We start from the raw sequence: 115137 nt of genomic DNA, 5'->3' as shown, positions 1-115137 counted from the left end.
TCGTTAAAAAGTTAGTTCATGAAACATGTATGTTTCAGCATTTAGGGAAAACCACTTGCTTCTGTGCTGAGAGTTAGATGAGAAGCTTGATACCGCTCGTATATCGTTAGCTTATCGTTAGCTCATCTTAGCTAAAGACTGGAAGCAGGGGGAGCTAACTTACCGCTGTACAAAGGTAGAAACATCCTCTAAAACCTCAAAATGAACACATTGCACCACATATTTTGTATGAATTCAACAAAGGACGTATTACATGTTTGCTTGTGAGCTTCACAGGTGCTGGTAGGCGCCGTTAGACGGAGCCAGGCTAGCTGTTTCCCCGCTGCTTCCTGTCTAGCTAAGCTAACTCCTAGTTACAGCTTCGTATTTCATGTACAGATGTGAGAGCGGTATCAATTTTTCTCATCTAACGAATAAGCTTTCCCGAAAATGTCAACCTTAAACCGTTTTAGTGAATATTGTGTTGTTACTTTAGTTTTTCCAAAAAGCGACAACCTCACAAGACTAAACATCAGATGAGACGACTTGTACACCGAGATGCTCGCACTTTAGACTGACCCACATCATTAACCAAGCAGCCATTACATGTGAAATGATGAAGGGGGAAAATATTCCCTGCAGCAGGGAGGATTTAATTAAATTCATAATTGTTAAAAAAAAAAAAAAACTATCACGAAATACAATCAAAGTCAATCTGAACAAAAGTTTGACGGAGAAAGAAACTGAAACTTTTCATTGTCTTTAACATGTTTTGCATGTTTCATGCGCTTTACATGCTCGACACACAGCCCGTCTGTCTTCCGAGGGACAGGTTTGGCAGTGACAGTGTATTGAGTTTGGATGTTGTGATTTTGTCAGTGCATGCAGTGACATGTTAGGCCTGGGAATACGAGCGACGGTGCAATGGTTTACACTGCTGTTTGTTTTTATATGGACTGAATTTGTATTTCTGTAATGTATCAAAGTGATGATGTCATTTGTTTGTAGACGTGCATAGACCATGCTTATGATTCTGAGCTTGTTCCTTAAGAGTTATTAGCATCCCAGACATTTAGCATAAGAGCTAAGGGTATGATTCGTATTGAGAGACGGGAATGAAATTAAACAAACATGGTAATTGCCAGACACAGAACTTCATTTTTTCCTTTTTGCACTTTTTTAATCACGTTGGCTGGACTTAAAAAGCGACCATGAACAGTTCCGCTTGTCTGAAAAAAGGGTCTTAACCTCAGACACATATGTGTCTTTTTTTCCTTCCCTACATTATTCTGCGTTTATACCGGCTACACTGCTCAGCCAGCCACACTGGGCTGAGACGCAGTGCAGGAAGTCTGGTGTGGAAGGAGAAACTGTACACTTCAGATCAATAAATACAAGTCATCATTTTTGAAAAGTTTGATTCCAGTCTGAGAAAAAAATACCAGAATGTCGCACTTTTGTTTTACGTCACATGATATGTGCCATTGTGTAGCATGGGCTATTTATCACCTTGGCTTTGGCTTTTTTGCTGTTGACAATTACTGACATCCCCCCCAGCAGTCATTTACATTTGTCTGAAATTCATATGGTGCATTTGTCCTCCTGTACATTCCATGAAAGAAATATTTCATTTCAAAATTCTGTATTGTAATATGTCATTATTTGCTGTTGTGTCGCAAGCTATTTGACAGATACCAAGTTTTTTAAACTTGGTATCTGTATTTAATGTATTGAATGTCTTTTTGTTGTAATGGGGCATCAGAATATGTGTTGAATGTTCATCCTCATACCAGTCATTCAGCCTTGTGCTTTTAGATGAATGTCAAAGAATGAATATATGATTTTATTTGTTCATCCCACTGTGCCATCCAACTGCTGCACATCAACTCAGGATCAATTATCATGAGTGGGTAAAGTGGACAAGCTGTTAAGAGTGATTTTCTAAAAGGCGGGGAGTCCTCCAGGGCAGTTTATTGGTTCCACTACATTTGTAAGTACGTGAGAGGAAGTTCTTGAAAGTTGACTTTGTCCCTTCAGCTCGATTGTAGTTTCCCTTTTTGAAGTCACTGTATTGTGAAAGTAGTCACTGCTGTTGTGGGTTTTTTTCTACCTTTTAGACGATAGTTTGTAATGGGGGGAAAAGGAGAAAAGCATGGAAGGGTTTTTTTCTGGAGCAAAGAGGAAGTTTGAAGCCCATGGGGAAACATTAAGTGACCATTGTGCTCGCCTCAACCTCCCCATATGTGAATGTGAAATGTACATTTTGTAAAACAAGAAGTTAACTTATGAAGTCAAAAAGAAATATTTTTAATGTTTCCTTGTGCAAAAAAAAGAGAAATGTTTACCTTCAGTGTTTCTTTTCCAGAAATGAAAAAAAAGAAAATAAATGTTACAGATAAATGTAAAAAAAAAACAAATGTAGTTTTTGCATCATTAAAAAAAAAGGAAGAATTTAATGTAAAATACACTCAAGATGCAAGCACTCCTCTCCGCTTGCAGTCCAAATCAGTTCATCAGACTGAATCAATCTGAAGGAGCAAGAAACTAAAGAGACGATGTGCAGAAGAGCTAATCACAGAAACTCAAAACGTTTTACAGCACAGAACCGGGTTGATTCATACAGGCTCATGTGGACTCACTGAATGAGCACAATAATACAGACACAACTCTTACTGATGATGAGGTTAACCCGGGTAAAAGCCTCGATTCTATATTGTGTTTGCATCTTCATTCATCACCGAAGACATGCAAAGATAAACAGATGAATGTCGTCATTATTTGGGTGGTATTAGTACAACTGAAATGATTAGGTTTATTTACTTAAGGCCACTTAAAGGTTGATAACATTTGCCTTTATCCAAAACCATGGGCCTCCTAAGGGACCTTACAAAGGAGATTGGTGAGGAAACGGCCGATTTATGTTTTAACTTTAAAAATAAAATGTCATTTTTTTTGTTTGTTTTCTTTTGAAAAAGTGCTACACCTTCCCCACATTATAGAATAGTAATAAAACACCATTGATGGGCTTAATTCAGTTTGCCATTAATAACAAAGTGCACAGATAATATAAGATGGTATACATTACATGCCAAAACCCTTGGACCCCCCCCCCCCCACTAAAATACCGATGAATACACACTCCTCCAACCTAACTTTTGTACAATCCCTAAACTTAACCGAAGTTCCACCGATTATGTTTTACAGGCCAGAAGGTGAATTACAGTCTATTGAAGTTAAGTATCTAAATTCCAAAAGACAAGATGAAAACAAATTTCAGTTCCTGTTGACTCGTTCTGACTTTCGTTGGGTAATAAAGTAACAAAGATACAGAGATAAGAAACACAAACGCAGGTGATACCATTAAAATCACTTTATTCCATGTATTATATAAAACCACAGATATTTGAGCCTTGCTAACACATTTATCCTGATTATTTACGCAAAACAGTTTCACAGGAGACGTGATTATTTTAAAGGTGCATTCTTCACCGTTCACTTTATTCTTTTTACAGCACAGTGAGCTCGGAGTGAGATCGGCCATTCGCGTTGATCTGGTTTTGACTCCTACGTCGCAAGTCACCAGCGCCGGCAAGGCAGTAGATTGCGCAGTCATCTCCACATGGGGTAATATGACTACCCGACCAACAGCACAAACTACTACCTCAACCAGCGCGTGGCCCCCGGTGCTCTCAGCGTCTTTCTTCCTTTTGTCCTCTTCGCTCCATTTTCAATCGGAATCCCCGGTCAGTCCGTGTCGCTGTGCGTAAAAGCGCACAGGGGAAAATGGCGTGCGCGCAAAAAACGTGGCCGCAATAAAGCGAGACAAAAAACCGCACCCAAAGAAATAATGGGGGAAAAAAACGCACCTCTTGTACCGTTCACATATTTCCTGCACCCGCTGCTCTCCTCGGATGACCTCGGTGAAAACGACATATGGCAGGTAAGGGCGGCGGGGCACTCCGTGGATTTCCTGAGCGGCACAGGCGACACGCATCGCGTTGTCACATTACAAAAAAAAAAAAATGGTTATTGTGGTATTAATGTTGCTTTTACACAATGGCATTAAAAAGTACAAATCTAGCAGAACATGAATGAGCTGAGCAAAGAAAACTATTTGCGATCGGCACAGTTCGGCTACGCAACAATGCTGCAGTCATCAAAGCAATAAATCACGCGTGCAAAGATCACCATAAACATATAACAAGGTCTAGCAATTTTAACTAACACCACAATAAATGTCATTTAGTATTGAAAGGAAATTAATGTATTGAAGTATTTTGTTTGCGCTTGAGATAGACTACCAAAAAGTCACAATAAACGAATATCGTTGTATAAATATTACCAGGATTTTGTCGGATGTGAGAAACTGCACAAAAAAAAAAAAAAACTCCACATCGTCTCCCGGGCTTCACCTTGCAGCTTGAACCGCAGCAGACTGTTTTATAATCTATTGTTGTCTGTTTCTGCCTCTGCGTCGCGAGGAAAAGTTGTCCCGCAATCAAACCCGCTCGGTTCAAAACAGGAACGCGTGTTCAAATCCACGACGGGGCGACACGCGATTTTCTTTTGCCTTTTTTCTCCCCGAATATGCCGCATGTCAGGTAGGTGTGGAAAAATGAGTAGATTTGGTCGGAGCGGCGTGGATAAAATTCGCGGGGAACGTCAGGACGGGTGGAGGCACGAGCGGAGATCTGAGAAAACGCAGAGGTCTCACTCTGACGGGTTTTTCTCCAAAACTCCCAAACTGAGAAGAGGAAAACGCAGTCAGTGCGCCATCAGCTGGTTGAGCTTATCTTTCCCCAACCAACAGTGTCTGCTAAATTATATCAATACAAATCATATTGTAACATCAGTCATATGTGAACTGACTAAAATATATACTCTAATTAGAAATACACATTTATTTGCTCTGCTCCACATCAGCATTTCGGTTTAGGATACAACGACCTCTTTGAACCCAGTAGGTTGGTTTCAGTTTTCGCCTCGCGAGTGATCCACTGTCCTGCATACAGCACTTCTCCTCCTCCTCCTCATTGGTCAGGAGGATGAGCCGCTGCTCCGGGGAACCTCCCAGCTGTGAGCGGGCAGAGATCCCGTAATAACCCGGAGAGAACACCGTGTTCCTCCTCCACAGATCAGCCTGCAGCTACTACACACACACACACTGGAGCAGAGAGCGCTAAATCAAATGGAAGGCTTTGTTTTAATTCATTCTCAACGAGAACTCAGTGATTCAGAGGGCTGAAAGAATTAAATGATCATAAAAAGTATCTTTTTGGTATTTCCCTTGAACTTTGCTTCTGATTATGTGAGAACTAACATGTGTACTTTTAAATTATTCATGAAGAATACACAGCCAAACACTCCAGAGACAGAGTCCAGCTATTGAACGAGGCACATGCAGTGCAACAGAGAGCCAGAGACAGAGGGACGCTTTACACAACTTTATTGAAGACTGTGTATGAATACACATGCACATTTCAAATGTAAACCCACGTGAACTCAAGTGCAGCCAAACCTGGAACCCCTTCGTTATGTCATCATGCAACAATGTCTGGATTATTTTTTACAAAAAAAAGTCCCAAAACAACAGAACCATCCTTTTTTTTATTTTAATATTCCCTCCCTGACAAGAGCACAGGTGAGACCTCGCAAACTAGTGTACGCGTGGACTCGAGCCACATCCCAACCCCCCCTGACATTTCAGGTCTTGCCAAGGTTTTAAATATATTGTCTGTTAATTATTAAATGCTGACATATAAATAAACTTTATCAAATGTGCACTCACAGAGTGAACTCTTATGTACAGTATTGTATAAGCCTACAGCAGCAATCGCATCTCACTCAGTCAGGATGAGGGAGGGGGGGTGAGTCGCCCAAAAGGCAAGGCAGCGCTGAAGCGCAGCAGACGATGCTCATAAAGGCATGGTACACGTCCACTATTCGGACGCAACAGGTACGCTGATGCGGTTTACAATGGAAGAACAGGTAGAAAAAAGAACAGTCTACCATGGAGAACAGCTTCATCACATCCTGCATTTTCACCGTATCATGATCCAAGCAGTTGATGGGGCCTTTTGGGTGGACTCACCCCACTTTTCAGTCTTGTCCCCCACCCTCCCTAAACACTCAGGACCACAAAGAAGCATGTCTTCCCCCCCCCCCTTCGAAAAGGGACGCATTCAGCAGTACCCATGGATTCATACAGCTAACACCAAAGGCGATAACATCCCTTTACCATCACATTCAACCAAACCAAGAAAGGGAACCATGGAAAAAAATGCAGAAAAAAACCCCCCCTGGCCCTATAAAGAACAGAAAATAAAAGGCATCAACCACATACATCTGGTCAGTGTTCATACCATTCAGCATACATTCTGGCCCTCTTGTGGGGAGAGGACGTGGCTGCGATGGACCGAGCGGACAAACGAGACGGACATTCGTGTGTGTGTGTGTGTGTGTGGGGGGCATAGAAGAGGGTGTGAGGTGTGATTGGTAATGTGCAAAGAAAAGGCGACCGGTCTGAGATTAAGAGTTAAGGCCGAGGTGATCCGAAACAAGAGATGATTCATCTGATGTCAGCGAAATCACTGATGTTCCTAATCTCACAGTGCCTCGAAGATGAAGAGCAGAGAGAGGGAGAGGGGGAGAGAGAGAGAGGGGGGGGGGGGGAAGCAGAGGTAAAGCCTTAAACACAACCTATGAATAACTGAAAGATGAGATTTGGGGCGTAGGACTTAAGAGTCGGCCGGCTAACTTTGAAACAGATATTTGTTACAATCCCTGCAAATGATGTTGAGTTTATTAAGACACAGTGAAACATGTTTTTACTCATTTGATTTTTGCAGATAAAATGTTTGTTTTTTTTGCAAAATTAGCTGGATGACTTCTCAATACTGCTTCATTTTAGGTTTCAAGAAATAGAAATGATCAACAGAGGAGACCAGAGAGCGAGAGACGGCAAAAGCAGGGCCATAAATCACTAAAATTCATGCCAATACACTAATAATCCATCTAAAAACTGCAAGATCACAGCAGCAGCAGCAGCAGCATCACAAAGCTAAGACGTTTTGGCTGTTCGACACTTTATAAAAACCAGCGATGAGCGGACCGTCTCTACGTGAGGCTCACTGCTGGCTCACTAAAAGCAGCTTCCTACGCTACGTGAGAAAACCCTCTGAGAGACAACGTTATGGTACAGTATGGCAATAATACATAAAAAGAAGTTGGATGGTTGGTGATTGTGCAAGTTCAAAATGTTTCAGCACATCATGAAAACCCGATATGATTCAGTGTTTAAAATATTTACAAAAAAAAACAAGAAAGGAAAACAAAAAGCAGGGGGGGGGGGATTAGCCTCTAAATCCGTCCCCAATGTCGTTCAGTGACTCTTTTCAGAGAGCAGGTGAGCAGATCCTAAACGAATGGACGTGGCAACACACACACACACACACAAACACGCGCGCACACACACAGTGTTCCAACCACAGAGGAGGGCCCTGAGTCGCGTACCGCGGCAGCTCCCTGACCTAACAGCCGACACCCCCGCAGTGGCTCAGCCTGTCGAGCGGCCGAGACCGAGGCCGCTGGGCGGGACCGGCGGCGCCCGCTGCCATGATGTGTGTCCATATGGCTTTGGATGGAAAGATCCTTGTCTCTCTTTCTCTCCATGTGTTTGCGTCCTCGTTTGCCTCAGTTGGTTTTCATCGTGACATCTGGATTGGGCGCCTGCTCCTCCTCTTCTTCTTCTTCCTCCTCCTCCTCCTCCTCCTCCTCATTTCCCTGCTCGTTGTCGTTCTTCCTGCGCCGGTTCTCGTTCACGTCCTCCTCGTCACTCTGAGTGGCGGCACCGGCGGAGGCGGCACTGGCGGACACGGCACTGGCGGAGGAAGAGGCCCCTTGAGTGGACGAGGGGCCGTTTCTCTCCTGCCTCTCCTCCGCTTCGTTCTCATCTTCTCCTTCCTCCTCTTCTTCTTCTTCATCGCGGTCGAGAGCGAAGTACCCGGTGCCTTTCATAGTGTCCTGGCGCTGGTAGAACAGCACGTATCCGGCTTTGGACTGAGAGAAAGACAACGACGAACAACATTAGCTCGCTACACAAAAAAAACTCACTGCTGTGACTTTGTTTTTATGTAGAATTCCCTTTTTAACTTAGGTCAACACTTCTACGTTATACTTCCAATGACATGACATGAATTTTTTTAATCCTTTGATAATGAGTCAACAGGATGCTCCATTAATTACAGCCATGACAAAATCCGTCCGTTGAGGACTAGAGACAAAACATGAGACTAATAGAGTCGGCTTTGGTCTGTTCATTGGTTTTTACATTGAACCTCAAGCAGTATATAGTACGATATATATTTACCAAGATCAGCCGATAGCAAGTCATGTTTATTTATTTTACAATGACTTCAGTTAAACACAATTCAACAATTACATGAATGTGAGCATCTGTTAAACATGCCCACGCATATATTTCTTACTCTCTTCCTCCTTGACTGTATGGACTCTTAACACATTTCCTAGATAGCAGGCGGTGGTTGTTGTTACCTCCAAGTCATTAAAAAGCATCAGCTGTGATTGTGCTGTGAACCTGACAAACTAATTAACTTAGAAGTTGTGTGTCTCGTGGATTCGTCAGTGGGTAGCGAGGTGGAAAAGCCTTTACGAACTCTCTACAGCAGCGCTGCTGCCGGTGACGACACTCACCACGATTTGGTCGTCGTTGGCGGGAGACGCGCTGCTGTCATCAAAGTTGTACCACTTCCCGTCGTCTTTGTTCTTGGCATACGCCGTGTCTGAGCAGCACGGGATCAAAAGACAAGGATACAGTATTACACAGCGTTTACGCTTACCGTGCCGTGCTCATACCATTTGTATTCTCAAACACTTTGGCGATGCAAAGTCGACAGAATTTAAGTCCAAGCAGCCTTCAAAGCAGACTTGTAGTGAGCTCCAACACTAGTTTATGACTCGTTTCAGGCATGTGTTGAATAATATATTTGCACAGTGTTTTCCTCGATAATGCTGCGAAGTGTCGGGGTGCATAAAGGAGCACGTGGTGTGGTGCATCTTACAGTGGCCTCCACCCATCCCGCCATAGTGGTTGGACACCGCAATGAGGTCGTAGCGACAGGGCCCGGCGTTGGGGTTGATCAGGAACTCGGACATGTCCAGGTCTCTGCAGGAAACACATCACATGGTGTACTAGAAGTGGTCATGTGCCATGAATGCATAAGTGAAGATAATGTCTTGGATACACAGTATACTTGAGGTTTCGTACCACAACACTATAAAGGGTCTGTGTTTCTATACAGGTGTTCGGAGGTACTAACACGCAACTGGAACCCTTTATAGTTTGAACTTATGGGAAGACATTGCAGTGCATTACAAATCATGTATGCATTATGTATTACAAATCCAAATAATGACAATTTGAAAACATGAAATTCATTTAGGTCTTGTAAAATGTGCCAAGTGTACAATTTATTATTAATTTACTTCCATCGTTATTTTATTGTGACTTATTTCATATTTATATTTCAAAAACAACATCATCTTAAACGGCTCTTTTGCTTGTACATGTCTGTGTGTATTACTGTTTCCCAAAATCAAATAGCCTTCACGGATCAATAAAGTTGTATTAAATAGCAGACATGATAGAGGTGTGTGTGTGTGTGTGTGTGTGTGTGTGTGTGTGTGTGTGTGTGTGTGTGTGTGTGTGTGTGAGAGAGAGAGAGAGAGAGAGAGAGAGAGTACCTGAGTGGAAAATCAACCAGGGAGTCCAGTTTATCCCTCATGTACCGACTGTAGGAGAAGCGCTTCAGATGGACCACCAGCACCGGCGGCAGAGACCACAGGTCCAGCTTCTTCGTGGCCTGTTGGTGCTGCTTACAGCTTGGACAGTACCTACGAGACAGGACGCACACAACGCAGTTGAGCTAACGCGTCGCAGCACTCGGCCGACAGCGTGCGTCACACCTCCTGTTCTCACCATGGGTCCTCTGCTCCCAGTTTTTCCTTGGTGGTAAAAAGCTCAATGCAGTCGTTCAGCTTGAAGAAAGCCTTCTTCTGAGGCTTGTAGTCCATGCTCTCATGCTTGTCAAAGTCCTGCTCCCGGTCACACACACAAACAGATAACGCTGTAAGACAACTCGGCTCATAGTCCTCTTGTGCTCCAGTCTTTTCTGTGCAGACATAATGCTTTTACACAAGTTTAAAACATGGACTAATACGGTGTCTTAAGTTTAGAAGAAACTAGTTTGGTGCAAAAGAAAAAGAAACCACTGTAGTTCATGTTATTAAAATATAAGAGGCACATTTTCATTTGAGCCACAAACGGCTCATCTTGTAATGAGCAAAGTGGGTTTTTTAAGCGTCTTTGCAGGATGCAGTGTCTGCAGCAGGCGTTAGATCTGTGACTTCTTCATTACCAAACAGCTGTTGCCCGTAACCGAGACTTCCTGCTGCTCCCGTCTGAGTCACATTGCCATATTTTGTAACAGGGTAGCACACTGCACGGTGCGCATGCTAAAACAAAGTGCACCAGCTGAAAGCTGTATTAATGCTGTAAAGTTGGCTTTACCTCGACAGCGGTCTCGTCAAAGTACTTCTTCTTCATCTCCGGCTCCCAGTCCAAGGAGAGATACGAGCGGTCTGTCAAAACACAGAATCAGATGTTTTAGTTTTACTATCGTCATCAACCAGTCTGTTGTTTCCTCTGTGCATCGACAGGCTCCTTTATCTTGCTGCTTACAAAATTATGAAATGACTTATCTGTGCCGCAAAATTAGATATCCACCATTTGAAAATGCGAATACCTACTTCCAACGACACGATAAATAACTTCTGTAATGATTGGAGTTTTGAATTTGAGCATAGTATGTGAGGATTTATTTGTGCCCCCCCAGTCCCTACCACTGAGTCGGAGGTGTGCCTCGTCAAAGCGGATCTGCCTGGTGTCCTCCTTGATGAGGGAGAAGTCCGTCTTCCCCATGTTATTGAACTGGAATGTAAAAAGTCTCCTCCGGCTGTGCCCTGCCGTCTGCTGGCCCTTGGTGGAGTTCTGTGGGCCGACCACGCCGTTCTCCAGTTCGTTGTCCACCGAGTCCTCCGACTGGCTGTTGTCGTTCTCGGAGGGCAGCTCCTGATCCTGACTGGACTCGTCGTCCTGATCGTCGGTCTCCATCTCGCCTGAGGGAGGGACACAGAAGACTTTAAAAGCACCTCGGCTGCTTCTAAAGAGCAATGACTTTAAATAGCAAGTGATATGTGACACAAAAGTAAGACATTTGGAAAGGTCAAAACTGTTACGGGTAAAGTATCTGACCAGAACGCGTCTGAGTGTGGGTTGTGCACTCACTCGGCGACCCCTCCTCCAGCAGTCCATTAGTGGCGTTACCGTTGACGGCGTGTTGTTTGGATGGCTGCGTCTCTTCACACTCCTCTTCGTCCTCCTCTACCGAAGATCGCACAAACCGGCTGCAGACACAAAACCATTTCTATTTACAGCAATTGTTTTGATTGCCTGCCAAAAGCGGCTCGTAGACAAGCCGCCATCAAAGTTGAGAAGCACTAAGCTGGCGTCAACTCTTCAACAATGACCGTGGGATCAAACACGGAGACGAATGAACGCACCAGAGGCGCAGCAGCAGCATGTTGTAGAGTTTGTCCTCACTGAGGGTTCTGGGGACGGCGAGCAGGAAGGGCTGTCCGAACAGCGGCGTGCTGGTGTGGTTGTAGCCCGACTGTTTGTACTTCTCCCTCAGGTGCACCGGGATCACCACATGGTCCGTGTCCTCCACCTTGTTCACCGCCAACTCGAACCTGCACGGGACCAAGCGTGGTCAGTTTGGAAGTCGGTGGATTTGCTACGCGTTTAGTGGCAAGATGTGAAATCCTAACGCCTGCATATGTATGCGCTTGGCAAAAGAAGCGATTTAAACGATTCCACGCTTTAAATCTCTGAAGTCGCAAAACCTTCAGTAATAAAGTCAAAACAGTCAATCGATTTGTATTAGGAAGTCAAATCTTGTACGAATGAATGATGCTGTTTGATGAGAACAGACTAAACGCTGAATCTGTCAAATTACACTCTGAATTAATCTAAAATAATCTGTTATTAATGTGGTAAACACGGGCCGGAAACTTGGAATTTTAGATGATGGAGTCTGCCACGTTAGACACTCACACATAGATATCATCTCTCTCCATGATGCTGCTGAGGTTCTCGTTGGTGGCGAAGATCCGATGGAAACGGTGGTTGTAGATGTCAGTTACAATCATCTGGGGAATCAGAGAAAAGCAGTCAGAAGACTCTTTGGAACGTAGGCAGAATGAACCAATTCCTCATGATATTTAGTACGCTGGTATATAGACAGGCGAAATATTTTGGACACATCTAAAAAGGAAACTTTGAAGAGGGACAGTTGAAAATGGAATGCACTGTTTTGGTTTGTGCTGTTTGAAGAGATGTCGGCATCATTACTGCCCCAGAGAAGAGCCGACTGTGATGTTTGTACCTTCTCAGCAGGCACCTCTGACATGTTGCAGAGGGAGGTACACAGGTCAGAGATGTAGCCCACCTTCGGCACGGTCAGCTTGTACTGAAGCGGAAACGCACACAATCAGAATGTCAGGGTACAACACTCAGGGTGCCATGTTCAGGTGCTTTCCCAGCCGGGCAATGCGTGTTTACCTGCGTGGGTTTGGCCAGAGGATCCAGTCTGACCAGGTAGACCTCCAGCGTCCGCTCCTTCCTCATGGGCAGCGGCAGGGTCAAGTAGCAGAACGGATCAAATGTCACAGAGACCTTGGAGCACACGGGACACACCAGGGTGGACTTGAAAAGGCCGTGGAAGATGTCCACGATGATGGAGTCGTTTCTCTTGACGTGGTTCTCCCACGCCTCCTCCGCCACCACCTGAGATAAACAGCAACACATGAACGAGCGATATAAAAGTCTGTAAAATATAAAACAACAACATTTTGACCAACAGGACCGTGTTTATTCAGAAGGGCGTTCTCCAGCTAAATATACTTGAAGATGTGATGTCACCTTGTCAGGCCTGCCGTTGGCGTCCTTCAGCTGGATGTAGGGCTTCTTCCTGATGCGGTTCAAGTCTTCGTGAAGGCCGTCCAGGAGAAAGGCCAGCAGCTCATGAGAGTCCTGCTGTTGGTAACCCGAAAACTGTGGGGCAAAGCGGCCCACCTGGGTCTGGAGGACGGAAGACGCATGAAAGACAATAACAAAAAGGCACAGAAACAAAAAGACAAACTAGGATACTTTCTGCCCGATATTAGACAGAGATCAAATTAAATTAGTCTATTCTCACAAAAACATACTTTGGTGCTTTCTTGGCCATCGGTTTTAGTTTAAAACTTCATCGATTTAGCCCTCACATTTCTATGAAAGCCTTCTTAATTGTTTTTAAATCTCCTTTTGCCTTATGTTTTGAATGGTTTTATGTGAAGCACTTTCAATTGCCTTGTTGTTGAAATGTGCTATACAAATAAACCTGCTTTGCCTGCACTCACCAGGCCTTTACACTGGTGCGTTAGGCCAGTCGCTCATTTCCTACTTTATACCTTTGACTTTTGCTTCATGCCCAACTGCCTTACTGTGGGTGACACAATCATTTTGACAGACTTTCCTTTTCCAAAATGTATAAACAGTGGACTGCTTAGGTAGTGACCCCAATATACAAAACCGCTCAGAGAATTTGACAATCTTTCCTCCCAGGTAGTCACCTTGAAAGGCCTTGGGGTGACGTAGCTGAATTTTCCCGACCACAGCTGCTTGATCATCTCCGAGTAGGCTCTGGCGATCTCCCCCTTCATGCCCAGCGGGTTGTCCTCGTTCAGCTCCTCTGTGAACTTGTCTTTGAGGAAGTACTCCGTCAGAGGAGGGATATTGCTTAAACACTGAGGGCGCGCAGAAGCAGGAGAGGACAATAATCAGCGGAGGATTCAGCCTCTTCGCAAGATCTGCATTTCTGAACTATCATGCGGTCACTTTTCTTTTATCTACAGAATGGTGAAGACAACACAATGCATGTGTTACAGTATGGTGCTGAGCCACCACAAGCCTTCAGATTACTGTATAAAAACATCCAATTCTTTTAGACTTTATGAACAAACTTTTGAAGAACTAGAATAACTTCCCATACTTCTGAAGGCATGCGGTTACCTGCACAGCAGAGTTCATGAAGCAGGTGTTGCCCAGGTTGGAGAGTCCACAGAGGCCCGAGCGCTCACTCTGCCTGCTCTGGTCCGAGTAGTCATAGCTGTTGCTGTAAGGGTGGTAGGACGGTAGACTATAGCTTGAATTCTTCACACTGTGCAATAAACATACAAAAGCACAAACAGGCGCGTTATATCGGGTTGAATGGGGTTTGTTAGACTGCTAATGCTACATCTATGTTAAGCTAAATAAGATAAAGCTGTTAATACACTCAGTAGGCAAATTCCTCTTCGATGAAAGACCAAACTACAAGCTAGACCTATGACCCCGCCCCCAAAAAAACCACTCTCTCAGGCTTCCTAGACAATCCGAGTGTTAAAGCTCGGCCTCCCTAACTGCAGCAATCAGCAGACCTCTGGGAGGGCAGCAGGGCAGTGTTGGTAGTTTCTGGCTCCCACTGGTCAAGGGAAACAGCTGTGATGGCGGTGGAGGCGCTGGCCTCGCAGTTGAGCACACGGTGGTCCACCCTCCTGCTGTCCAGCTCCGCCGCCTCTGGCCTCAGGCACCACCAGCAACAGAGGAGCATGACATCTTAGCCCCGCCCCGGCCCATGCCGGCCCGCATGTCCGCACGAAACTGAACGACCAGCAGCCCGGATTAGGGTTCCGATAGGGTTCGGGTTCAGGTCCGGCGCATGCAAAGCCTGGTATTTAGAGGCCCGCGTAGGAAAGTCCAGCTCCAGTCTCCAGTCTTGGATCCTAATGTTAACTCAGCTCAACCCAGTGCAGCTCCAGTAGCTGTTAGAATACAGTCCGAACCAAGTTTAGGCCTAAAATTGACTTCCAAGTCCGGCCAAGCCAACAATCAAACCACAGGAAGCATTAACGAACAAAAACACGCACTCTTCCTCTTTCTTAGAGCTAACTAAGCAGCTCCTCTCCTCTCTTCTCCCCCCTTCTTCTTTTTCGAGCTTGACCGCTTGTCATCTCGTTATCCTCTCTGCCTCAGATCCTTTCCCCCTGTCCTGTCCTCTGCTCCTCCCTCTGGCCTGCCTGCTGCTCTCTGCCACTCTATTGCTACCAGCAGATATTTATAGCAGCATCAGCGAGGATGCTCAAGACTACTGCTACCGAAGCTAGAGGTGCACAGAGAGAGAGAGAGAGAGAGAGAGAGAGAGAGAGAGAGAGAATAGGGGAGGGGCGGACAGCACGGGATGGGGGGGGTATAGATAGATGGGATGGAGGGAGCAGCTGATCCACTGCATCCAGCTGAGGCTGCAGTATTCACAGGTCTGACTCCTAGTATCTCTCGCCATCGCACATGAACGTATTCACACATGCCGACACACCACCATTCTCTCATCTGAGAGAATGTCACTGAAGGTCACTTAGACTGCAGAACGTGTGCATCGCAATGAGCTCAGGGGGAGAGGAGAGGTAAAGAGACAGAGCGACAGACTGAGGGTGGGAGGGAGAGAGAGAGAGAGCGAGAGAGAGAGAGCGAGAGCGAGAGAGCGAGAAACTGCCTGCCAGAGTAAGACGGTGAAACATACTGCTGTTACACAGCATCGCTACTGAGGCTAAACCGACCAGGCCAAAACCGCAAACTCAAAAAGACAAGTGTTACGTATTGCGGGAACACTACATATGAGAGAGAGAGAGAAAAAAGAGGCCCCATGCATAATTCAGAGGAAACGACAGCTCTGCCACTACAGTGAATCAGGGACAGGAGGGCTGCTGGGAGTGAAGATCCAATTTCCCCAAGTCACCCACTCTGTGCAGGGAAAGATGCCGCTGCTATCAAACAACAAAGCAGAGCTGTGAAATGATAATGTGTAAATGGAAGTACAAGGCAGTGGTATTGTTTCTTTTCAGCTGGTGAGTGTAGCTCACCCTGCTTCCTTTTATCAATATTGATACGTTTCAGGGTGGCGGTTGGCTTTCCGACAGGATCATAAAACGCAGAGTGTTAATCTAAAACGCACAGACAAACTCCGGCATGCAGTAAATGACACACAGAAGGTGGAGGGAGTGGACAGGAACGTCTGCGAGACGGCACAGGCAAAAGCTTCACCCACAGCCAAGCAGTGCTCTCTAGCAGAGGGCAGACAGAGCCTCTGGATCCCAGTGCTTTAGCAACAAACCCTAACCGAGGCTACAGGAAGCAAGGAGACATTTCCAGGAAACAGATACTGAAAGTTGAAAAGAAAGCAAGAGATGTGGACTGACTGATTGATATGCCATTTGACCACATACTTGCTTCCCCTCCGCCTCTTGGTTTAAGACTGTTAAGAAATGTAGACGTGCACTTGAGCTGCATGATTTAGCTCACACTGGGATTTTCTTTTTGAATGATTAACAAAAGCACGCTCCATGCGGTCTCCTAATGTGGTGCATCAGCTTCCAAACCAAGAACAAGAGTAAAAATGAGGATGTGGGCAGTAAAATCTTACGGAGGCCTACTTTGGAAATGGTCGAAAAAGAATCGAAAGCATCACTTTTGGTTAAAGATATTTTAAAGATAACCAACAGTTGCAAAAAACCAGGAGAACACGGAACAGAATTTTAAGACTCTGTAAAGCTACCATGGCAACAATATGAAATCAATTTAGCTCATTAAAAGGAGATCGTGTTATCTGGATATGTCTCGGTGTTGAGTCAGATAAAACACGTGCAAATGGTCTGTACCAAGCGTGTCTCAGGCTCGTCTTTGAGCCCCAAATACATTGCGAATATTGTATCGTTTGAATAATATTTTTGATCGAGTGGTGTACAAGACGGTAAAGGTGAAATCCAGACCTTGTGACACACATTAATGGGAAAAAATAATCGCCGCGTTAACCATAATCATGCAGCCCTAGTCAGAGCCATCCACCAGTCAGGACAGCAAATCAGATGTGAACGATCAACGAGCAAGATTAAATGCTGAGTAAGGCACCCAGAGACACCGGAGGGCCATATATAGAGAGCACTGCTGTCGCTGGAGAAAATAGATCAATCCCTCGTAAGCCCCCCCCCCCCCCCCCCAACGTCAGCTTTTACAGCTGAATCATCACAAGATGGCTTTAAGACCCAAACCACAGGCAGAGATGGAACAAACGTCATAGTGTTTAGTATGACTGAGCTGGGGCAAAACGGAGAAAAAAGTCCAAATAGATCAATCTAAAGTAACTTCATTTCTGGTAAGGAATTTCTGCGGGAAGCCAAATTCAATCAGAGATTCCTGGGCGAAGGGTTAACGTGAAGGTTTGTGCTGAGCAACACTCCAGACTCCATCTCTGTCTGTTGGCATCCGAAACCCGGATGAAGATAACCCACCCCCGAGCTACTCAACCCACTGCTAGGCCTTACTTCCTGCTGTTGAAGCTGCTGTTATGATTGTTTGTGAGGGATGAAGGCGAGATCTTTGGCAAAGCAGAGAGATTGGAAGCACCAGATGACCTTCAAAAAGATAAAAGAATAGATCATGAGTTAGAGAAAATAGGGCGCTGTTCCAGAAAGGTGTGCAGAGCGTCAATAAAATAAAACAGAGATGATTTAGGGTCAGAAGAGGTCGTAGACAGGAAAGTTTCGAAGATGATAAGGTGCTGTGGTGACATAGCAGGGAAATAAAAGAAAAAGGGGGGGAGGGGGGTGCAACAATAAAATGTAAAAGCAGCAATTGAAAGGTGCTTCAGACCGCTTCCAAGACAACAAATTCTGACGCTGTGTTACGTCATATTATTTCCCCTTCAAACTGACTAAATCTCTAGCAACTCAACAATACACCACCTGTGTGTGATCTACCGGTGAATCGACAGTGTTTGAATACAGCGGGATCATTGCATTCTGTGGTTACATTTTCCTTCAGTGCGGTTCACTCACTTGGGTGCCGTGGAGCCCCGGGGCCATGAGCCGTCCTCGCTCTTCTGCTCTATTACGAGAACCTGTGGGAGACGGCAGAGGGAAAGCAGGGCTCCATCTGCTCAGTTTAAAAGACACCAAACGTTCACGTACATGCATCCTACACTGTGGAATACAAGATGGCGCTTAAGAGGCTTATAAAGAGAGGGCGAGTGCCTGACATGGCAGCCAGACGAACAGATGTTGTGGGTTTTGAAGTTGTAACCAACTCATTACAGGACAGTCCCGCCACATTGTGTTAACGTAACCTCCTGAGTCTTTGAAAGACTTTCATGGAGAATCTGAAGAGAATTGAGCACTGAAGTTATTTAACAACTTGAGATTAGTTTGACTGCCCTCTGCAGGTAGTGGCCACCTGTTGGATACAGATTCTAAAGCTTCACTCTGCTGAGGCCTAAAAGGGCCGACTGGCAGAAAGCACAAATGAGGATAAGCGACCTGAAAAAGGGGCGATTTAAACTAGAGCATATTTCACTGAGCTCAGGAATAATAACAGTCTACATAGCAAGCCGTATTCGGACAGCTCTGTGTTGATTTTGGAAATACGATCTATTTTCTTTTTTGCTGATTCCTGAAAATGAACCCTCCAGAGCCATTCCCATTATTAAAATTAGAAATGGTCCCTACCTGTCCTTGGTAGAGGCCGGCGTCTTGGATGGTGCTGTCTGGTTTGTTGAGGGGCTCGAAGGTGTTGCTCATGTACCTGTTCCACAGCCTGGTCTCCTTCTCATCAGGGATGGTGAACAGCTTCCTCATCTCCTTCTCTATCATGTCTGCAGCAAAGTGCGAGTATTAATTACAAAAAATGTAAGCGGTGCGAGTAAACTTTGACCTCCTTGGCGGTGGAAATCGACAGTTCCTCCAGAGTGACTCGGGCCTACCTATTGTGTCGGCTTTACTGAAGCGTCTGGTGATCACGTTGTCCATGTTGCTGTCTTCACAGAGCTTCAGCTCCGTCAGGTACACCTCAACCTTGCAGTGCTTCACAAACATACCCTGTTCTACCACCTGGGGGGACAAAAAGATGAATGATTAACTGTCCACATCATCTGAATGAAACCATGATGAGTCAAATACACCATTTATATATACATATACATACATATATGTGTGTATATGAAGTATTTGCAGAAATTCTAAAAACACATGATGTTCTTACTACACAAAAGTGGTTCTAATGAGAAAGATGCTCCTCCTGCTAACCATGAAACAGAAATGGACTCTTTAACAGCTGCCAACATGGAACAATAGCCATGAGCTGGTTATTCTTTGAATAGGAATTAGTACGTTTGCTATTTGTTATTTCCATGTATGTCCAAGGTACACTTCTTACATGACCTCCCTATAATTATTTATTGGCGAGCTCAAACAATGAAAGGTGTTGGGTAAATCTGGGGTTGCACTAGCTTCTGTTTCTCATGGTTAACAAAGTACAGCCTGCTGGCTTGCTTGCCGCTCATCTGATAGGAGCGGTGTCGGAGTGCCTAAATTAGCAGCACCTCGTGTAAACAGCTGAGGGGTCCCAGCCTATTTATTTCACTGCTGAGTCCCCTCCAACACACACACACACACACGCACACACACACACACACACAGTACCAACTTCACAAATGTCCCTGAGAACTGCAATAGTCATGCACACTCATTCGGCTCAGATTCTCCCCCCCCCCCCATTCCTCCCCTATCCATACCCCGAAACCCCCGGTAGGCCCATCCTACCCCTCAGCACAACACCCGTGTGTTTGTAAACTCAGGGCAAAAGCCCAACTCATCGCCAAACTCCGGCAGAATTTGTCAAATCAGAGCCGGGCCCAAAACCATTTACCCCACCCACCCCCTTCCTCCTCCTCCTCCTCCTCCCATACTGCGTATGCCTCTCGTACTCCTCTCAGAAGCGCTCACGCTGCCTCGCTGAGTGTGACCTCAGCCGGCATTCCTCCACTTCAAAAAACAAGGACACGCAGGAACACTCCGCCGGCTGTGGGCATATCACACCGGCGGAGGACGACGGAAGGAAACGTAGCGCCAAACCTGTGACTACAAGCCTCCTAAATCCTTTTTGACGCTTGCGTTCCCTCCGCACCACAAGATGGCAACCCCGAAAAAAAGGAACAAGGACTTCAAAAGAAGAGGAAAACGAATAATGAACCTGTTTCATGTTGTGTCTCGCAGATCGCTCCATGTAGCTTTTCAGTCATCCAGAACATTGCCTGAAAATAGAAACCCCGCAGCCACCCGATACGTCCCACGACATACATGGCTAAATGGGAGGGTCAATGGAAGGGGGGGGGGGGGGAGAAAGGCCGAGAGAGAGAATGACAGAGATGAAGGGGGGGGACAGGAACCTCTTCTAGCAGCCATGATGCCATGACTTGTGAGATTTGAAGCGGGGATTTGATACCGTAAGTCCTGTTAAGCTGTAGGCGCCACCGTGAAGTATTCCTCTGACTGATCGACTGTAACCACACATACAGCCATGTAGTAGTTTGTTCCACTCTACCGTGGCTGTGAAAGTAGTTGTTAAACCTAAAATAAATCATCGCAGCTCATGACCGAAACGAATGAAAAGATGAAGGAAAAACACCATAATCGTTGCTTCCTTTTCATGCAAGGTAAATATCCAGTATCCTCTTTATGCGTTACCAGCTCCTGTGCAGTGTATCTCTGCACATCTGGCCAAGCATGTGACCCAATAGATACATACTACAACATTTCTTATGGCCACACAAGCCTGAAGTATTTCATTCCTTCCTTTTGTGCTTGACTGTCTTTTGCAATTAATTTAGTTAAAGATCTATAATGAGCAGTTTGCCAGTATTAGTTGGCTGTCTTTTATTATTCTATGTTGAGTAACGATTTTAAAGACCTCAAGTTGCTTTAAACATTATGCCGCACTCCCGATATCCCGATCTCAAACGGCCATAATCGCACATGTTTCTCCGTTTCACCCAGACACAAGCTCAACACCAAAGCAATAACTAACCACAACCATCGAACTGGACCACAGAAAACCACGAGCGGAACATCCTCCAACCATGAAGTCTATTGGTAGCCTTACGCGAATGACTGAGCCCTTACCTTCCGTGCGATTGGCTCCTGATCCTCTGTCAACCCATACCAGCTGACAAGCTTATTCCAACCCTCTGTGGGGACCAGGATGTAGTCGAGCTCATCGATGAGGTGCTCCTTGATGGCCAGCACATCCCCATCTAGAGGAGAGGACGGGATAAGAGCAAGGTTGAGAAACAAGCAAGCAGATACACTGTGGAGCAGCAGTTACAACAGTGAGCCAGCACTGACTGTCTCAAACAGCACAAGGAAAAAAAAGGTATGCTGGAGAGCTTTCTATAAACCCCCTCAAAAGGCTGCTCTATGGAAGTCTGTCAACAATGTTGTTTTTGTTCCCTTTGCCTCTGAACTCTTTGTTACTACTTCCAGAATAATAAAGCTGTACTGACAGGCAGTCCGTGGTGTGCCACACAGTATATACAATACATTCCACATTGTGAATTAATGCCGAAGGAGGCGAAGCGTCATCCGTCTTACCTCTGAGAAGACCAGAGTTATCAACCGGTCCTGGGTAGACGTTCTGGTCCCCCATCTGGTATTTGTCCCAACTGTCAAATCCCACATATTTCTTCCACTGTTTGAACCAGTGACTGTCCACCAGGTACCTACAGAGAGAGCAAGCAGTATTGTGATTTCAGCTCTGATGAGACACTTATAATCAATCTAGATTGTCCAAGGGTCATGCAACAAGCTTTGAGGTGTAAACCATCGGTTTTGGAGGTTAAATGGTGATAATAGAAATACTTCAGCAGGTGAAGGATGGCTTTCTGTCAGTGCTCTCAACAAATCTGAGTTCACGAGGTTAAGACAACACAGATTGATAGCTGTAACAGCCGACTTGAGTTCAGGTTTCTGCATGCCTGGCCAGCTGTTTTTGTGATTTTTGACAGGTGCTTCTTTTCCGACTCCGCCCTGCCGAAGTCGCGCCGGATGAACCCTCTGGCTGGCACACACCACTTTAGTGCTCCGGTATGCTAGCCAATTAGCGCTGCTAACCAGATTAGATCAAACTAAATGCAGCCTCATTGAGATTATGTCATTAGACGAACAGCGACATGACCATATGGAAGTAGCGAATATAACCACCACAATACGACATTTAACGTTGAAAGATATGTGGGGGACTATCGCTGTTCATTGACAGTCTAGCGTTAGCTCAAGCACCGCTAGCATGCCAGGCTGACACACATGAAGCTGACAGGCTCCCGTTAGCTAAACCGAAGCTAACTGTCAACACGGCCCGCCACCTCAGCTTTCGTAACCCTTCATGACGTTGACAGCCTCGGCGGAGCCAGCCGACGGCCACGCGGTATCTTTGAAAAGGTTTCAGCTCAAGTCTTACCAAGTGTCTCCCTTTCTTAGCTGTGTTTTCAACAGCGCCGCGACCTCTCCTTTCTGGGTATCCAGATCTGCCGCTCCTCCTTCCGCCATCTTTCCTCAGACATCACCCGCTGCATGGTGGGAAAGTGCGGGGCGTCACCGGGGCGCGTAGAGAACGACGCCGCTGTTTCAGCCAATCAGCAGCTCACCCGACAGTACAGCAGAAGCATGACACCCAGCGGTGAAATTATTCGAGAAAATGCTCTAAAACTGCTCCATCATTGTGGCTTCTTGACATCTAAGAAACTGTCTTCATCAACGACACACCTCTTTGTCCAGCCAGGGGTATTATATAATTTGATAATTTTACGATATCATTATTTTACCCATACTGTGTGAGTTCAATGGGGTAAAATACTTTGAAGCAGTCTCATTTCATTAAGATCCTGACTAGAAATTAGGTTGTACGTTTTTTCCTTTTCCAAACAGTAAAATGCATAGTTTCTGCATTTTCCTGAGAACAGTCTGGAAGTCGTATAAGTTGATGCCTGGTCCCCAGTATGGGAAACACAGCACTAGCATGTTGGCACCTTATGCAAACTACGCTTTTGCAAGGTCAACACCTGCTGTGCGCCATCACAATCCATAATGAATGTGTTAAGCAAACACAATTATGAGCATACAGTGTCATGCTCAGTCAGTCAGGCACTCCGGCAATTTAGTATTGTACTTTCATAAAGTTGGGGGACTCGGAGAGAGTTTTTTTATCAGTCTTTAATACAGCACTGCATAGCAATTATTCAAGAAAACATAAAATGTTGCATGTTTATTTAAAAACATACTTACAAGATTCACATTTGTACAGTCATATTCTGTTACAGTACAAAATATGAACCTACGTTGTATATGTCATGTTAGTCCTACAGCTACAGCAGTGCTACAGTATTATACGTTTTACTGACATATCCTTTCATTACACAGCCCATTCATGTGAAACGCAACATTTCATTTTAATTCTTGTAAATACAAAAGGGAAACTATGCCCCAATCATTTATGATAATAAAAATATATGATACAAATATGGCTAAGTAGCCACAAAGCAATGTCAGATATACAAGGACACATATCTTACATGTAGCGGGAACAAATGGTGACCCTGTTCCATCACTGGTTTTCTTCGTGTTACATTGACACAAACTTTATCCTTATTATAAACTTTTGGGGGAACCTGTGTGTCTGTCTCTACAATTGCCACCTTTGATTGAGACGAAAACGTCATCATCAACCTCCATTCTAAAATTGTAACACTTTAACAAGGCCGTACATTTCAGCTGACTTTGAATCAGTTGATTTAAATCATCCGTGAAATGCAGAGTTGAATATATGCCAATGTATTCATAGACTTCAGTTTGAGTAGAGTTAAGAACTTTTGTCCCTGGAAAAAAAAGTGCCTTTGTCCTTTTAAAACTCAAATAAATTACTTTTTAATTTATTTATCTTTATCCTTTTTTCTCTACATTACTGCCATCCCTGAAATGTACAGGCACTGCCAAACCCCACACACTGTATGCCTGTTATCTCCTGAGGCCTCCATATCTGTTATCATTTAAAATCGCTGATGTGACACTTCATGGTGATCTTTCCCTGCAGTGATCTTTGGAATGGAGGTGAGGGTGCAGCAAGTCAAGGATGGAACCAAAAACCCACATGTCTTTCCCATACACATCACCATGGGGCCTCATAAGTTGGAGTCTGTCTCTGAGACTGGATAGTAGCCATTTCTAACCATGGCAGCGTCTCCCTCCGGAGCAAAGATGGCCAGTAAGTTCTCCTGCTCCATCTTGGTTTTGGGTAAGGAGTCCGATGGTGTGATGAGCAGCTGGATGCGCTGTAGAAAGGTAAAACCAGTGTGAAGGAGCTCGAGTCTTTTTTGGAAAAAATTCCGAAATGGGATAGGTTCAAGTCAAGTCAAAGTTCAGACGGGGTTAGGGACAAGTTCACAGGCCGTCTGATTTAAGACCAAGACCAAAACTGGCACACAAATCGTTTCATAATTTAAACACATCATCCATGGTTAGCAGGGATGCGATAACATGTATCTGATAACAGCCCCCAGCTAACTGAACAACTTGAAACAGGATCAAATGTTACCTCTCTGAATGTCCCTTGGGTGGTGCTGATCTTGTACACCATCCAAAGTGGAATGCAGACCACGGAGGCGAGAGCGAGCAGCCAGCCAATGACATAACCCCACCAAGGGTACACATACTCGTTGTTGTACTTTAGAGGGGTGTATTTGATGAGAGAGAAGGCAAAAGTACCCTGGAGAGACAATTAGACATGCATGACTATTGACGAAGAAGGAAGAACTGATTTGTTTTCATGTCTAGAAGGGGAGAGCAGAGGAGAGGAGAGGAGAGGACAGGAGAGGAGAGGAGAGGAGATGAGAGGAGAGGAGAGGAGAGGAGAGGAGAGGAGAGGAGAGCAGAGGACAGGAGAGGACAGGAGAGGAGAGGAGAGGAGAGGAGAGCAGAGGAGAGGAGAGGAGAGGAGGGTAGATCAGAGGAGAGGAGAGGAGAGGAGAGGAGAGGAGAGGAGAGGAGAGGAGAGGAGAGGAGAGGAGAGGAGAGGAGAGGAGAGCAGAGGACAGGAGAGGAGAGGAGAGGAGAGGAGAGGAGAGGAGAGGAGAGGAGAGAGCAGAGCAGAGGAGAGGAGAGGAGAGGAGAGGAGAGGAGAGGAGAGGAGAGGAGAGGAGGCCTCAGTTGCTGTCCGCCTTTGTCATTTTTGGAAAGCCTTGATACTACTTAATTAGTTTGTTGATACTCACAATGCACGTGGCCGGGGTGAGGAACAACCAACAGTACTTGAAGTAACATCCTGGACGGTAGCCAATCATGTCCTCAATGTTATCGTAAAAGCGGTCTGCACCTGGAAAAACACAGTAAAGATATTTCTATCGATGTTGACAGTAATCAGGACAATTTATTCCACAGCATGTACACCGGAAAACACTCATGAGACACGTTTTTCCATTTTCACCAGTAAAAGACAGCCGTTTATGTTTTGAGGACAGCTTACCATAGACCCATGCAATGCAGACGGTTTCAAAGATGGACATGAAGAGAAGACACATGCCACTGGCTGCATAGTAATCAAAGAGCTGGAAAACATACATGCCGCCCTACAAAGATAGAGATATGAAGCACTGAGTCAAAGTTATATCTGGAAAACGTCCATGCTACAAATTCATTTAAATTCAAGACACAATGGAAATGACTTAAACACCAGAATAAAAGTTGAATTAATGCTATTCATATGAACACATCTACCTTAAGCCAGAAATATAAACAGGAAATAAACTGAAATCAGATGAAATTGCTTGTGTGACCATTCTGGAAAGATCTTGGACTCATTATTTCCAGCAATATTTTTATATTTTTTTGTTGACTTGCAGGTGTTTTTTTTCTTGGAATGTCTGTGTTGTCTTAATTGTTGCGCATTGTCAGTACAGACGTACTGGACACACTTGGTGAGACAACGCGACATGATGGTGTCAGGGAATCAATCAAAGCACTGAGCAATACATTTTGTTTCTGTACAAAAATGCATATCAGCCTCCAGACAAATCTACTCTCCTGCTGTTGATATTGAAAGATCGACACGTTTGCGATTTGAAACACCGAAGCCCAAAAACTGGAGACTTCTGACATGCTTGAGACTTACCTGAGACTCGTTGCACCAAACCTGTGACTTGCTTGTACTTACAAAATGATGACCTGTGTCATCAGGTGTCTGCAGAGGTGTATTTTTGAATATCAATGGTTATTTGTAGAAAGTGTAATTTAATGTATAGGTGGTTACACCTCTGCAGAACATTCATGTTTCCAGCTGTGCAGCGGTGAAACCATGTCAACTAGGTTGAGACTATGTAAGAGCGGTTTTCAGCAGAACAAGGCACCCTGTGCTGGTTTACCCCTAAACAACCATCAGGTGATATGATGAGGGAAAACACCTTAAGCATTGCATTGTTACATTTAAAAGAATATTGTTAACTTTACTGAATAATTAGGACTTAAACATGTCAGTAAAAAAGCATCTTGATGCCTGCAGATGTTTGCCCGTGTGCATGGATGTCTGTGTGTGACCCCCCTACCTCCATCAGCATGATGAGGCCCATGAAGAAGGAGACGAAGACCACAGCTAACAGGAAGAGCTCCCTGCGGTTTTTACGTCTGAACACGGCGGGGTACATGTCGACTATCGCCGTCACGAGACTCTCGACACACACAAACTGATGGGAAGGAGGGGGGGGGAGAGGTGTGAGGGGACGAGGGGGAGAGAGGTGTGAGCACTGATCAATAAATGAAACCTTTTTTTGTTTGTCAGCTATGATGAAGGGAAGACTTACTTCCTGGCTCAGTTAACAGCACGTGACATTTAAATCTCCGAGCAAACAGTGGTGGAGGAAGTATTTAGATCCTTTACTGAAGTAAAACTACTAATACGACACTGAAAATACGATACAAGTACTGCATTGTTATTTAAGTAAAAGTATATCAGTACAATCAGGACCATGTACTCATTAAAAGTCAAAGTACCACATTCAGAAAAATGTTATCATAAATACTTTATTGATCCCCAGTGGGAAATTGGTATGTTACAGTTGCTCTTATATATAAGCTCAAGGAAATGTAAAATATAGAAAGACATTGAAATGTTATTATGTATTATACACAGTGTAAATAGTGAATACAAATGCTGAGAGGTGGGATCTATTAAGTGTGTTAAATATAAATGCAAGAACAGTATAAATAGGAAAAAGAATATTTCTTAAAATGTAAAAATCGATTGAATCAAATTTAATCCAAATAATTAAAATAATTAAAAAGAAATGCCGCACTCTAAAATATGTGTTGTTTCTCAAGACAAAGTAAATTCACACCGTATTTCCTCAATAATCAGTGTCATTGTAAAAAGCAAGAAGTGTTAATTAACTTGGAGGTACGTACCTGACTGTCAAGCCCCAGAAAGACGATCATGATGAAGAAGAGGGCGGCCCACAGGGAAGAGAAAGGCATCATGCTCACAGCGCGGGGGTAAGCTATGAAGGCCAGGCCAGGACCTACAGGAGGATTCATGAACAGATTATTTTCCTACTCTATTGCTATTCCTTTTTTTTTTCTTCCTCGGAGCGTTTTTGAACGCAACGGGAGGAAAAGCCTCACCAGATTCTGCCACTTCTGAGATGTGAACATTCTGATCATAGGACATGAAACCCAGGATGGAGAAGATCGCAAAGCCCGCCACAAAGCTGGTGGCGCTGTTCAGAACGCACAACGCAATGCAATCCCTGCAACAGACAGCACATGTTCCAGGAGATTCATTTCAGCATCGTGAAGCTTCAGATCAACACAGCTGATCACATAAATCACACCTGATGATGATTTTTTGGTTCAAAATGAGAAATGAGGAAGGAATTCCTGTTCATTTGAGCGTGTATGCGTATACATTATATTTACCTACCTGTAGCAGTTATTGTTGTATTTGTTGTAGCTTCCCAGAGCAGTCAGCGACCCTAAGCAGATGGCGTAGGAGAAGAAGATCTGGGTGCCAGCATCCATCCACACCTTACACAAGAGGCAAAATACATTACATTACTTAGGTCGACGTACAAACACGTGCGTTCCACGTGTGGTTAGATAATCCAGAGGAATTCACGTGCTGGCGTGTTGCCGTTCATAATCATTGACTCATGTAGTTGCACAAATGTCACACGTCTGGTATTGGTCTGGTTTGTCTCGACATTGATTCAGGACCCAAGCTTCCACAAATACAGAGAGTGCACGATCTGTAACAAATAGACAAGTAAAGACTCGTCCCTCATCAGGAACAAAAAAAACGACTGTAAAATAGCAAAGGGAATGAAGAACCACAAACCGTCAGGAGATCGAGAGAGAGGGAAATGGCAGGTTGAATTATTAGTTTTGTGTGTTTACTCGACTTTGTTTGGTTCAGTTTTGTGGCAAACTAGCGTGCGACTAAACAGGAATAAGACGACACAATACAAGCAGAATGAAAAGAGACACGCAAATTATTTTGGGGACTCTGCAAAAATCTTCCGATTGCCGTCGAGCACAGAGCCAGTTTAAGCCTGGTTCGCTGACTGGGCCTCAGTCCTGGTAGAGCTGGTGTTTACACTCCTAGTGGTGTCCTGACCCTGCATTCAAGCCCTGCCGTGCCTGCCTCTTTCATGGAGAGCAGATGGACCCAGCAGAAACTAGGCTCCCTAGCAGAGAACCATGGGATACCTGCACGTGGTGCGCCCCTCGCCCACAGGGATCACCACGTCTTCTGAAGGCCCTCTTCGGGAATTAGTAGTTTGTTGTAATGGTGGTGAATGTGGATCTGCATTTCGGCTTTTGTTTGTAAGCTGTCTGTGTGGCATCGTTGGTACCTGTGGGTCTGCCAGGCGTCCCAGGTCTGGATAAAGGTAGAACTGGATGCCGATCGCAGCACCAGGCAGGGTGAGGCCTCTGATCAACAGCACGATCAGCATCATATAGGGGAAGGTTGCGGTGAAGTAGACCACCTATACAGACACACACATACGACGTTGATAAGTATGCGAACAAATAAAGAAACATCCATCCATCCGGGGTGGCGGGACGGGGGGGCTGGAAACGCTAAATAGAAGAATAAATACCAGATGTCATCCTTAAAGTGTCCCGAGAGCCGTCTCTGGCCAAATCAATAAATCGATAAAAAGGGTCACCAGGTCACCCACCTTTCCTGTGGATTTCACCCCCTTCCAGATACAGAAGTAGCACATGACCCAGGCGATGAACAGACACAGGGCCAGGTCCCAGTTCATTGCGCCCATGTGGTCGATGCCCGGGGAAATCCTCAGCACTCTTTTCCTGCAGAGACAAGGAAAGAAGCGCTGAGTCGACGCATCGCTGTCGCTTTCACAACAGTGCGGTATCAACCAAGAGGAGGCGAGGCGCTCTGAAAAAACTCACTCCCAGAACTCGATGACGGGAGAGGTGGCATTTGGGTTGGTTGTTTGTTCGATTGAGGTGTTTCTCCTATGTAACCCCACACAGTTTTCTTGCGGGGGGGGGAAGAGCAAAATGTCATTCTTAAACGTATCAAAAACATTGGTGGAGCTCCTCGTGTATTTTAAAGTGCTCTTTGTTACCTGTGTTCCAGGTGTTGTTGCAGTGCGACCAGGCCAGGTCCCAGGAGAAGGAGTAGGACAGGTAGAAAATGCCCCAGGCAAGAACAACGATGTAGTAGAAGTTCAACAGAGTCACGATCACCTGGGTGCCATAGCCAAGACCTGCAGAATAATCAATACAAATATTCAGTAACATGTATTCTAACATACATTTTAAATATCAGAATGATTCCATTTTTTCCAGGTTTTAGCATCATGGCTTCATAACATTTGCTAAAGTGTGTGTATGCTTTGCCAGGATCCCTGTGTGTCCAACCTACCTTCAAACAACGGACTGATTTTCCTCCAGCAGGTAATGCCTCCCTCGCTGGTGTACTGGCCCAGGGCCACCTCCAAGAAGAAGACGGGGACGCCGCAGGTGAACAGGAAGATCAAGTAGGGGATGAAGAACGCACCTGAGTGCAGAAAAAGAGCAAAGGATTCAGGGTTAACGTAAACCCAGGGCCTTCTTGTACTGCAACAAAATGTGGACCCAAATCCAGACTGCAGCTCCAAAAGTCAGTTTGCTCGAATCAGGACAAATGGTCCAAAAAGCCCATGTTGAGTCCCGAGTGTCCTGCAGAAAAATGCTAATCTTAAGGAAACTGTACAAGATACAAGATTACATCATGATGACCCCTCTCTTTCATTCTTGGATTTGCTATTACTCATTACATATTACCTACATGATTGGTTTTCCTGTACCTGATGAACAGATCACCGGATTAACCTGGTTTGAACGGACCGAAAGTACAAAATTAAACCGTGTAACCTTTAAGAACCGCACAAGCTCAAGCCTAGATGATATAGTATTTCATGTCCAAGAGTTAATGATGTTCCCAACTATATGAAAGAATACATGCCTGAACAAACTGAAGCTGTATTATGACTCTTAATAAGACCAAGCATTAAAAAAAAGGCACGGAGCACAGCAAGAGGACATGGAGAAACGTTCTTTAATTGGCATTTTGTGGCGACGTCCTGTCGGGCCGCCGAGGATGTTTGGCGTGCTCAGATTTCCGCCTCTCTGCGGGGACAGCTGCTGCGAGCACGGAGCAACAACAGCTGCCCGACCCCGCTCGGGCCCTGAACCCTGACCCTGTCGCCCCATGGAGGGATGAAGAGGGGCGTCGCATTAAGCACCTACACAAGCATGGCCGATGGGGTCTGAGGTGGTTCAGTGTGAGACCTTGAATATATATGTTTTTACGTCTTTCACCTGAGCTCGAGTGAGTCGAAGGTTCGATTTTGATTGACAGATTCTGAAAAGGGTCCTCGGGTGTTTTGCATACTCTCAATTTCACGTCAGCTATCTTGAATCGTCCACAAATTTAGTGCATGTAAAAAAAATAACTGCATGGTTGACAGTAAAAGTGCACTGAAGCAAGATTATTATTTCAGCATGAGCCTGAGATAAAGTATGTAAGCTCCATTTGCACACCTCCTTCCTCCGTCCACTCACCTCCTCCATTCTTGTAGCAGAGGTACGGGAAGCGCCACACGTTGCCCAGGCCGATGATGGAGCCGGCGACGGACAAAATAAACTCCATCTTGTTGGCCCACTGGCCCCGCTCCTCCATCTTCTCCTCCGAGGGGGGCGTCTGGTCCTTGGCTTGGCTGGCGCCATTTGGGGCGCACGCTTTGGCAGCGTCACCTACAGAACAGACGAGAGAGGAAGAAGAGGATTGCAGCAGGTTGTAGAGCCCGGTCGGTGTCGATTGGTTTCCCTCTACTCAGTAACGCTCGAGATGTCCCAAAGCAAGGCACCAAAGACACCAAACAGCTCCAGATGCAGTGGAATAGTGTACTTTTACGATATATAAGATCTGTATGTGCAATTGGATAGATGTGAAGCATGTCATTGAAGAAAAGGAGCAGGCATGCTCTGCTTTTTAGCTCAAGAGATTTATAGCAATGCAATTCTTCCATAACTGAACGAACAAAATAATTTACCAATCTCAATTGAGCTGAAAATCTCCAGATAGTCAATTTGTAAAATGCATTGACAGCTTACCCTTCATTGCAGTGTCACTTGATCTCCTGTGTGTGGCTCTAGTCTCAGGGCTGAAGCGGTCTCTGGAGGTTTATCAGTCAATGCTCAGGTTTTAGGAATTTAACCGCACTGGAGTGAGGGGCGGGGGGTTGTAATGCTAAACTGAGGCCAGCCCTCTTTCTTTCTTCCCTCCTTTGCCCTGGTCTGCCCCTTACAGAGCAAAGTACATCACCTGTCGTGACTCCATGCTTAAAATAAGGTGCACCACAGGATGACACCGGAGCAGGCTGTACAGTGTCGATGTCCGCTGCAGTGGACCACTTTCTGCTGCAGAAGCTGTATTATTTAACAACAACAAAAATGAATCATTCATTTAAATAATCATTCCATACATTTCCTGTCTGCAACACAGTTCATCCCAATTTCATGTGCGAGGTTAAGGTGCTCCCAGTTGAATTAGAAATCAATTAATTATAAATTAAAGTATTTTAAGAAAAGGAGCTCATGTTTGAGTCTGGCAAAAATGTATATCTGTATGCCGTACAGTATTGCTCCCTGGCTGATGGATGAAGGGAGGAGGGAAGCCATGAACGGGGGGAAAGAAACAAATCACAGAAACTAGAATACGATATCACGTGACGATTGCAAAAAGGCTTTTGTGACCGTTGAGAAACCACAGTCTCAAGTCTGACATTCCACTCACAGGCAGAGTGAAAACAACAAACAGCGGGCGATGGGGATGTGGTGGCACCAGATGACAGAGCAGACGTTATGCAATCAATTATGTACCATTACCGGTCGTGTCGTTGATGCCTCGCAGCGCCAACTCTCCCAGTCAGCACGGTGGCAGAGGTGAGCGAAGCAGCTTCGGGTCAGTTCGCACCGGATTTGACTCGGCTGAGTTAGAAGTGACAGCAAATTGTTGCTTCCCCCCCCACACACACCTAGAAAATCAGGGTACCATTGTGAAAAACTGAGGATTGCAAAATGAAAAATCTGAAAATAAATAGACCCCAAAATACCCCCCCCCCCTTCCCAAAACAAAACCCCCCAAAAAGATGAATTTGTTTTGCACAAAATGCACATTTGACACTGCTTATAACTGAGGGGACAAAGAACTGCAACACGAAAGAAAAGCACATTCTTTCAGGAAATCGTTACGCCAGAGCTCAACACACGTCTCCTCTAATTGAGCCTAACGAGTAACACAGGAAATGTGAAGATGAACTTACAACTTGAAACCAACCTCTCAATGGCACGGCCATAAATCACCGTGGAGCCCTCAGAATTTGACCCAGCAATCGTCCTGACACTTCAGCCAGAGACACGAGAGCTCGACTTCTTGCTCGTCTTAAATCTTGACCGATACGTCCGGAACATTGTACGTTTGATTTGTTTTCACGATGTGTTGTCCTGCCCTCTCTCCCTTTCTTTTCCAAGACTAAAATAAGAATACATATGACATTCGACAATATGTTCAGAAAGAAGAAAAACAACACACTGATCACAAACCATAAATTAACACAAAGAAAAAAAACATCACAATCATCAATCATTTGACTAGGAATAGTTTATTAAAGGTGAGAAAACAAAACAAAAAAAGCCACAATCCATTTGCTTAATTGCTTAAAAGTATGTACATTATAAATAATTCCACTACATTACAACCATTTGTGTTTTTCCTAGTCTGGAGTCCTACATATTGAGATGTTACTGACTGAAGGGCCACACAGAGGGGGGAGCGGTTCAGGGCGTCCAGTAAAACACGACCGGGGACACATTTAGTTTATTTGCCCGTTTGCACTGAATACAACAGCTGGAGTAAGTGGGTGTTTGACTGGAATTAAGTGCACCAATGGCGCGTTATTGTTCAGGGGAAGACCAGGAAGTAGCTGGTGGACGCTTCTAGACTTCAAACTGTCGTGGGAGGACTAAGTCTTGCGTGTGTGCCAACAACCTTTTCAACAGATCTCGGTGCTTGGAGAGAGAGAACATTTGCTGAAGCCACACGGTGACTGCAGGACTCTCCTCTTTGAGTTCCAGATGCAAGTTCTCTTCTTTCTTGTGCTCTATAATCAAGGTGGTCGCAGAAACACCTCGGTTTTGTCCCTCCTCCGTTCAGATTCATTCACAAAGGGCAATTGTTTTACGGGTTGAGAGGCTGAAACACTAGCACTAGGTCTTGTGTTATGCTCATTGTGTGAGGTACAGTTTTGAAACTCAGTCCTAGGCTGTTTTTGTTTTTTTTGTAAGTGCTAACTGCCCTGCTGAGTCTCTTGCTGCTGATGTGAGGCTGCTGGGTTTAGATGAGAGGCGGCGGCGACGTGAGACCACGTCGCCACGACGGACGGCGACGGCAGACTCTGCACGCTGCACATGGACGTGGACAGCACCACGACGCTCTCCTCCTCCTCTTCCTCCTCCTCCTCCGCCGCCACCTCCTCCACGGTCATCCCTCCGCCTGCGCCGGTGGCCTTCCCGGAGCAGTCCACGCAGATGTAGTCCTCGTTCTCGGCCATTTCGCACGACACGCCCACGCACACCTGGTGGAACCACTTGTCGCAGCCGCCGTCGCACTGCACCCAGTCCACCTGGGGAACGCACGGGCAGACACGTGAGGGACACGTGAGGGAAACATACCAACAAAAAGAAAACACGTGGCTGTGGACAGCCACGTGTTTTCAATGTTTTCAATGTAATGTTTAACAGCATGTGTTAAAGATACAAGTCAGTCAGTGTTTGTATTTGATCTAATGTACTGAAAAACAGAGCTGAAACATAACTGGCAAAACACCGATGATCTGTAAATGGTCTTGTGTTTTACACACCACTAAGGCCCGTCAGCCAATTTAAACACATTGGGCCTCTTGTGCACAATCCATATATATATATATATATATATATATATATATATATATATATATATATATATATATATATATATATATATACACATACATACATATATTATCCTTTTTCATCTCCTCCTCTGACTGGTATCGATTTAATAAAGCCACTACTAAATAAGTGGACCTCATTTAAATAAAAGAGTCACATACTTTTTGATTGCGAGATGGAAACGGATGAGGAAATACTCAATCTCCATCTCGACACACAAACGTTAATCATCCCACCTTCGGATGTAGTCGACCGAGTTAAGAGCGGTGCCATCCTAATTTCATCTCCCAAACTCCACCCACTGAGCTGCGAGCCCCCTGGTTCCTCGGCTCCTGATTGGCTGCCCTGTCGGACACACCAGGGTTGGCGACTGGCCACTGGTTAACCCGGCGGACAGTCTCGGTCGGTCGAGGCCGTCTCCGAAAAGAGGACCACGTCAGTGTGTCCTGTTAATACGTTATGTGTAACTATTTTAAGATGTTCCAGTGCTGTTATCAGCTGTTGATATTCAATAAAGTTCCATGATGCTCATTTTTGTGAAGCGTTTGTTATTAACTCAGCAAACAAACGGGTCGCCAACTTCCTGCGGTGAAAGTGTCGAACCAGAATTTACCGCCTCGTTACTGCGGAGGGTCAAGAATGGTCTCACTGACGAGGCGAACATCACGGTCCTCCAACAGCGTCGCAGAGTTGGAGGCGAGCTACATGTTAACACGGCTTCAAGTCCTAATTTCATTCATTCAGTCAGTCTGCTTTTGACGGGAGAAGTTTGTACGAAATCTGAAGAAATTCTGTCAAGCCGGTTCTGAGACGTCGCGTTGACGAGAATGGCACAGACTGAGGGACAACCCGAAAACGTAACACTGCGGAGGCATAAAAAAATAAGATATTCACAGCTTTCAATCACAGCAGAAGGGAGTACCAAAAAATATTGGACCTGTGAAAATAGAGCAAACTTGTGAAGAAAAAACTAACTACAAAATAGGACGTTTGGAGACATCACCGTGCGCTTTGGAAAACTGTGATCGGCTTTTCTCCTTTCTGACCTTTTTAAAAGAAGATAATTGGGAGGATTCCACAACCATTGATAGAATACTTAGTTACAGCAGTTCTGGACTCAACAGGACCTCGCTGAGTAGACCATTTTACATTGTGACAGTTATCACCCAGATTTAGTCCGTATTAGTAAATACATAGATTTCGATGAATACTCAAAAACAAAAAATTGAAACATTGAGAACTTTGAGTTTTAAAACGGCGCGCAGTCACATGGTGCCCTTTGACCTCTGTTAATTGCTAAACTGTAGCTATCACTCATCTACGATTGTGCCTCTTTCACTGCAACGTGTTGTCAACACAATCTCAAGTACTGACACTCAGACTTATATTTGTGGGGAAGAAGACATTTCTATGTCAAATCCCCAACGTTTTAGTCGGAGTATTTCTCAAAAGCAGTGAAAAACGCTCACCTTGTCTTTGCAGGGTCGCTGGCAGTTCTTGGCTGCGCACACGGCGTTCTCGTCGTTGGAGTCCTCGGCCCCGGACCAGTCATACTTGGAGGGAATGTCGAGAATCTTCTTCTCCTTCCTCTTCTCCACCCCTTCCCTGACGGACTCTGCCTTGGCCGCAGCCTTCTCCTTTCTCTTCCTCTCCTTCTCCTCCTTGACTAACCGTTTGGCCAGCTGCTTCATCTCCCGGTTCTTGTCGAGGTTGAGCTTCAGTTTCTTCTTCTTGGGTTTGCCCCCGAGGCCCAGTTCCAGACCGACCCTTTTCAGCTCTTTGGACTTGGCTGGTCTTATCTCGCCCATCGCTGAAACTCCACCGGCGGCGGCGGCGGCAGCCATCAGCATGTGGTGGTGCTCGGCTCTTTCCAGCTTCCGTTTCCTCTTCTTCTCCGAATCTTTAAGCTTGAGCTTCAGAGGCTTCTCCATCAGAGAGTCGTCAGGCTGCAGGAAAGGAAGGAAAGACGAAATGAGACAGCCATTTCTAATTCTGTACTTTTTTAGACCTAAATCGACCTGCATCCAATCTCAAAACTCCTCATCACAACCAACCAGAGCTATTGATCCAAACCCAAACCCGATGTTTAGTCGCTACGCAGCATTCGCCGTGGGGCCCAGGTGTGCCACCAGGTTGCATACAGTAATGGGTGACCTCCCTACCTCCATGACTTGCAGGAACCTCTCCTCGGAGGGGGGATGCGTGGCCTGCAGGATCCTCCAGATGTGCTGGGTCTCATCCAGGGACACCTCCAGCAGATCTCCCAGCATCATCAGCTCCTCCAGCTGGGCCTTAGCCTGCGGGGACAGCTCCAGCACCGGCGGCTCCAGGCTGCGAGGTACCAGAGGGGTCTTCCTGGGCTGCTTTCTGGGCGTGCCCATGTCTGAAATGTAAAATATTGTGAGTGTGACATGATGAAGGCCGGCATTTGCTACTAAATCAGAGACACAAACAAAACTGGAGTCTCTGAGAGGAGAGTAATTAGATGTGTATTACAAAAGCTGAATTGTTTGTGCAAGAACAGGGGATCATGGGTAGACAGACTTAAAGCAACACAGGTGATCCTAGTCAGTGGCCTCACTTTGCACACAGGACTTGGAGGCTGAGGAGTAGGCGTGTTCGGCGCAGAAGGAAGGCGTGATGACCGGCCACATGTGACTGACCACCTCCTCGGACTTAACAGGAATCTCCTCGTCGCAGAACAGGTAGGGCTTCACCTCGCCTGGGTCCTGCAACAAAACAGACAGCAACAGTCTAAAAGAAATCCTGCTCGCTTACAGGCGGCTTGGACAACATCACTTGCCTCACATACCTTCATGTCGTAGCCGTAAGTCTCCCGTATGTCCTCGTCCGAGTCGGTCTCCTCGTCGTCGTAGTCCACGGACTGGCGGGGTGATGCGGCTCTGCTGAAACCTGACTGCTGGAAGGTCTGGATGTGGCCCTGAGGAAGAACAGAAACGTACACACACACACACACACACACACACACACACACACACACACACACACACACACACACACACACACACACACACACACACACACACACACACACACACACACACACACACACACAATCAATGTCTCTTCTGTTTTGTTTTATTTGATGACGTACTTAGCCACAAATGTGGACCACCTGTCGTCTGTAACTCCCTGCATTTATTCACATTTGAGAGCCGGTCTTGTGGTCGACTTCATGTTTACACATTAGTGCCCTCTTCTGGTGCATTCTAGTTTTACATACAAAGCCCCAGTGGAAACCACAAGAATTACAGTCCACACTTCAAAACAACATTCCTAGAGTCTCACTGATGCGCTGGTTTAGAACAGAAATGAGAACAATGTCAAAGCATTTAAGATGGAAAAGAAAAGTACCTGCAAGTCCGGGTTGGCGGCAGCCTTCTGCAGCTCTGCATTGATGATCTTCTCAGTTTTCTCCCTCGCCGCCTGCTCCACCATGCGCTGACTCAGCACAGACAGCTTTGCCAGGGCCGAGGACAGCTCCTCCGTGGCCAGAGATTGACGCGCTCGGTCCTGGAGGGACAGTAAGACCGGTGTGAGGATGGCCATTTAGTATCAAAAGTAAACCCCGGAAATTCAGTGATCGACACAGAGCAGTACTAATCAGTAATTCCATACCTGCCAGCTCATTGCCCTCTCTGTCAAACACTGCAGGGCTTCTCCTTCCGGAAGACGCAACGGCAGTTTCTGCAGCGAAACCAGCAGCGACAGGATGGTCTCTAACCTCGGCCTCCGAGACCGCTGACACAGCGGACACAGGAATTTGGAGTCTTTGCTGTTGCTCTGCCAACCCACGCCCGCCTTCTTCTGGGTTCCCGTCTTAGGCAGGGGCACGCACGCTCCGTGGAACCAGTCCTTGCAAAGCTCGCACTGCAACATGAAGCCGCTCGCCGTCTTTCGACACAGGCAGAACTTGACCTCCTCGATGCGGTCGGCCATGGCCATCTTGGCCAAATTGGAAGCGCGGAGAGAGTGGATGGCCTCCACTTCTTTCTGCTCTTTGCCCTTGAAGGCTGCCACGACGGTGGAAGGTGCCCGCACCTCTTCGAGGCTCTCGTCCAGGTCGCTCAGGGCGTCGGGGTCAAAGCCTCCCCTCTCCTTCTCCATGAGCTCCTTGACGCGTTTCCTCTTGCTCTTGCTGTTGCCGTAGACGCCGATGTCCACGCGAGGGCTGAGGACCTAAAAGACGAGGCGCACAGGACAGCAACAAAAATATGAATACGTTTTTATTCCGCCCACAGTAGATAAGGCACACTTGTTTCCCCCTGGTGGCCCACCTGGAGCAGTGTGTACGTGGAGTTCTTCTTGAGGAAGGTGCGACCGGTCCTCTCCCTCCAGGCTCGTGCTGCGGCCACCTGAGACTCCACCTGGACCAGCGGATCGAGCCGGACGGGGATGGAGCGACCCCTGGCCAGCAGGCTCTCCAGCTGCTCCAGGTAAGCGTAGCTGCTGCCACTCTGTGTGAGGTGGAAACATGGCAGGAGAGAGGTTAGAGACATTTCAGCTGACGCCCGTATTCAGAGCAGCGAGACACACGTTGAGTCTCAATCAAAGATCCTAAAAAGGGGACACACGGCTTTAGATATGGATTAGAAAGGCTCCTAAATGACGTAGCGTACACATAGACGGTACCTGAATGGCTTCCACCTTAGATGTCCACTCCTTGGCCTTCAGCAGGGCTTCTCTGAGGGCCAAGATATTGGGCAGGTATGCTGGAATGTTCCTAGCTTCCAGCACAATGCTCTCCAAAGTCACCATGCTGTGTCGAGGCCTGGGGTTATCGGAGGACAGATCAGTTAGGCAAGTGCAAACACCGTGTCCGTGTGCATTTGCATGTGTGAAACCTTACCTGGCCTGCAGGCAGGCGCGGGCCTTGTCCTCCCATCTCTCGGAGACAGTGAGGATCTCCTGCAGCTCGGCCATGGCCTTCTCTACGGCGTGGTGGGGAGCCAGGCCCACCCCAGAGTCTATCAACCTCTTCATCAGCTCCAGGGTGACGCGGTGAGGCTCGGCCAGGGTGACGCGGACCTATGAAGTGAAGAGGACAGCGGCGTGTTTACACGAGGCCACAGATTACAACAACTAGGTCAAACCGCACAAGATCCGAAGGGGGTCGCGATAGCCCACCTCGTCAAGCCAGCGGGCCTGCTGGAGCTCCTGTTTCAGTCGGGGCAGCTCTGGCAGCTCTACATCCAGGCCACTGCCCAGGTCCAACAGCGCCTGCAGCTTGGAGGAATCGGGCATCTCGTCTGACAGTGCCACCTGGGCTCGCTCGTGGAAGTCCTCCACATTCTCCAGTAACTCCTGGAGACACGAGAGGTGACAGACACATTGTGACGAAAGGAAAAGAAGGTCGTTTTAGCAGTTAATCAACAGTATTGATGGTGAAATAAGGGCATTCATAGGAGTTAGGAGGGAAAAGAGGGAATAAGGAAGCCGGCACATAGGTATTGAGGGGACTCGCCTTGACTTGTCTGGCCTGGCTGATGATGCAGGGCAGCCTGTAGAGCTGATCCACAAAGGCCTTGAGCTCATCCACTGTCAGTTTGGTACGGTTACGACTGCTCTCGGACCGTAGACGGGTGCTGCAGACGTACATGGAAAAACATTGACGGTTTAGTTCACCTTTGAACCTGAGCAGATACGGTATAGATTTGCAAATGGGTAAAAAAAACAAAAATGTCCGTTCATGCTGGGTTATCAGTAAATTGCCTTTCTGTTGGATGACATGAAGGCCCCTGTGTATCCATGTCCACTGACCTGTGCCGTTGTTTGCGGCTGAGCAGCAGCTGAGCTACAGAGGAGCATGTCTCCGCCTCTTTGACCATCTCCCTCAGGCGTCGGAACAAAGCTTTCTCAGGATACTTCCTGTCCTCCGCGTCCTCCAGCAAAACCTTGAGCTCAATAAGATCTATGAGACACACGGGAAGAAGAAAAATAAATCACACAGTGGCACAAAGAGATGTGCAACATGTGCATATCTTGTGGCGGTATTTAAGTTTGAAACCTTTCTTGTTTTTCTGGTCGGCAGCCAAGGCCTCCGTGACCCTCTTTGCCCAGGTGTCATAAGACTGAGCCCGTGTCTTGACCCCGTACAGCATGGACGGAAACTCCTCCAGATCGTAGCGATACCTGAAATATATCATGCACACATGTACTTGGGAACGTGGTGTATGTTCGAGGCCAAAACAAATTGGACTCCTCGACAGTGTGCTGCTCGTGTACATGTCGTTGGAAATCGTTTGTACCGTACCAAAACCCAAAAGATCTCTTACCGAAGACACTTGTTGCCGAGGGGGCAGTCACAGAGATCTGCTGCATGGTTGAGGCAGACCAGTCGGTCGGGGCTGCAGGAGCAGGTCAGTGCAGACAGGAAACAGGTCGTCTTGCACTTGTGACACTGGCGCTCATCGTCGGGTAAAAGCTCAAAGACCTCCTGCTCCGACGACAGTACCCCCTGTAGATGAGGAGAGCGCGGATGAAGCCAACTCTAAACATAATGTGACGATACAAAACTTGCCGTTTTAAGGGGACGTAGAAAAGGCGCTAGTCCAGGCTATTAACAGCTATATTACAGGTCAGGCACAGGTTCAAAGCCAGATAACTGCCAATCACCCAGAACGTCTACAGGCTTAAATTGAGCAACAAAAAAAACAAACAGACGAAGACATTTACCTTTTCTTGGACAGCCTGTCTGAGTTTTGTCTCCTCTTCCATCATTTCTCCCATTTCCTTGAAGACGGCCGCAGCCAGCTCCACGTCAAGACTCTCTGGATCAGCGGCCATCTTGCACAGCAGCTCCTCGTGGGAGAAGACACAGTAGCGGCGGAGGCGGCGGTAATGGGCCACACTCTGACGACCCATCGGTAACTAAGGAAGGGAATGTGTGAAAGATGAATATGCACATTCAACATAAAAATCGCTTCAATGCATCTATTTTTTTAAATAAAAATGGAAGAAGTATTTGCTGTTCCCTCACCCAGTCAGCGGTGCAGAAGTTCACGGCCTCGGCGAAGTTGTAGCCCTGGTTGAAGCCGCTGTGATAGGCCCTGGGGAAGGTCACCACAAACTCCCCCGCGCACTGATTGGTCCTGTACACCTGAGGGAGGACAGATGCACATATGTGTCACTAACAACCAACATGAACCCCAACGACCAACATCTAAACCAGATCCAACCCCACAAAACATCACGGCTCAGACTACATACTGGGACACCGTGCTCCATGAGGACATTGGGATTCATGATGGTGACCAGCTGATGGAGGAGGTCAGGCTGGGAGTCAAACAGCTCTGGAGCCAACTTCTTCATCACGGCCTCCAGCTTCTCTGCTGCCGAGGCCGGCACTCCGTACCAAGTCTTCGGCTCACCCCTGGAGAACAGAGGAAATGCATTAACATTAAAGATATTTCTCTAATGCTCTTTTCCAAAGAGACACACAAGTGGAGCAGAATAAGGTTAGCGGTCAGAATTGTCTCACCAGTGCAGGAAGTTGATGGAGTAACTCCAGTGGTCCTCGATGTGCCAGCAGAATGAGGAGAAACACATGCCCACATAGAGCCAGGGCACCTTCATACCCGAGATGTCCACATTGATGTGGGTGAGCACCGACTGCTCCAGCACTGGCATGTTATTCAGGTTCCAGCCTGAGTTGGCATACTCCTAACAGGAGAAGAAACAAAGTGCTTTCTTTCACTTCAGGGCAGATGTCATGGTTTCACTTAATGTAACATGAAGTAAAAAAAAAAAGAGAAAAAAGCTTTAAGGGGATCTGTGAGATGGAAGTCTGATGAATAAATGACCCAGGCAATGCCTTTAGGACCCTGGGGAATCCCCATCAAAAAAGTACTTTGCTGGTTATTAACCTCTGATAGAAAGTTTAAGAACACTTGGACGAGTTTATGGAAATATAAAGTAACGATCTTCTCACCTCCTCATCTCCCAGGAGCCTTCTTTTACCGTCCCTGACAGGAAAGCCGCTGCCCACTTCCTTGGAGCTGATGTCAGCGCCGTACTCCACGATGACATCCTCCTCGATGCTGCTGACCAGGCGCCAGAACTCCTTCTCCACCAACTCCGTGGGGACCATCTGGAGGAACAAGGGCGGAAATAATGAAAACCCCTGCTGTGAGCAATAACATTCAACCTCTAATTATTAACGCAGAACATGTGACAGCCAGGCGACAGAAGGACAGCGACGTAACGGCACACATACTCTGAGCTCGCCGAGTGGATTTTACATACGTGAACGGGCATGTTGAAGTAGTCAGACTTGAAGTGGTCGGCCATTTCTCCGAAGCTCTGCAGACTGTACTCCCTCACTGCCTGCTCGAAGCCAAATGCCTCCCTGGGTTTACTGCACTCCTGTGAGGGAAGATTCATTATAATAGAAATTAACATCGTGTGCGTTATGCATATACGAGGGTTGAATGTGTAATTCATTTTTGATTGGCCAGACAGCTCTCACGCCTCACCTCAGCAACACACTTAGGGCAGCGCCAGTCCCCCTTGGGAACGTCCTGTAGCGGCGGGATGAGGCAGAAGGTGTGGTAGCTGTCGTCACAGCCATCGCACAGCAGGAGCCGGTCCTCCTCATCGCCCCGGCCGCACACCAGGCAAAGGTAGAGGTCGATCTGGGGGGGGGGGGGGAAATCGCCACAGAACGTACAGGGGTAGTCACGCCCAGAAGTTCCTCACAGATATAATAAACATCAACCACCAGGAAATGAACTGCCACTCACAAAGTTGACCTCCAGGGTCTCCTTGCGTGGTCTCATTTTAATGGCAAAGGCCTGGGCTTTGAGGTGACGCTGCTTCTTGTTGAATCCGTCATCTAAAAAGGGGGAAAGCGGCGGCGTGACGATAGAAACACTCGGCGTCAGCCGTGTGTAAAAACACAAGTCAACCAAAAATGATACTTACCAGCTGATACAATCTCCAAGCCAACCATCTTGGGATTTGTGCCGAAGATCTTTAGGCCTTTTGGCTCCTTGTTTTCCCTCTGGAGAAACACAACAGCAGACGGTGAAACAAAGTGATCGTGCTAAAAGACCAAATGTTAAGATGGCCTCTGGGGAGCAAGCCTGCACAGCTGAGAAAGTTCAACGGACTGAATGTTAAACGAATAAATAACACTCTATGTAAATGATATCTAACCAAGAATGTTATTACAAATAACTAACAGCGTATTACACTTTTGAGATCAGTTTGGCAAAACGTTTATGTGGTGTGTGTGTATATATATATATATCCCCGTTTACCTCAGACTTAAGGCGCCTGGAGCGTCTCTCAGGCAGAAGCCGCTCTTTAGTCTGCATCCCATCGCCCTCGCCATCTTTTTCCTCCTCCTCATCTAGTTCATCTTCCTCCTCTGCGTCCTCACCGACTCCCTCATCCACCTCTTCTTCATCGTCTCCTTCCTCGTATAGCCGCTGGATGCCCTGGTTGGAGAAAGGAGCGGAGTGAAAACAAGTTGGGTTTTCGAAAGCATTTTTTTTTAAATCGGTCCTTGGAAGGTTTTAGTATGACTGTGACATTACGTGTGTGATTTGGTTTGGCGGGTTTGGTTAATATGCCAAAGTATAAAACAATTCTAGACTGAATATTCAGAGGGACACTGAGCCCAAAAAAAAAGTGCTCAATAAAAATAAAACGACGGAATATAATCCCCCACAAAGTCTGTGTTAGCTTCTGTTAAATGAGCAGCACTCACAGTCAGCGTGGCCCCAGACTGGAAGAGTTCATATGGGTAGAGGATCCTCTCATAGTGGGAGCGCAGCAGTGAGCCGGTGCCTTTCCCCGCTGGGAAGCCCATCCTGCTGGCCACCTTGGACCACCTCTTCTCCTTACACGCAGTCTCAAAACCGCCCTCTGAGGACACGATCTGAAAACACACAGGTGTCCAGGTGAGCATTTTTACTGACGTTAAGGACAAAAGCAACACTTAGATTGACAGCAAAGTGCAAAACCAAAAGTTAAAAGACACAGGAAATGGGCTAAAAAAAGAAGAAAAGGAAAAGAAATTGATCTAATTTTACCTTGCTGAGCTGATAGAGGTCCAGCACTTTTCTCTCCACATGAGGAAATCGGGTCTTGGATCCCTGCAGCTCCCAGAACTTTGCAATTTGATCCAGAAAGTTGAGCTTAACCCGAGTGAGGGCCTGGACAGACAGGAGAGAGAGAGCACAGAGGACTCTAAATGCAGCCCAATGTTCTGCTCTCACGAACACTGAACACCTCGGGCACAATGACATTTGAATGGCTGCACACGGATACACGACCATACCGTGAAAACCTGTCCTGCTGCTCTTGCACTACACTCTTCATATGTTAAATAACATAAAAAAGGAATACAAGGCTTGAAAAAAACTCACACATCTCAACAGGTGCAAGACAGAAGACACTGTAGGTGGAGTCTGCGTAGTTCTTTCCAAGGTGTACGTAGCATGTGTTCAAATAATACCAAACACATGTCGTTCTGAATGTTATTCATGAAGCAGGCTGGGCGACATTCCTTCACTCAAGTATTATTGTGATGCAACTTCTGAGCAAACTCACCTCAAGCTCATTCAGTCTTTGTACTCGAGGAGTGAAGTGGAAGTTGCGTACATCACAGGCAAAGGGAGGCTGCCAGTCCTGACAGACAAGAAAATCAGAGAACTCATCCTCAATCAATGAGGAAACGATGCAACAACACTGCAACTTGGAACAAAGTGTTTTTTAAAGAAAGTTAACATGAGCAGAGCCTAATACGTTCTAACTATTCATTACACAGTCATCACAGTCAAAGTGCAGTTTTCAGCCTGTTTTTACAGGAACACATCTGCATAAATAATGACCACTTAAAGCTATTATTTTCTATGTGTAATTACGTCTGTCCTGAAAGAGTATCGGTGCTTTGCTGGCCACATAAGACACACCGTAAGATTTAAAAAAGGTCCTAAAAAATGTAAATGCATCGAATGATTGCTAGTGATTAGATATAACTACAGTATAAATGTTGGTTTACATTGTGAAAGGAGCCACGGGCCCGCATGTAGCCCAATGTCGCATCTTCGCAGCGAACGATAACAATCACTGTGCTGTAACTTAAGCTAGCGATGAAGAAAACAACAACAAAGGAATTGTGACCGAAAACTGTTTAATCTATTTCGCCTGTACACAACTTTTCTGGATAATACAGAAAACAACAAAGTTTACCGAAGTACCAAATGTGTGCTGTTGAGTGCAAAATAAATTAATCCGTATTTGACCTCTAATGGGAACTATTAACGTCGTTGCCTATCGCACAATCCACGCAGGCCCTGGTGAACCAGCTCTATCTACGCAGGAGCACTACAGGCAAACCATCGAAGACTTTGGTTCCATGTTTGTTTCAAAAATAAGATGAGACTTTACCTCGGGGGGTCGGATCTTGCAGATGCCCGTTTTCTCCGCAATGGGTCGGATCTTGTTGATGTATCCTAAAGGATCCGAGAAATCCTCCCAACTCGGCTCAAAAACCGGGCATTCTGGAGGGGGGACGAACTCAGCAAATGCCGACATGTTGGTGTGGTGCCAGTGAAACACACTTTTTTAAAAAAATTGTTTTTGATAAAAATGCACCGAGTTGAGCTCAACAGTCCATGATTATTTCCAATAATTTTCGTCTTGGGGAACTTCCTCCGTGTCCATCATGATCCTTCAAATATCTCGAATAACTATTCACTTCAATGACATGGCATCCCAGTCGCGAGTCAAAATCTGGTTCGAAGGTGATTGCACAAATACAACAGGGCTGCAAATGATCAATGTCTTGCCATCATCCGTAAACAGCGGGCCGGGGACAAGCCAGGCCAGGGTTGTCTTCACCACCACTCCCCTACCTGTGACGGAGGGCAGGGTTAGTCAGAAACGCCATCGTTCCGCAAACGACAACTCTACAAAATCAGGACTTGGGCCAGGTGCGATCACAGGATTCTCAAATAAGCATTGGAAACAAAAACACCCCGGCTCTGTCGTTAGAATGCTGGCTACGATATTACGTTACGCAAACTAGCATTGCTACGTCTGTGTACCTGTGTAATACATGGTTTCTTCGTGATGATGCATTCCCAACAAAGTTATCCACGGTTGGATTAGTCCCGTGGTTAGCTGGTAGTGTTTATTAGCTAACGTAATCACACTCGCTCTCCGGGCTTAACGTCCACTTCTTTGAGCATCTGGTAGCTTGAACCAGTCGAGCTGGACCACAACAAGGAGGAGTCTAAGTAGCCAGCGTACATTGTTTACTGATGCCTTCTGTCCGTGCGACAACCCTCATTCATAGAAGCCTTTGAGGCAATGAAAAACTAGCATACAGCTAGCTAATTTGGCTAAAATCAGCGTAGCTGCCGCTGCTTATTGCGCAGCTAACATTGACGTCAGCTGAGAAAGTCCGCTGGGCAGGACAGTCTGCCATGGCTTTAGTAGGTTAATCGGAATCACAGAGAAAAAAGGCTATAATCCTTTTGCTTTGTTCTGCCGGGTGTGTCTTTCCGTATAATATAACGTCGTCTATGGGTGTTGTATCCGCATTAGCCAACGTGCTAACTACAGGTAGCAAGGTTGGATAGCTATTATGGTGCCTTCAACAACACTCTGAAACGTTTTACTACTTCCGAGTTCGCAGGTTGAATAAAAGGCAGTGTAAACAATGGCATTCTGTTTATAATCAAGGACACACGTGGTCGCATTACTTGTTACAAGCTTACATGGTACGGCTACTATCTAGATAGCAGACATTTAGCAACTGTTTACCTTTAAAAATATGTTGACAGCCCTTTGTACCACTTTACCAGACACTTCAATGGGCATAACTAGAATATTTCCTACGGAACCTGAAGGTAGCATTTTTATAGGCGATCTCTTTTCGCAATAACGACGGGGAAAATGTATGTTACATCACAGCCGAAAAAGTGATCTAACTTACTATTTAATGCTCAATTTAAAATGTCACATTCATAAACAGCCGCTGTTGCAACAATAAGCGATTGCGGTTTCTTGAACAGCGTACAAACGGCAGGAGCCATCCTCCACTTCAGTCTTTAAATCAATTACAAAGGCTTGCAATGAAAATAGAAAACAATATGGTCTTTATTTATTAAAATCGCTTTAATCATTGAGGTAAATCATACATCAAAATATTTCATGAAATACACCATCAAAATTATTTTTAATGAAAGACACAGAATTTAAAAGCATGCAACAAAATGAACTAGAAAATGCATTTCCTGCTGAAAATGCGTTGGAATGTTGAAAGCTGAAATGAATCTCAAAAACATTGCTGAAAATAGATATCCAATTTTAAAAAAATTGCAAAAAGCTGAACAATCCAAAAAGATTACAACTATGAAGTTATATCACCCCTCTCCTGAAAGAGCTGAACATTTTGATATTCGAACGGTTTCTGCTTAAAAGAATTCCAACAGTAGTGATATTTGTTGGAGTAGTAGTAGAAGTATTATTCGCAGTATAAGTATGAGTAGCATTTGAATAAGTACTAGTTGTAGCAGTAGTGATATTTGTAGTAGCAGTAGTAGTAGAAGTATTTGTAATTAGAAGAAGTAGTAGTATCAGCAGTCTTACTAATAGCTGTAGTAGTATTAGTACTGGTAGTAGCAGGAATAGCAGTATTAGCAGTTGTGGTATCAGTAATAATAGTGGTGGTAGTGGTAGTAATAGCAGTAGTAATAGTAGCAACAGCAAAAGTTGTAGTGGTAATACTAGAAATATTAGCAGTAGTAGTAGTTGTCGCAGTATTAGTAGTAGTTGGAATGCTAAACAGCATTCCAACAATAAAGAAACAGGATAACAGTAAGGCATCTACAAGCTCATTGACTGAGAGGCAAGAGAGGGCTGGTGTGGAGGAGAACTTCTGAATAAATAGTTCACTGGTGTTTTCAGAGATGTAACGCTTTGTCACAACCTTGGTTTGGACATTTGTGTGCAAGGAGATTGCACTCTCAAAGAAAACACAGAAATGATCAGAGAGTGCAACATCAGTCACAGCGACCTTGGAAATGTTTCACCTTTGGTGATGATTAGGTCCAGAGTGTGCCCCTTGTTGTGGGTGGGTCCTGTCACATGCTGAGTCAGATCATAGTTATCAAGGACACCACATAGTTCTATATAATCTCTGTCCTGGGGATTATCAACATGGATATTAAAATCACCAACAATAACAACACAGTCAAAATCAATACAGATTACAGACAGCAGTTCAGTAAACTCATCAAAGAAGGTTGCACAGTATTTAGGTGGTCTGTAAATGTTTAGGAATAAATGCTTAACAGCATTCCAACAATAAAGAAACAGGATAACAACAGTTGGAATGCTTAACAGCATTCCAACAACAAGTCAGCTTATTTGATCGAATTGAAGTCTTGACATCTATGGTATCTAGTAGTCATCGTGAAATGGATACTCTGGGTGATCAGACCACCTGTTGAGTCAATAAAAGATAAATACTATTTTTGTTTATTACAGGAACAGAAACATAACTCACAGTAAGCATACTCACATGAGAAGCTCCACAAAACGAATATTCTTGTTCAATCCCTCAATTGCCTTCATCTCAGCATCAGAAAGAGAGAAGTCGAATATCTGCAGTGTTAACAACACAGTTAATAATAATAATAATAACTTTAATTTATATAGCGCCTTTCAGGGGACCCAAGGCCGCTTTACAAGAGTAACAGTTTAGACAAAAACAGTTGATACATTTCCTGTTTTTCTGGAGGATCAGGCTCTCCCAGCATGCTGAATGTTTGTCGAAACTGGTGCAAGACAAACAAACCTGAAAGTTGTCCTCAATGCGAGCAGGGTTGAAGCTCTTTGGGATGACCACCACGCCTCGCTGCACGTTGAACCTTAACACCACCTGGGCTGTGTTCTTGTTATGCTTTTTAGCAATCGATGTCAGTAGCTCGTCTTCCAACATTGGAGAGCATTTTAAGTTGACCCTGTTGAAACGATTGGCATTATATGATGATGCAAATAACATTTTCTTTAAATGCTACCTTTGTAAGTTCATGGTCATGTGGTCATGTCCTTGAATCCACTGGCTTTTTAAAGTTACACATTAACTGAATGTGATAAGTGCATTTCTCTCCCATACCACGATGCATCTCTAGATGTCCCCAATGGGCTGTATCCCACAATGACAATATCCTTCTGCTGGCAGTACTCAAGCAACTTTGGCTGAGTGAAATAGGGATGGCATTCAACCTGTATTTTTTTTAAAAAGGGAAAAAACACAAATAGTTTTTGTCAGTTGCTGAAGAAAGACTCAATTCTTCATGTGAGTCTTAGTTTGTGTTTATTTGCCAAGCAAGTCTTCTTAGGGCGTAGCTACAGTTTTGTATTCTATTTGTTTAGCATAATAATAAGTCACTGACTTCGGGCATTTTCTTGTCTGAGGTTTCTTTTCTTTCTTTCATCAAAAATTGAATATATTTATTTGATTTGCCTCATCTCCAGAACATAGTGTGCTATTATCCGGTCTCTCTACCTGGTTTGAGACAGGCTTGTGTTTCAGCCCAGGTTTGTTTAGGATCAGCTCCAGTTGTCTCTTGTTAAAGTTGGATACTCCGAGAGACTTTATCAGTCCAGCATCTTTACAAGCCTCCAAAGCCTGTCCACAACATAACAAAAAGAGCACAGTCATAAAGCAACAAATTAGACTTTGAACAGAAATGTTTTATGGGCACACAACACAGGAAAGTGACCGTCAGCACATTTCTATTCTCTTTATTGACCTCGGGAGTCTGTGGTTGTGAACAAATGGATTTGTAGACTTGAGCCGAGACAAAAGGCAAAGATTTTCATGTTTAATTATCAAATTATGGTCAGTTTTCTCCTTAACCCATAAGAATCCAGACCGTTTTTCCTTATTAAATGAAAATCATAGAGGATATAACAGACAAAATGAACCACATGGAACACGTTTCTGGAAATATTTTCTCAATACAACCGCCAAGAGGCAAATATCTGAAATGTTACATATGTCACAATGGCATTTAGTGTAAATGTATTGCTCATTTGAAAATCAATCAATTTGGCTTTTGATTGGCAAAAAATCTTTTTCAGATTTTTTTTAAAAGACAAAAATGTCTCCTTGGATGATCTTCAGTGCATCCTGAAATGAAAGTGCATCGTTCATTCTAATCCTTACTGCAAAAAATATATGAAATTACTTTTAAATAGGACCAAAATAGGATCGTTAAATATAGTTTGTTTGCGTGTTTTATTTACGGATATGCAAACATTCTTGACTAATAATTTAATCAATTTGACAATATTTTATATTTGTATAAATGTCTTGAATTAAACAACAGAACATGTTTTAATTAAAAATGAGTGAATCAGCTAAATCAATTGAGCAACTCATTAATCATTTTTTTATTGTGACAAATAGTTTAGATGTAATGTAAGACATTTTATCAAAGCAGCATTGTTAAATGTGTTGAAATTTACCTTTAGCACAAAAACAAGCTTTATGAAATTAGCTAGTTCTGCCAAATGTGCTGACCAGCTGCTATTTTGGAAGCGATGTCATCGGTACGCAAATCTACTTAACCTCAGCAGGATGTTCAGTATGTGTCACTGAGAGACTTCAAGAGTTAAAATCGAGGATAAAACCGAATGAGGAACTTGGATATTTAAAGTGACTCACCTCCCATGTTGCACAGAGATCGGTCTTGTGATAAATGTACTTCCCATTCTCATCTTTGGGGTAAAATGTATCTCCTGGCTTCAGAAAATAAAAAATATTCAGTGAGGAGAAATGATTTAGACTATAATTCACAGCAATGAGTATCAATAAAATGTAATAAAGAAGAACAAATTACATACACACATACCTTAAAGGCTGTGGGCATCTCTACAATGTAGAGGTCGACATAATCCAGCTGTAATGTCTTCAAAGTTTTCTCCAAAGCAGGTAGAACCAATTCTGGGGAATGGAATGTGTTCCACAACTGCATAATCAGTGCATACGGGAAATGTATTAGTTGTTGTAAGGCAAGGCAAGTTTATTTGTATAGCACATTTCAACAACAAGGTAATTCAAAGTGCTTCACATAAAACCAAATTAAACATGTTGCAGGCAAAAGCTACACTTTTCAGACGCTTGCAACAACAAAAAAAAGCAAACTTTTGCAAACCTTCCCACAGTAGAAGATGTCCTCTCTCTTCACAGTCCCGTCTGCAATTTTGTCCCTTATAGCTTGTCCCACCTCATGTTCATTGAAATACACCAAAGCCCCATCAAGGTGTCTGTACCCTATGTCAATTGCCAATTTGACTGATTCGTATGCAGTTCCTTTCGGGGTCTGTCAAAAAAAAGAAAATCTCATGAGTGAATAATATCTTAGACTAGAAAATGCATTTCCTGCTGAAAATGCGGTGGAATGCTGAAAGCTGAAATGAATCTCAAAAACATTGCTGAAAATAGATATCCAATTTAAAAAAAATTGCAAAAAGCTGAATAATTCAAAAAGTTGAAAGATACAAATATGAAGTTATGTCACCCCTCTCCTGAAAGAGCTGAACATTTTGATATTCGAACGGTTTCTGCTTAAAAGAATTCCAGCAGTAGTGATATTTGTTGTAGTAGTAGTAGAAGTATTATTCGCAGTATAAGTATGAGTAGCATTTGAATAAGTACTAGTTGTAGCAGTAGTGATATTTGTAGTAGCAGTAGTAGTAGAAGTTGTCGTCGAAGTATTTGTAATTAGAAGAAGTAGTAGAAGTAGTAGTATCAGCAGTCGTACTAATAGCTGTAGTAGTATAAGTACTGGTTATTAGTACTGGTAGTAGCAGGAATAGCAGTATTAGCAGTTGTGGTATCAGTAATAATAGTAGTGGTAGTGGTAGTAATAGCAGTAGTGGTAGTAATAATATTATGGTAGCAGTAATAGCAGTAGCAGTAGTAGTAATACTACTATACACACCCATTATAAATTGGGTGTGTATTGCGCAATACACACCCATACAATACACACCCATAGTTTAACGGTTTCTGTAGCTTAAAAAATGAAGAAGAAGAAGCGTTGCGACGAAACGGGGGACGGAAGAAATAGTGGAATAAAGAAACAGGATAACAATAGTTGGAATGCTTAACAGCATTCCAACAATAAAGAAACAGGATAACAATAGTTGTAATGCTTAACAGCATTCCAACAAATATCACTCCGATTGAAAAGTGATTTTGATATTGTGACTTACATGCAAGTTATTAATTAATGTCCTGTAAGTAATCTGGTAAAATAATTTGTTTTACCGTGCGGGGATCCCCATAAGTTCCGAGTCCAATCAAAGGTATGCTGTTTCCGTCACTCAGAGGAATGGAGTGACTCACAGCTGTCAATTCCATGCTCTTCAAAGTTTGAGTCGTCGAGGGCAAACTTCCCCAGTGCTGCTATTTGTATGTTAATTCAAACAGCTGCGATTAAAAATGCCAAATTGCACACATTGACACAGTTTATGTGACCTGTTTTGCTGCTCTTTGACCACAGCAAAGACTCCTCCCAAATACAAAGAGCATTCTCCCTTTAGGACCCTCCCACCTTAGCTGGCAAATGACTGAGAGAGTGACACAAACATACTATCTAACAGATAAACCATAAGGCATTCACACGTACAACGAGGTTTAATAGTTACTGTTTAAAATATATAACGTTAAATGGGGCTCAATATTTTACACCACCGGTTGAAAATGTCAAAGTTCAAGTTGTCTGCCCATGGATAGAATGTAGTTTGGCCCCAACCGGGCACTGTAGCTTTAAAGAACCGTAGTGCATTCTGGGTAATATCTGGTGTGTGTTTTGCCTTCTGTAAAGAGTGCACAGATGGCCGCCTTTCCCATGGACATATGAGCTTCAAAATACTATGCATGTAGCGTAAATTTAAGTCATAAGTGACTATGCGCTCTTATCTCTCTTGTGGTATGAGTAAGAAGTGCCTCAAACCGGGGACTTAATTGTTTATGGTTCCTGATATAATGTGCAGTTGAATTAGGCTACGATGCTAATTTAGCTTTCAAAACGGAAATAATTAATAGTTGCACTTCAACTAAAACTGTTATCGCACAGTTTAATAAACCATTTTGTAGGATGAATTGTCCACGTCTTTCATGTTGTAATGCATAATATCAAGAATGTGTATTCGCTCTCTGGCTTGTTAAACCAGGAATAGGCTATCCTTTGTTTTCAATCGTAACGCTATATTGATTGGTTGAAAGGGAAACGAGGCAGTGAAACAAAATGGATGAAAGTGCCGAAAATGTTGACAACGACGACATTGTCATTATTGTGGAAAACGAGGCGGAAAGTTTGCCGGCCGAGGAAGAGAGGCTGAAGCCGCAAGGCGCCTTCGGGCTCATGGACACCTGTCCCATCTGCAAGTTGAGCTTCCACAACAGAGAGCCCAAACTGCTGCCGTGTCTTCACTCCTTCTGCAAGAGGTGTCTCCCGGCCCCCTTCAGGAGCGCAGACCCGAGGCGCGACTCACAAGGTCAAGTCGACACCAAATCACGTGAGAATAGCTTATGTTCATGTCACTAAGAGCAAGCAGATAAACAAGTGCTAATTTGAACTCAAACAAAGTAAAACTCAAGTCTCAAACGGCCACATCTATTGTCTATCTCTCTGTATATTATATCAAACTCCTTGGTGAATTCCTAGGCTCACATCACCCACATATGTGTGTTTGTTTTAAACAATAAAGGCTTGTAATAAAGGGTTGTGAGCTGACACCTATAACAGTGGATCTTGTCTCTCCTGCTCCAGTGGGTGCCGTTCGATGTCCGGTATGCAGACAGGAATGCTGGGAGATGGACATGTTGGATAATTTCTTCGTCAAGGACTCTGCTGAGGTGCCGAGCAGCACCGTGGAGAAGTCCAGCCAGGTACAGGCCCTAACTGTCCGATCCCGAGCCGCTCGTCTCCAAACAGTTTTTATGACCCCCTGTCTTCTTTTCCTTATGTTCTTTACTTTTGTCGTCGATAGTTGTGTGTCAGCTGCGACGACAACACAGAGGCGACCGGTTACTGCGTGGAGTGCGTGGAGTTTCTGTGCGTGGCGTGTATTGAGGCGCACCAAAGGGTCAAGTTCACCAGGGATCACACCATACGCCAGAAGGAGGAGATGTCTCCAGGTAGTGTGTGTGGTACACGGAAGAAAAACAGCAGTTAGGGTTATACTTTAGTGAGAGAGCGCTGTTAAATATTCAAAGCTCTGCAGTCAACCAACCAGATGAGTTTCCGGCGATGTCGGCAAACGTTTTTCTGGCAAAATGTGATGATTGTTTAGTTGTTTTAAAAAGCTGAGCGAACATTTAATGTTCATAATCCCCCCCCCCCCCCCCCCCCCCCTCCATGTCTGTATCACAGAAGCAGTAGGTATGTCCACACAGAAGCCTGTGTTTTGTGACATCCACAAGCAGGAGCCACTGAAGCTGTTTTGTGAGACGTGTGACCGGCTCACATGCCGGGACTGTCAGCTGCTTAAGCATAAGGATCACAAGTAGGCTGATTTTATTTTTTTTTTATTTTTTTTTTCTAAAATGAAAATCATGTATTGTTCTATTCATCTTCCATAAATATGAATCCTTTGCAACTGGCAATGGTGATTCAGCTTGTTACATCCATTTTTTATGTTTGATGATCGCAGCTGCGAGGTTTGATGAGGCTTTATGTATTTATGTCAAAACCATGTTTAGCATCCAAACAAGTCATATCGGTCATATTATATAAGTCGTCCTTGGCGATAGGAATAGATTGAACTGGACCACAACAACAAGAACAGCTGTTTTTAAGAAAAAAAAGATCAACTTTCAACAATTAACACACATATTGTTTATTTTCCAGCTACCAGTTTTTGGATGATGCATACAGGAACCACAAGCAGCATCTGGAGAACATGACTCAGCAGTTGCAAGAGAAAAGAAAGGCCATCGAGGATGTGTCCAGCTGTATCAGCACCGGGTAAAGTTCTCCTCTACAGCTGGGACCTCATCACAGTTTATGCTTCTTTGTCTTTTTCAGATATGAGCATATTTGTTTGCATTAACATTTTGACATGGATAAGTTGCTGTGTATTGTAATAATTAGAATTTAGTCACTTTAAAAACTGATGTTGATGACATTAATATTCATTTTCACAGACTCCATCAAGTGGAGGAAAACCGGAAGTCGGTCACCAATGAAATAAAGAAGTCCATCTGTAGTTTGATCATGGAGATCAACAGGAAGGGAAAGATTCTGGTTAACCAGCTTGAGGTACATTTTTAACGACGTTTCAAAGGCAGTTATGACATGTGAAATACATTTTTTTTCATTCACGCCAACATTTCCTCATAGGCTCTGACTAAAGACCACGAGCTGGGTTTGAAAAAGCAGCAAGAGGACGTCAACACTCTGAGCAGGCACCTAGACCACGTCATCAGCTTTACGAAATGGGCCACAGCCAGCCATAGCGGGACAGCCCTGCTGTACTGCAAGAGACTGGTGAGTGGCGTTAACGTCCAACAGCAGCAATTGTTCCATGCACTTTCTGTCGCTGTAGAAATAGTATGTAAATATATATTTTGTGTGTTCTGTCTTCTAGATCCTTTTCCAGATCCATTACCTGATGAGAGCGAGCTGTAATCCCTCCATCGTCCCTCAGAGTACTGTTCGCTTTCAGTGCCGCTCTGGTTTCTGGGCCACGAACGTAGACCTTGGTGAGACTTGCACTTCTGTCGAAACTTTATCACGAGTCAAGCACCGCCGATTAATGATTCGCTAGAAGGCTTCGTGTGTCTTAAAAGGTGTGTTCGTTACCTTTGTGTTTGTATTATTGCTGCACACTGGGGAAGAAAGTTAGAAAAAAATGCAAAGTTACTGTTGATCTTTGAGTGATAGAATAACTACATCAGCAGCTGAGATTCAAGAGAAGGAAAAGAAGAGGAAAGTCTTTTTTCATAAGATTTCATAAGAAGAATGAGCGCGCAGCAGTTTGATGGAGAGTTCCATCGAAAGGCTTCCGTTGGTGACGTCATCCTATACTTTGAATTCATCTTTACGCGTCAGTGCGTCTCTTGAATGTAGTAAACAAGATAGTTGTTGCATCTCAGTCTCCCAGTGTATTTGTCTCGTCTTATTTATCGCTCTGCTTCTGAGCAACAATGGATGTAAACTGCAACTCGACCGGTTCTCTTTTGAGATGAGCTGGGCGACCTGGTCGATATGATTTCATACCTGATGTGTCCTTTGACGGTTTGCTTGTCTTCTCCAGGTGCTTTGGTGGTAGAAAGGGGCCAGAGCCGGCCACCCATCACCAACCTCCAGGCCCCAGGTCCCAGAGCAGAAGCCCCCACTGGAGGTCTTTCCGTCTCGGCTCAGCAGAGACAGAGCACGTTGGCTCAGCTCCAGATGCATGTATATATTATATTATATTATATATATATATATATATACATATATTTCTATATATTCATCACAGACAGTAGTTTTGGCACCGTGACAAGTGAACTTGTTTTGCGACAGTGAAATATAAAAACACAAAGCCATTGCTCAAGTCAAATTTGTGAAATCGTCCTTTATGCTTTTTTCTCACTACTGTCACATACTGAATATTACGCGTTTATTTGTCATCTACTCCATTAAATAGAATGGAATTGACTGTTATTCCTCTGTCCAAGGTGGATAAGCTTGCCCAGCAGCCCACCAACAGACAGCCCCCACCTAACCACTGGTCCTGGTACCAAAATATCAGGGTCCCAGGACACCCCGGCCCTCCACCCCCAACCAGACCCACCCACGGAGGGTCCCCGTCCTCCCAAGGCCCTCCAAGCTTGGGACAGCCGGGGCGCAGATACGGAAGCTCCTACCCCAACCCTAGAAGCCCCACATCATCCATGCTCCACAACCCAGGATTCCCAGCTGCTCAGGTAGGTTAGTGCCAGTAGAAAGATGAGTGTGCAAACGTGCGTGTGTGTGGGATGCCAAATGTGTGTGTGAGGCTCGTCACATGGAGCGTTCTATGCTGAACAGACAAAGTTTAAATGACCAGGAAGACATCACGTTCCCATCACTAGTCTTGTCTTCAGCCCACTTCATGTTTTATAATCGCATGAGTTTCATTGACGTGAATGTTGCTATATCAGTTTTGATAAAACGTTCTCTTATGACAGTGGGGTGAATCAAGTTGTTTGTTCTATGAGATTATATTTATCTCGCTTCTTGTGTCAGGACTTCATTCTTAAAAAACATTTTGTTTTATTCTCACTGTGTAATAATAGCAGAATGGTATTTATTACTGTTAACCGTCTTCTATCAGGAAAAGTCACTTAAAATGTATCCGAAACGTATTATTTTTAAAACCTTTAAACTGTTCATTTCAACTTCAATTATTTTCTACATCTAGTCTCTGAGAGATCTGATCCATAGCTCCAGCTTCCCCCCTAAACCCATGGATGTGTTGCAGGGTATGTCCCGCTACCCGCAGCCCCTCTCTGCTGGAGCAGCTACACAGATGTCACCACAACAGGTTGGTCGGAGAGCGTCTCCAGTCTCTCATGATCCCAGAGAGAAAGTGCTGTTTAGGCTGGTTTTGCGTAACTTTTATCGAATCAGTAATTACACCCTGTTCTTGTTCCCTAAAGAGGGGCCTGATGGAGTCCTCCTTCCTGAAGAGGAGTGAGTCTGGTGGATCTGTCCCCTCCATCACCATCTCTATTCCCAAACCCAGCTTTGGTCCGAGTCTAGCTGCAGCAATTGCAGATAAAACCAGCGCGTTTAATCACACAGCAGGTCATTATCGCTGCTCTGATTCAACAACGGCCACAAAGATCTTATCCTGTGTGAAAATTAGTCTTTAATTTAGGACGACTTCCAAACCTTTTAAAGATTTATTTTCCTCTTCTCTCAAGCTCAAGCACGGCAGAACTCCCCAATGGCCAAACCGTCTTCCTCAGACAGAGGCACAGGGTAAGAAAAGATCCGAAAATCTGTCCTCAACATCACAGTTCCTCCCATCTTTAGATTGTTACTGAACTTTTTCCCTCATGATGTTTTGATTCTGTGCTTGTTAACTAGATAGATGCGTGGGAGTTGATAGTTGATTAAACATCTTCGCACAACGCTGAAATGACATCAAATGATGTCATGTTTTAACAGTAGTTGTCTGTAATCAGCCCTCAGTCTTACACTCCACGCCGTTGTTGTAGACTGCAATTTAATTGCTTCCCTGAAATATCAGCTTACATTTAAGATATGAATGAATAAAAACTGTCCCTCTGTCGTCACATTTATGTTGATTCAGAGGACAAACTTTAAACACAACTATATCCTGGTCATAATCTTCCCTTCTCTCTCTCTCTCTCTCTCTCTCTCTCTCACTCTTCGTTGAAGGACGACTTCCTGGAAGCAGAGCTCTGAGCCTCCATCGGCCCCCTCAGCCAAGCGACGACGGAGGCTGTCCCCGGGGCCCGTCATCGTCATCAAGGACGAACCAGAGGACGAGGATGACGTTAGATTTGTAAGAGAATTACTGCGGCACGAGTCCAGAATGTCCTGCTAAGTTTAGCTTCTTGAAATGCCAAATGCTCACTGTCCCACTGTCTGGGCTCTATTTCTCCGAGTCATTTTACTATAACTGACCTTTCCATATTTAAATCTCAAATCAAAGCCCACCTTTTCAAAACTGCTTTTAATGTGTGACCAATATTGTGTATTTTATGTTTTAGTGTGTTGCTTTGATATATGAGAATTTTAATGTAAAGTGTCTTTGAGTACTATGAAAAGCGCGATATAAATAAAATGTATTATTGTTATTATGAAGCAAGGAATCTCTTTGGATCTCGAGAACTGCTCATCCGGTCTACTTCACACTTGGTGGGTGTCATGCTGGAGATCCAAGGGAGTACTTGTATCGAATTTGGTGTGATTTGGACACGCGTCATTTTAATACATTTAAGTGTATAAACAAGTGCTCAGCAGCGGGGGCGGGCCTTCGGGGGTCTGCAGATTGAGTCCAGCATGTAGTTGGCAGCGGGCAGAGCACGGAACATTGCCAAAAGTTCACTGTGCCAAACTCTTTCTCCATACCAGCAAATAGCTAACTGGAAGCAGAATGGAACCAGAGTAGGCCGCCACTTGGTTGCCTTCCCCAGCAAATAGTTTACAGTTGAGTTGGAATTTTTTTGTAAGTGCTTTGGGTGCCTTTTGTAAGTTATTTCTGAGGACAATGAGTTAGAACGGTAACATAATTCAATATTTTAACATGATTTTAAATCTGTGAACCGTGTTGCACTGGTGTTGCAACTCTGTCATGGCAGGTGTGTTGCTGAGGACACAATGAAGCGCAGAGTTCAGAAGTTTGTTCGTTTGAGCGTCACAGGCCGAGCATTCGGGCCCGTTCGTTTGAGCGTCACATGCCGAGCATTCGGGCCCGTTCGGAACAGGGATGTTTCCGAACGGGCACTGCACCAGTTGTATCCATCTGCATGTGTCCTACAGTTTCATTCGCCCGACAGGTGCAGTCCAGCGTCGGCTCCAGCCTGCCGGACAGCAGCACCGGGGCTCAGTCCAAGCCTCGGCAGCAGCTAAAGGTACCTGCACCAGTCCCGGCGCCCGGAGCGGAGGCCGCAGCGGAGTCCAGCAGAGCGGTCAAAGAGCAGCATCCGCAGCCCGCAGTGCAGCCCGAGTCCGAAAAGAGAGCGGAGCCGGAGGAGGACCCTAACGAGGACTGGTGCGCCGTCTGTCAGAACGGGGGGGAGCTGCTCTGTTGCGACAAGTGTCCCAAAGTCTTTCATCTGGCCTGCCACATTCCCGCTCTGAACGAGTCCCCCAGGTGAGAGATGCGTATCTCAAAACCACTGAAGCGTCTAAGTATTCGGCTCAAAGAACTTTACTTTTCATAACGAGGCACGCTTCTCAGATTAGACGAGACCAGAACATCATGTACAAAAATGCCAATCGTTATGTCGGGTTCAAAAGGGTGCTGCTAGTTATTACAGAAGTTAGACATTAAAAAGACAAATACAACTGATTGACAAAAGAGCTCTTCAAGTAAAGGCGCCGACTGGCCGTCCACCTCAGGGTGTATTGTCTCTGAGGTTATTATGTAATCTTTCACAGATAAAATGTAGACATAGTTAAAATAAACTTGCCTTGCCTTACAAATGCAGCGTTTTGATAGGGCCGTACCGAACGCCTCTAAGCTTTCTAGAATTCAGTTTTCATCCATGTTTGCTGCAATTTAGGCCTTCAAACACATTTTCACTGCGGTCTATCGGCAATCTATTGTTTTAGGGTGATGACATCACAATATCTAAAGCTTTGAATGTTAAAAAAAGGACATTTGGTCCAGCCCAATAAAAATTACCGGCATTTAAATTTCTTGCAGACAGTTATTATCGAGGTCTTTATTGTTTTTAAACAGTATGAACAAATATATTATTTTACAGCTGCAATATTTGTGATGTTAAAGTTTTTATAGGACTTTTTATGATATTTTACTGCAATTCTTGCATTTCCTGTCGTCAGACCCGAACGGTACTTCTCCAGGTTTTGCTACGTTAGAAAATTGACAGATGATCCAAAACGTACGTTGGTGATGGGGACTCTGGTGAACCTGACGACTAACCCTGGGCGGTCTGATATGATCATATTCAGCAGCAGTTTGCCGGCCCATGCATGAGTCCTAACAGCTTCTCCTGTCCTGATGTCTCTCCCCAGTGGGGAGTGGTTCTGTTCGCTCTGCCGGGACCTCGCCTCTCCTGAGATGGAGTACGACTGTGACAGCAAGGATGACCCCATCTCTGAGTGCTTCCCAACTATTGGAAGAAGGGTACGCTCACTCAGCTGTTTTGTTTCGTTTCCGTGCATGATATTCTTCATCACTTAAGCCTTTTGTCGTTCTGCTTTTATAGTCCTCCTCACTGTTTGCCATCCAAGTCTCAGCCTCTTGAGGGAGACAATTTCCTCTCGATAACCCGATCACTTAAATGTTTGATCGAATGCTTCCTGTTCTTCCACGATGCAGAGGTGTGAGAGGCTGCTCCTACGTCTGTTCTGCAATGACTTCAGCACGGACTTCCAGCAGGCTGCTACTCCATCAGTAAGTTTTTATGTCAATACATGAAAGGCTGCGCTGTTTTCTTGCTGATACTTACTCTAATTGATGGGATTTCAACAATAGAGAAGTTGCCTACTTCAGTAAAGGTGACATTTCTTGCTACCAGAATCCAGCATACATTTGTTAAAATTGACTTGTAGTTGTGTTGAGTATCAAACAATGTGTCTGAAAGTGGGTATTTATTAGAGAGGAAATAGGATTATCACATCAGTTGTATGAGGTGCTTGAATTGTTTTTGCTTTCTTTAATGTAGGAGACAAAGCGGTACAAAGAGCTGATCAAGAACCCGATGGATTTGTCGATTGTCAAGAAGAAACTGGAGTCGAAGTCGCAGGAGGGGGACGGTTATAACGGTCCGGAGGGGTTCGTCACAGACGTCCGGCTCATATTTTTCAACTGCGCAAAGTACTACAAGGTAAACATCGCTCTATATGAGTTATCTGCAAAATAATTGTCGTATAATAAAGTACATACTTTCATTCCTGTTTCTGTGCACTGATCGTACAGGCGACCTCCGAAGTGGGGAGCGCAGGCTTGTACCTGGAGGACTACTTTGAGGAGCAGTTGAAACTGGTCTACCCAGATACGCTGTTCCCCGGAGGGAGGGAAGAACAGATGATCCCTCCCCTGGAGGAGGAGATAGACGAAGAGGAAGAGATGGCGGCGGAGGACACGGCTCCCGTTGAAGACGACAAACCACGAAGTCCCGCGGGAAACGGGATCCCGCCTGTGGAGGACGACTTGCCGCCTCTGGAAGAAGCAGCGGCCCCTGCGGAGGAAGAAAGGTGCGAAACGGAGGAGAAGGCGGTCGATGCGAGTGAGGAGGGGGCGGACGACAAGGTAGCAGCCGCCGAGGGCGACACGCCTCCCGCCGAGGAGGTCGACGAGGAGAGTCCTGCGAAGGAAGCGGAAAGCTCTCCAGCTGCTGATGGTGAAACAAAAGAAGAGGAGCCTCCCAAATCCCCAAAAGAGGAGAGCCCTGACCTCCCCACAGACACGGCTGTGGATCCGCCCGAAACCCAGGTGGAGTCTGCTCCTGCAGACTCAGCTAAAGAGGAGGAGGAGGAGGAGGAGGGATAGATCACAGCAGAGAGACGCTGTCGACAAGATGGATGATTTCAGTCTTCCGCAGAAGTGGCCCCAGTGGGGACCGACATTTGCTGCAATCAGACATTTCGCAATCACAATTATTTTGTAATGTGTTACATTTGCAATAGGAAAAAATGTACTGCTATGCTAAATGGACTTATTTAGTAGCAGTCATGCAGTAGAGGCACAATGGAGGGAGTAAATGAGCTTTTTTCGCTGGACAGAAGTTACAATTTTACTGTAACATAGGTTGTTATTTTCTGTAATGACAAAACTGAAAAGCACACAAAAAATGGTTTTCTTAGTCATGAGATCATTTGTAAGTCAACATCATCAAATTGAGAAAGGATTTTGGATTAGTCATGCATGCAAGACGTCTCGATGTAAATAGCAATGCCTCCATTTTGGTGTTTATAGACCTTGGCTTGTCTTGCACTAGCCATTGGGCTCATTAACAAATTACGTTTTATTCGGTTTTATTACATATTTTTCATTTCGTTAGTATTGTATGAAAGGATGTAAAGCTAATGGGATTTTTTCTTTTTTTTAAGTGTGCTGCTTGGTTGTTTTAGAACAAAATGTTTAATCTTAATGTTTTATCATGAAGCAGACTTGTTTGTTTTTTATCAGAACAATCCTTCCGACTTTACCGTACTCTTAGATAATTCAGAGACATGATTATAACCTTCTAATCATCAGTGTGTGTTCTCCCAATTGTGTCCTTGTTCTTCTGCAGCATGAATGCTTTTACATAAGATTAGGCCTACGCCTTGTTGAGCTGGCTTCCCTCACTGAAAGCAATGAAAGTGTGCAATTAGACCCACAGAACGAAAAAGGTTCAGTTACCGCAACCTTTCCGGAACTCACATGGCGTCAAACTGACACTTCAACTTCAGTGTCGATAATGTTGTCCAACATTGACACTTTTATTATTTATTGAGGATACACAGGAGCTGTAAAGAACTCTACAATGTTATTACCTGCATTTACAATATTTGTAACAAACAGGGTGAAATAAAGATATTACTTGTTCTTTGCTCTCACTGTCATCTTTATTCTGTTTATTTATTTTTATTTTATTCTTTGAGATAATGTAAGATGTTGCACCCTGAAAAAAAGCTGAGGTTCTTAAACCTTCACAAGGGCTCAAGATTACTTTGAGGGGCCACGAGCTGAAAATTTAAACGGAATATATATATCTATATATCCGCGGTATAAAAACAGCTTTGTTCCAGCAGCCATCACGCAGGTGAACAAATCATAGCATAGTGCACAGATGCTATAGAAACGTGTGTACTTATTTATTTTACATATTGATTGACAGATTTTTAGTCTTGTGTACTTTCATCATGTTTGTCTTGTCCTGTTTGTAATGTCTGTCGAGATGGATGCCTCTCTCATTTGCAAACCAAGTCTACCTACGGGTATAAATAAAAGTAACCTGATATCTATATATATTTTTTTACTAACCCTCTAACTTCAGAAGCTCTGCTCTGAGGAGGGAGGATGCATGCACGAGAGCAGGCTTCCAGGAAGTGTTTTACGGGCTGACACGCCCCCTCATTGTTAATCAGTTAATTGATTGGACGCTGCAGCCGATCGGACTGTTCTCAACATCACTGGAGTTTCATACCAGACTGAAGACAGATCACAGATTAAAGTCAAGTTTTATATTTGATTAGTTTTCTGATTCACCATCTGGATAAAATGTTCATTGTAGTCGGAACAACAAAAGGACCACAAACAACTTTCTTCATTTGTTAGAAAGATTTATTTTCATGATCTGTTATTTCCCTCAATAACTTGTATTATGGATGCAATTAAAGTCAGAGAGAGCTGGAGAGACGAAACACTTTTTACATAATTTATCATTATTTCAATTCAGTCACGTGAGGCTGAACTCCTTCCTGTCGGGTTTGAAGTTATGTCATTTCAATTTCCTCCAAAAATATAGAGCCTGACAAATGAATTCCAGTGTTCAAGAGATGCTGGGTTATTTAATAAGGACTTCACAATCAGAAGGACACAGTAAAAACTCAATGCAGTGTGAAAAACATCTCCACCCTGGCAGTGATGGTAACTGTGTCTTCATTAGTATAAGTGCAGTTCACCTGTGTGCAGACACAAAAGCCGACAGACAGCTGATCCAGATGTGATCAGACCGCAGTCATCACAAACAGGTGTCGCTTCACGTGACGCTGCACAGTGGAGAGGACGTCTCATTTCTCTTCAAACCGTGTTTCCTCGTTTCCTCTCTCCGCAGGGAAACCGTGGATGCGTTGACGAGATTTGGGATGTACCCACGACAGGTCCGCCCTCACCGCCCCCTCATCTCGAACCCCACAAGTCGAGGCCGGAGTCGCCTCTCCTGCCACTCTGACTGAGATGTTCTCCTTCTTAAAGGGACACTTTCACAGAGGAGACACACACACGCGCACGCACACACACCGTCCGTCCACTGCTGCCGTTCGGCCGCTGATCATCCCGGTAATTTTTAAATAACAGCTGTGGCATTTCGACGATCGGTGAGGGAAACATCTGCGATGACACAGTGGACAATACTTCTGTTTTCTTTATACGGAGTTCTGCATGGACAAGGTAAGACGCACCGCTACATTTTGGCATTGAAATGCTGAGTAATACACTGTTACACTGTTCATTTTGGGGGCATAATATATCCTTATGTGAGGTATTGCGAGGTAATATATTCCAACACTAAGTACCAATTTAATTAAATCAAATTCAGTCACTGTCACTTAGGGGCAGCTGTGCTATTTTTCCATCATGCCTCTGCTCTGTATTTAATCCTCAGTGAATGGGTTTCCTACTGAACACGAGTGCTGTCAGGATGGGAAGGACCGGGCCCTGGACAGGCAAGACTGTACAGACCTGCCCCCCATCTCCTCCTCCTCCAACACCTGCAAGTAAGCAACACCTGGTTTCACCAAAGAGAGGGTCTCAGGATGCGACCCCAGGGACCGAGGATGGGGCAGTACAGAGGGCATGCATGAAGTTTGTTGTGTTTATCCATCAAAAAATGTCCAGAGGGTACAAATATGCATCACATTGGCCTCTTCAAATGAGTGTGTGTCATTTTCCCGTGTGGAAATGTGTGTGTCCTGGAAGCCACAGGAGAGGATTGCCACATATAGTGTTGTGGTTCTTCTTTCGATGAAACTTGTACCGCTTAACTCTGAACGTTGTGTGCATGTACAAACAGTCAAGGCCTGGCACCCAGCCTTGAGATCTTAGCTCCTTCCGAAAAGTGAGTACGCTTACGAGATAATGTGCAGCTGGAACAATCCATTCAGTTATATGAAACATACGCTGCAGAAGCTGAGGCTTGTTGTTAGACCTCCGAACCCTCCGTGGGGAAAGGGCTCTGTCCTTTCAGCTGAATTACTCTAAGTGCCTGTTCAATAAAATACTTCAAGACATTTGAGAGTTTTCTCACATGGAGGGTGTGATTGATGAAATAGAGGAACACCTGGTCGACACATGGCGGTCAGTAGAGGGAACATTTGGAGAGGAAAGGCAGGGGGGGGACTTGTTGCCCATGATGAAATTAAGCATTTTTATGACAAGAAAAAATTCCGTGACAAGTCTTTCACTGACAAAGGATGCAGTTTCTCTTCTGGATGAACTAAATGTGTGCCGTTTATTTACAGGATCACCCAGGAGCAGTGCTGTGCAGCAGCAGTAGGAGACCGACTCTGTGACGATGGCATCGAGATGGCCACGTATCAAGGGGCCTGTGAGAGGCCCTTCTTCCAAGGAGAATTCTGGGAAACCCAAATCTCTAAGGTTATCTCCTCCCTGATGTCAATATCTTCAACCTTTACGCGTCTTGCCATTCTTGCGCGCACAAACAAGACACCTAAAAAATCGACACCTAGTTTTTCTGACAATATCACTTAAGAGATAAGACTCTCTTCCTGTTTCACCCTCCCTGTCTCCTGTTCAGATGTGCTGTGACTGCTGTATGATCGGCATGCTCACAGCGAGCCGGGGCTCCAGCTGCGAGTTCCAGGGGTTGCTGGACAGAAAGTGTTCGTACACAGCTAAAGCCTGCTGCGACAACAGCACGGCAGCAGAAACTGAACCCAATACAAATGGTAAGAGATGGAACCAATGTTGTGCTTTCAGTCTTCAGTGTCTTGATTGGCTCCACTCTGTCTCATGTAGACAGAATGGCTACTGGCGGTCTGACACTCAAAACAATCGGTATACTCGGCCATCTGCACACATTATAGGTGCCAAGTGATTTACAGCACAATATCATTTGGTGCCGCTTAATAAGGGCTTCATAAAAATTTGTATTTATGGTTTATAAAGTTCCCTAATACTACATAGAAGGAAAAATATAAACCATTAATAAGAACAATCCTAAAATGTAAAATCTGAAATTGACTCATGAGACCATTTATTTTTAGAAAAAGGCTTCAGATGATCTGGAACAAAATCCAGTTATTTACCTCTCTTATTAACTACATACTTTATAAAGGCTTTTTAGAAACTGGGGAACCCATGACCAGTGGATTACCAACATGTATAACTGCTCTATTGCGAAATAGAAAGGATAAACACCAGCCAAGGAGATTTTTTTTAAAACCTGGTGACCTGAAATTTGTTCAACACAACCACTGAGAGTTCGTTTGGATATTCGGATGTGCTATGCTACACCCCTAGAATTTTTTTAAATTTGAAAAAAAAAAAGTCCCAGCAGGGCTATTCACCGGACCAATCTGTAGACACCTTGCCAAATGGTAACTCAGGGCCAACCGCTGTTGTGGCTTGTAGCTTTTGTCGCCTATAGCTGGCTTCAGGTGAAAAACTCAAAATATGTTTGCAAGGACAGAGCTGCAAAAACACTTTATATGAGTTCAAAGCAAAAGTGTCGTGCTGATGTAGATTGAAGGCCAAATCTCAACAGTGTTTTATCATGAAGCACACTTGTTGGTTTTTATCAGAACAATTCTTCCGACTTTACTGCGCTCTTAGATAATTCAGAGACATGATTATAACCTTCTAATCATCAGTGTGTGTTCTCCCAATTGTGTCCTTGTTCTTCTGCAGCATGAATGCTTTTACATAAGATTAGGCCTACGCCTTGTTGAGCTGGTTTCCCTCACTGAAAGCAATGAAAGTGTGCAATTAGACCCACAGAACGAAAAAGGTTCAGTTCCCTCAACCTTTCCGGAACTCACATGGCGTCAAACTGACACTTCAACTTCAGTGTCGATAACTTTGTCCGCTTTGTAATGAAAAGGTTAAATGTAGATAGTTGTTCTTTGCTCCCGCTGTCATCTCTATTCTGTTTTTTAAAATCTTCTTCTTTGAGATAATGTGAGACGCTACACCCTGAAAAGTTGAGGTTCTCAAACAGTGGTCTGAATCCCCACAAGGGGTCGCAAGAATACTCTGAGGGGCCTCAGGCTGATTAACAGAAGATGAAAAGAGAAAACCAAAACATTTAAGTTGTACAAAGTGATGCTATTTCTTTTATACTAACCCTCTAACTTCCGTTTATTTTAAATTCATAAATGACTTGATACTTTTGCATTTTATGACTTGTAAATAAGAAACCACTTCAAATTTAAACCAAACGTCTTTCAAAAAACGAATCATAATTCAATTTAAAAAGAGTTCACAGAATGATTTTTGTATGAGTCTGTATGAGTTTTCTCTTGTTTTATCCAACTTTTCTTAAATTCATCTGTGTTATTTCACTTTTAATCTGGCAACATCCGCTTTGGAATCGCTTAGTGTTGGCGCATTGTCGCATAAATAAATTCAAATATCGGCCACGCTTGAATAAACACAGGTCCGCCCTCACCGCCCTCTAGTTCTGCATGGACAAAGTAAGACGCACTGCAACATTTTGGCATTGAAATGCCGAATGTTCGTCTTTGTTAGTGGTTTGAACAACAACACTATTAATATTGGGGGCATATTATAGCCTTATGTGAGGTACTGCGTGGTAATATTTTCCCAATACTGTCCGTCTATCTGAGAGTGTGAGCCCGATTTAATTAAATCTAATTCAGTAACTGGCTATTGGGGGCAGCTGTGCTATTTTTCCATCATGCCTCTGCTGTGCATTTCATCCTCAGAGAATCAGCTTCCTGTTGAACAAAAGTGCTGTCAGAATGGGAAGGACTGGGCCCTGGACAGACACGACTGTACATTCCTCCCCCTCATCATCTCCTCCTCCCACACCTGCAGGTAAGCAACACCTGGTTTCACAAAAGAGAGGGTCTCAGGATGCGACTCAGGGACCAAGGACGGGGCAGTACAGAGGGCTTGCATGAAGTTTGTTGTGTTTATTCTTCAAAAACTTTCCGCGGGGTACAAATATATATCACATTGGCCTCTTCAATTGAGTGTGTGCCGTTGTCCTGTGGGAAATGTGTGTGTCCTGTAAGCCAGCGTTTTGAGGATTGACACAGAGTAACTACACAGTAAGGACGGGCGTTAAGTGGCCCCCTGGAGCATCTTTAACACTAAAGGGCCCTGATTGACTGTAAGAACATGGAAGGTGTGATTGATGAAATAGAGGAACACCTGGTCGACACATGGCGGTCAGTAGAGGGAACATTTGGAGAGGAAAGGCAGGGGGAGAGAGACTTTTTGCCCATGAAGAAATTAAGCATTTTTATTATAAAAATAATTTGAAAGTTACAAAGTAGCTGCTGACCGTTACAATGTCTTTCAAGCTGACGTGGGTTACTTATCGCTGCAAGTAAATATGCAACGTATTACATCATGAATAAATCCACTTGCAGCCAACTGATGGACTGTATCTTACTCAAATAACAAGCATTTCTTCACATGCTCTTTATGCAGCTATTTCCTCACGGATCAAATGATGCAGTTTCTCTTCTGGATGAGCTAAATGTGTGCCGTTTATTTACAGGCTCACCCAGGAGCAGTGCTGTGCAGCAGCAGTAGGAGAACGACTCTGTGACGATGGCATTGAGGCAGCCAAGAGGCAAGGGGCCTGTTTCATATCCTTCTTCCGAGGAGAATTCTGGGAAACCCAAATCTCTAAGGTTAACTCCTCCCTGATGTCACTGTCTTCAACCTTTATACGTCTTTTCATTCTTGCGTGCACAAACAAGACACCTAATAAATGAACACCTAGTTTTTGACTATAGAACATTAGAGATAAGACTCCTTCTTTTTCGGCTGCCTCTCTTCCTGTTTCACCCTCCCTGTCTCCTGTTCAGATGTGCTGTGACTGCTGTGAGATCGGCCTGATCACACTGAGCCAGGGTTCCAGCTGCGAGTTCCAGGGGTTGCTGGACAGAAAGTGTTCGTACACAGCTAAAGCCTGCTGCGACAACAGCACAGCAGCAGAAACTGAACCCACCACAAATGGTAAGAGATGGAACCAATGTTGTGCTTTCAGTCTTCAGTGTCTTGATTGGCTCCACTCTGTCTCATGTAGACAGAATGGCTACTGGCGGTCTGACACTCAAAACAATCAGTATACTCGGCCATCTGCACACATTAGGTGCCAAGTGATTTAAAAGCAAAAGTGTCTTGCTGATGTAGATTGAAGGCCAAAGCAATGAGAGCATGCTAATGGGAAGACCACAGAGCTTTGTGGAGTTCCAATGAGTGATGAGGTGCTGAAGTGTTTCACCCTGTGCTTGCTATTCAGGGAATTTCATTTTAATGAGGCCTTTTCTTCCATAGCACCAGTGACAGTAATGCCTCAGGCCACCACTACGGCCGAGCATCAAGGGGGATCGGACACCTGTACAGGTTTGCCACCTCCATCTCTTAATGTGATCTTTATTGTTATAAGTCGAGGCGTAAGAGGTTTAGGCACCCGCCTCTTGGTGGCGTTGCCTATCATCAGCCAGTGACATGATACCTGTGATGTAGGACTCATACTGTATACAGCGATGTCTACTTCTTCATGTGTGTCTCTGCTGTTTTCAGACTCCAAATGCTCCCACTTGTGTGAAGGTAACGGTGTGTGTGCGTGCCTTGGTGGTTATCAACTGCAAGAGGATGGAGTGAATTGTGAAGGTGAGTAATGTAAATGAAAGCATTGCTATAATTGCCTACTTCTTAAAGTAGCCCTTCTAAGCAGCATGGCTCTGGGGATGGCAATGTCAGTGTGCCAGTCTGTTGGTCGGCCCTAGACTAAAATTTCTCAAAATGATTAGATGGATTGTCGTGAAATTTTTCATTCATAGCCCCTACCGGATGGAGTGTGATCCCTTCATTTATTATTTTGTGCCGACAGCAGGTTAGGAATTAAATTGGCTCAATACACTTTGACAAAATACCTGCAAAACTGATGAAGTTCCCATCAGCCACTGTAAAAGTTAGCATGCTAACATGCTATACTCACATGGTGAACATGGTAAACATCATACCTGCTAAACGTGAGCATGTTGGCATTATCATTGTGAACATGTTAGCATGCTAACATGCTAAACTCACATGGTGAACATGGTAAACATCATACCTGCTAAACGTGAGCATGTTGGCATTATCATTGTCAACATGTTAGCATGCTAACATTAGCATAAGCTGTGCTTTTCAACACCCACACAACTAGTTGACCAGAAAACAATCGACTGTGCGTTCCAATACCCATTCCATCATGCTATCGAGTATGCCAAAAGATTTAAGCTGCATTTCCAAATCACAAACTTCTTCTTTTGAATTTTAGTACATACTGCAGCTGCTCTCACAAAGTACGTACTTACTTTACGTACATTTTTAAATCTCCTTTTATTTTTGCTTATGTTTTGATGCTTTTGATGGTTTTATGTGAAGCACTTTGAATTACCTTGTTGTTGAAATGTGCTATACAAATAAACTTGCCTTGCCTTACTGTTGCATGCAGTATGCATTCAGTTGGGACATACTGCTTCCTCATAACATGGCACCTTGAACTTTGACCCTCTTGCTTATATGTCTGCTGCACAAAGGATTGTGGGTTAGAATAGCCAAAACAGCAGACTGGCTTAAACACTGCAAAATGTGATCAGATGTCGTCGAACATTCTGGTGCTTTCAACATACTGCCTTTGACATGTTTTGGGGCGTCCTAAATCTTTTTTTGGCATACTAGGTAGTATGGTAGTGTGGAAATTTGAAAGCACAGTTAGTATGTCCTAATACACAGCATGTCAAATGCAGTATCCTAAAAATGATGCTCTACTACTTCCCATCCACTGAGAATGCTTTACTATGCGGATAGACTGCTCTTCTTAGTTCTGATTGGATGTCTCTCTCCTCAGATGTTGATGAGTGCCTGACTGGCAGTCACAACTGCGTCTTTGGCCAAGTTTGCATGAACATAGAGGGTTCCTTCCAATGTCAGATGCAAATCAGCTGTAACACCGGGTATGAACTCATAGACAACAAAAAATGCCAAGGTAACAACACTGCAATTTTAGTTTGAGGTAAAATAGCCATCACATGTCCAATAGCCGACAGTATTTCATGTCAATAAAATGATTTATGCTGTCTTCATCTTTTCCTCCTTGCCTGTTCCAGACATAGATGAGTGTACTTTGGGGACACACAGCTGTGGACCAAACTTTTTGTGCATCAACACACAAGGCTCGTTTTACTGCTCCCAAAAGAGGAGGTGCTCAGACGGTTGGATTCCGGACGCCATCGGCAGCTGTATCGGTAAGCTTAGTGTCACACTCGGGTAAAAACAATCCCTGTGTAAACGTTAAGCTGGCTTTGCTGAATGTGCTATTTTTCCTTTTTGCTATTTATGCTTTCAGTATTTAGTGTGTTGATTGGCTCCACTCTGTACTATCTAGACTGCTACTGGCGGTCTGTGACACTCAAAACAATCGGTATACTCGGCCATTTGTACATTTGGTAAGGACAGAGCTGCAAAAACACTCGATTTGAGTTAAAAGCAAAACTGTCTTGCTGATGTACTCAACAATGTTTTATCATGAAGCAGACTTGTTTGTTTTCATCAGGAGAACAATTATTCAGACTTTACTGCTGGCACTCAGATAATTCACCGCCCTCTAATCTCTAACCCCACAAATCGAGGCCCGAGTCACCTCTCCTGCCGCTCTGACTGAGATCCTTCTTGACGGGACACTTTCACAGAGTAGACACACACACACACACACCACACACACCACTCACCACACACACCATCCACTGCTGCCGTTCAGCCGCCGATCATTCCGGTAATTTCAAATAACCTTGACATTTAGACAATCGGTGAGGGAAACATCTGAAAGTGAGTGCGATGACACAGTGGACAATACTTCTGTTTTCTTTATCCAGAGTTCTGCATGGACAAGGTAGGACGCACAGCTAAATGTTGGCATTGAAATGCTGAGTTTTTGTCTTTGTTAGTGGTTTGAACAACTTTAACACACTGTTAATTTTAGGGGCATATTATATCCTGATGTGAGGTACTGCGTGGTAATATTTTCGAAGTACTGTCTGTCGATCTGGGAATGTGAGCCCCATTTAATTAAATCTGATTTAGTAACACTTAGCGGCAGCAGTGCTATTTTTCCATCATGCCTCTGCTGTGTATTTCATCCTCAGAGAAGAAGCTTCCTACTGAACACGAGTGCTGTCAGAATGGGAAGGACTGGGCCCTGGGAGGACAAGACTGTACAAACCTCCCCATCATCTCCTCCTCCCACACCTGCAGGTAAGCAACACCTGGTTTCACCAAAGAGAGGGTCTCAGGATGCGACTTAGGGACCAAGGACGGGGCAGTACAGAAGGCATGCATGAAGTTTGTTGTGTTTGTCCATCAAAAACTTTCCTCTGGGTACAAATATGTATCACATTGGCCTCTTCAATTGAGTGTCTGCCGTTGTCCTGTGGGAAATGTGTGTGTCCTGTAAGCCAGCGTTTCTGACGGCATCCGTCCTGCTAAGGAGAGGATTGACACAGAGTAACTACACAGTAAGGACGGGCGTTAAGTGGCCCCCTGAAGCATCTTTAACACTAAAGGGCCCTGATTGACTGTAAGAACATGGAAGGTGTGATTGATGAAATAGAGGAACACCTGGTCGACACATGGCGGTCAGTAGAGGGAACATTTGGAGAGGAAAGGCAGGGGGAGAGAGACTTTTTGCCCATGAAGAAATTTAGCATTTTTATTTAAAAAATAATTTGAAAGTTTCAAAGTAGCTGCTGACCGTTACAATGTCTTTCAAGCTGAGGTGGGTTACTTATCACTGCAAGTAAATATGCAACGTATTACATCATGAATAAATCCACTTGCAGCCAGCTGATGGACTGTATCTTACTCAAATAACAAGCATTTCTTCACATGCTCTTTATACAGCTATTTCCTCACGGATCAAAGGATGCAGTTTCTCTTCTGGATGAGCTAAATGTGTGCCGTTTATTTACAGGATCACCCAGGAGCAGTGCTGTGCAGCAGCAGTAGGAGAACGACTCTGTGACGATGGCATTGAGACAGCCAAGAGGCAAGGGTCCTGTGAGATGCCCTTATTCCGAGGACAATTCTGGAAAGCGCAAATCTCTAAGGTTAACTCCTCCCTGATGTCAATGTCTTCAACCTTTTATACGTCTTTTCATTCTTGCGTGCACAAACAAGACACCTAAAAAATGAAATCCTAGATTTTAGGACAATATCACTAAAGAGATAAGATTTCTTCTTTTTCAGCTGCCTTTCTTCCTGTTTCACCCTCCCTGTCTCCTGTTCAGATGTGCTGTGACTGCTGTATGCTCGGCCTGATCACAGCAAGCCGGGGTTCCAGCTGCGAGTTCCAGGGGTTGTTTCTGTTTAACACGTGTTCGTACACCGCTAAAGCCTGCTGCGACAAAACCACAAAAGCAGAAATCGATCCCACTCCAAATGGTAAGAGATGCAACCAATGTTGTGCTTTCAGTCTTCAGTGTCTTGATTGGCTCCACTCTGTCTCATCTAGACAGAATGGCTACTGGCTGTCTGACACTCAAAATAATCTGTATACTCGGCCATCTGCACATATTAGGTGCCAAGTGATTTAAAAGCAAAAGTGTCTTGCTGATGTCGATTGAAGGCCAAAGCAATGAGAGCATGCTAATGGGAAGGCCACAGAGCTTTGTGGAGTTTCAATGAGTGATGAGGTGCTGAAGTGTTTCACCCTGTGCTTGCTATTCAGGGAATTTCATTTTAATGAGGCCTTTTCTTCCATAGCACCAGTGACAGTAATGCCTCAGGCCACCACTACGGCCGAGCGTCAGGGGGGATCGGACACCTGTACAGGTTTGCCACCTCCATCTCTTAATGTGATCTTTATTGTTATAAGTCGAGGCGTAAGAGGTTTAGGCACCCGCCTCTTGGTGGCGTTGCCTATCATCAGCCAGTGACATGATACCTGTGATGTAGGACTCATACTGTATACAGCGATGTCTACTTCTTCATGTGTGTCTCTGCTGTTTTCAGACTCAAAGTGCTCCCAGTTGTGTGATGGTTACGGTATGTGTGCGTGCCTTGGTGGTTATCAACTGCAAGAGGATGGAGTGAATTGTGAAGGTGAGTAATGTAAATGAAAGTGTCGCTGTAATGTACCTACTTCTTAAAGTAGCCCTTCTAAGCAGCCATCAGCCACCGTAGATGTTAGCATGCTAACATGCTAAACTCACATGGTGAACATGGTAAACATCACACCTGCTAAACGTGAGCATGTTTGCATTATCATTGTGAACATGTTAGCATGCAAACATTAGCATAAGCTGTGCTTTTCAACACCCACACAACTGACTGTGCGTTCCAATACCCATTCCATCATGCTATCTAGTGTGCCAAAAGATTTAAGCTGCATTTCCAAATCACATACTTTTTATTTTGACTTTTCGTACGTACTGTTGCATGCAGTATGCATTCAGTTGGGACATACTACTTCCTCATAACATGGCACCTTGAACTTTGACCCGCTTGTTTATATGTCTGCTTCACAAAGGATTGTGGGTTAGAATAGCCAAAACAGCAGACTGGCTTAAACACTGCAAAATGTGATCAGATGTCGTCGAACATTCTGGTGCTTTCAACATACTGCCTTTGACATGTATTGGGGCGTCCTAAATCTTTTTTTGGCATACTAGGTAGTATGGTAGTGTGGAAATTTGAAAGTACAGTTAGTATGTCCTAATACACAGCATGTCAAATGCAGTATCCTAAAAATGATGCTCTACTACTTCCCATCCACTGAGAATGCTTTACTATGCGGATAGACTGCTCTTCTTATTTCTGATTGGATGTCTCTCTCCTCAGATGTTGATGAGTGCCTGACTGGCAGTCACAACTGCGTCTTTGGCCAAGTTTGCATTAACATGCTGGGTTCCTTCCAATGTCAGACGCAAATCAGCTGTAACACCGGGTATGAACTCATAGACTACACAAAATGCCAAGGTAACAACACTGCAATTTTAGTTTGAGGTAAAATAGCCATCACATGTCCAATAGCCGACAGTATTTCATGTCAATAAAATGATTTATGCTTTCTTCATCTTTTCCTCCTTGCCTGTTCCAGACATAGATGAGTGTACTTTGGGGACACATAGCTGTGGACCAAACTTTTTGTGCACCAACACACAAGGCTCGTTTTACTGCTCCCAAAAGAGGAGGTGCTCAGACGGTTTTATTCAGAGTGCCGTCGGCAGCTGTATCGGTAAGCTTAGTGTCACACTCAGTTAAAAACAAACCCCGGGTAAACGTTAAGCTGACTTTGCTTAATGTGTTTCCTCATTAGATGTAAATGAGTGTGTGGTCCATACCAGTGCCTGCCTGCCTGGCCAGACTTGCATGAACACAGTGGGCTCCTACACTTGTCTAAGGAACACATACACCTGTCGACGAGGCTATCATCTAACTCAGGACGGCACGCTTTGTGAAGGTGAATACTGTCGCAATCAATGATGTCCTGTGTTTAATGTATTTTGTTTGCGGCCAGAAATCATTATAAGTCACCTTAATTTCCCTTTTTCAGACATGTAACTTCTCCCCTTCATGTTTTACAGATGTGGATGAGTGTCGTACAAGGAATGAGTGTGGCGAACATGTTTGTGTCAACCTGGTGGGCACGTACCGCTGTGAATGCAGAATTGGCTTCTTCCGCAACAGTATAACCAAACGGTGTGAAGGTGCAGTACAAACTCATCACTTTTTCTTTTTTTTTTGTTGCATCATTGGTAATATTTTGTGCATATCAGCTGTGAAATTAAATATTGTTTACGGTGAATAAATTCAAGTGAGTAGAGGAGAAAGAAGTGTCACGAAACAAGTGGAAGTCAGTTCTGACTCTCAGATTCATGGTCTGTCCCCCGTGTTCTCAAGATATCGATGAGTGCAGGCATTATTCCGGACGACTCTGCGCCCACATGTGTGACAACACACAGGGGTCTTACCAGTGCAGCTGCGCCACTGGCTTCAAACTGTCCCACGACGGCAGAAGCTGTGACGGTAAAAATCACTCCTCATTTCATGGATTCAGATTTGCTCATTGTGTTGTGGATGAGCGACCTCTCAGCTTCATGTAATTCACATTGCGTCATAGACTTGGTCTCGTTTGAATCCTCATGCGACACATTTTAAGGTCTGATTCTGTGATGACCTTTTACTGTCTGTTACTCTCAGATATTGATGAGTGTGCTCTGCCTGCTGGACGTCATGGGTGTTCCTACAGCTGCTCCAACGCCCCAGGAAGTTTTTACTGTACCTGCCCACCCACAGGCTACACCATCGCACACAATGGACACACATGCCAAGGTAATTTAGACAAAACATTTGGTACCCTCGCCATTAAAACAAGTGGAGGTGTGTTCTTTTGTATTTAATGTCTAACCTTTGCTTCCCCGCTGTGTTTTCAGACATTGATGAATGTGCAGTAGGGACCCATACCTGTTCTGTCTCTGAAACCTGCTTCAACATCTTGGGAGGATTTCGCTGTCTGTCCTTGGCATGTCCGCAAAGCTTCCGGAAAGCAGGGCAGGGGTGAGTGTTGATGGCGACTTGTTCATGACGGGCTGTTTGATTGAAAGGGTTGATTGTCCCCAGCTGAGCATGATGCATCTTATTACTCTGTAGTGTAGTATTAAGACTCCGTCCTTCTCATTTTGCACACATTTCCTGTCATGCAGATTTGGGCTGCTTATGACATTTGCCTGCAGTTTACGGTCACAAAACTCTTTTCTCACTCTCCTTTTCTCCATCATTTACTCCCTCTCTTTGTTCTTTTCCTCTTTTTATACCCCTGCCTGCAGCCATTTCTGCCCTCCATCCAATGAGTATCTAATTTTTTCCCCCTTTTCAGCCGTTGCGAGCGAGTAACTTGCCAGTTCACGCGGGATCCTGCGTCGTGTCTCTTGCTCCCGCTGAGAATCTCCTTCTACAACATCAGCTTTACAACCAACACCCCCGCCTCCGCTGTTGTTTTCCGGATGGGACTCTCCAATTCCATGCCGGGAGTCAAAATGCTGCTCAACATAGTCTCTGGAGATGAGGAGGAATACTTTGTCGTGGAGCAGCACGCTCACGGAGGAGAGATCTTACTGTGCCGTACATTCTCCCGACCGCAAGACTTTTTTCTGACCGTGGAGATGAGGCTGGTTCATTACAGGACATCACATCTGTATATGGCCAGGATTGCTGTGTTTGTCACACACGGGCAGTCCATCTAGCCCTCAGGTCATTTACATATTTGAAAACTGAAATTTAAAGGAATAGTTTGGAGTGTTTTTAAGTCTATCCCTATTTTTCACTCACCACTCATGTATTATAAAGGTGGTTTTCATTTTCATCCATATTTTTCTGAATGCAGAAGTCAGAGCTCCAGCTTTCCTTCTACCCTTTGGCACAAGGGGCAAATCTATCATTCTTGTTGAGTGGAAAAACACTGATTCACACCAAACTAAAATGCTGCTGCAGCAGTCTGTTATGGTGAATTTTATGGTGAATTTTATGTTATTAAAGAAAAATCTATTTATTGTTATTGCTTAATTCTTCTCTTTGCTTAATAATATCTGAGAATATTAGTATGGATCTTCTCATCTCACTTCAAATTGAAATGTAAACACATTTCCCCCAAAAGAACAAAAAATATTCCTCAAACATGGTGTTGAAATGATTTACTTTACAGTGAATGATTGTCGAAGCAACAAGTCAAAATTGTTAATTGAATTGCATTTGTATATGCAAAGTGGTCTTGGGGATGCATTTCTTTAAAACAATCTCTTGTTTTTCAGCTGTTTTAAACATGCAATGCCTTTTTTTGTTATTTATTCCAGCATATGGTGTAGCAGTAGATACAGAAGAATATTAGGACATGGTACCACTAGATGGGGCTCATTAGCTGTAACCAGAGATGGGCAAAGATACATCAATGTATTTTGATACAAAATACCCCTCAAATAAATGGATCAAAATAAAATACAAAATACTGGTGCCAGAAAATGTAACAAAATACAATACATGTATTTTGTATTTAAAATATAGGAAATACTTTTTTCTGGATTTTCCGTTTTCTCACAATTTGGTATAGCAAAGCATTCAGGTTTGGGCTATATAATGTACACAAACCTCTGGTGCACCCCACAAAAAGGAAGAACAGTCACAGACATGTTGTCCACCTGGCCAACTGTAGAATGTATGAAATAATAAAACTAAGAATACTTTCACAATATGCCTTTTAAATTAAATAAATTGGATATTTCATGTTTTTTTTTAACAAATGGACGTCTACTGTCATAGCCTGGCTAACTGTGAACTATATTATCTGCCAGTAATTGATATGGCATTATGACATCCACATTGAGAAGATACAGCATAACTTGTAATACAGTGCAAGATTAGATGGTCAGAAGTCTTGATAAGGTTATCATGAACATACAAGGTCCCAATCTCCCTCTTCCTATAGCTAGCTACTCGACTGATAAGTTAACTTGCTAAACACTGGCTATGCACTAGCCTAGACAGCATGCTAGCGTCATTAGCATGTTAGCATCGATCACTAGCTTGATATTATAACCATCACCATGTATATAGACGGCATGCTAGCGTCATTAGCATGTTAGCATAAATCGCTAGCGTGATATTATAACCATCACCATGTATATAGACAGCATGCTAGCGTCATTAGCATGTTATAAATCGCTAGCTTGATATTATAACCATCACCATGTATATAGACAGCATGCTAGCGTCATTAGCATGTTAGCATAAATCGCTAGCTTGATATTATAACCATCACCATGTATATAGACAGCATGCTGGCGTCATTAGCATCGATCGCTAGCTTGATATTATAACCATCACCATGTATATACAATAGGCCAGTGGTTCTCAACTGGTCTGGCTGCGGGACCCACCATCACCCCTTAATGACAAGCCGGGACCCACTACCCAAATTATATATATATATATATATATATATATATGTGTGTATATATATATATATATATATATATAGTTTGGGTATATCTATATTCAAGAAGTCTAGTAGTAGTAACGTATCTGTGTCGTAAACAACTGCCAAATCAAATAAAGAAAGTACACATCAATTATATTTTAACAAATATTATTCAAATTTTTCAAATGTAACTGGATGGATTATAAATAATGCATAGAAATACATAAATAAATGTTCTCATTTCAAGTAAAATAACGGCTGGATTCAAAAATAAATTTCGTAAACGAAAATAATTTTAGAAAAATAGTTTTCACTGAATTGCCCTGCAGCTTTAAATTCAGTCCATTCAGGATGAAGTGAAAATGCCACAATATTATATTTTTCTCATCTTCTAAAAAGAGAATTTATTGTTGGAAGAATTCACCTCTATGACTCTGGTCTCTCTGGATATTTTCTCTTTTGGAGATCGTCTTATGATTTGACTTTCACATCTCACATCTCAACAGTCCTGCTCTGCTCTCTGTAGCCTCGTCTCTCCCCGTGTGTCACGGTGTGTGTACATCTCACTCAAGTCAGGAAACGTGTCAGAATACTCATATTTGATTGGATGAGCTGCATCACATGATGAGATTCACAACGCATTGGTCTGTGTTTTTCCTGCACCGCTGAACAAGTGCCGTAAATGCTGGAATAATTCCGCTGTATAAAAAAATGCCCTTCAAAATAATAAAAAAAAAAATTCTTTTTTGGTCAGTCAAAGGCCCGCGACCCACTGAAAACGGGTCCGCGACCCACCAGTTGAGAATCACTGCAATAGGCTATGTAGCCAGACCCAGACATAAACCATACATCAAGCGAGTTGATATCTGTCACACTCAGATAAAATATTTAACTTGACAGACAATCTGTTGAACTTGAAGATCTGAAGACTGAACTCGTGAACTGTTTTTTTGATTGGTGGAGAAAGTATTTTGAGTATTTTAAATACTAAATTACTCCACTCTAAAGTATTTTGTTACAAATTACATTCGATTTTTTATCGGCCCGATCAAATACAAATTACAAAATACTCAAAGTAATTGAAATACGTATTTCAAATACAAGTAATAGAAATACTGCCCATCTCTGGCTGTAACTCTACAACACTGTGACAGGATTGTTCATGTGCATTCACTTGCATGATGCAGCTCACTCTACCTCGTGTCTTTGCAGCAGCTTCCCTTTATGTGTACTTTCTATGTGTGTGGAATTAAAAAGTGACGGATAAAAATGACTTTTTACTCTCCGATATACAAGCACAAGCACACACACACACACACACACACACACACACACACACACACACACACACACACACACACACACACCGTCAATGGTTTCTGCCACTACTCTAGCACTTCCTCCGCTGTGGTCATTTCTAATGTTTTCCTATGATCTGTTCCAAGCGGCCTCACCGTAGGATCAAACAGGCCTCGCCTTAGGACAGAAAGAAAAATAAGCGTGGCACTTATTTATGGGCACCTGGGGCTCAGCCAGCATGGGGGCTCTATTAGTGGTGGAGCAGCATTGCAGCTCACATGATGGATAGTGCTTTTAGTGTTGGTATTGGGTGGTTATCAGTTGATTTGCTGTAAATGATACCAAAAGGCCAGTAGCTGTGTTGGTCAGCTGGATAAATGCAGCCAGACAAATTTTCCACTGTTCCATTTCCCTCCTGGTGGTTTTTGGGGGTTTAATGCATAGCGCTGATTGAAATTAAATATATGAGGTAATTATTCTCTTAAATCTTTGTATCATATAACCACCCACTTTTCAAATGCTAAGTTGATCATTTCAAATTCATAAAAATTGGGAAATGCTGTATGTAAAGATAGTCGTATGTGTACGTGTCTTATTTTGGAGAGACACTATCGTTTGGAAATGCAATTATGCTTATTCCGCTGCAGATTCTGTCAAAGCTGTGGGTTTTCTGTCCACCATGCACTTCGTTGTGATGTCATCAAATGACATTCGGTCCTACTTACCCTCTCCTGGTTTACAATCCCGTCTTCCCTTCGTGGCATGAACACCACACAATCATGTCTGTGGCTTTGGACTCACCTGCTTGCTGCTAATTTCATGGCTCTGCTCCCTTTGCAGTTTTCAAGTTCATATATTGAAAGCGCTGATGTCTTCATGCCGGGGAGCCCCACAAACTTGATATTAGGTTGAGGGATCGGGGTTTGGCCTCCTTGTTACGGCACCCTGTCGTCGGTTAACCATAGAGGTCTATGGTAGCTATTCAGGTGTTGCCAGGTTCTCCTGGCTCAACTCAGCCGTCAGGCTGTGGTCAACGTTTTTTTCGAATGAACACTGTTGTCTCCTGTGTAGGTTAAAGTTGTGAGAAACCCACACTTCTCCTTTTGTGTGCATTCCTCTTTCCTTGGCACATATGTTATACATCTCCATGTCCTGCCCGTTTTCTTCATCTTTCCATCTTGCCTGCTAACCATCACTTCTGTTTTTCTTTTTCCGATCCAGAAAAGATGCTTCAGGCAATGGGCGTTGTGTTAAGGCCTGCCAACCGAACAACGTCGGCTGCCGTCTCTCTCCCATCCACTTCCTCTCCCACATATCCATCTCTCCGCCAAGCTTCAGAGACTTCCGTGGACCACAAGGTAAGACAAGGTGGACGTACAGCAAGGCCTTAGTATGTGGAACCTCGGTGTTATAATTGCACATGATAGTGTGCATGACGATCTATGGTGCATGACTATGTTGTAGTAGCCCGTATCATGTTATTTGGTTGATTCCCATAGTCCTTGATGGGGAATAACTTTTAATTGGTTGTAATAATGGAGTAAAAATTACCTTCAGCAAAAGTTTGTGGACCTGGCAGATTCAACTTTAGTTAGATCACTGTGTCTGTAGTGAGCTACCACATTTGACACCTTCACAGTTCTATTAAAATGTATTTTGTGTCAAGGTTTCCAAGGGGAGCCTACATTCAACATTCAAAGTAAATCCAACATGAATCTTGAATGCAATTATTTACATAAAATATTCATGTTCAGTGTTTATTCTGATCACAGTTTTTAGCCTGGGGCGGAAAGGGTTAACTCGGTAGCTTCAAATTTGCAGCCTTATTGAAATTCAACTTTCCGTCCACCAACCTGACACAGCGCATACGACTCAATTACTTGTGATATTATTTGAAGGACTAAATGCACTCTGTGGTTCGCTACTATCAGACAAATACAAACTTTAAAACAATTCTTCCAACAGAAATAGTTTTCCTGCGGACAGTTGCAGCGGCTAACCCTGTTCCTGTACCCGGTGCCACCGATGTTTACTTTAACATCCTGGTTACAGATGACCAGTTCTCTTTTGATGTGATCAGTCGTTCCCACCAGGGCATGCTCGTGGGTAAGTGGAGAGAGCAGGCTGAACCAGGCAGTCAATCCTTTATGAAAGCCTTTATTGAATAGATACAGATGATTGCGTGTACTCATAAGTCTCCAAAAATGTAGTCTTTTTCTTCTTTTAGGTGTGGTTCGTCAGGTGAAACCTATCTTTGGCCCCAGGGACCTTGAGTTGCAGGTGGCTATGAACTATTTCAAGTCAGGGGTTGTTTCCAAACGCAACACTTTCATCATCCAGGTCTTCATCTGTGAGTTCTGGTTCTGAGCTTATGAATTGAACGATATTAGCTTTATACAGCACATAACCTGGCAAACATTTTGAATGTCTGGAGTCGCCCCACTTGCTGAACATTTAAAACCACTGTGTGTGCAAGATAAGATAAATCATTGGATTTGGTCAATTTGCGAGTGTTTTTAGTTATAAAGTCATGGAAAAAAGTTACAGAATCAGTTTCAGGTATTTATAATTGTACAGATGAAACACGAACACGTTTACAAATGATGTATCTGTGAGGCTGTACTCAGGTACAGTGGTGCTTTAAGTTACACGTTTTCATGTGTGATGTCGTATAATATATTTTAATGTTGCAAATGTCAGCATGCTAACATGCTTGCAGTGACAATGCAAACATGCTAATGTTTAGCAGGTATAATACCATGAGAACCCTTTTAGTTTGGTGTGTTAGCATGCTAACATTTGCTAATTAGCCCTGAACATAACGCACAGGTGAGGTCATCAGTGTTTGGTCATGAACCAAAGTATTGGACAAAAAGAAAAGTTGACCTGATGGTGGCATTAGATAAAAAAGAAGTCTCCAAAGTATTAGGATACGTTCTGCGTAAACCATAAATGTCTATTCTTGCCAGTCGATTTGACAGTTGTTGAGATGTTTCAGTTGGGGTGGACCGACCAACCATAAGAATTCACAGAGCCACGTCGCTAACATGGATTTTTATGCAACAAAATAGACTTGTCCCTCACTTAATACCTCTATCCCAGATGTGTTGAAAGTTACATCCCTTTTATAAGAGTGGAATATATTGATGTTATGGATTAACAGGGTGCTTTGATCTCCTTAACCACTTTTAACTCGAATTTCAGACTTTGTTGTCACGAGTGCCATTATGATAGACCATTGGCTGACGTGTGGAACTGTTTAATATTTGCTCCATTTCATCTGCATTGAGAGACCAGATGTGACATGCTTCATTTGATAATACAATGCTTCATCTATGGACTTGCTTTCGACATTGATTGTGGACCATCAGAATAAGCGGCCATCTGTGAATAATAATCCTCTGTGCGGTTAATCGTGTTCATGTTTTTCACTGAGAAGAGCTTGATCCTCTGCCGCTGCAGACTAAACCAACTGTCCTCTAGTTAGCATAACTGAGGTTCCCAGAATAACAAAAAAAATAATTAAAGTATGTCCTGTTTTTCCTGTAATTCAAATCTGGTATGGTCTGATTTCCCATCACAACCATACCACTCCCAGTTTGTGAGGATATTTACAATTATTCAACTGAGAAGAATGAATTATGGGAATCCTTTACTGGGAATGTTTGGATCTTCGAATACCTCATTTTAAAGCTGACAAATTGCTTGAGGTGGATAGCTCTCACTATCCATCATCAACCCTCTTTCCACATTGATCTGCCTTTCACCACTGCTGTGCTGTGCCTGGCCAGTGAAAACACAGGGGACAACCACGCGGAGGTAACTCCTATAATCTAAAATTCGCCACTTTATATGGAAATCCCAAAAGGCGAGTACTGTGGCTTTGCTGTTGCAGCTGCAACCATTGTCCCACAACTCTCAATGAATTGATCTTCTGACCTGTAATCATTGCTTTACGTGAATGGATTTCATATGCGAGTGCAGCTGCAGCTGACAGTCTGTACAGAACTTCTATCTCAGAAATGATTGGAAGTACACAATAATACATGTAATGGGCGCTGCCTAATTGCCCAAATAACACTTTCAAACACTTTATCTTCGAGTCATGTTGGATGTCGTCTGTGCATGAGGACAAATCTCAACAGACTATTAAATAAAGAAAGAACTGAAAAGCTATGATGCTCGAGGAGAACAGGCGCCAGCCAAAGGGATTGTTTATATGACATAAAGTGTAGATATATGGAGACAGAAAGAAGCTTCTTATCACTCTAGTTTCTCTCAATAAATGACTATAACTCCAACATCAACCAAGATTTTAATGTCATCTTTTTTCAGAGTTCTCTCTTTAGTCTCTTTCTGTACTTTTGACACAGACAAATGACATGCATCCCCGTGCATCGCTCCAAGTGACTTGTGTCTGAAAACAGCAGCGAGCACGTGCTCTGACTCCGCCTTCGCCCTGGATTTAACCAATAGCGTGCAGCAGAGATTTATCCGGAAGTCTCGCCCAAACGAATTAGCCAAGCAGACAGGGAAGCATGGCATCTTCCACCGACAGCGACTTGGACATCTCGGCGTCTATCGCCGGCATCTTGAGTGAAGAACACTCCCCTGAACACTTGCAGGTTTTAAAAAAATTCACGGCTGCATTACGGGACAAGGAATACAGGTGCGGACAAAGGAATGTTTCTGCCTTTTTGGGAGGAAACGGAGGGTGTTAGCTTACCGGCTAAGCTATCCTATTGATACATTAGTCGGGCGTAACGGGTCCATTGGCTACTATTACTCAGGCCTGTTTCTTGTCCTCTGTGTGTATAAACAGAAAGGTGGAAGTTCATTAATTATAATAAAATAGCGCTTTAAAAGGGTACTCAAAGGCACTTTACATGGTAAAAACAAACAAAAGCAATTACAATACAAGCAAAAAGGATGTCATAACGGCAAGGAACAAAACCCATAACGTTACATAACTAGCATCACAGGTTAAAACCGGATCTAAATAGATTCATCTGCAGCTCTCCAATAAAGCCTTGTTCGTTATACTGACTTAATTATTTCAGCTGTTGCAAAAGACGACTGTCCCATCTTTCTGTGAATTCAGTCATTTCGAGTACACAGAAAAAGCACAGGTGTAACTAATTACTAATGATGGCGCAATACCGCCAAGTATTACATTGCAAACAGACAAAAACAGAGCTGTTCCTCCTAAGTTTCACTCTACATTTTCCTTGGGTACCACTGCAGTGAAGTACCTGTCCCTCCTGTTTTATTGTTGGTCAACTCTTTCTGCTCCCAGGGATGCTGTGGAGGAGGAGGCGTTCTCCAGTCTTCTGAAGGTCTTGTCCCGACTGCGTGATGAGCTTCTGGCTGTCAGCTGTGACGACCAGGACCTGCGGTCTGTGGCCCTGCAGCTGACCGCTGAGTGCTTCAGGGCTCAGAGGAACGCCTGTGTCCAGAGTACCCGCAACCAGAGTCTGCTCAGGTAATGGGATCAGTAGCTTGGATAGCATGAGACACATGTAGGGACATCGCAAACTGTGTGGATGAATCAACACCTGTTTGAGACACAGTCTCAACAACAATTCAACTTTGTATAATGCAGAATTGTATTAGATTGCATTGTACTGTATGTGTCCATGTGCACCTTCTTTGACTAAATGAACATTCAAGGAAACGATTAAATATACGCACTGATATATAATTCTCTTTTTCCTCAAGGGAGCTTGGTTTCATCGATGTATCCCTGAAACACATGAGCTTCCTCCAGACCACCGAGAGCAGAGATGGCATATTTGAACGTAAGTCTAAAATTCTGTAATTCTAATAAAATGATTCGATTTTAGGCTAACCTTTTGATACTGAACTTAAAAAACCATTTAAATCATTCTCCGTGTCCCCAGCTCTTCGTTGTGGGATCCAGTTCCTCGGTAACATGTCGGTCGGAAACCAAACGTGTAAAGATGACATTTGGCAGCAGAGCTTTCCAAATCTTCTCCTGTAAGTTTTGTGTTTTACCACACTCAGCAACACCATTACATACAATTGTTATAATTCACACTGTTTATTGAGCATCCTGGTGGTTCATTGGGCAACAACTAGCCTAGACTTAATACAAATCATCCACATATCTGCCTCTTTCACCACATTAAGCCCGTCACTGTTTACACTAATGCACAGTCTGTATCAGTATTTATACTATTATATAAATAGTATTTATTTGTCCTCCAAACATGTGTGAACAGGCAGCTGCTCAGCGTTGATGATGAGAAGGCGGTAAGCTATGCCTCTATGGTACTCCACACATGTCTGGATGAAGCCAAGGTGGAAGAACTTTCTGATCCACAGAACATCCACCTGGCACTCAAGGTGATGGAGCTCTGTAGGACCCAGCCTGACCTGGACTGGACGTAAGAGTGTGTGTCTGTGTTGGTGTGTGTCAAGCAATTGTTAGTTTATATGTCGAAAGAGCTAACAGTGTATGTATCGTACCAAGAAATGACCAATTATTATCTCTGCTTGTTGTTGGTGAAGTTTTGATTTGGTATTTATTGATTTACAGGGTTCTCATTGCCACCCAGTATTTCCTCAAGTCTTCAGCTCTGGTGGAGAGCATGTACTCTGGGATGTCACACCATGAAAGGTACTTTACTTGATACAGTGACAGGCAGTAAATGTCGCTATCGACCAATCGGCCTCCTCAAATTACACAGAAACTGATCTTATAATAAACACCGCCCCAGCAAAACCTCTAATAGAAGACTTAATAACAAGTTGTATGCAAGTTGATGAAAAGCTAATACCACCTAGTACACATAGAGAATACTGATATCTAATACTAAAAGGTAAATGGATGTTTCATAGAGGTGTGTGTGTTTCAGAGTTACTCTGTTAGAGCTGCTCTCTGCCCAGCTACAAGAGGAGGACTCGGAGGAGTGTGGCATCCCTTCCAACGTGGCTCGCTTCCTGGCAACTTCCTTCCAGGAAGGTTGTGGGGCTGTGCTGACACTCGCCACCGGCTCCGCTTCCAGTGATGAGGTACAGATAGTAAACCTGACTGATGCATGTAAACACAGAGAAGTGCCTCATGAAGTGCGTGACACATGTGTAAACATTTAGAGAGCGTTTTTCCAGTTTTAGTGTGCTATTTTCTCACTGACGTGATCTCACATCCAACATCCTATCCCCATGTGACCAACACCGTGTTGTAATCCCCTGTAGGTCCTGCAGGAGGCGCTGACGGTGATTAGTCTGCTGGACGTGCTATGTGAGATGACCTCAGACCACAGGCAGTTCATGTTCCTGCAGGACCATCCTGACCTTCTAGGGACTACTGTTGGTAAATGAAAACAAACACTCACACAACCTCTCTGACCGGATCCACAGCGTGAGTTTGTGAGTCCATTTTGGCCGTCTTAGGGTAAATATGTCATCTGTACACCGTAGACACTCCTTGAAATAGTGAAAGAACCAGATCCGTCATCAAATCACCCACAGAAAACAAATCAACACACAACCATGCCTCATGTTGACAAGCAATAAACGCATAGCAAATAAGACTGACACAAATCGCTTTATTACATTTACTTGTTTACATTTGTTGCGAAATTTAAATCCATACATTAAATAATAAGTTGTAACAGTTTGAGATTGGGGTGGATTAAATGTCTTGTTTGCACATCTCACACTCTTGTGTGCGCTCTCTCTGCAGAGCTCCTGCGGCAGGTGCATGCTATAGGGAAGGCCAGTAAGAACATCTTCAGTGCTGCTCAGAGCTTCTCCTTCAGTGGAGACGGAGACCCTGCCTCCCAATCTCCTGTCATCAGCTTCAAGGCCCACCTCATCAGGCTGATAGGAAACCTCTGTTACAGCAATACCGACAACCAGAACAAGGTTTGGATTGAATGGATGGATGGATGGCGGAAAGGACAGAAAAAGGGTGCTTCAGTCTTAACACAATGGGGTCAAAGGTCAAAGAGCGAGTGAGAGGCTCCCCTGGTCTTACTTCATCAGACCGATCTTCACTAAATGTGCATGTTTACAATGCAGGTTCTAGTAATGGGCTGCAGTGTCAAACCACAGGATCTCGTGAGGACCCAAGGACAACCGAGGACTGGAAATGAGTGCAATGACTGCAAGCTTAGGAGTTCTTTCAACACAATTACTCGGTTTTGGACTGAAATGTGAAATATTTCCTCCCTCGCTTTGGTGATGTTATCGGTTTCCCTCCATCGCCATCTGTCAGCATCTCACTATTAACAGAAAGCACAGACAGATAATACCGTGGGGTGCGGAGGAGTTGGCCTCTCTCTGTGGCACATTATAGACTCCGTTCTCCTTAATAGAAGCAGATCAGTGGAATGCTTGTGGGATGGCCACCCTCAGTTGGCCTCTCCAAATTATTTATGGATGCTGATCTGTGGTCCGTCAGTGGTCTGAAATCACCCCGTATCTGTTTCCAGTAAGATCTCTTCCAGTAAACCAAATGTCATTCTGTTCACCTTTGGGAGAGATTGCAATTTAAGATGCATGCAAAGCGTTTTACGGCGTGTACCGGACAGAAGTCAGGGCCCGACCGCTTGTTATTCATCTCGTTATGGGTTTGGACGTAGTGTGAGCAACTTCAGAAAATCAGACCTGGGTGCTCGTAATGGTCAGCGACTTTGTTTCCTCAACAGTTTTAAATTACTTTTCTGAAAGTCAGCACTTTGTCTCGTTTCTGGAGCTCCCACCAGTATGTTTGGAGGGTAACCGCAAAGGCAAAGGAAAGGCAACAGCAAGCACAGACAAGAATTAAGCCTATAGAATCAGACGCGTGATGCAAAGCAGATCGCCCTGTTGTGACGGCCTTAGACTAACCCACAACCACACTGCTGCTGCGTGCATGTGAGGCTCTGCTAAGGACATGCACACTTATTCCTGTTTTTTCCACATTTTGTTTTTCATAGATGTGACTTCAGGTTTTGTATTAAATTGTGGAGAACTATTTGAAAGATGTTCATTGATGCCAAACATTGAAAGTGAATGTTTCCTCAGGTGAGAGATCTGGAAGGCATCCCCCTCATCCTGGACAACTGCAACATAGACAGCAACAACCCATGTATCCTTTGTGAAGGTGATGGAAATAGTGTTCATCTAAAATCATTGTTCATATTTATGTCCAGAAGTTATTTTAGTCTTTGTGTATCTTATCCCGTCGCTTTAAGAATTGGATTTGGCATGCTTGCAGGCAGGTGGGTTTGCAACCAAACGCAAGTGTTGTATTAAGCTTTGATTACGACTGTGTGTGTGTAGACCGGCCGTGACATTTTCACACAGCGGTCACCGTCACACACCGGTCACACAGTGCTCAATAGATCTTTGCTCGCAGCTGGTTAACAGCGTCAACTGATCAGAAAGTTAAGCCAGGTCTTTGGTAACCATTCAGACTTTATTTGTGCTGTTGCATTAGATTGCACCGGTCTATCTAACGCGGTGATGACTGTAGGGGAGGGAGTGTGTATATGATGAGCTTTTAGTGCCCTTTCTCACAACCACAGGCTTTGAGAACGAGCCAAATTCTGTTTTACTGAGTCGTCATCTCCTGCTCCCGCTGGACATCCTGCTCCCAGTTGGTATTAGCTGGCTAAAGCTGGGGCAGCGTGACAGATTGTCATTTATCCGGGGCAATAGTTTGAGCCCTGTCCCTTTGTCCCCGTGGCCCTCTCCCACTTCCACACATACAATCAAGGTGTCAGCATTTGTTTCTGTTCAGAAAAAGACTGTCAAAGAAACAAAAATGTGTATGCGGGAAACTTGAGAGGGGCGAGCTGAGAATGTTTTGTATCACAAAACTGAACTTGTCTGCTTAACTCTTTTGTTTGTTGGGCTCTCTGCGTACTTGGCGACCTGAGGCGAATACCGGGCACTTATGAGTGACATTGAAAATGTCTGGCCTGTGTTAGCATGTTACATTGTTAACCTTTTATATATCTATCTTTCTTTTGACTTCTGCATTTATTCATGAAATGCATCTTCCCTTACAACTGCTTTTTTTTTTTTTTTTTCTTTTTTTTTTTTTTAAATAGAAAAATGCTAAAAAATACCAGAACGAACTCCGGTGCGTTTCATTCTGTCGTTGCCGTCCTTAACCAGATACCTCTAGTTATCAGCCAGTGGGCCATCTTTACCATCAGGAACCTCCTAGAACACAACACGCAGAACCAGGAGCAGATCGCCGCTCTGGAACGCCGCGGCACCGCCGACTACTCGGCACTCAGGGAGTTGGGCTTCCTGGTGGAGGAGCGAGATGGAAGCTTGCTGCTCAAAACTGTGAGGAAAGACTCTTGAAAAGGCCTCAGAGGAGCAGCCAGGAGAGAGGGGGGCGCTCGACCCACAAGCAGGTTTTCATGTGAAGTATTTGTTTAGAAAGGAGTACACTCCAGTACTCTTGTAGTGCTACAAGCCTCATTAATGTTACCTAATACTTAAGCTTCATCTGCGGGTGGATTACCTCTCCACTACTAAACATACATACATTTGGTGCCTGTCCGGAATAAGTGACTGCCGATAGATTAGGAAGAACAACGCTTTTGGAGTTTATTTAATCAGAGAAGTATGCATAAATTACTTTTCTACCTTTTAGTAATGCTTCCGCTCTTGCCCAGATGAGATTTGAGGTATTCTTGAAACACAAAAGGCCGATGGGGTCCCCCTGGCGTAAAAGCAGAGGTCAAGACATCAGGAGCTCTTGTTTTGTCTTGACCCGAGTCTGGGAAATGAAGAGTTTGGGAGAGGCGAGCACATGCTGGGTCCTTTGGCCGGTCGGATGCTTTGTGGTTTAATCCAAAGACAAAGGGCTCCGCGGTGTCCGGACTTTTCACTTCTCACAGACACTGATGCTACCAGCAGGGGTTGGGGTTTAATCCCGGGCCCATAGTGACTTCTGCACTAACCGCAAAAACAGAGAATGACCAAAACATGATGTAATCAACCCCCTCACCGCCTTCGCTACTTAAATAGTGCTTTCGTTGCCAGAGGGACGTTCGAACACTATTTCTCTAAACAGGCATGACTTTCATATTCTAATCTAAGAACGTCCGAGTGCAAAATGCAATACTGAAGCTAATAATAACCGAAGCTATGCATGTTTTGTAATTCAAAAACAATGCTGAGTATACAGCATGAGCTTGTCACTGTGTCTCTGCTTCTTGTATTAAGGCTATAACAGTAATGAGTTTCATACTCAAACGTAGTTAATTTCATCTTATTCCTCATAATCTTAATCTTCTATTTCCATCCTATGACACATTACTAGATAAATAAGAGATAAGGGCTCATGGCATGCATCATAGATCATTAACCATCTTTAAACTCACTACTTTGAGTTTATGTTTTACACCTTCGACTCTGAACGGGCTTGTATTTGAGTTTTGCCAGACTCCATAGACTTTCTTAGAGATTTAGTGAATGCTGTACTTCCTATCTAGCCGTGTGTGTGTGCTTTTTCTTTTGATCAGATATAGCGATTGTGGTTCAGCAGACAATGGATGAGATCACACTAACTGTACGTCCAAAGAGTGATTGAGTGAATGAATTACTGAGTGAGTCGGACCGGAGCCATTAGTTTGCAGAATGACATCGCTCCCTGCTCCTCCCGTTGCTGGATAAAGCTGAACAGTCCTGACACCTCAACAATGCGGTGCTTTGCTGGCCTGCTCACACCCTGCCCCACCTCTGATTTTTAATGACAAAATGTATTGGAAACAATCGGCTGGACTCTCCCCTCAATCCGCCGGCATAGTGAAGGGAGCTTATTGCGTTCCGGTCCCCAGGATTTCAGACTGCTAACAAAACAGCTGTTACTCGCGCTCGACTGGCTGGCTGCAATGCTTTTCAGCCCCACAGGAAAGAAGGCTGCGCGAGTCAGCCGGGCTGAATGAGGTGGCATGGCCGCCCGGTCGCCTAACACATTAGCGCACACCAGTCGAGGCCACAAGTTCTTGTGTTTCCCATATCAGCGTTTTATACCACAGGCCTCTGCTATATTGTATCTGTGCCTTCTGGTTTGACAATCGCCGTCAACAAAACTTGGTCGGGGTGTTGAGTATTATTGATTCTTGGGTCAAACAATATGTTTATAAAATGCCTAATAAAGTACTGTGTGTGACAAACCGCTTTTTTTTTTTTTTGGTAATGATTTTAAAGACGTGATATAAAACAAGAGGCAATAGAAGGAATGCTCAAATTTTATTGGTAAAAAAGAAAAAGATACAACTGTCCCATGTTTGTACGGGATGCTGTAACGGAAAAAATGTTAAAGATTCCTTAATGCAGACTTTGATTTTGCCACAGAACAAATAAACCTAAACTCGCTGAATATGAAGTCGCAACTACGATGAGTTGTTCCTAGTTACTGAAACACAGAAATGTCTTTGTTCTAAAGATGCACAACTAGTTGGCTGCTGACGCCTCCAACGTATAATATCTCCTCGCAATTCTACGCATTTACTCAAATACTTAACGGTGGTTTCCACAAAATGTCCTGGACTTTCCAAATCACTCGGCTTCTACGAGCTCCGTTGAATTGTGAAGGGTCGTCTCCAGATGGACATTCTGTTCTACTTTGATAAAACACGTGGAGTATTTACAATTTAGCAACTTTGATCAAAAGAAAAACAACATAAATCCCAAATAAGTTACAGCTCTCAAATCTGAAATACAATGACATTCGAAAAAACACTTGTAAATAGTGACTTTCTGTTCCATCTATAAATGACATAAAGTGCCACGTTCCTCATATAAAAATAAACTCTTCAAATTGTTTTGTAAGTTATATAAAGCCTAAATAAACATTTCTGAATACATTAAGGGTGCTGTCCAAAAATAGCTCTGAGGCCTTTGATCCTCTCGTACCCCCTTCTGTGTGGTTGGGGCACATGCCATCCACCGGTCAGGCCTAAACCGCGCTGGAAGGCCTTGTGTAAGCAGAGGCCATCGTGTGGAATTCCACGTCTCTGCCGTTCATGGGAATGTTGGATGCAGCCGAACCCCGATTGCACTTCTATGGCGTTCCAACGAGGCTTACATGCTTTAATCTCAGAACTCAAGAGGCCTCCGAAAACAAAACAATGAACACGGTCGGGATGGAGAGGGCCGTTCGAAACTGACAAGTTGGATGCGTAAAATAGTTTGGGAGTGTTTTCTGCCTCTTTGGCTCCTGGCGTAACAAAGGGTCTTGTTTTCTGAGGGGGGGGGGGGGGGTTTGTCCATGAGAGAGATCTCAGCACGGCGCTCAACGACACAAGTTACTGATGTTCCATGAAAAAATGGAAAGAAATGTGACTGAGTGCAAAAGAAAATTTGCTGATCTTTAGCGAAATACGCCACAGATGACTGCTCATGAATAACAAGGGAATAGCAGAGAATTCAGCGGCTTCGTGGCTGTACATGTTTCAGTAGCAATTTAAGATCATAAAATAAATGGAAAATGAGTTTGTTATCCATCCTATAAGACTGAGTTTGAAAGATTGTTTTACATAAATAATTTGTGTTTTATTTTCAGTGTTCAAACAGAATACAGTGTGAGCGTACAGGTAGAAGTGTTCCACTTCCATCTTTCAATTCTCAGTCTTCCGTCTGGAGCGCTTTGCTGTTGTCGCATTTCCGATTAACGTGTTCCAAAAGTCTCCTCGAGATCCAACAATAGTCCTCGTTGTTTCTCCTCTCCTGCAAGACACCCGTGAGCTACGTCTCTGCCAGATGTCGTCTTCCAAAATAGTGAAAATCCTCTCAACTGCAACATGTTTGCATCATGTCACCGTTTAAAAAAAAAAAAAAAAAAAAAGAAATCTCTTTCAGGACTTTTTCTTTTGTTTAAAGAATTCCAAAAATAGGATGTAAAAATGTGCAAATTTTTGAATAAATACTTCCAAGTCCTTCACTTTCGAATCCCGCTTCGTCATAACCCTCTCTCCTTCAACCGTTATCCATTTTCACCAGTCTCTCTCTCGCTCTCGCTCTCTCGCTCTCTCTCTTCCCCCCCCCACCTGCTTCCAGTGCCCCACTGCCTCATTCCCTACTTGCAGGTGAAGACTTCTGATTTCTCACTGCACGTGCTGCACTTGACGAAGCAACACCAGTGGAACTTGCAGTTGCACTGCCAGATGCGCGTGTAGTGGTGCTTGTCGTGACCGCGGCCGCAGCACATCAGGTTGCAACCGTCCGCGAGGGTCGAGGTGCCGTTGCACAGTCTCCCCCGAGTCCCCGTGCTCCCCGTGGCCGTGTCCTCCTCGCAGTAGTTGGGCGAGCGCTCCAGGTACACCAGGTCCGTGTCCGTGGGCTTCTGGTAGCCCCGGGCCTCCTTGAGTCGCAGGAAGGAGGGCTGGCGGAGGCGCGAGGCCCGGACCGGCTCGACTTGAACCGCGCCGCCGTAGCGCTCCTTCAGCAGGTAACCGAGCTCTCTGAACTTGGGCAGGGTGATCCAGCAGGTCTTAGTGGTGCAGGAACCAGACACGCCGTGACACTTGCACTCCAGCTTCATCCTCCCCTCTAGCATCTGATCACACAGAGAGTGGAAATTAGGTCTGTGTGAATTTGAAGAGGTGGTTAAGAGCGGAAAATATCTTCTATGTGGTTAATTCATGAATGGTCATTTTACACACGTCCGCAGCTTGACTGTGAAACGGTTAATAGCCATCGCATTGGCCTTCGCGTCCGTCTCTTTGGGTGAGCTGGGCTTTCTGCGGACACTTCGGCTTTCAGCGCTCTGTCCAGTATGCCAACTTTATGTCAAAAAAAAAGAAACCTGGGGAAAATAACTCGTAAACCAAGACTGTAGTCTCTAATTAACTTTACCTTTCTTCAGACCACAGAATTCCGTGACAGCTGGAGAGAAGTGACCAGAGCTGTTGTGCAACCGTACGTACACGTATAGAATTACACTGTGGTTAGAGCCAGATGTATACTATAAATATATCAATATTTTAGATGACAAAATTGACAGGTGACTGTTTGCCCTCGTGACTGAGCCTGATAACGTGAAAAATATCACGTTTTCGTTATAGGACGGTATGATTATTGAGTCATTAGAACATCTAGTGACTCCAGAGCACGAGTCAAATCGGGCGAATATATATTTATAGTAATAAAGCAAATACATAACTTCGATCGATGTGATGGATATAGTTTGTTTCGTCAACCTTGCATTACCTTTCGCCCCGCCTCGTTGTTGTGCAGGTTCATCAGCCGGCGGGCGTTTTTCTTGATCTCTCGGGCGTCCACGAAGCGCCGCGAGAACTCCACGCCGTACTTGACGTCGGCCGAGCAGCCGCCCCACTTCCAGCCCTCCTCTTGGTCGTGGTAGCCCTGCTTCTCGCGGTCACAGCCGCACTGGCTGAGGTTGCCGTGGCTGCAGGCGGTGGTCACTGCGTGGGCAACTCCGGCTGCAGTGATGGCATAAGTGAACGCTGCCTCCCTGCTGCCTGGAGAGAAACGAGCAGAATCTGAGTGAATATGGAAAGGAGTACTAAAAGTACTACAAGTACTTTAAATTGAGTAGATATTCTATTACCAGCAGTACTTTACCTAGAATGGCGAGAATTGCATGCCCATCATACAGTTACACTGTTATGGCACCAGCAGGAGGATTTAGGTTTGCTCGACCTTCATCCGTTATCAAAGAATGTGTTGAATTACAGGAACACTGCACCAATTCTACGCATGAATTGTGGTTTGCTTGTTATGAGAAGTACTACTCAGTCCATGAGACATTTGTATAATGTCTTCTGTGAAATAACCCCGATGATGCCTGTGTGGGTTTCTCTAACTTGAACTTGAACTAAATTGATGAAGGTGTAAATCCTCCTCCCAAACAGTTGCAGCAAAGCTAGTGGGAGGTTTAGAGAGATGCCAATCGTGCCTGTTTCCAAACAACGCGTGGCCCAGATAAGGAGTCTCCGAGTCCAGGAGTCTGTCAGTCTTAAATACCGTGCTTCATGTTTCACGAAGGCCATTCAAATAGTTTGGGACAGCCCCAAAATATATGGAAATGATTAGCTTTTCTAGAGCCGCATTGGTGCGTCAAATTCATATTCTTGTAGTTTTGAAAGATCTTACAAATATTTTCCCAGCAGACAAATCCTCATGTCACTGTATCAGAGCAGTGAAGACAACACAAGTGACATCTACTGGCTGACTGGAGGAGCTTTTTTTGTTTTTCTTCAGCCTTGCTGTGTCTTGATGGTGTTCATCAATGGAGTTTCTCACGTGGCTTAAGTGTCATTCTGTGTCTGTCTTAGGCGGTCCACATTATTGTAGCAAATGATACCGCTGTGTTGCATGTCGGAATCGTCTGCGGCCGGGCTTGACTGAGATGTGCCCGGCCGATCCAAGCTTTCGTGTGTCACCATTTGAACTTGAGAATAAACATATTTATGGCATGGAAGGGGGAATTAATTTATTGGCACAACAATTGGATATCCTCCCCTCTCCAATCAGGATAATGCTGGGCCTCCGTTCTCCTCGACAGCCCAGAGTATTAATGCGTGCCGTCTCTGGTCGAGGCGATTCTAATGGCTCCCTTCCAACCTGACAAACTCACTTGCAGGAACCATCGGGCCTGCGGTTCCCCCCCGGCCCATAACTCATAACAAACCCTGAAGTCTTCTCTCATCAACTCCGCGACCCATTCGGATATATTGTACGGTGAGCATTCTCTCAAGGCATCAGGCGCATGCGATAGCCAAACAGCCATCTCCTCGCGCTGTGATTTGTTTTGATTGAACGGCAGTGCACGCTGGGCTCCATTGTTGCCATCCAGCTGCTGGAGCTGACTTCAATTAGTGGTTAGCATGAATCTCTCTGCTCTTTCTCAATGCTTAATGAGTTCACAGGGCCGGCAGGTCAATCAAATGAAATGGTGGATGGTACGTAAGCGACACAACAAGGGGGGGTAAGGCTCTGGCTTGCATTTCCTGTTTTTTTGGAAAATAGCAAAAATGGTACACGGAGATGGCAAAGAGAAAACCCATCTTACTGAGAATCCATGACTTTGTGTTTGTACAATAATTAACAGTTTTTCATTACTTTTTATACAGATGTAACAGGATTTTAGTCTTCCAGAAAGTACTTATTTGGCTAAAGTGTCTGCGAGGGGAGCACACGAGGGCCTACGCCGGGTCCAAAGCGTCTGTCCGAGCTCGTTTACACACCACAAGAGAAAAGAGACATTTCCGCTGACAAAAGAAATAAAGGGATCCAGACGTCCGTCTGCCTGTGTCCCGTGTAGAAGAGAGTGATTGCTCCCAGGGCTGCTAGATTAAACACGGATCCAAACCCACAGCAGGACCGCAACAAAACATTTCGGACTCAAATACAATTTATATGAGAGGTTCACATTAGGAGCAAACGGGCTTCTGTGAGAATTCAAACCGGGGAGAATGTTAACTCGGAGCAGGGAGGTGTGTTGGCTTGTGTGTTCATAGATTGTGTAGGTTTCAGGAGATGCCACACCCAGACAGGCTTTATAAGGTAGTCTTCACATTCCATTCATGACTGCTTCGCTGTGACAATATGTGTGTTGCAAGCACAGTGATGTCACACACACATTTAATGTCCTTCGGGGACACTTGCGAGGCCTTTTGAGTTGCAGTTTTTTTTTGTGTGTGTTTTAAAAGAGGCAGAGAATTTATTTTGCGGTCGCTGCATGTGGTATTCCAAACAGAAATGCTTTTGGTCAAAGCTTCGCCACCCATCTTTCAGTCTCTCGGGCCACTTGGTTGAGCTACGCTGCAGCCTTTTCTCACGCCGCCGACAACAAGTACAGGAGGTTCGAGGACATTACGAGGAGAATAATGCTTCAATGATTGGGGAAAAAAAACAGACCACACGTCTCAGTTGTGGTTTGGTTAGGCCAATTAAACGTACCTGTTGACATTAACCTTTACATGCCTGTGCACAGATTCAAGCGACACCAAAAAGGAGGGGCGCGTCGCCCTGATCACACATCAGCTCACACTCGTGCCTCAAAGCTGAGATTGTTCTGCGTCTAAACTGACTGTTGTTTAACTCGGGTAAGCAGTTTTTTCCCTGGATGGTTTATCTTGAACCTTAGCCTCCTCGTTGCATGTCATTTCCCATCTCTCTCTCCTCATTTCCTGTCTATCTATTGTTAAAATATCTAATAACGGCATAAAAAATGCCGAAAAACAAACAGAAAAATCCTCTGAGCAACGTCCCACTCAGCCTACTTTTCTATTGACTACATCGAGAAAGATGTATTTAAAACGACTTTAAAGAAGCTGCGTTTCAAACAGACTGACCTACTCTCAGCTCTTGTCCAAAGACAGTCCTCTGTCCCAGGGCGGAGCAGTTCCACCGGCCGAAGCGGAACTGGTGCTGACACTCGTTGATGCCCAGCTGAGCGCCTTCGCCGATGATGATGATGGCGTCGGGGCGACTCTGACAGAGGGCTCTCTGACGGGGGGCCAGTCCCGGTATCTTGTTGCAGATGATGTTTGCACCTAGAGCCACCACAGAGGACAGCGCCCTGGGGGCAGAGAGAAGGAGCGGGGATTAATGAGAAGGGGAATTGAGAACAGATGAGGAGACACGGAGAAAAGAAAAATGTACCTGAAAACATACGCAGCCTATCGTTTGAATTCTGGGCCCTGGTTGAACAGGACTTGGCAATGATGTTGGGACAATAAGCACGAAGGTTTTTGTTCTTTTTTGGCGAAAAGTTTTCATGACAGTTGCCAGTCTACAAATCATAAACACAATCCCAAACAATCAAAACCAAATGAGAAGATATGTGCAGACTCCCATCATGTATAATCGAATGGACCTTCATAAAGACATGGAAGGGAACAATAGTTAATTTGGGTCCAAATCCAGTTCATTTCTGTCTGCCTCTCTCTTTCTGTCTGTGTTACAGAAAACATGAACCACCACAGCTATTTCAAGTTTCAGGGCCTGCCCTTGTTATGAATGAGAGGCATGCATGGTGCAGCAATCATTTGCTTTGTGAGGGCCTGGGACTTTTAATGGCATAAGAAAGAGCTCATTCCATAGGCCCGCGCCTATATAGGCAGAGCATGAAGTCCTCCAATATGTCTCTTTTCCATATGCGGCTTTCCAATTGTGGCTCTTGTCTGACGAGGTGCTCCTATGACAAAGTCATTCTGGTGAACCCATAAGAGCAGGTTATCTCATCAGCTGCCTGTACATGTGAGAATCAGGTGGATTCAATTTTGGATTTAATGAGTCAAATCATCATTGACTCTTCACAACGAGTTGATTTATGATAACAAATTAAAATTACACAACTGCTCAGAAATACGTGGTCGCGCGTGATTCCATTGTGGAATAACAGGAAAACGATTACATGACACAAGTAATTTCCCACCAATGTTTTCAAAATTGTGGTTGACTGAAAATAATAGTTGCATTTTTTTTTTCATTTATAAAACAATCTCTCTGCAATAGCAGAACAACATTTAGCAACTTTAAAAAGAGATTTAATAAAACACCTGCAACAACCAGCTAATGCGCTCCAGGCGCGATCACATTTCCCCGCGCGTAATTGGCCAATTTGCGCGCAAGGCACAACTAATTGCTAGCAAACGTGTACGTGAGTTTGAGTTGACGAAGTGCATGGATAAGAAACCTACAGGTATGAGGTGAGGATGAGGAAGATCTGTGGGTAGTAGATGGACAGCAGCGCACTGCGGGACGAGATGATGAGCATGGCTGCGCATTGAACACAACTGGCTCTGCTCTCTTGCGGTTTGAAAATAGAACAAGGAAAAAAAAAAAAGTCGTGGGTAGATATCCTTTTTAAAAAAAAATATCGCAGTCCAAGAGTTAAACGCGGGAGCGTCGTCTCTTCTTTCCGCTGTGTGAGGAGGTGGTGTCTTCAGCTAGTGGAGCCGTGGCGCGCTGCGGCAGCTCCAAGCTCCGCTGTCCATGTGTTGGAGATGAGAGGCTGCATCCCACGGCCGAAGTGCGCTCTGCCACCTGGACCGAGAGAGGACTGGGTTGGAAAGAGGGGGTGTGGGGGTGGGGTGGGGTGGGGGGGCAGAGTGGGTTCCGGATGTCTCTAAAAGTGAGACTATTGTGACTTTGGAAGGCACCAGCCCCCGGGATGAGTCTGCACCGCGCATCCCACCGTATCCCCACCCCCCGACACACCTCTCTCTCTCTCTCTCTCTCTCTCTCTCTCTCTCTCTCTCTCTCTCTCTCTCTCTCTCTCTCTTCCCCCCCCCTCTCTCTCCCCCCCCCCCTGAACCAGTCATAGTTTTTTACTCTCTCACCTGTGACCCTCTGGGTACAATCATTCCACCATGCCACCCAAAATTCATCTTAAATGCATTTTAAATGTGACATTACGCTTCTGTAACAATCGATTGCTGTAGTATTGCGAGCGTGACCATGGCACTTTAAAATAATAACCACATGACTTATCTCATCATGCCTTGCATAGCTCCTGGATGTTATTGTGGCATGATTTTTTTTTTTTTTACTTCAAAATAACATGGACTCATGTTTTACCTTTACCATGAAGTTATGAAACAGTTTGTTGATGTGGGAAAGTGGGCCAAAGAGGGCAGGAAAAGACATCTAGAGTTGATACCATCGGTGGATAAATTCAACATCCGATCGACAGAAAATGACTCGGCAACTAGTTGAAATATAGATTTAAACTAAACATATTTGGGGACTGTTGGGCTTTGTGTATCTGTTGACTCTTTCTGACATATTTTTAGGCAAAGCGATGAATTGATGAATCGGGAAAATAGTCACCAAACAACAAAGATGATAACAACTGTTAATAAAAGACGATGGATTCACTTTTCTGTCATGTATCACCTGATGGTCTGCATTATAAATCCCTGCAGGGAATTCCTGTGTGCTTCCAGCTCACATGTTCTGCTGGTGCATCACCAACACTACGCCCTCCTGTGGCCGCATGAAGGAAATGTCATCGTCCCAAAACATCTGGCTCGACCTTGATGCTGGAGTGCACAGCTGATGGAGTGCACATATGTGGAGTATCGGTAAGCTGCAGTTGATCAAGTTCTACTTTTTAATGAACGAGGCAGAAAAAAGAAGACCTTTCTCATTTGGGAAAGAAGGAGAAGTTGCCTTTCTTTTTTGGGTTTCAGCGCTATGTGACATTTAGATGTGACATTTTTTCTGCATGGTGACTTTTCTTGTTAAACCCAAAGTCTTTGAAGTGAAGTGTCGAGGTGTAAGTCAACGGGAAAGCCAACAAGGACGACAAAAGGAATGTGTGCTGATCCGTCCTTTTTAAAGATGTTCCTTGCAAACATCGCCCTGTTTGCCGTGGAACTTGAAAGAGGTTTTTTTTTAAGTACAATGGGAGGGGGCCATCCTGTTCAGTTCCACGGCACCTTCAAAGGACGAGGGCTTTTATAGGTCTACTTCACAGAGTGGACGGGGGACAAAGTACATATCATCTTCGCTTGTTGTCGACATTTTGTCGGCCGAAATTTGAGACATTCTGATCTTTACTTGAGCGGAACAAATAACCACGAGGGGATAATATGAATAAGATTCGTTCCGCAGTGCGATATCAATCGGAACAAAAGTGAGAGACCCTGGCGTAGAAAACAATTGAGGGCAGTTTGTGGAAATGCACCTTTTCATTTAAATCCTCTCTGGCCTGCCAACCAAGCGATGTGAGAGATTGCAGTGATGTGGAGCATAAAATAATAGAATGCTTTTCATACTTTGGCTGTTATGAGATTGGCCCGATCGCTACGCCCACTCAAACTGCGTGGAACTAGAGCTGCAGTCAGATATGCGCCGTATAGTGTCAAGAATGAGAAGCCGCTGTGCAACTGAACTGGACCCGTCTTGGCTGCAGAAACCTCGTCACAGGAACTCCATCCACAGCTATTTCAGTGGACGACTCACAGATAATGTCAGCAGAACCAGAACCCTTTGTGTCTATATATATATATATATATATATATATATATATATATATATATATATATATATATATATATATATATATATATATATATATATATATATATGTGTGTATGTGTGTGTGTGTGTGTATATTTTGTACGCCTCTCACTCTCTACCGCTCGCTTTCTTTCCAAATAATCCTCCTAAACCGCAATATGCAAAGCCAAGATAGCACTTAATCAAGCGTGCACTCACTGTCCTGGCGCTCGCGCTGTGATATCAGTTTCTTTTCATATTTTTCGCTCGGAAGGCGAGGCGAACATGGAGACTTGGGAAGTTTTGGGGCCGTGCGGGGAATTTCTTATGACTGCCGAACAAGATGAAAGGTCAGTGATGAAAGTGGCTGTAAGAACTAACACGACTCTGGGGTTTTTTTATCTATTGGGACAGGTTTCGACAGCACCGTCCTCATCGTGATGATGAGTGACGGGCGCTGGAGAAACTGGAGTGGTGGCGCAGAGAGATTAATAATGGTGTCTCGTGACTCTATGGGCTTTTGGGCCTATCTTGTCCTCGAGCCCAGAATCCCTTGCGGTTGTCGAAGAAACGGTGTTGTTGATCACAACAGTAAACATCTGACAATTCGTCACAAGTGACATTTCTTTTCTGCAGAACAGCAGGGCTCATAGGTGAACGTGTGAGACATGACAATCCCATTCACACGCAGCTGGAAGTGTAAAGGAAGGTTCTCCGCACTGACAAGAGCCATGGAAGCCGATTTAGTTGTCAGACAGTCGTCAAAGATGAATAATTCCTCAAAGAACACCCAATGCAGTACTTTGGCCCCTCGGACACAGATGCATCAAGTCATGCAAGGTAACTCAAATATTATGGTAATATTGTGCCTTAAAGTTATTTTTAAACTCAATAGGGCTCCGTTGTTGGCGTTGTAAGAACACATCAGTGAGCCTCATGGATGGAATGTTCCTTTATTACAATGAACTCAAAGGCTGCTGTCAATCCTGTGAACGCCAGCACCTTTTTTTTAAACAAACTATATGTGTGTGACCCATTTTTAAAGACACACATAGAAACGAATGGGCATGGGGCTGAGTGTCGAGACTGTTGACAAAAAGGGAAATATAGAAAAGCGCCAGCGTTCATCTTTAAGTGCGGCCTTTGAGTTTTAATTAGATGGGAAAAGACGTGCATCAAAGGCCTTGGCCTCGTATATCGTGTGCCTCTGATCCACCAAGACACACTGATGGGTTTCATTTGCTTCGGTCAGACAAGTGCACATGGACTATGTTAGCACGCGGCCACATGCGGCTCAAGTGGCTTTCCAGCTTTACCGCGATGTCAGAGGCATTGTTTAGACTGCAATGTGGCAACACAAACACATGGTGCTTGTATGTGTCACGGGGCAAAGCTCATGCTGGAATCCGCAAGAAATGCGAGTGCGGTTGAATATCGCCCCCTGCACTGTGAGGGGCTGATGGAGTGCGACGGATGAAAAACAAAACTACCCCGGGGGTCAGCGGGCAAGAGAGTATTTATGACTAAAAGCAACTACTTTGTAATGGAATCTAATTCTAACCGTTTCGAGCATTCATGGGGACCCGACAAAGCTGATGGCGGGAAATTGTTTCCACGTTGAGGAACAACAATTCCACTTTTGAGCAATTATTGTCTTTGAAACATCTTGAACCTTTTTGAGAGCAGATGAAGAAATGCCAAGAGGCATATAAAAGGCCGCGGAAATGATTCCCTTTTTTTTTTTGTTTAAATGTTTTATTACGTAAACGGGATCTATCTTTTTTGTGTGTGTGGAAATGCAGATTTGGAGTTGTAAACATGTTGCAGATGTTGAGAATATGGCTACACGGCATCACCAGAGATGCAACTAGAGCAGAACAAAAATGAAGGGATCAGCAAATTCAGACGAGCAGGTCAAAACAGCTGCTTATCTGTGTGATGTTTTCATTTTTCGCGGTTATCTAAAGGAAGTCATGAATGCACAATTTGACCTGGATAAGCATTTTTTAACTACGCTCAATCTATTGTACAGCTCTGGCTCCCAACTCATTAAATGATCCCCCGTAGTGATGAATAGGAATAAAAACATGCAGACTGTTTGGTAACAATGTTGCATGCATGCTTTGCTATTTTTCCCACTTTTGGCAACACTTTGGGCCTTCTGTGCTTTACTCTCTTTCTTTGTTGTCAACGTGTCTTTACTCAGTTGTACCTGCAGAGGGAGACAAAGCACCAGAGACGCGTTTACTTCAGTTCAGTCCTCTCTGGTTCGAGTCCCTTTCACACCAGCATTTTGTCTTTCCTGACATTAGAATAGCCGCTATTATACGCTTTATTACAACAGACGCCAGCATTACATTATCCATACGCTTCTAGAGGTTTCATCAGCACGTTCCACTTTTTATCATTTCGTATTAAATGGAAGAGGCTAATTCAGTGAGTCATGTTTAAACTCTTGCTTCTTTCTCTTTCCACTTATTTCACATTCCGTGCAGATATTTAGTGTTCATCCTGAGGTGACTTTGGCATTGTCGCGTCTCTCTCTTTCAGAGGCACAAGTAAATAAAGTGAGTCATTTTGAGATCCTCAAGGGGGCTCTTTACTCCTGTGCTTCAAAGCACAGGAGGGCGACGCCGTACAGCAGCTTGTCGTTCCCACCACCCAACAGATGTTCCACCATCTTGGTTCCTATCGAAATGTCAACACTTAACCGTCAATCTTTGTCCAGCAAACACGGGACACTAAAAATGTTCTCTTAGAACCGCTACGCAGTGAACCTGAGATAAAAGATAGTTGTCTTCACGATGAATCTCTTTGAACTACAGAGATTAAAAGGATATTTATAACACTTTATGCCTCCATCAACTTGTTGCTGAATTAGTGCAATCGGATCATCCACATGTAAAAATGGCAACGTGTTTACTTCCCTAATGACAGAATTTACATCAGTAACGTACAGTTAGACATGTGAGCCAGATGTTCATGAGTATTTGACAAAGAGATTCAAACGCCATCAGAACAGGAACACATCTAATGTGCTTATTATTAACATAAAGGGACACATTTTGTCATTTTGCAACATGCTGTTTCCTCACCAAATATGCCTATTAGTAAGAATTACTGAAGTGATAATCCAGACTCATGCTTACTTTATAATTTAGTGTTTTGTTTGCCGACTGTGTGGCGGTAATCGCCCCCCCCCCCCCATGTGTAATCCTGGGTTCAAATTCCATCTGCTGCATTCTGAGATGGAGTCGCTTCGGATCAGATCAGGACCCCAAAACAAAAGTGAAGCCAATCCACATCCTCCTGCTTCAAGTCCACCAGCAGCAGATCCTTTTCTTAGTTGTGGTTATTTTTATGTTAATATGTTTTTGATTTTAAACTTGTAAAATGTGTTTGAAACAGGTTGGGAGCTGCTATTTCTCCCCTTTTTTTAACCCTTTTAGATAAAGAGGAAATATATAAGAATTACTCTTTTTTTTTTTTTTTTTTTTTAAGGAAACTTTGTTAATTGTAGAATTAATTGTATTTGTTAATTTGCTTCGCCAAGGATGGTTTCTCCACTGCAGCCGGTTTGATCCAGTACGACTTGATTTGATCTGTTAGTAATTTGTACGTGGAGAATTATTGCACTGGGGCTTTGGGAGTCAAACATGTGTTACACTTCTGTAAGTTTCTATTCCCTTGAAGATGCTTGGCCCTTTTAAGGGTTGGGCCTTACTGACGAAACAAAAAAAAATTGCTCCCACTCTCTTCCTCTTCCTCTCTCTCTCACTCACACACACACACACACACACACACACGAACACACACACACAAATTGATATAACCACAACCTCAGCCTCTTAACTCGCTTAGCAGTGTCTAATAGCTCAAATCAGAGTCGAGAAAGAAGAAAAAACAACTTTCCTAAGAGTCACATCATGTCAGTGCTGACCTTGGTGATTGAGTTTGCTCACAATCACACGGGTCAAGACTGAGGTCAGGCCAATGGATCATTTAGTTTAATGGCTGTTTCCTGCCTGCTCAAATGTGCGTGTCACATTGTAGGAAACGGTCAGATGCAACCGTATTACAGTACATAATGCAGCAGGGAAACAAGGGAAGAAAAGCACCGACAGAGAAAAGGAGAGACAGAATGAGGAGGACAGAGGGACGAGGAGAGAGCGAGAGAGCAAGAAACTGAGAGCCAGAAGGAAAGAAATAGATGGTGACAAAAGCAGAGGGAAAGAGCTCGACTCATTTTGTGGCCTGCCTGTGTCACCAGCACACTGTTGGGACGACAGATGTGCAGATGATGTCATGTAGAAAGGGGATAGGGCGGGAGGGTGGAGTGATCGGAGCGCGGGAGGACAGCGGACAGGCGGAGCCTCGATCTGAGAGAGGCAAGGGGGAGAGAGAGGAAAGGAGGGAGACGGGGAGCACTGCTTTGCCCTGCAGTCACGCATTTAGGCTTTTCCTAAGATGTGACTGAGTGTAGTTTAGAAAGTGTGAGTGCTTTCCAAAAGGAGCTACTTGTGCTTCTTAACGGCCCTCTCCGTCAGTTGAAAGTGTGTTTGCAAAGCGAGAAGAAGAAGAAGAAGAAGAAAAATGTCCCCCCATTTGCCGCGCCGTGGACATTTTGCACACGCAGAGGCAAACAAATGTGCTGAACCGGCGGTTTTTAGTCGCAGGACCTCTCACAAAAAGCGCCGCCTCTCCAAACCACACAGGCCACTGGAGCTATAATTTACTTCGTGCAGTCACTGCTGAAGTGCACCCCGCCGTCCCCTGACCGGCCGCAGCATAAGAACCCAATTGTTCCCGTGGTTCTGCAGTGACAATGGCTGCTTGTGGTCATCCAGAGAAAGAGAAAGTGAGAAAGAGAAAGGGACTGCCGAGGGGAGAAAGCCGAGCCATACGATCCAGTCCCTTGTATCGTTCACTGCTACAGATATAGTCCAGCTCGGAGTGGGGGAGGGGTTCAGGGTGACCGCTGAGTCCTGCTGGGATCGCCTCAAGGACACCATTTCTCCCAACAGTCTGCCCCATGTCCTGTGCTTAACCCATCCGGCCCTCCAGCAGTCACTGTGTGACCGACTTTAGCTTTCTTGCATTTACAGCGACGAGCCTCCCAGCCTCTTCTGCCCCCCCCTCCCACACCTGCGCCCTTTCAGGCCAATTGTGCTGGCATGGCGGAGGGAGAAATTGAATGAATTAGGCCGGTCGGATGTTGCCTAATGGTCGTACTGCACAAATGCAGCCATTCCTGGCATTGTTATGTGTTCGAGTGAGACTGAGAGGGATTGTGCTTTTCGGTCCAGCGTAAGAAAAGCGGCTAACAAGTGAGGCAACCTGTGGGAATCGGCCCAAAACCGAAAAAAAAGAGGACTGAGGCAGTTTCCCCCCCCCCTCTGTGTTTGTGTTAGCCTTACTTTGTTCTGAGCCTGCGTTTAAACATCATTGATGTGTAATGAAAGACGACAGTCATTGACTCAATCGTGGCTGAACAGGTGGCAGCTCTGTGCTTAAAGCGACCCAGAAGAATAATGTAGCACCTCCTCGATCAAAATGACCACGAGGAAAAAAAGGATCATGTCATCCCTTCATAAAATAGAGCATACACTCCTGCAGCGTGGCCCGGCTCATATCACGGTCGTACATACGGTGGGAAAACAAATGCAGATAAGACTCTGATAACTGCGCAGGCCAAGAGCTACAGATGGCAGGCACTGTTGTCCCTCTCTCTCTCGTGGGGAAGTGCTTCTGACCTCAGCTTGAGGACACCCTCGGCCCCCTGGGTAATCATTGACCTGTTACCTGTGGCAACGCAGCCAGAACATACTGTACAGCCACAGGGCTGCTGATAATGAAGCGACAACGCGGGGCGCACGGACGCATTCAGCCATGCATGTGTGCTCACACTTTATTGATTCCTAAAAGAGGAAATTAGATGGAAGTTATCCTGTCCTATTCGGGACGTGTGCTTTTCACAGTAAGCCCCAGTTAAAGCTATTTATCCTTCACTCATTTTCAATATTTCCCAAAGCTGTAAAGACATGCACGCTCAGCCAACCTACACTAAGAATACCTGAGTAAAAAATATTGTGTGCACACCCATCAGAATGTACAACAAGAAGCTGTTAGGGGACACAACTTTCTGACATTTTCTCTCCTAAACACTTTGACTTAACTGCTGCTTAGTGCCAATCTGATTCCAGTGCTTTTATCAAATTTAAATCTGTACCTCTCGATGTGGAAGCCATGTCTGTACGTTGTTATGAGGGTGGGATTTCTGTGGCCCTAAAACGTGTGAGAAAGAAACTGTATGTAATGTGGATGATATACCTTCTGATTTGCTCTATTTGGTGCATGTGCAGTTGGCTGCTCAAGAGTTCACTGAACTTCCTACGCAGAGGACTTATCCAGATTTTTCTCGGAACTAAAGATGTTGACGGGGAAAGGGTCTCGATCAGCTCTCCGGGTCTTTGCGGTGTTATCGATCAAATCTCGAATCGTGTCATGTGCCAGGTGGGGCGTGGCACTGCACTGCGGCACGATGGAGGGGAACAGGCCGGGGGTACCGTCCGAGAGGAAGGAGCAGCAGGAGTAGGGAGGGCGGTGGGGGTAGAGACAGCAGTTTGGCCCTCAACAAAACCTCCTCCCACTCTTTAGTCCACACCACACCTCCCCTCGCCCTCTCTTCCTCTTCGTCCTCCAACCTCGCGCCTTCTCTCTCTCGCTCTCTCTCTCTCTCGATGACGTACTTTCGGTGCTCCACGCAGAATGGTCTGTGTCTGAGAGCAGTGGCCTGAAATAAAACTAAGAGGGGCCTTGGTCGGCGGAGAATGCCAGCTTTGTCTCAGCTGCCATCCACACTGTCTGGAGACATGGTAGGGCTCAAAGAGAGTCTCTGATTGCAAATTAGCAGCGCCTAACAGAGCGGGCCCCGGTCACCTACACAAGATTCAAGCCCCTGTTCTCCTCTCCTCCTCGGTCATGTTGTTGATTGAAATTATGGAAAATATCTCGTTCGAGATGGTTAGTGGTGGAGTCAATACTTTTCCTTTGTCAATAACTCTTTGCTTGATTGGTGTACAAATGTACACGTATAAAAATGAAACATCTCTTAATACCATATAACATCTCTTAATACCATGTTGAAGTGATATATCGAATATTTAGAACTTCTATTGTATTATAGGTTTGACAGCTGCTGCTCAGGAATGTCTCATTGAGGATATTCATTTTGTTCAGCAACTATGAAAAATCCTTATCGCTTCATCAGCATATCAATTTACACCTTAAAAAACAATAAATATATTATTCAACTGTCACAGTCAAAGTGAAAAAAAAATCAGTTAGATTCAAAGAGTTCCATTAATATGGCTTTGTTACGCAATTTTAATTAAAAAAAAGCTTAACACAGTAATTACAAAACTGCAAGTGTTATATCAGCAATATATCTGTATGTTCCATAATTGATACATCATGTTAAATAATACAGTAGAAGCTCCAACAACAGGCTTGTATATATGTGTCTGTCTATGTATTATGTATGTTAGAGAAACAAATCTAATTGGTTTTGCACTGTTATAAATATTTATTTTTTCTGTATAAAAGTTTTGACAAATAGTACTCTAATTAATTACGTACTAATTATGTCACTCTTGTTTTGAAGCATTTGTTTAGAATTGGCTAAAAGGAATCAGCAGTGAATTAGTCAATGATAATGAAAGTGCACACACAGCTTTGTAACTTGTAGACAACCCCGTTTTTAATACTTGTTCGTACACACTCTTTATTTCACTTTTAAACACTGAAAAAAAGAGTGTGTGTGTTTGTCTTGAGTCACGTCAGGTGAATCTCCATCAATAAGAACGTATGTCACCCTTTAATCCTAATCTAAGCTGTAGCCTACATGCTCAGCCATGCAGCTGAGCATGTAGAACACACACACACACACACACTCTCACACACACACTCCTAATCCTATGGTATCTTTCTGTGCTGATGGATATCGGCGTACTGTACCCAGCGTCCGGTCACCGAGTGAAAACGCAATATCACTTATCAATATTTGCCACCACTCGATACACTGGCCTCTGTTGTTCATAGTTGCTGCTTTTACTCTGGTGCAAAAGATCAAACAACACAAACAGTGATTTGATAGCTTTTTTAGTACATTAGTAATTTTAAGTAAAGCATTTCTGTTTTGTTCACAGATTGTAATAAATAATTATGATAAAATCACTTTATTATAATTGTTTTTTAAATGTCAAAACATTTACTTCAAACCAATTTCATTTCAAGGGACGATACATTTTTTTAAAAATGGATTGAACTGAAATCCACCACAAGTGTATTTTAATTGTTTTAATTTATAATGGACTCTCAGTTTCTTATTTACTAATTGACATCATAGTTGTAAATGCCTGTTAGGGCTAAATCTGAAAATGTATGCACTTTATTTCACATGCCTTATAATTTATATCTCTGCATTTTAAAATAGTGACCCATATATATATATATATATATATATATATATATATATATATATATATATATATACACACATAGTTTATATATGTGTATATATAAAGAACATGCATATTGAGAATATTCTGCTCTAATATGTCTTCTACCTCATTCCTTTACAAACAAATACAAATATTGCCAAGTTCAAGCTCATATAGCCACTTAAATTAAGACTCAGCATAATACATGAAACAGCTGTTGCCGGGTTTTGATACCTTATTTCTTTAATTACAGACTGGTCCTTTAACAGCTCCGTCTTCACTTGTGTCCACAGCTGATTAATCAATGACGTGTCCGCGAGGCAACTCGGTCAACAGGTCTGGGCTTGTCTTCAAGTCACCTGTGGCTTCTGACTCGATAACTACCGTCATTAACTTGCAACCGAATCAGCTAATTAACGCCAGCAAACAGGTGTGACACATGCAGCTTAAACCCACGCATGGTTGTGTTTTGTCAGCGAGCATAACAAGAAAATAATTAGCTGTGGAGCTGAAGCTGTAACGTTCGGTAGCTCGAGAGATGAATTTAGCTGTGTTTGAATGTGTTTTTATTTATTTATTGCTGTTGTCAGTGCTCTTTTAGCATCGCTGGAGGGAGATAACACCGTTACAGACATATTTAAGGTATTGAGTATTACTTGGTTATTACACATTTTCTAATTTTAACCTGTTGCTTGTTTGAAAAACGTATATTTTATTATGAATAAGACTTTGTGGCTGAAGCTTGCTGTTAAACATGTAGTTAGGGGATGATACAAACGGGGGGAAAAGCATTTTGTTTTATAAATGACCCAAGATGGAGTTCAAGTCTGCACACGACGCTGAAAGTGTGATTTTTGTAGTGACATTGTCGTGCTTAATTGGGATTTTAATGTCATAAAACATGTGTTTTATTCCCATGTGTTAATGAAGTGTAGTTTATAATTTAGCGGCTGTAGTTTTGGCTATTTTCAGCAAAAGAAAGTGACGTGAACGACACAATAAAAACGTATTTTTCATGAGGCTGACATCAGGTAAATTCACGAAAGCAAATAGTGCTTTTTAGATCCGCGGAGGGGGCTGGAGGTGTGGAGGGGGGAGTGAGGCAGCCCTTAATAATCTCAACGCAGCCTAGTTTTTGCGGGTACTTCGTTGTGATGTGGCTTTTTTATTTTCTCCTCCGATAGGAGACATTAAATAAGCTAAAGCCCGACAGTGCAGGCTGCTGCTGCTGCACAGCCGGGCTGGTTGTGTAACTGGAGGCTTCACCTCAGCTGAACCTGACGCATCTGGTTCATCGGCGGCGAAGGACGCGCGGCGCAGTCTGCAGCCTCGCTGTGTCCCCACTGAACCGAGCTGGAGGGCTGCGGAGAGACACGCAGAGAGAAAGCGAGAGGGCGGAGAAGGGGGGGGGCGGGGGACACAACTCTTCCGTGGCCGGTAGCTGCTCACGGATACGGTCTCCCAACATGACGGCGTTTTCAACTTCCCAGCCTACAAATATCGCTTTGTGCTCGATTTTAAATTTTTTATTTGAAGCTCTTTTTGTGCCCAGAGAGCATGGAAGACGAGCCGCCGTACAGACGATATGAAGCCCGCGGACTTGGAGTTGGACACCCAGCAGGATGAGACCAGCCAACTTGAACTCGAGACCTGTCGGTGGGTAGTCTTAAATTGACCCTTTTTCTCTTTGTGAGGCGACTTGTTTTTTTCAGCGGTTTGCGTAAAGTGCGTAAAAATGACACCGATGACCTGTTTTTTGAGCGTACGCATGTCGCGATATCAGTGGATATTGACACTGTTGTGACCGAACCGACCCACGGTCCTTGAGGGGAAGTTTCCAGGGTGATAAAAACAAGCGCTCTCGGAATAACTGTTTAACAGTTTAACATAATCGTCTGTAAATTTGCGAACAGTCCCCACGCGAAGACGAAATGGTCGCCAGACCGTAAATTCTCCCTCGCAGCACGAGCATGGACGTCGCCTTTTCGTGCCCTACTTTCCCTTCGCGGAGAGGCATAATCTCTCCCTTTGTTGTCCCCGATGCAAACAGAGATAGGCTGTCCGGGCAGATCACGTCAATCCAGCGGAGGGGGGGGGGGGGGGGGGACAAAAAAACATCACCGCTCTCCAAGTGAGCAATTTACAGGATTTCAGCAAAATGTGCATTTAATTAGAAAAGCGGCGTCTCCCGAGCTGCTCGCGCAGAGATAATACGTGTTTGTAAGACATGAGGACATATGGCAGAGCTGTGCGGTTTCCCCCGCTGTGTCACTGTGGTTTCCCTCAGAGAAGTTTTTGATGAAATGAATTCATTGCAATCTGAGAGGCGCTAACTCGGCAGTAGCTGGATGTGTTTGTAATGATTAAAAGGCGCGTGTGAGCTCCCTGGCTGTTTCTCACGTGTACAGTGCAGCTTCTTTAAAATACTAAAATATGTTTTGAAAAAGATAGAAATCTACATCCCTTTAAAGGAATTAAAGCGAGGATGTATGTGATCATATTTAATTGGCGTGTGCTTGAACAGTCATAACAGGAGCTGCACATTCATCCGGTAGGACATTTAGATGTTTACGCAAGAGAACAGAACAAATACGGAGTGTTTTTGGATTCATAAAGAATTTGTTTTGTTGCCTAAATCTTTTCTTCGTGGGGCTACAGAATATTCACTGAGAAAATGTTCATAAAAATACTTAGTGTGGGCCATCGTCTTTCTCTGAGCAACAAAAGCAAATATGCTACAGTGATTTTTAGATGGTAGACACATTATTACTTTGCAATAGAATCGCATTATTGTTCATATGCTGCATGAAAATGCAGGATTTAAATAGTGCGTGTCCACCTTTGCAGCACGTTTCAGACGTCTCCTTTTAGCTCAGTTGTCTCAGATCATGCCCCAGATATCGTTCATGCCAGAGATAACTTTTACCTGCAGTACAAGTTCAAATGTGGCACACACACACACACCACACCTACATTATCTATTGCTCGTCCTTCCTGGTCGTATCTGGCATATTGCACATCTGCCCATGTATTTCTGCTCGATCTGGGCGTGTTTGTTTGTGCTCTCAAAACTCCGTGCCTGGCCCCTGGCCGGGTAAGATTCTGCTGAAACCCGAAGTGTCGAAATTGCAATGCAGTTTCCTAAAAAAAGATCTGCGTTGGCTGACAGAAACGTGGTGTTGTGCTACC

General features: G+C 44.2%; 8 protein-coding genes across 14 annotated transcripts; 3 read left to right on the top strand and 5 right to left on the bottom strand.

Moving 5' to 3' along the window:
- Positions 1-5478: 5478 nt before the first annotated feature.
- Positions 5479-22566, bottom strand: usp15 (ubiquitin specific peptidase 15; the record flags this gene model as incomplete). 6 transcript variants are annotated; one of them, XM_079294380.1, is made up of 22 exons in its annotated part: positions 5479-8037; positions 8692-8780; positions 9060-9163; positions 9742-9891; positions 9977-10092; positions 10568-10638; positions 10900-11175; positions 11312-11463; positions 11620-11808; positions 12173-12267; positions 12504-12587; positions 12680-12904; positions 13040-13198; positions 13732-13905; positions 14171-14318; positions 17515-17604; positions 18028-18089; positions 18694-18839; positions 18948-19074; positions 21145-21275; positions 21613-21740; positions 22478-22566. In XM_079294380.1, the coding sequence occupies 22 exons, from the start codon at positions 22564-22566 to the stop codon at positions 7672-7674; spliced, it is 3171 nt and encodes a 1056-aa protein (XP_079150506.1). In that variant the 3' UTR covers positions 5479-7671. The 6 variants fall into 6 exon arrangements, with proteins under 6 accessions (XP_079150506.1, XP_079150507.1, XP_079150508.1 ...); XM_079294381.1 differs by having other exon boundaries at positions 11345-11463; XM_079294382.1 differs by having other exon boundaries at positions 14171-14273.
- Positions 22567-24194: 1628 nt separating this feature from the next.
- LOC306795695 (sodium- and chloride-dependent GABA transporter 2-like) lies at positions 24195-31267 on the bottom strand (the record flags this gene model as incomplete). Its single annotated transcript, XM_079294284.1, has 14 exons — positions 31135-31267; positions 29954-30088; positions 29655-29795; positions 29476-29563; positions 29241-29373; positions 28911-29045; positions 27980-28083; positions 27682-27806; positions 27466-27578; positions 26610-26747; positions 25535-25637; positions 25284-25384; positions 24608-24778; positions 24195-24344 (listed from the first exon to the last, which is right to left on the bottom strand). Exons 1-14 carry the CDS (start codon positions 31250-31252, stop codon positions 24195-24197), a joined length of 1755 nt encoding a protein of 584 aa, XP_079150410.1. The 5' UTR covers positions 31253-31267.
- A 1948-nt stretch (positions 31268-33215) lies between these two features.
- Positions 33216-47066, bottom strand: kdm5a (lysine demethylase 5A). Its single transcript, XM_079294238.1, has 30 exons — positions 46641-47066; positions 45982-46448; positions 45142-45219; positions 44622-44744; positions 44297-44467; positions 43845-44024; positions 43507-43585; positions 43326-43417; positions 43059-43217; positions 42829-42948; positions 42515-42673; positions 42065-42246; positions 41794-41956; positions 41564-41683; positions 41260-41454; positions 40860-41041; positions 40592-40716; positions 40345-40495; positions 40049-40169; positions 39712-39888; positions 39434-39612; positions 39217-39355; positions 38862-39041; positions 38203-38763; positions 37939-38097; positions 37376-37504; positions 37145-37292; positions 36726-36946; positions 36033-36509; positions 33216-34256 (listed from the first exon to the last, which is right to left on the bottom strand). The coding sequence occupies exons 2-30, from the start codon at positions 46126-46128 to the stop codon at positions 33921-33923; spliced, it is 5253 nt and encodes a 1750-aa protein (XP_079150364.1). The 5' UTR covers positions 46129-46448; positions 46641-47066; the 3' UTR covers positions 33216-33920.
- Positions 47067-47794: 728 nt separating this feature from the next.
- On the bottom strand, positions 47795-53126 carry LOC306796009 (aldo-keto reductase family 1 member D1-like). 2 transcript variants are annotated; one of them, XM_079294770.1, is made up of 9 exons: positions 52886-53126; positions 51768-51935; positions 51465-51581; positions 51278-51355; positions 50114-50236; positions 49721-49830; positions 49400-49565; positions 49124-49206; positions 47795-49045 (listed from the first exon to the last, which is right to left on the bottom strand). In XM_079294770.1, exons 1-9 carry the CDS (start codon positions 52976-52978, stop codon positions 49003-49005), a joined length of 981 nt encoding a protein of 326 aa, XP_079150896.1. In that variant the 5' UTR covers positions 52979-53126; the 3' UTR covers positions 47795-49002. The 2 variants fall into 2 exon arrangements, with proteins under 2 accessions (XP_079150896.1, XP_079150897.1); XM_079294771.1 differs by lacking the exon at positions 51768-51935.
- A 383-nt stretch (positions 53127-53509) lies between these two features.
- trim24 (tripartite motif containing 24) lies at positions 53510-63792 on the top strand. The gene is made up of 19 exons (XM_079294812.1): positions 53510-54138; positions 54393-54511; positions 54613-54760; positions 54996-55128; positions 55473-55589; positions 55769-55883; positions 55965-56111; positions 56212-56326; positions 56881-57023; positions 57287-57535; positions 58012-58134; positions 58250-58397; positions 58517-58574; positions 58998-59124; positions 60122-60438; positions 61326-61437; positions 61633-61707; positions 61979-62140; positions 62233-63792. The coding sequence occupies exons 1-19, from the start codon at positions 53868-53870 to the stop codon at positions 62803-62805; spliced, it is 3252 nt and encodes a 1083-aa protein (XP_079150938.1). The 5' UTR covers positions 53510-53867; the 3' UTR covers positions 62806-63792.
- A 1565-nt stretch (positions 63793-65357) lies between these two features.
- LOC306796103 (fibulin-1-like) lies at positions 65358-83863 on the top strand (the record flags this gene model as incomplete). Its single annotated transcript, XM_079294880.1, has 23 exons — positions 65358-65412; positions 65627-65738; positions 66483-66618; positions 66779-66929; positions 68928-69039; positions 69731-69866; positions 70044-70194; positions 70765-70791; positions 72080-72217; positions 72339-72476; positions 73374-73482; positions 74198-74333; positions 74514-74667; positions 74989-75057; positions 75238-75327; positions 76544-76687; positions 76812-76934; positions 77428-77559; positions 77661-77784; positions 78104-78343; positions 82718-82854; positions 83462-83602; positions 83724-83863. 23 exons carry the CDS (start codon positions 65358-65360, stop codon positions 83861-83863), a joined length of 2895 nt encoding a protein of 964 aa, XP_079151006.1.
- Positions 83864-86034: 2171 nt separating this feature from the next.
- Positions 86035-93638, top strand: atxn10 (ataxin 10; the record flags this gene model as incomplete). Its single annotated transcript, XM_079294109.1, has 11 exons — positions 86035-86165; positions 86793-86978; positions 87215-87294; positions 87397-87493; positions 87739-87903; positions 88056-88136; positions 88375-88531; positions 88715-88832; positions 89205-89386; positions 90530-90593; positions 91638-93638. 11 exons carry the CDS (start codon positions 86035-86037, stop codon positions 91820-91822), a joined length of 1446 nt encoding a protein of 481 aa, XP_079150235.1. The 3' UTR covers positions 91823-93638.
- Positions 93639-95549: 1911 nt separating this feature from the next.
- LOC306795704 (protein Wnt-7b-like) lies at positions 95550-101439 on the bottom strand (the record flags this gene model as incomplete). The annotated part of the gene is given in 6 exon segments (XM_079294293.1): positions 95550-96029; positions 96683-96950; positions 99789-100019; positions 101143-101378; positions 101380-101391; positions 101395-101439. Coding segments are annotated over 6 exon segments (1272 nt in total).
- Positions 101440-115137: the final 13698 nt, after the last annotated feature.

The sequence above is a fragment of the Melanostigma gelatinosum genome, assembly GCF_949748355.1.
Source record: "Melanostigma gelatinosum genome assembly, chromosome: 22".
Lineage (NCBI taxonomy): Eukaryota > Metazoa > Chordata > Actinopteri > Perciformes > Zoarcidae > Melanostigma > Melanostigma gelatinosum.
This window is presented reverse-complemented; position numbering and strand designations above follow the sequence as displayed.

Coding starts and splice junctions, on each gene's coding strand:
- trim24 (XM_079294812.1), top strand. CDS start 53,868: ATGGATGAAAGTGCCGAAAATGTTGACAACGACGACATTGTCATTATT. Junction 56,327..56,880: donor GGCCACGAACGTAGACCTTG/GTGAGACTTGCA, acceptor TGTCTTCTCCAG/GTGCTTTGGTGGTAGAAAGG. Junction 61,438..61,632: donor TCCCAACTATTGGAAGAAGG/GTACGCTCACTC, acceptor TCCACGATGCAG/AGGTGTGAGAGGCTGCTCCT.
- LOC306796009 (XM_079294770.1), bottom strand. CDS start 52,978: ATGGAATTGACAGCTGTGAGTCACTCCATTCCTCTGAGTGACGGAAAC. Junction 51,936..52,885: donor CTTATGGGGATCCCCGCACG/GTAAAACAAATT, acceptor TTTTTTTGACAG/ACCCCGAAAGGAACTGCATA. Junction 51,356..51,464: donor AGATGCCCACAGCCTTTAAG/GTATGTGTGTAT, acceptor TATTTTCTGAAG/CCAGGAGATACATTTTACCC.
- kdm5a (XM_079294238.1), bottom strand. CDS start 46,128: ATGTCGGCATTTGCTGAGTTCGTCCCCCCTCCAGAATGCCCGGTTTTT. Junction 41,455..41,563: donor ACTTCTGCACCGCTGACTGG/GTGAGGGAACAG, acceptor TCCCTTCCTTAG/TTACCGATGGGTCGTCAGAG. Junction 39,042..39,216: donor CTAAGGTGGAAGCCATTCAG/GTACCGTCTATG, acceptor CACCTCACACAG/AGTGGCAGCAGCTACGCTTA.